The 105,768-nt window shown below is 57.1% G+C and overlaps 2 protein-coding genes and 1 long non-coding RNA gene across 4 annotated transcripts; 2 read left to right on the forward strand and 1 right to left on the reverse strand.

Annotated features, from left to right (window-relative positions):
- Positions 1 to 1,930: 1,930 nt before the first annotated feature.
- On the forward strand, positions 1,931 to 20,403 carry TNNT2 (troponin T2, cardiac type). The gene is made up of 16 exons (XM_037015285.2): positions 1,931 to 2,076; positions 6,088 to 6,139; positions 7,466 to 7,476; positions 7,573 to 7,587; positions 9,800 to 9,829; positions 11,563 to 11,628; positions 11,982 to 12,017; positions 12,811 to 12,844; positions 13,857 to 13,917; positions 14,211 to 14,327; positions 15,203 to 15,280; positions 16,198 to 16,308; positions 17,558 to 17,667; positions 18,214 to 18,304; positions 19,786 to 19,826; positions 20,190 to 20,403. The coding sequence occupies exons 2-16, from the start codon at positions 6,102 to 6,104 to the stop codon at positions 20,233 to 20,235; spliced, it is 885 nt and encodes a 294-aa protein (XP_036871180.1). The 5' UTR covers positions 1,931 to 2,076; positions 6,088 to 6,101; the 3' UTR covers positions 20,236 to 20,403.
- An 18,620-nt stretch (positions 20,404 to 39,023) lies between these two features.
- On the reverse strand, positions 39,024 to 83,562 carry PKP1 (plakophilin 1). The gene is made up of 14 exons (XM_037015266.2): positions 83,176 to 83,562; positions 73,623 to 73,726; positions 54,981 to 55,357; positions 52,642 to 52,786; positions 51,570 to 51,777; positions 50,621 to 50,786; positions 49,287 to 49,401; positions 47,473 to 47,628; positions 46,561 to 46,737; positions 45,267 to 45,420; positions 44,818 to 45,004; positions 44,240 to 44,324; positions 42,697 to 42,803; positions 39,024 to 41,560 (listed from the first exon to the last, which is right to left on the reverse strand). The coding sequence occupies exons 1-13, from the start codon at positions 83,375 to 83,377 to the stop codon at positions 42,729 to 42,731; spliced, it is 2,151 nt and encodes a 716-aa protein (XP_036871161.1). The 5' UTR covers positions 83,378 to 83,562; the 3' UTR covers positions 39,024 to 41,560; positions 42,697 to 42,728.
- Positions 79,284 to 98,369, forward strand: LOC140844519 (uncharacterized). Of its 2 annotated transcripts, none has more exons than XR_012122964.1 (3): positions 79,284 to 79,416; positions 96,153 to 96,319; positions 98,117 to 98,369. It is a non-coding gene; the product is annotated as an uncharacterized lncRNA (long non-coding RNA). The 2 variants fall into 2 exon arrangements; XR_012122965.1 differs by having other exon boundaries at positions 98,120 to 98,369.
- Positions 98,370 to 105,768: the final 7,399 nt, after the last annotated feature.

Consider the following 105,768-nt stretch of genomic DNA (forward strand, 5'->3'; position numbering starts at 1 on the left):
TTGATTTCTCCTTCTACAATTAGCTCTAGGAGGTGACTTTATAGCTATTTGCAAGGACAGGGGCACCAACTGACAGATCAGGCGTAACCGTGCCTAAGTGTGGCTGCTGGGGAGTGGCTAGACTTTCTCACAAGCTAGGTGACTGCCTCCCAGCTCTCCTATTTACATCCCTGCCTTTAGAACAGTTAGTAAAATACTGGTACATTTAGTCCGTGGATGCCAACAACTTATTGGAATTTTCCTGTGGGGCACTGGGGATCTTGTGCCCAGATCTCTCTTCCAGGCATCCAAGCAAACAAATTACTGAAGGATTATTTGGCTTACCAGGGACAGTAATCTACTGAAAGTAGCTCAAGGGAGGGTTTAGGGTAAGCAATTCCTACATTCCAGGAGATTTCAGGCCCCAGGACTCAAAGCAAACCCCTGACCCTGAGTTCTGCCAGACTAGGGCAGGAACAGCATATAATGATGCTTTCTCTGCCTCCCTGTGGACAGTCTGGTTGCCCAGAGTTCCTCTGTGAATCTGCTCCCTGCACGTGCCTCTCTGCCTCTCCACTGCCCTGCGGGCTCCCTCTCCCCGGGATGCTGGCTGGTAAGCACGTGGCTTCAGCTTACCCGGCCTCTGATCTCCTGGCAACGTGGAGGACCACATGGCCGGGCATAAGCCTGGAGCTGGGGAATCAGGCCAATGGCCTCATGGGCACTGGGGACCACGGAGGGGACAGTGTCAGCTGAGCTGATGGGGCAAGAGTCAGACAGCAGAGTGGGCGAGGGGTGAGGGGCGAGGGGCGAGGGGAGACCTGCGCAGAGGATTCCTTCAAGGATGTTGGCAGTGGGTGCGGCATACTTGCTCCCGCGGTGGCAGGACTGAGAGGAGAGTCTGAGGGCTGGGAAGGGGGCCCTCCTGGCCAGCAGGGGAGAAGGAGGCGGAGTGTGGGTGGGACTGACTGCCCACAGAGGAACAGGGTGACTCACTGATGGGCAACGTCTGTAGGGCCAGGGGCTCAGGCCTCAGGGCATGTGCAGAGGAGTGGGCCTGGCTCAGAGGAGGGGCGTCCCTTCAGAATTTGGCGGGACACAGGCCAGGAGTTTCAGAGAGATGAAGTGGGGGAGTCAGCTCAGCCACCCTCAGGCCTGCTGTCTTTTCGTTTTCATCACGTACGGAGTCCTACAACATCCCAGGCCCTATACGTGGGGGCTGTGGACATACACACGCCTGCAAACAACAAGAATCCCTGGGCTCTGGCCTTATGGATCCTACAACCCAGTACATTTAGCTTTAATTTTTTAATTTTAAAGCCTAGAGAAAGGAACTCTCACAGGCCTCACGGCCCCTCACACAACCGAGCGGCCTGCCCCAGGAGGACTGTCACTCCTGGCCTGGCTGGAAGCTCTACCTTGTGTCTGACCTCCTGTCGCTGCTTTGGTCCCTTGCTGGTGAGGACGGCTTGTCACCTGGCTCTGGGGGTCAGGCAGAAGAGCCACCTCCCTGAGGCCTGCAGAGCCCGCGTCCTGCCCACGGCCTCTCAGCCCACGGGAAGTGGCTGGGAGGCTGTAAGACATCGTCACCCACAGCAGCATTGCAAGCTGAGCTGCTGCTGAGCCCGCACCTCCGCTCTCCAGACCCCGGGCCCAGGGACTCATGACGTGTCTTTGAAGTTGTCTTCTGCCCCCCGTCTGTAGTCCTGGCCTGCCTTCCCAGGCCTGGGCTGCTGGCATCTGCTTTATCAAGGTTCTCAAGAGGGACAGCTGGTTTATGTCACAGGCCTGCTCCCTCTGTTCCCTGCGTATCTGTTCTGGTTTTAAATAGCTAATCTGAGCAGCTGGACGACCACATGGGCTTATATGGCGTGGGGGACATGTTCCTTTAGTCTTGTCCCTGGCACCTGCCAAAATAGCAGCCAACACCCCCCACTCCCCTGCCGTGGCTCCTGCCGCACACCCCTCCCACCACGGGGCTCGGCTCACAAGGCCCAGCCCACAGGCCTGCTAAAAGCCCTCTCCGTCCCCTGCCTCCCCCAGTCCCTGCTGAGGCTGAGCACCGCTTCGGGTTCTGCCGGCCGCTCCTGTTCTGAGGTAAGACTGGGGCAGACCAGAGAGCAGGGAGGGAAGGGAAGATGTCCCGCGGCCTGGCACCTAACCCAGAAGACGCCTGCGTCCACTCTGTGTGCATGTGGAGGTTGAGAGAGGGCCACGTTCCCTTGAGTGGGGAGCACTTAAGGAGACGGGACCCCAAGGCGCACCCTGTGTTGGAAACTAGAGGCATGGCCTTGAATCCTGGGTCTGCCACTAAAGACGGTGTAGAGATGGAGTCTTGCGGAAGAATGTCCCCTCCCTGGGCCCCAGTTTCCTCATTGGTGGGATGGGCTAGCTAATTGCTAGACCTCTACCTGCTCTAAAAGCAGTGCTCTAGCCAACAGGGATTCCCCAACACTGCCCTGTCCCTCCCCTCCCCTCCGGGCCGAGGGGCCCCTGAAACTTTCCGGGCAGACTGTCCCTGATCCTCTGAGAACAGAGTGAGACTGAGGTCACATCAGTCAGAACAGCCCTTGTGGTCAAATTCACATCTCCAGGGATTCAGAGACTGTCCTGGGGGCGCCGAGGAAGGCCCCCTGTCCAGAGGTGGGCAGGGACCGCTGGAGCAGCCCTCCAAGCTCAGGCAGATGCCCAGAGTTCCTGCAACTCCCCAGACCCCTCACCACTCCCCTCCCCAGAGAAAGCTTGGCTGCACAGCATTTGGGGGCTGATGGGGCAGACCCCTCAGGGAGATGGTTTCATGGGGTGTGAGCCCAGCTCGCTGGGTTAGAGGGTTAGCCGGAGTCCAGCCATGTCCACGCGAGTGTGACCTTGCCCCACCGCAGGGCGACATGACTGTAAGGACAGACCTTCCCTGTGCCTGGGAGTGGCAGAGGGAAATACTCCTTTGATTAGCCTGCCCCTCCTGGGCAGGCTGAAAAAATATTTGGGGAAGGGGTTGCCTGGAGTGTCAGGAATTTCAAAGCATGTTCCCAGCCTAGTGCAGCTGGGAAGCCACCTGTCCTGGATTCCTGCTCGGACCCAAGTCCTCCTTCTCTCAGGACAGAAGAGGACTCTGAGGGGATGAGCTGCCTGCTGCCCCTCCCTCCTACCCGCAGCTCCCACTCCCCCATACCCTGTTCCCTTGCTCTTCTGGGGGTAACAGCTGTGAGCTCAGGAAGATCCCAGCTCAGGGTGGGGGACAAGGGCTGAGGGAAGGGCGACATTCCTCAGAAACTCAGAGGTTGTTTCTGTAAGACTAGAACAGGAAGCTCATCTATTTTATACATAGGTTAACTGAGGCCCAGAGAGGTTAAGTGACTTAACTAAGGTTACACAGCAAACACTGGATTTTAGACCCAGATCTTTTGACCCCATGGCCAGGGTTCTTTCTGACTTCTCCTGTTTTCGCTTTACTCTCCAAGCAAGGTGACCCTGATCTCTTGGCTGTGAGTCTGGCTGGAAAGCATCAGGGGCAGCAGGTGGGAGTGGGTGTGAGGACACAGGCGCTATAGGTCATTCTCAAGCTTTGCCCAGCCAGGCTTTCGATGTCTCCCATTTTGGAGCCCCCAGCCACAGCCTGTCACCTTCCCCTTTGTCAGTCCTGCCTTTGGGCAACTGGCTTGGCTGTGTCCCCTCAGCTGAAAGCCCTCTGTGGTCTGCACCCTATTTTTAGGCGCTGGGTGATGCTCAGGAGCAGGGAGAGCGCTCCCAGCTGCTCTTTCCTCCTCTGGGCCTCAGTGCCGTGCCTGGTGGGAGGGCAGGAGAGGAGAGAGAGTTGGAGGCCAGTGCTCAAGGCTGGCCACGCACAATTCCCCCCAGGAGGGTTCCTCTCCCCAGGGTGATGGATTCTTCCTGGGGTTCAGGGACTAGTGCCCCAAGGTCTCAGGCCTCTAGTTGTTTTGGCTACTCCCTTGGGGACTGGGGCAGTGCTCGTCTGCCACAGACCCGCCCCACCCCAGGGTTGGCCACACTCATCCTGAGGGTCCATTTGGGGACCCTCTGGCTTCGGGCCTTTCTTCAGCAGAATATGGCTCAGCCCCCCACCGTGACACCTCACACATCTGACGTCTCTTTTCTGACCTACCTCCACGCCAGGGGAACCACAACTTGGCTCGGACCTTCCGTCCAAAGCTGCATGTGAACCTGCCTCCCTGCCCCCACCCTACTCCAGCAGAGGGGCCTGGGGAGTGGCCTGCCTCACCACAGCCACGCTTATCCTGAACCCAGGACGCACATGATTGGAGCAGGTTCAAAAGAGCAGCCAGTGCGAGGCTGTGGTGTGAGGCACTGGGTCTGAGGATCTCCACCCAGAGGGAGAGCCAGAGCAGAGGCTTCTTTAGAACCTCTCAGCCTCAAAGGGGCTGCCTTGTGGCAGACATCACCCCATCCAACCACTGCAGTTATTCTCACTGGATGTCCGTAGATGGATGTCCAGGGTTGGTCTCAGCCACTACAGTGGGATGTGCAGGGAGAGGTGGAGAGGGCTGTGAACACCGCTATCTAAGTGCCACTATTACCTGTGGTTGGAGTTGGAAGTTAATGGCTGCAGCGCTGGACACAGATGATGCAGAAGGCAGGGGCACATGAGAAATCTCAGAAATCCTAACCCCACCTCACCTGGGCTCCCCTCACATCACCTTGTCCCTTCTCTCCCTCCAGAAGATTACAGGGCCCCCAGGTTGCAAAGTGGGGGGCCCCATGCACATCACATTTCAAACAATGTGAATGCTGACCCTGGTGCCGTGCACTGCTGTGGCCCCGGAAGGCTGGGCTGTAACAGTTATGAATGGAATGCCTCCTCTCGGCCAGACACTTTACACCAACCCAGGCCTCACAGTCACCCCAGAGGAGCAATTTCACAGAAGAGGGAACCGAGATGTAGGGAGGGTAAGTGACCTTTCCAAGGTCACAGGCAAATGTGAGATGGAGTTGGCATTCAAAACCAGATTAGCCTCATACTCAACTGTGTGCTATTTCCACCATCTCCCTGTAATTACATGGAGATTACAGTAAAACTGGACATTGCCTAACGCTCTCCTCCTTCCTTAATGCCTGTGTGGGCCTCACCAAGGTCCCTGAGGAGCCGGGGCGTATACAGTGCATCTCGATAGGCCCAGGAAAGGACTGACATTCAGAGAGGTGAAAAAGGCTTCCCCTTCCACACTCAGCAAGCTGATGGAGGAGGGTTTGGACCTCAGTCATTCCTATCGAAGTAAGGGGGGTATCTCAAAACAAGTTCCCCGGGGAAAGTTTACTCAGTTGGCGTCAACACTGAGATAGAGGTAGGCTGACACGGGCTTGGAAGGAGCGATGCAGGTGCTTTGAACACTCCGCTGTCTGCACATCTGTAGTACAAGTCACCACTGGGATATGGACATTGCTGCAATCCATAATCTTACTCAGATTTCCCAGCCCTACTTGGACAGACAGTCTGAGGACCACGGGGATCCACAAGGGCCCCAGCTTGCCTTTCATTACCATGCCCACCTTCTCCCACCTTCCATTCAACTCTTGACAACCGCCCAGGTCTTCTCCATTTCTCTAATTCTGTCACTTCAAGAATGTTATATAAGCGGCACCATATGAATTAGCCTTCTCCCCCAGTGGAAGAGATTCCCTGGAGGGTCACCCACAGGGCTGCATGCACCCCTGGCTTCTGCCTTTGTACTGTTGGGTAGTATCCCATCCTCCCGGGGGGGCCCAGCCTGTTCCCATCTCCCAGGGCACTTCTTGCAGTGACACAGGCCATACTCAGTGGGGTTGCACAGCTTGGCTGCCCTGACTGCTTGGTGGAGTGGTGGACTAGGAAAGGGGAGAAACTCTCGAAACATCATTTTGAGAGTTACAATGTTTTGAACCAGAACCGCAAATTCCAATGGTTTGCCTGTCCAGGTGCAGGGAATGAAAAATGGATGTCAGCTGGTTGCCCTGCTTTGATGTGCGGTTAGCCGGGCTGGACTCACCCCCGGCCTCTGGTTGGCCAACCCGGGGCCAGCTCTCACGGCAGAACTTGGGAGGGTGGGCCTCCCTTCCCCTTCTGTCTGCTCTGACATTTTTCTCTCTCCGGAGGAAAAGCAGAGGCCATGTCTGACATAGAAGAGGTGGTGGAAGAGTGCGCGGAGTGAGTATGGGAGCCTCTGTCCCCCTGCCCGCCCTGCCTCCCCACCCCCTGGCCCCAGAGCCCCCCTGGGATGGGTGAGGGAGTGGCTGCGCCGGCTCTGGGGAGCTGAGGAGAGATGTACCCCCTTCATTTCCGCCCCTGTGCCTCTGGGCTGTGGATCCCGGCAGGTCACAGGCTGGGGGACTTCTGGAAGTAACAAGGCTTAGCTCCCAGGGTCAGCCAGGGTCCCACCTGCTAGGAGACCGGCCACTGTCAGAGGGGCCGGGAAGGTCGGTGTCCCGAGAACAGACCCAGAGAAGTTCACTGACCCTCCCGGGGCCAGGGAGCTGACCACGCCCCATAAAACCCAACTCAGGGCTCAGTGCTGGAAACAGGTGAAGGGGATAAAGAGGTACAAACTGAAAATTTAGTAAAAAAAAGTAAGTCATAGGAATGGAAGTACAACAGAGAATATAACCAATGAAACTGTCATGTTTTGATACGATAATGGGATGACTACTCTTACCCATGGCAGGCATCTAGGAATGTACATAATTATCATGTCAGTATGGTGTACATCTGAAGCCAATATAATATTGTATATCAACTTTATTCCCAGAAAAAAATAAAAGAACTCAGTGTTATCTCTCCACCCTGGCACTCTGCTCTCCCTGACAGCAGCCCGCCCCTGCCCTGTCCCAGAGACTGGGGGTGGGGGCCCATCCACCAGTCAGACAGTTGTCCCCCCGGGGGAGGAGGTAGCCAGGGAGGGTACAGAGGTCCGCAGCTCCTGCCCACTGGGACCACTGGGAACTCACTCTCCTATGGGACATTAAGATGTAAAATGTCAACAGCAATTAGCAAACAGGCTGGGCAGGGAGGGTGGGCTACTGGTAATGTAGGAGCTCGAGGGGACCGAGGTCAGCAGGGGTTGGAGGAGTGCGCGGAGTCGGTGTGGAGAAGGCAGGTCTTACCTGCGCAGGATTTGGATAGAGGAAGGGAGAGAGGAGGGGTTCCTCCGGGACAGCCTGGGAAGCCCAGAGGCGGCTGGGAGCAGGAAGTGGGCAGCGGGCAGGAGCAGAGGTTCGCAGGGGACAGTGGGAGGTCGCTCTGGATGAGACGGCTGGGCCAGGTTAGGGAGCGCTTTGTGGGGCGGGCTGAGGAAAGTGAGTTCCTGTAGGCAATGAGGGAAATAAAAGGTGGTATTATTTTCAGGAAAAAGGTCACTGTGCATGTGTGCCTGCGTGTGTGTGCACGTGTGCGTGTGTGTGCACATGTGTGTGTGCACGTGTGTGTGAGCACACTCTCCCTCCCGCCTTGCTGCTGACCGCCTTTTCTGCACTGCAGGGAGCAGGAAGGTAAGCCCACACCTGTACACTCATTCGAACAAGGGACAGTCTGGCTTGAAACTGACCCTCTTCTCTCTTCTCCTCGGCGCGGCCTTTTATGAGCAGAAGAAGCCGCGGAAGGTATGGAGCCTGGGGCCGAGGGAGGGCCGGACGGGAGGAATCCCAGGAATCCACTGTTCCTGGGAGCTCTGGGGAAACAGCTGGTCCGTCCCTGCCCCTTACTGTCAGCTGAGCAAGGCCCTCACCCCCAGGGGCTCCTTAGCGGGAATCAGCTCTAAGCTTGGTTGCCTAGGTCTTGATGCAAAAGGTTGAAACCTGTCTCTGTCGTCCAGTATTTTGTTCAAACAGAATCACCACTTTTTCTTTTCTTTTAAATTAATTTTTTAAATTAAGGTATCATTGATATGCACTCTTACAAAGGTTTCACATGAAAAACATTGTGGTTCCTACATTCACCCATATTATCAAGTCCCCCGCACACCCCGTTGCAGTCACTGTCCATCAGCGTAGTAAGATGCGATAGTCACTACTTGTCTTCTCTGTGCTGTACTGCCTTCCCCGTGGCCCCCCCCACACCATGTGTGCTGATCATAATGCCCCTCAGTCCCCTTCTCCCTCCCTCCCCACCCACCCTTTCCTACCCCTCCCCTTTGGTAAATGCTAGTCCCAGAATTGCCACTTTTTCTAATGAATTATTTTTGCGTTTTTTCTCTACAATTTTAAAACATGGGAAGTTTTAAATGCATGTAAAAGTACCAAAATAGGATAACCGTCCCCCCAGCCCCCTCCCCACGCACTCATGATCTAGCTTCGGGAGTCACCGACTTATGGCCAAACTTCTTTCACCTGCACTCTGTCTCCTCCCCGTTATTTTAGGGCAGACACCCCAAAGCATTCCCAGACATCATACCGCTTCATAATTAAGAATTTCAGTGTGTATCTCTGAGAGAGAAGCACTGTTAAAAAACCATGGTCACACCGGAAAACATGCAATGTGATAATTTTTCAAGTGAGATTAGGGGAGTGCTCAGCCGTCTGGGCATGAAGACCTGTTTCGGTCAGAGGTCCATTTTGACCCAGAGATCTTTGCCATTCCTGCTATAATTGGCTATTGCAGTTCTCCCCTTGGCCTTGCGGCCTGCATCTCACTGAAAGGAGGCCCTAACCTTTCTTTTTTTTACTGAGTGCCTGACACATGGAAGTGTCACCCCATTCCCCACCTGCCCCAAACGGCCCAGGATGGCCCTTGGGCACCTAAGGCTTCTGCACCCCAGGAAGGTGGGACCCTGCCCCTCAGAGGCTCAGCAAATTCTCAGAAATATCTTTTCATCACACAGTGTGTGGACATTAGGAGGAGGGTCTCTGTGAAGGTCTGGGGAGAAAGCTGGGGGCTTCAGAGCTGCCCTGCTTGGCCTCCATGCCTGCTAGAGAGAATGACAACAGATTGCAGGGGGTGAGGTTTGAGATGCAGACTTTTGGATTCAGACCAATCTGCCTGCTGCACACAGTAGGATTTGGCTGTGAATTAGCAAAATAACTCTCCACTCTGGTGGTCTGAGCTCCACATAGCATCTGCCTAGCTTGCAATGAATGGGCTACACCTGCCCCCACAGAACTAAGCCTCCAGCTGTAAGTGGCCAAGAGGAAACAAGGTCCGGATGGTGTCCGCCAGGTGCACAATCCTAGTTTCTCTTCTTGCAGGACAGAATAGTACTGATGGCTGTTAGCTCTGTCTTTGGGCAGGAGCTTGCTCTCGATGCCGTCTGCTTCCTTGGTGTTATGCTGGGCCTTCCCTAGATGGGGCAGCCTGCTTAAATCAGACCAGTCTGAGCTGCCCTGTGCCATGCTTTCCAGCACAGAACTGTGACTCCTGGGAATAGATGTTTCGTGGGGTAGCTGAGAAGCTCATTTAGGGTGGGAATGGGGAAGGAGTTTGATGGTAGTGAATTGTTCCCACTTTCTGCTCTTTGCAGCCTCTGTCTTATGAGAGGGAGACTGAGGCCCTGTAGTCTAGAGGCAGGGCAGCCAATGGCCAGTGACCACTTAACTGAATGCTTCCCGGGTGCCAGGCACCAGCTGGGCATTTATACACCCTGGGTCATTTCATCCTTCCAGCAGCTGAGAAGGGGGTGTAACCATTTCCATTCTACTGGGGAGGCATCTGGGGAGTCCTGGGAAGTGAGTTGCCCCAGTTGCCAGAAGGTGGTGGGTTGGGAATTGGAGCAGGAGCGTCACCCCAAAGCCACCCTCTGAGAACCACGTGCTGTCCGGCTGCTCCCAGGCTAACCTGTCTCGCTTCTCCCCTTTGCTGCTGCCACTCCCTGAACCCCAGAAGAGGAGGACTGGAGAGAGGACGAAGACGGTAGTACAGCTTTGGCTTTCCTTGGGTTTCCTGCCTCCTGCTGTCCTGCTTGTGCAAGGCCCTGCTCTGGGGCCCAGGCCGGGAGGGCAGGGGTGCAGAGGGCCAGGACCGCCATTCTGAGCTCTTCTTAATATCTCTTCTCCAGGGCCACCATCCATTTTCCTGGCTCCGGATCTTTCCTCTGGGCTGGGTGGTGGGAAGGACCCAGGCTGGCTTGTCCCCCAGCTGCTCCGACTGTGGCCGCAGTGGGGGGCTGCTGTCTGGAAGAAGTGGCCCTGCTCTGCCCCAGGGTACATGCCTGCCCTCTGGGCTGGACAGCGCCCTGCAGGGTGGCCCAGATGTGAGGGGGGGTGGGGGGGGTGGGGGCCGTCTGAGGAGGAGGAGCAGCCGGGGGAACTGGAACTAGCCAGCGCAGAAAGGACATGATGTCAGCTCTCAAATGGGCACTGCTGCGGGGTAGTGGGGCCAGGCCTGGTTCCCAGTCCCCGGGGTAGGACTAGGGTGGGGCACAGACTTGGGCGGAACTGAAAAGCTCTTCTCAGTAGTGATATCTCAAGCTGTTGTGGAGGCCTGGGGAGGCTGTGGGTGAGGGGTGGTATCCTACAGAGAACTGAAACATCAGACGGGGTGGGGAGAGGTGGCAACCAGATGGCCTGAAGTGCCCCATGCCTGGCCTCATACCTAGGAAGACAGGACAGAGCGTGGAGGCCAGCGTTTCTGTCCGGGTGGCCTCTCTCCCTCCCCGAGGACTCTTCTCCCTCTGCCCGGAGGCCACCCCTTGTCAGTCATGGGTCTGCAGGCACTTCTCACAGGCAGGGCCGTGTGCCCGGTGTCGCCTTGTCTGTATGTCTCCTCTAAAAGCACCTGACTCAGTGGGGTCCCATCCTGCCAAGCAAATGGATGAAAACAGAAAAGTCATGTTAACACCCTGGAGGCTACACGTGTCTGTGTGTCGAACATCTCATCACCCACCCAGTCTTGCTGTTCGGCTTCTTTTAGGCACACATGAAGGGTGTCTCAAGTGACTGAGTCTGGGGCAGGGCTTCCCCAATGCCTCACCCTGAGCAGGGCACTGCCTGGGGTGCCAGTCGCTGGGTTAGGGAGCATCTGGGTTGGAAAGCTGGGGAGCAGGGTGGATGCACCCTGCCTGGGAGGCTGTTAGGGAAAGGGGAGCTGAGCCAGGCAGGAGGCAGGCCCCCCGGGCCCCAGCAGCCTCCAGGTGGAGAGCCGTTCTCAATACTCAGAGAGGCCCAGTTCCAGTTCTCAACCCTCCAGAGAGGCTCGTTTAGAACAAAAGGTCTCTTCACAAGCCTGATCATGTTCTTCCGTCATGGTTTACCAGGGGTCAGCAAACCTTTATTGTAAAGGCTCAAAGAGTAAATATTTAGACTTTGTGGGCCACACAGTCTCTGTGGCAACTAATCAACTCTGCGGTGACAGCACAAAAGCAACCATAAGCAGTATATAAATGAATGGTTGTGGCTGTGTTCCAATAAAACTTTATTTACAAAAACAGTCTGGGGGCCGGATTTGGCCCTTGGGTCACAGTTTGCTGAATTCTGGTTTAAACAAGAAACTAACTGAGCACCCCTCTGTCATTCACCTGGGTCACCCCAGAATTCATATGAACCCTGGATGTTCTTGACTCCCATCTCCACCCCTCTCTGTTCTGGGTTCTGCCTGTTAACACGGTGGGGGCCTGGGTATTCACTGTGCCTGGCTCACTCCTGCAGAGCAGGAAGAGGCCGTGGAAGAAGAGGCTGAAGGGGAGGCTGAGACCGAGGAGGCCAATGCAGAAGGTAAGGCTCCGGGTGAGGGTGCAAGGGGCTTGGCCCTGGTGCTCAGGGTGGTGGTGAGAATTCCCGAAGTCAATCCTATGGCAGTGAGAACCCCCCCGGGAGCATACTCCCCACCGTGCGGCTGCCTCCTGGCTATGGGAATGCAGCCACCACTGCTGGACCATGAACATGAGCATGTGTCCCTTTCGCATCTGGCAGAGCCTTGGGCCCTGGGCATCTGTGTGAGCAGACAGCTCCCTGACCCCAGAGAGCAGCAGGCCTCACTTTGGGGAGGACCTGTCTGTGGAAGGCTCCTGGCAGGGAAACTTGTGCTTAGAGTGAGGACCTTCACTGGTTTCTCATATTCTTTTTAGAAGGTGGACAAGAAGAGGATTCTAAAGAGGCTGAAGGTAAGGTGGACACCAGGAGATGTATTGGGGTGATGAGGGAACCCCTCCAAGCAGCTGTGGGGGACACTGCCCTTGGAAGGTGGGGGAAGAGGACCGAACTTGGTGGCCAAGCAGGTTTTGTTAGGCTACAAACCTCTGCCCGCCCTCATTGCAGAGAAGCTGCCTCGGTGGTGCCCAGGGGGAGACGTCCTCAGTCTGGGCAGGGCACCCGGAAGTCAGGACATGCACAGGGCTCCCGGAACCCAGGCAATATCCCCCACAGGCTGCGGGGTCTGTAAGACGGACTCCCAGGACAGTCCTCGGGGCGGGCTGCCACTGTGGTCGTTGTGCAGGTGGTCCCTGTCAACTGGGCCCTCCGGAGGGGAGGGGCAGCCAGCAAGGGCTTAGGATCATGCCCATCGGGGCAGTCAGAGAGGTAGATCTGGGAGGGCTGTCCTGGGCCAGGACTCCTGGCCAGAGCCACAGACTGTGAGGCCCGAGGGAGGCGAAGCTGCCTTGCCCAGAACTGGCTGGTGAATGAGAGGTTTGAAGTTTCCCCCTGAGAGCGTGCGCTCCCTCCAGGACTCAGCCACCCCCTGAGGCACCCCCCGGGGCCACTCTGAGAGAGAGTGTGGGGTTCGTACCCCTGCTGCCTTCACTCCTGCTAATGCTCCTGGAACCAGGGACCCCGGGTCTGGAAGGGAAACACTCTGCAGACAGCTGAGGTCTCTGGGTGCCCAGCTCACCAGAGGCGGAGCTGGGACCGGATCCAGGGCCTCCTGACCCTGTGGCTGTGTGCCTCTCTCCTTAACAGATGGCCCGGTGGAGGAGTCCAAACCTAAGCCCAGGTGAGTGGGACATGCCTGTGGCGAAGCGGTGGAGCAGAGGGCTCGTGAGGGAGGGTGATCAGGGCAGGACAGGAGGGCAGTGTGGCACAGTGGGCATGGGCAGAGGGGTGTGCTCAGTAGAGACCGCTGTGTACGGTTGTACAGGTTTGTACTGCCCAAGTTCCTGCTTGAGGGGTGACTGGAGGCTGGAAGTCACCCTACACTCCATCATTGATGGTGTGCCCTGGCAAGGGCAGCACTACGGTCAAGAGGAGAGACCCGGGCTCACTGTGGCCCGGAGACCCACTCGCATCCCACAGGACACCCTCCTCGGTGGGTGGCTGACTTGGGACCTGGGGAAAAGGCAAGAAAATCCGGGAGCACCAAGCAATGGAACCACGCCAGCTAGGCGCAGTGCTTCAGAGAGTCACAAAGGGGCACGGAGAGCAGCTCGGTGCCGGCCACACGCGTGAAACCCCCTGCAGCTGTGGGGGGCGGCAGAGGCCTGGGGGCCGCAGAGGGTGTTCCCTTTGGCGATGCGAAACCTGCCCAGCATGGCGCCTCAGCGCACCTGGAGGCTCCTGGCACCCTGACCAGAGACAGCCCCCCTGTCCATCAGCACCCTTCCCCCTCCCAGCCCCTTGGATGTGAGCTGCAGTGCCCCATTTCAGCCCCACACAGGCCTGATCATACGGGGAACTGAAGACCAGAGTGCGGAGGGCCCGGTGTCACACAGCTAGTGTGTGTTGGGCAGGAACAAAACCCCAGGACCCCTGGGTTCCTGGGGAGAACTGGGTGGTCAATCCTGGGGATTTGGACTCAGACAAACACGTCATCCTGTTGCAGCTTCTCTTCTCTTGTTGCATGGTTCTGAGCAAGTCTGAGCCTCTGCTTTCTTAGCCGAGGTTAGCGGTGCCTGGGCGCCGTGTCTCTGCAGGGGGAAGGGCGGAAAGGAAGGCCTGCCTCCGACACTCACAGCCTTCGGGTCCAGCGTGGGACTGATGCTCACTGACTGTCTTCTTCTCTCCATCAGGCTGTTCATGCCCAACTTAGTGCCACCCAAGATCCCTGATGGAGAGAGAGTGGACTTTGATGTGAGTGGTGGCTGTGGGCAGAGCTGGCATGGGCTGGGGGAGGCTGCAAGGGCCCTGATGAGGGAGCTTATGACCTCATGGGCTGGGGGAAGGTCTCTGGCAGACCATGTTGAGCACAGGCCGGGCTGGGCATTACCCTGGGTTCAGGTCAAGGTTGTCTCTTCCCTGGCCAGGCCCCAGGCCCCGCCCATCCCTTTTGCTTTGAGGAGGGTGGTGTCTACCACCCACTTCTCCTCTGGCTGCTCAGGGGAGGTGGGTGGGGTAGCCACTGAGGCCTGGCGGTGCCCTCCCAGGACATTTACCGGAAGCGCATGGAGAAGGACCTGAATGAGCTGCAGACGCTGATCGAGGCCCACTTTGAGAACCGGAAGAAAGAGGAGGAGGAGCTGGTTTCCCTCAAAGACAGAATCGTAGGTGTCACATCTCCTGCCCAAATGCTGAGGCCTCACACTGTGGTCTGCCTTCTGTCCTTGGGCCTCACCTCCTCCAGGCAGCCCTCCTGGAGCCCTTACCCCTCTACAAGCGGGCTCTCCATCAGGAGCTCTGCGGCCAGGAGCTGCTCTTGGGGCCCTGCCCTGTGGGTCCCTGGGTTCCTGTCTTCCCTCCCCACCAGACCAGGCACTCCTTGATGGTTGGGGCTGAGCTAATTCCTCTCTGGGCCACCCAGGTTCTGGCTGTGGGGTGACTAGTCAATGCCTGATGTTGCAGCCCCTGCCCCTGCCTCCCTCTCCCTGGGCACCCCTCCAACTAATGTAGGGAAGACAGGTGGGACCCCTAACATTCCGAATCAGTCTCCTGGGGAGCCGGGGTGGGGGTGGGATTACTTCGGCTCCTTTTTCTCTCTCCACCAAACTTGACTTTCCACCAGGAGCCGCTCTGGCTGGCAGCTGGGGACTTGGCCACCTACCTTTGGGCTGCTGACAGGGCCAGGGCCAGGGCCAGGGGTGGAGCCCTCAGGGGAGAGGGGAGAAGCCTGCCTGCGATTTTTCAAACCCTTGAGGGTGACTCTGCCGCGACCGATGTTCGGGGTGGGTCATCTGCACATGTGTGGTGTGGCCTCCTTGTTCAGCAGGCAGTCTGCGCTGGCCCACTTGGGGGCGCTCTCTCTGCCTGCCCCGGGGAGCTGGCTGAGGGCAGAAGCCCTTAGGAAGGGTATTAACCGCCCTGGCACTCTGCAGGGAGAGCCCCCGAGGGTTCCCTTGCCCCATCTCTCCCCCGGTGGTCCTGCGCCTGCAATGCCATCTCTGCACGTGCGCGCTGGGCAGGCTTTGCCTCTTTCTCACAGGAGAAGCGGCGGGCCGAGCGGGCCGAGCAGCAGCGCATCCGGAATGAGCGGGAGAAGGAGCGTCAGACCCGCCTGGCTGTGAGTGACCCCAGCCCAGCCCCCCACAGCCTGCAGAGCTCCCTGCACGGGCCCGGCCCCCTCTGCTTGCACACTCTGGGTCAGTCAGGACAGTGCGTGTGAGTGCTGCCCTGGCTCTGGTAATACAAGGACAGAAACGCCTTGGCCCTCATGCACTCAGTGTTTTAAGACTCTGTTTCCATTAGTTGCACTTTTGGGTATTTATCTAAAAAAAGAAACAAATACTAACTCATAAAGATATCGGCACCCCTGTGTTCACTGCAGCATCATTTACAACAGCCAGGACTCAGAAACAACCTAAGGGTCTGTCAATGCGTGAATGAGCAAAGATGTGGCACATATATACAATGGAATATTACTCAGCCCTGAAAAATCCTGCCATTTCCAACACCATGCATGGACCTTGAGGGCCTTATGTCAAGTGAAATAAGTCAGAGAAAGACAAATACTATGCAATCTCATGAACATGTGGAATCTAAAAAATCCCCCCAAACCAAGCCCACAGATACAGAGAACAAATGAGTGGTGGCCGGATGTGGGGGCTGGGGGGTGAGAGAGTCAAAAGCCACAAACTTCCAGTTAGAAAATAAATCAGGCACAGGGAGGTAATGCAAAAGAGAAAAGAAAAAGGCTCTCCAGCCCTCATCCTTTCTTCCTGTGCTGCTGGAGACCCTCTGTGGGGGCTCACTGCCTGAGGGGAGACGGACCCCACACTCGGGAGCCCAGACCCCTCAGCCAGTCATTCCGTACACGTCCACAAACCTGCCGTGAGCCGGCCCCGGGCCGGGGGGCCCCCTCAGGAAACTGCTTGCCCGGTGGAGAGAAAGCTCAACCCAGCTCACCCTCAGCCTGCCAACTCTGGCCAGGTCCCTGGGTCCCTGCCCCCCCTCATTTGTTCCCCTCGTCCCTGGGACCAGGAGGAGAGGGCCCGCCGGGAGGAGGAGGAGAACAGGAGGAAGGCTGAGGACGAGGCCCGGAAGAAGAAGGCTCTGTCCAACATGATGCATTTTGGAGGCTACATCCAGAAGGTGGGTGGGGGAGCAGCAGTAGCCTGCCGGGGTGCTGGTGGGTTGGAGGAATGAGGTGTTGCCTGCCGCAGACAGGCTTGAGGTCAGACCCCAGGAAGAGCGCCCAGGTGCTGTGGGGTGGGCGTCCGAGGCCCCCTCATGCTCAGACCCTCAGTGGCTCTCAGCTGCGCCAGGCCTTACCCTAGGAGCGGGGTGGGGGCTGCGGGCCAAGGCTGGACACCACTGCGCCTCCCCACCCTGGTGTCAGCAGTGCCCAGGAGCCCCCAGGGTGGCCGGGTGGGTAGAAGAGCCCTGCGCCTGGACTCGGAGCTCTGGCTGCGGACTCAGAGCTCCCACATGCCCGGTGTGGCCTCGTGCAGCCTCGGGGGCCCCAGTGTTCCCATCTGCAGAAGGGGATTCTGTTCCAATGTCCGCCCTCCCTGCTTTGGGGTCCCCTGAGCCGACAGGAAGAGCGTCCATGTGCACACACGTGTGAGGTGGCTCACTCCCGGGAACTCACTCCAGTTCCTAATTTTTGTGCCCTGCACCTACCAGCTATTCCATTCTCAAGGGACGAGGGGGAACACAAACTTGATTTTCTCTGTGCCAGGGAGGGTGGGAACATTTCCTTAGGTTTCCAGGGTCTCCAGCTCAGAACTAGGCCAGCCGCCCTGCCTCTGCCCCCGTGGTGACCATGCCAGCCAGCCTCAGACCCGCCCCGCCGGGGCAGTTCCTGCCCTCCCCCCGGGCTCGGGTCCCAGTGAGCAGGGCGGCCCGCAGTGAGCCTCTGACCCATCTCCTCCTCTCCCCGGGTCTCCTCCTCGTCTCCGCCCGGTGCCTGTCTCTCTCTGTGCCCCTGTCGTGGTCTCGGTCTTTCTCTCTGGGCCTTTCTGTCATGGTGTCCTGGCTTAGCAAGCCCAGGTGGGTACCAAAACCTCAAGCCCGCTTCCTCCTCACAGCTTTGGGGGCTCCCTGGTGGGGGGACGGCCCCCTGCTGGCGGGTGGGGATTGGGCCAGGCAGAAGGAGGGAGCCCGGGGCAAGGTGGGGGAGACTGGCGAGCAAAGGGAGGGGAGGCCGGAAGGACCCTCCTTGCCCCTGCCTCAGTTTCCCTGAGGAACCCAGGCTGTCACCGTGTGGGTTTTGCAGGAAGAAGCAGATAAGAACCTGGTCCTTCTGTAGGCCCTGCCTTGCTGCCCACTGGGTTTTGGGGGATTGTGGGGTAGAAGAGGTCTTCTCCAGCTCAATTCCCCTGCTTGTCACCCACTCCAGACAGAGCGGAAAAGTGGGAAGAGGCAGACAGAACGGGAAAAGAAGAAGAAGACTCTGGCTGAGAGGAGGAGGGTGCTGGCCATCGACCACCTGAATGAGGACCAGCTGAGGTGGGGGCCGGGGCGCGCAGGGTCCCGCAAGCGTCTGCTTAGGAGTGGCCTCTGGCTGGGGGCACTGCTCCTCACTTACCACCAGGGGGCACTGCCGCCTCACATATTTTCCCAAGGCAGGTTTGGTGGGACTGGGGCCGGGCGTGAGCAGGTCCCGCTGTCTCCTGTCTGTACTTTGCTGATGAGGAAAGAGAAGTGGGCAGGCTCATCACCTCTCTGAGCTTCGTCCTGTCCACCTGCACACAGATGGCGGGCAGGAGGCTGAACTAGCTGCCCTGCTGTGCCTGAAGGGCTTCTCCCACTTCCTCCACTGTCCCAGAGTTTCATCCTGGCAGCCCCCTGGGTCCTTTCCTAAGCCCGGGCACTGCCACCTGGGCCCTGTGCCGAGCCAGGGGGCCTGGGGGCCCCTTCAGCAGGCCTGGGGGTGGGAAGGAGGGCTGGGGCTCCTGGGGGCTGGGTCAGGGTCAGGATGACGGCAGATGAGGCCTTCCTTTCTTGTCTCCCATCCCTACCCCACCCCAACCCCAAACGCCCTGGCCTGTGCAGGGAGAAGGCCAAGGAACTGTGGCAGAGCATCTATAACCTGGAGGCGGAGAAGTTCGACCTGCTGGAGAAGTTCAAGCAGCAGAAATATGAAGTGAGCCGGCTCTGTGTGGCCGCCCATCTGCCCCCAGCCATTGCTCCTGGTTTGCCTGGGTCCCAGAAGGCTGCAGCTGGACAGCCCTTGTCCCTCCGTCTGTCACCCACCACCCCAGCCAACTCGTGTACTGGTGCCGGTGCCTGGGCTCCCGTGGTGCTCAGGGCCCACCACTGGGCTGTAGTTTCCTGGAGATGCCAGCGGCTCTGCTGGGGCTGAGCACAGGCATGTTCCTGGGCCTCTGGCCCCAGGGGGCTCCCCCTCTTCCGTGCCTCAGGGCCTGGAAGCAGCAGCTCAGATGGCCAGGCTGGATGGGAGAACACGGTCGCACAGAGCCAGGCTTCCCTGCGGAGAGGGAGCCCTCACCAGACGTGCAGCGCCCTCTCTTCTCCCTACATATGCCCGAGGCCCTGGTGCGGGCATAGCCAGGCTGAGCCCCACTCCTACAGTCTTTCAGGGTCCCAAGAGCACACACGGGGGTCCGGGGTGTGTGGACAGCAGGGCAGGAAATGGCTTGGCCGGCACTGGTCCTGTGCGCCTCCCCTCTGGGTCCTCCGCCTGCAGGAGGAAGCCCCTTCCCTTCCAGGGCCCACTGCTGCATGTCCCTACACAGGCCCTCCCGAGCAGAGCTCAGGCCCCCATGGCTTGGGGCTCCCCACGTCTCCCAGTGCTGAGAGAGGCAGTGCACTGCCTGCACAGATGTTTAGCTCTGCCCTGTACTAGCTGTGTGACCTGGGACAAGTCACCTACTTCCCCTGTTTCCATTTCCCCATCTAGACAACAAGGCTAACACCAGGGCTTCAGAGGTTTATTATGAGTGTCACAGAGAAAATAACAGTAATAATAGTGCTCCAAGAACTGCTCTGAGCACTTTGCACGTATTGACTTGTACTCTGGCAACAATCCTGTGGGTTAGCATTTGGGAAAGCGCTCTGAAGAGAGTGGAAGGCGCCCGGCACCCACCGATCGCCCGCTGGTGATCGCCCGCTGGTGTGGGCTCCTGTTCCAGCCTCTCTAGGCCTGTGCTTCCCACTTTCTTTCCGGTTCCGCACTTAACTCGGCACCTGGCCTGCAGGGCACAGATTTGGCCAAAATGCAGGGTGGCGAAGAGCAGGTGGTACCTGACGGGTGCTGCACCTCACGACCCCTGGGCAGGAGTGCCTGAGGAGGGGTCTCAAGCTGGGCCGCGGCTGTTAGGGGGGCTTCCTGAGGCCCAGCCTTGCACCGAGGGGGCCTTCTCACACTGCCCTCCTGAGCTCTCCGTGGCTCTCAGAGGCCAGCGAGGCCGCCAGGAAGCCTCTCCTTGGCTTCTGCTTCTGGGACCTGGGCCTCTCCGGACCCCTGACTCCTCTGACCTTCATAGTATTGTTCCCCCTCCCCCATTCCTCACTGGGCCCCCTTCTCCTCCCACCCTCCACGGTCCACATGGGATCTGAGCCACCTGAGCTCCAGCCTTACTGTTTTCCCCCCTGTTCTTACAGATCAATGTTCTCCGAAATAGGATCAATGATAACCAGAAAGTGTGAGTATCTAGGCTCACCCCCCGCTGGCTCACGCGTCTCTCCTGCTTCCTGGTCCCCCAGCCACCCCGCCCCTCTGTGGGCTCTGCCCCCCTTCCTCCTCTCCTGCATTGCACAGGCCTCCCATGGGGCTCCCTCCAGGGCCTCCCTCTCCTCTCTCCTCCCCGTGGCCACAACGCTCACTGGGGTGGAATGGGGCCCGGGCCCAGAGGGTCTCCCTCCAGCCTGAGGCTGCTGGCCTGTTCTGCCCCTGGACAAGCTCCAGGCTGGCCCCCTCAGCCCTGAGCATCGCCCCTACCTCCTCCCCACAGAGACCTGCCACCCCGTCCTGTGTCCCCTTCTGACCGGGCCTGCTTTTTCTGCAGCTCCAAGACCCGCGGGAAGGCCAAAGTCACCGGGCGCTGGAAGTAGAGGCAGCACCCTCCCTCACCGAGGATTCGCTCTTCGCTCTGCCCCTGCCCGGTGTGCCCAGCTCCTGGGCCCTCCTAGGAGCCAGGGGCTGGCCCAGCTGGAGCTGCGGCTCTGGCCTGAACCCCCGCACGTCCACACATGCCCAGAATAAAAGCCATCACACTCCAAGTGGCACTTCTTGTCACTTCCCCTTCAAGAGGGAGAGAAACTGAGGCAGGAGCCACCTCGCAGGGAGTCAGGGGCACAGGCCCCTGGTGGCTTCCTGTGGGCGGGGGAGGGCGTGCGGGCTGTCAGAACCAGGAGGGGGCCAGCCATGGCAGCTGTGGCCTGTCTGCAGAGAGGCGGGGAGGGGCAGTGCGGAGGCTGCATGGCAACCAGCGTGAGTCACTCCCTGGAACAAGGAAGGCCTCTTTGTTCAGCCTGTTTTCCTTCTCCTCCTGGTCAGGGCACTAAGGACCCAGTGTTCTGCCCAAGGATCCAGGGTGGGGAGGGGCAGGAGGCCTGAGGAGAGGGGGAGGGCCTGCTTCTCAGGCAGAGGTGAGTGGCAAGAGGTGCAGGCTGGTCTGGGTGCTGGGCCCCCTTACCTGATACCTCACATCCACGGGGTCCCTGAGCCGCGGGGCGGCATGGATTCCGGTTGGCAGGAGGCGCGGCAACCCACATGGGATGGGAGCACTCCTGGCGCCGCAGCTCTTGCACCTCCGTGCCTCTGTCCCGCTGCTCCCTCCGCCTGGAAGGCCTCCCGTTCCCCTGGTCACTCACCGAGGGCCTCAGCACTGCCCCCGGGAAGGCTTCCCGTGCTCTTACAGGCAGAGCAAACTCATGTCTCCTGCGTGGAGCCCTGGGCCCTAGTTTAGCTGTTGTCACAGTCACACCACTAGTGCCACACTGCGGTCATTTACCTGTTCCCGCAGCATCACCCTGCTCTCGGGCAGCCCTACAGGCCTGCTTACCCTGTGCTGTGTGCCAGGCACCATGATGGGTGCTAGTGAGGCAGCATGGAAAGGGGATGGTCCCTGGGCCCCTGGAGGGGCTCAGCCTGGGCCCTGGGTTCCATTCCTGTCACTCACACACTCTCACGCATTCATTCCGTGAGGACTCCTGAGCACCACCTAGCTGCCAGGTGCTGGCCAGCTGCAGGGGATGCTGTGACCAAATGGGCACGTCCCCGCGCTCACGGAGCTCACAGCCCAGTGGGAGAGACGCAGCAGAGAGAAGGTCCCAGCTTGGTGACGGCAGGTGGGGCCCAGGGTGTGGGGGAGCTCAGGCAGGGCTTTCTGGAGGAAAGGTGCCTACACGGAGTCCCAGAGGGTGAGGAGGAGGAATCAGGGAAAGAGGCCAGGGGTGGGAAGAGGGACCAGCGCATGCAGAGCCCCAGCTAGAGCCGGCCCCGGCCCGGTGGGTGGTGGGTCGGGTGAGCCGGGCTGAGGCAGCGCCTTAGGCCATGGGGGCTCTCGCATTGTCTCTGGGAGGCCCAGCCCCACCCCTCTCCTGAGGGCATCTGGTATTCAGGAAAGACCCTTTGATTGCCCCGGCACAGACCCCACCCAGCGCTGACCATACCGAGTCTGTGGCACCCAGTCGGGGCTCCCATCCTGGCACCTTAAAAAGCACGCCTCACACAGGTGGCCCGAGTGCTGCCTCCTGGGAGGCCTGCAGACACCTGCTCCCCCAGAGCCTGCAGCATTTCTCTGTCAAGTGAGGAGTCTGGGCAGGTGGGCTTGTCCTGTCTCACTCAGCAGGGGGCAAGTGTGTGAGTGCCAGGGTGCAGGGGCACACCTGGGCATCAGGCCGGGACAGGGGCCCCTCCAAGTCCCGCAGGAAGGGGTGAGGACTTCAGGCCTAGTGGCCCTGTGCTCTTCCCACGACATTCCTGGGAACGGAGGGACCACTGACCTGTGCACGGAAACACACTGGGATGGATTCCTGAGCATCAAGGTGCCAGGAGGCTGTGCGGCTCCGCTTTGTCCTTTCATTGCTTGCACTGCTCCGTGTTTGCCCGCAGCAGGGGTGCAGCACACGCTGAAGGTGCAGGAGGGCAGAGAGCCACCCAGGCCTCCGGACCCACCGTTGTCCCCACCCCTCACCCCCTGTGCCCTGCACACCCTGTCTCCACCTGGTTCTCATTGCACCCTGCTCCAGGCTCACCCCTCACCCCACGGATCTCCCAGTATCTGTGGATGCCCACATGTTTAAGGAACACGACCTTGAAGCTGGAGACTCACCCCCGTTTGGCATCAGATTTTCCCTCCAAATGAGCCCATGTCATGGACAATCCTCGTTTGCATCGCAAACCCACTTTGGAGGCAGGGACGCTGGGGGAGAGCAATGCATTCCCCGGGCCCGGGCCGGAAGCTCCTGCAGCTGCAGACCCTTGTTCTGGGCCCAGGTTCTCCCGTTCTCCCATCACGTGTGGCCCTGCCACATCCCAGCTCCGACCCTGGTGAGTTCCTTTCCTTCTCTGTGCCTGAGCTCCCTCGTGGAAATGGCAGGGGTGGCAGGGAGGGCCTGTGCCACCCGTGTCAGTGTCCCTGCAGGGCTCAGCCCGCAGTCTGGGGTAGGAAAGGCCCACCGTCTTTACTGCTATCTTGGCTCCAGGGCTCCACTTGTCTACAGGGAGCCCCAGAAGCTTCTCTTCCCTTGGGCTCCAGGGTCAGCCCTGCTCCCTGACCAGACCACTGGGGGCCGCGTGTGGCTGAGCCTGCTGCTGAGGGTCCCTCCTGGCGGCTGTGGCGCTGCTGGGCTGGAGGTGGCAGAACCTGGCCCCAGGCGCAGCCCCGCCCTAACATTGCAACCCGGTTTCTGGAAGCGGGGGCCTGGCTGTCCTCTGTGGCTGGGTTTGAGGACAGGCTCTCCGAGGGGCCCCCACTGCAGTGGGGCCGGCTGAATGTGCAGGGCAGACCAGGCTGGCGTCCGTGTGCTGCCAGGTGGCTGTGAGCACTTGCTCTTCTGGCCTTGGTCTCTCTGGAAGTGCAGCCCGCCCTGTAGGGCCTCCCAGGAGGAAGGCTGAGTGGGAACTGGGGGAGCGTGCTGCTGATGCAGGGCACACTCGCCCCTTCTCCCCCTGCACAACATGCCCCTCATGGGCGTCTCATGTGGCCCTTTGTGCCAGGCCCTGTGCTGGCTACTTTACTGATGTCCCTCCAGCTACCCACCCACTGTCCTCAGGTCTCATCCCATGCTGCAGGTGAAGAAACTGTGATTTGGAGATTTAAGCAACGTGCCAAGGGCCATTCTGTTAGTAAGTGGCAAAGCTCGCATTTGAACACAGGTCTGTGTGTCCAGAGCCAGGACCTTTCCCAGCACATGGACCTTGTGGATAGAGGAGCACCCCAAATCTCCCCAAACTGTAGTATCGGGACAGAATCGGAGCCCCCCCTGAGCCGGCTGGGGGTGGCCCTGGGGGTGGGGTACAGGGTATGAGCGTAGGGGCTCAGCGCCCTCTGCTGCTTTCTGCTCCGCCCACCCACCTGGGGAAACAGCAGCCTCTCTGCCCTGTGCCTCTCAGCCTGTAAGGCCAGACTTTCTGCCCCCAAGGCCATCCTGGAGCCTGACAGCTGTGCCACATCCGGCACAGGAGGGGGCTGTGCCCCACTTGGAAGGGCACAGTCAGGCAGCCTCCTCCTCCTGGGGGGGTTACAACGCATTCCCGTGCCAAGGGTTGGTGAGGTGACCCGGCTCATGGAGGCACCTGTCCCTGCTTTGCCTCTGGGTCAGCCCTCAGTTCTGCCAGCGTGAACCCCGGGGTGGGCTGAGGCTTGGCCTCAATGCCAGCAGCAGGCGAAGCAGCTGTTGTCGGAGGGGCCCGAATGCATTGGGGGCTTTCCAGTCCACCCACAACCTGACCATGCAGCCAGCTGTTTTGTTTCCCCAAATTCCTGAGCCCTCCCACCTCTGCTGTGCACTCTCCCACCCCCAGAATGCTCTTCCTTCCCTCACTCCCCATCCTTCAGGGCCTCCTCATTCAAGTCACAGTTTCTCCAAGAAGTCTTGGAGGGGCCCTCCAGAGCTCTGGGGCTTCCTGGGTAATGCCCCGCATGCTGCCTTGAGCACCCTATGCTGAGAGCCTTGTTATTCACTGAAACCAGGTCTGGGTGCCCAGCCACACCCTCCCGGCCTGTGACCAGCCCTTCAGCCCCACCCACCTGCTCATCCTAGGTTCTCAGCCCCCACCCCAACAGCTACAGGAATTTAAATTGCTTTCAACTGAAGACGCAGGAGAAAACTGTTTCCACATCTGTGCAAAGCGCCCAGGCCCCAGGGGCTGCCCCCGCCCCTGGCCTTGCACTCAGCCGGGCCTTGGCCACGCAGCCGCACCTTCAGCACACCCCAACCCCAAAGCGGCTTCCCCCGTAAATTCAGGCCTGGGCAAGGCCAGTCTGAAGGAGGTGGCAGCACTGGGCTACTCTTCAGGAAAGTGGAGGGCGGAGCAGGAGAGGTGGTGTGATCACCGGGCTGGCTCCAGGCCCCAGAGGGTGCTGGGTCTGTGGGTGGCTGGCAGTTGGCAGATCTGCTTAGCATGAGCTGTCCCCCGCCCCCAGTTCCCAAGGAGATGGCCACCGAGGGTGCCAGCTGGTGAGGATGAAGGGGGGAGTTCCCTTTATTTCTGCTTGGCGGCGATGAGCAAGCAGAGTTCTTCCCTCTGAACTTGACACAGAGACCTGCCTGACCCCATGTCTCCCACCAAGCCTGGGAAGTGGTGAGCAGTGCACGCTGCTGGGAGACACTGGACCTACTTCATAAGCCAGCTCCGTGATAGCACTAATAGATGACATTACCCTCCACATAGTAAGCACCTACTGTGTGCCAGGCACTGTGCTAAGTCACATGCACTCTCTCATTACAGTGACCTGTAAAGTTAGGCCTAGAGAACAAAGAAAGGCGTGTTTTACAGAAATCGCTTCTGTATTTTAGCCAACAAATCTTTGAATAACTTCTGAGTGTATAATGCAAAGTATGTGAGCATAAATCCTTATCACAGGAAAATGTGTGTGAAGAAACGTTCAAGTCCCTCTGTGACAAACTGCGGATCCCTCACCCGGGCCGCCGGGGATGGCGGGACGGGCGCTTACCGCTGCTGCCTGCTCCGGTGAAGGACCAGCTCATTGGCATGGACCTCACCCCACTCAGCTGTGGGCACTATTCCCTCCCCTCAGCTCTCCCCCAAGCCTAGGCTGGGTGCTTCCAGGGTCTGGGGCCCTGGCTCGCTCATCCATAGATCCCAGGGCCCCTCCATATGTGCCAGATGAAGGAGGAAATCGTTCTCATTCCGTGGATGTTGTACAGGATTTGATCGTTCAACTGTCAGACGCTGCAAAACGGGTTAAATGGCCACCCTGTGGTTGTATTGCATTTCCTAGGGGCTAACGCAAAACAGTGGGGCCAGCAAAGATCTCCTCTGATCCAAAAGATGTTTACTTCCCTCATGCGCCATCAGTGAGAAAGCGTTTGTCTCTTGATTGCCAGGGTTTCTGTTGTAAGGGTCCGTCCGTGCACTGACTCGGTCATGCCTTAAACCCCACGTGTATTTACTGGGCACACCCCTGGGGCAGGCACTGGCCAGTATCAGGGTTATAACTGAACGGACCAAGTAGGCTCTCTGATCTCGCATGCGGTGCGGCCTGTGATCGCCCTGATCTGGGTACCCTGTGGGCAAAGTTCTGGGCCTGCTTCCACTCCTGCTCCCGTGGGCCATTCCCCAGCCGTGCGTCTTGGAGGGTGAGGTGAGATTCAGAGGAACAGAGCAGCTCGCTGAGAGAGAGACAATAGCGGGGGGTGGACGCGATGCAGGCTGAGGGGCTGGGTCGGGGAAGGCTTCCTGGCGGAGGCCAGCCCTGAGCTGGGACCTGAAGAATTGGCAGGGTGACCCAGGGGACGACGGGGAGATGCTGGGAGCAGGGAAGGGCAGGGGTGGGGAGCTCGGAGTGAGTGGGGGGGGGGGCGCTGAGGAGCGAGACAAAGGGCAGGGATGAGTCTGGAGGGGCCTGGCCGGCCCATGGCCCAAGGGAGGGGATTTGATGCTGAAGGTGGGAAGTCTGGGCATTTTAAGTGATGTGGGAGGACACAGATTGAATTACATTTTAAAAAGATCCCGTTAGTGTGCAATGGCCTGTTGGGATGGTGGGAGGAGCCAGAGCAGGGAAAAAGGCTGACCAGGTAGGGGCTGTTACCGAGGCGGCAGTGGGCAATCCTGGGGGCCTGGGTGGCGGTGATGGAGACAAAGAGAAGGGGGTCTGGGAGCTGTCTGAGGCAAGGCCGGCAGAATCGGGGTGCAAAGTGAGCTCGCCTTCCGCATGCACAGCAGCCCTCCCAGCTTAGGTCCTGATGCACCCCACCACCTCATGCTGCTCCCCCCAGCTCCACCCTTAGACCTGGGGCCCCTCAGTACAAGGCCCACCCGGGCTCTCCTCTGGCTGAGGAGGGTCAAGGAGTCTGCAGGCCCCCCTGGTGGAGCCCACGCAGCCCCGCCTGCTTCAATCAGGCCACAGGGAAAGGCACGCCCCGGAGAACATGAATCTGTGCGCTTCCTTTGTCGGGAAAGTCCTACTGTTAAAAATAAATCGGCAGGACTGATCGGGCCCTTGCTTAGGTAGCTGGCCCAGGTGGGTCATGGACCCGAAGCAGACACCCCATTCCCAATAGCTCTGCTCGAAGCCACACTCAGAGTACCTGTGACTCCTGACTACCTGCCACATGGCTCCCGAGGGCCCGGGAGGCTTCTGCTCGGGGTGCCTCCCCCAGAACGCAGACTGTCCCACTCGGTGTACCCCTAGATCCAAGAGGGGGCCAGGGTGATGGTGTGTGGTGGTGGGAGGGGTGTGATGGAGCTTGGATGTGGGGCTGAGACGGCGCCAGGCTGCTCCCAGTGCCACAAGGAACCTGGGCGGAAAGGACGGGACCGAGGCCCTGGCCCCTGAGGTGAGGGGGCCTGGCTTTTCCTGGGACTCTCCCGCTGAGCTCTCCCTGTGATTCTCCCCGGCTGCCCACGGAACCGAATCAGAGTCAGCCCCCTCTCTTCCTGGGCCAAGGAAAGGGGTGTGTGAGCTAGTGGAGCCCAGCCTGCGCCCCACCCCCCCCGCCCAAGTCTGGGCTGGGCTGGGCAGGTGGACCGGGCCTGAGTCGAATGTGAGGTTCAGACTGAAGTGGACTAGGACGGGGTCCTCACTGGCCAGACAGTGGGTGGAGGTGGTCAGGAGTGGGGAGACATCACGTGTGCCCCCAGAATCTCCTGTCTTCTGGTAAGTGTTCAAGGTCACAGACTCTGGGTCCAGTCCCAGCTCTGCCACATACTTGCTGAGTGACCCTGGCCAAGTTCCTGAGCCTCAGTTTCTCATGTGTCAAACAGGGATGATCTCAACAGCCCTCCTTGGGTTGTGAGAATGACATGAGCCGAGGTAAGTGCTCAGGACCCCGCCTGCCCCACTTATGAGCGCTTGCCAGCATCTCTGGAGTATTGTGGGGAGAGAAAGGATCCCTTTTCCAGGGGGACCCTCTGTCCTTTCCCTCCCTGTGTGCCCACCCCGGCTCTGCCTCCCCTCTCCTGCCCCCAGCTAGGGACCCTCTCCCTGCTGTGCCCTGGGCATAGGGAGGCCTCGGCCTGGCCCCTCCTTCCTGCCCTCTCTTTCTTTGAACCAAGCCGGGGACTCGCTGTTCATGGGAAGATGGGCTGGCCCGGTGAGTCGGCCCATCCTGCCTCGCCCTAAAGCCAGCAGAGAAGGGAGGCCAGGGAAGGTGCTGATGACATCCCCACCTCCTGCTGGGAGGGCAGACGTCCCTTCTGGGAGGTGGGGTGACATGGAGCCCAAGGCACCCGCCCACTCTTCTGAGGAACTAGAGCTCACCCCAGGTGTGGTTCCTGGGTCTGGCGCCAGAATCACTGCCAATCCTTGTGCGGCCCATGGAACCCTCTGCCAATTACACCCCCGGGTGTCCATCTTCCAGCCCTCCCCTGTGCCTCCTACCCCGTTACTGACCTGGAAACCTGTGCCCGTGGCTTCCTGGCCCCCACCAGCCCTCCAAACCCACCCCACTTGGACAGACTCTCCCCACTGTCTTATCACTCTGCAGCCCAGCTTTGTTTTTTGGTATCTTTTCCTTCCAGTCTCCCTTCTCCTTAGGTCTCCTCTTCCAGGAAGCCTTTCTAGACTGGCTACCTGACAACTCAAAGTGCGTTCAACAGACTGGCCAAACAGCATCACATGAGAGCTTGCAGAAACGCAGAAGCTCAGAACCTGCAGTTTAACGAGATTCCCCAGGGACACAAGCGAGAGACAGAGATAGACAGAGAGACAGAGACAGAGACAGAGAGGCAGAGAGACAAAGAGAGAGACAGAGAGACAGAGAGACAGAGAGAGACAGAGAGAGACAGAGGCACACTATAGCTTGTGAGAATCACCAAGCAAGGTTACCCTAGTGGTTCCAAGCCCAGAAAAGTGGAGATTCCCGGAATCTGGGTCAGCTGGTACCAGGCTGACTGGAAACAGAGGAGAGAGGGTTTCAAACTTGGTGAATAACGGCACAGGCCCTGCTGCGGCCTCCGGCCTGACCTTACTTCCACAGCAACCTGCTCAGCTGGCTGGGGCCAGGGCCCATCAGAACTGCCCTGGAAGGTGTCATCAGGTAGACCAATGCCCACGTGGTTCACTATTTACCACATCCCAGGAGGGCCTCTGTCTGGGATTCAGAATCTCCTTTCAAGCTCGGACAATCCGAGCATGGCCCTGACTGGTCCTCTGGGACCCTGGGGCTCTAAAAAAGTATTCTTCAAACAAGTTCAGGAGGGGCTTCGTGTCACCCCACTCCCTCTCTCTTCCTCTCTCTGCTGCCGCACATGTTAGACATTAAAGCTTCTGGGAATATGAGTACAGAAAACTGTTAGGGTCATCTAGCCTAGAGTTTGCAAACATAGAGCTCTTTTGTCACTTAGCACCTTGAACACCCCGCGGGGATGACTGAAATGCTAATCAAATTCCCTTCCGTACACACTCACACCCACAGACACGTGTGTGCACACGGATCACTAAGGATCTTATGGAGGGGCTAAGGGGCCCCTTCCAGAGAGAACCTGGGGGTGTGGGAGTCTGCTGGTCTTGGAGAGGATCCATGGGGCTCCCCTTCCTCCGAGGTCCTCTGGGCAGCGGCCGGGAGAGCAGGGGGTCACCTCACCCAGGGTCTGTGGAACCAGCTGTCCTCACTAGCTATTGTTCTTCCAAGTCCACCAGCCTGGTCCTGGAGCAGGAGTCCCTGCTGGCCACCGGAATGGCAGGTGTGACCCCCCCGTGGGTGGGGAGGCAGGGAAGGACTTGGGCAACCCGGCAGCTGGTGGGGCTGCTGCTGATGCGGGGGTTAGTTGGAAGGCGGAGCCGGCAGGGCCCGAGCTGGCAGCCCGACTCACCGCTCTGGCCTCTGCCTCCCGCCACGGGCACGGTGTGGTTGAGGAGGCAGAGGTGGGGGTGTGGGAATCTGCGGAGGACTGTGGGCTCCCCAGCCCCGGCCGGGGAGCAGGGTCAGGCAGGGCCAGGGTTTGGCACTAGTATAGATCCTGGGCAGCAGGGTGGACACGGGATAAAGAGGCTTTGAGAGTGCTGGTGCTCCAAGCATCATCAGTGACAGTGTGGAGTGGCCGCATGAGAAGGGACACCAGACCCCACCCCCCACATTTTAGCAGGAAACTGGTGAGGAGGCTTTCCCGAGGTCATTCACAGTCCTGTGTCAGAGCTGCGACTTCCTGGCAATTATACTGAGACATCACTTCTTAGGGCCTCTGGGCTGCTTCCCCATCAGCACGGAGTTACCTGAGAGTGCCTTCATCCCAAAGCCGGATCCATGCGCACTGGAGAGTTCCGTGTCCAAATACCAGCACACGCATGCCGAGCTTCCTGCTCCCACAAAACCAGCTCCTGGAGGAGGTTGCACATTACCATCTACCACAGACCTGGGACCTGTTGTCAAGAGGACCTCTGCATGAGCTTCCAAGGAGTGGGGTCTCAGAGGGGCCAGGGACCCGGCCATGTCCAGGTCTGGATGGCAGAGTGGACTAGAAATGGATGCCCTGCACCTGAGAGGTCCATCCCTCTGCCCTTGGGACTGCTCAGACCGTGTAGGGTGTCCCATGTTCCATTCAGAGCTCCAGCTCTTAGAAGGAGGATGACAACCTAGGGTGTGCTCAGAGTAGGGTGAGGAGACAGCGAGAGGGACACCGGACATGCCCTGTAAGGAAAGGTTGAGGGAACTGAGAAGGCTTAGCCTGCGTTTGAGAAAACTCAGGGGCAAATGTTGGAAGCAATGTCCTGAGGAAGAGGGACTGGGTCTGTTCTCTGCGGCCGCAGTGGGTGTAGACAAGGGCCCGTGAGTGGAAGCCACAGAGGTCCAGGAGCTGGGGAGTCTCAGAGGTGTGTCTAACAAGGCAGCTTCTAGGAGGGGCTCTGAGGGCTGCTTGACCAACGTGGAGGTTGTGCTAATGGACCTTCAGGGTCAGATAGTGGGAAGGGAGACCTGCAAGGCTTTCAAGGTAAGCTCAGCACACAATTGTAGGATGCTACGCCCAGAGTCATGTGCAATTCCTTCTCCGTGCGTGTCGAGCACATGCTCTGCGCTGGACACTGCTGGTGGTTGAGAGAGGACGCAAACACGACCAAGTTGCCCTTCCTGCCCACAGGGAACTCCACGTTCCACAGAAGAGGGACACAGGCCAACAAGTCGAGGCCCGATCGGGGCCTCCGCACAGGTGCAAACCCGCCGGTGGCAGAGATAGAAGGACATGCAAGTCGGGCTTCAGAGGGTAAACAGGGTTTTGACAGGTAGAGCTTGGGGAAGGCACAGCAGCAGAGGAAACAGCATGAGGGCAGCAGGATGGAACGGGCGCACCATGCCCGGGGAGATGCCTAGCATGGGTGGAGTGCAGGCAGTGGGCGAAGGGAAGACTGTGGGGCACAGAGCGGCGCCCAGAGCCCAGGAGGGCCTTGGGTGGCAGCCTAAGAATCCTAGCTACAGACACTAGGAGCTGGCTGGTGTTTTTAGGCAGAGGATGGGTATAATCAGCATTATTTTCAGAGAGTGCTCTGGTGGTGGCACTGTCTGGTGACTGTGGGTGGTGGTGGTGGGGACAAGAGGGGAGGCCGGCTGGTGGGGCCAGCAGCTTGCAGGCGTCAAGGCCAGGCTTGATGGTGGCCCTGTTAAGCCCATGGTAGTGGGTGTGGAGGTGCGGTGGCATTCCAGAGCTGTCAGGACTTGGTGCCTGAGTGGGGGAGGAGGTATCAAAGATGAAGCCATGGCTTCCTGCTTGGTGACTCGGGGGCAGCAGCCTCATCCACCTTTGTTTTTTGTTTCTCAAAGCAAACAAATCAAAATACTCAGGTGTGGGCCTCACGCTGAGGGGCCCTGGGCAAAGAAGAGAAGGCCCAGGGCGGTGCTGGGAAGCGGGAAGATGCTCTGAGGGCAGCCACAAGGGGTCTGAAGTCTGCCTGTGAGCTCTCCTCACTCGGTGCCTCGATGTCCCCTGAGTGGGCAGCAGAGACAGACAACGTCTGGCTTTCTAGCAAAGACCAAGGCCCTCTCCTCTGCTCCCTTCCACACTCTTGCCCCATCCCGCACCTCTCTGCCAACCTTCCCATCTCTCCTTTAAGTATAAGCCGGCAGGCTGGTAATGAGGCGTGTCTGCAGGCGGCTGCTGCCCCAGCCTGCACCCAGACCCCAGCTGGGGGTCAGCTACTGTGACTGCTGGCTGCACACTTTGGTCCACAGGGCTCAGACCTGGCGGCCGTGATGCCCGGACCTTTCCTCACTGAGCCCTAACAGCAGTTTGTTCTTGGGTTACCCTGGGCTGGGAGAGCACGTCTCCTCCACCCGGTGGTGTTTGTGTGTTGACTGGAAGCTACTGCAGGTGGAATCCAGGAGAAAAGAAAATCTGATGGGGCCTCGGTGCCTGACTTCAGTTTGATTAAATGAACATGTTATCATGCTGCCCAACCGCTACACCCCTGCGGCAGACCCTGAGCCCCGGGCCACACTCCTTGTGTCCCTGACCACTTCAGCCTGCCGTCACTCTCAGTACGAATTCTGGTGGAATTCTTGGTGATTTCGATGCCAACAAGTACAGTCCTTCCAACATCTTGGCCTTGTGGTTCCTTGATCTCTTCTCCAATGATGTTTCCTCTGCCCTCTCGTAGCCATTCACTCCATGGTCACCTAACCTTAGGTAACATACTTTCTGATTACCGTGTCCTGACTTATAGTTCACCCCCTCATATCCTCCACCTTTCATAATTCTTTAGCCCCTATAATCCATTCATTCTAACACCTTAATTTTAGGTAGCTCTCCACCCCCTCATGTTCTCTCCTTCCTTCCCCAGGTTCAAGCCCTTGTCCGTGTAGAATCACTCCCCTGAGTACCACCTGAGCTCCCTTAATACCCTCTTTCCTCATTGAACCTGCTTGGAAAAATTCCTGGTTAAAGACTTCACCGACTCTGCACCAGCTCCTACGTGGCGGTGAAGTGTGGGTGGAGAAAGCACGCCTGTCCTGAGTCCTTCCCAGTCGCGCCCACCGCCGCAGGAAGGATTGTGGTGTCGCCTTTCCTACTGTATTTTGCTAGCTCTGTAGTTCTCCTATTTCCCTGGAAAACTGTTTCATGCTGTGGGGAAAATCAAAGCTCCTATGTCCAGGATCCCCACCTGCCCTGCCCTAAACTCCTTGGCGCGGTAACAGGCCCGCTGCTGGGCTACTGCTTCCACACCGGTAGCAATGAGCTAGTATTGACGGAGTCACTGTATAAGGAGGTCCGCCCCGTGCTCTGGGCGGAGGCAGAGACTGGGGCCGATTCCGGACCTGCAGACTGCTGGGTGCGGATAGGATCCCAGTGCTCGACCTGCTGCTGGGAGAACAGAGGCAGGTATAAACCCTTTTACCCCAAGACGTTCCATTATCGTTTCTCAGTCTCACTGAATCCATAGGAAACTTTCCCGGGGCTGAAACCCTCGGCAAGACACGTGCTTTCTCTCTTCCAAACATCTGATACGTGTTCCTCTACCCTCACGCTCAGACAATAATTGGGGTTCCTCTCTCACCAAGACCATGGAAGCAAAGCGAAGGAGCTCCAGCCCACCTGTCCCCTCCCTCTCCCCACCTGCTGCCTCTGTGACTGTTGGCGAGCTGCCCTGTCTATCCGGGGCCGCCCCCCAGTTATGTGCGCCCCGTACTCCCTGGTCCATTCGAGAACATCACGCCAGCAATCCCTTTTCTCTATCATCAATTTCTCCTCTGCCGATTATCCCCATCAGCATATAAAACATGTTTTTAATCTTACAAAAAGGCTTCTCCTGATGTCACACCTACTTACAGAAACCATCCCATTTCTCTTCTGAAGTTTCTCCTTCAGATAATGGTGGAGTAAGTCTTATCAAATCATCTTTCCACAGATAATAGTTAAGAACTCTGCACAAACATGAAAAGTAGCAGCTCCCCAAGGGTGTGGAAGGGTGGCCAAAAGCAGTCAGAAAACGAAGGGGAGTTGGCACTCAGAAGAATAAAACTACATTGGGGTAAGTCATCTATTTTAATAACTTTCCTCCCAATAACAGGCTGCAATTGGCTCCTTGCAGACTGTCAAAAACTCAAAAAGAAGTTCACGGTCTTTTTGGATTGAAGAATTAGTGGCAAGAATTTAGGCAGTTGGAGAGTGGAGGAGGGAAATATTAAAAGGAGAGGGTCCCAGAGAGAGTTCTGATAGGGAACTTAAAATGCCCGAAAGGCCTAAAATCGATGACCTGAGTTCCCACTTTATGAATCTAGAAAAAAAATCATAGTCAACCCAAAGCAAGGGAAAGAAAGGAAATAATAACAGAAACTGTGAATAAGAAAACAGATCTTAAAGACAAAGTTAAGAAAGTCAGAATTTGGTTTCTGAAAAGATGAACTCCTGGCTGGACTGTTCAGAAAATCAAAGAACACAAACGACCAATATCAGAAAGGGCAGGGGGTACGTCACTCGAGATCCCACAGACATTGCGTTTTTCTTCACAGGCACAATTAAGCTGTCATAAAAAACTCAATGGCTGCCTCTCAGGAGGAAGGGGGATTGACTGGGAAAACATGTGAGGGAAATTTATGGGGTGAAAGTGATGTTCTGTATTTGGACAGTGGTGTGGGCATTTGTCAAAATGTATGGAATGGCGCACTTAAGGTTTGTGCATTTCCTGTATCTAAATTTTACCTAAGCGGGGGAGTGGAAGAAAGAGGCCAAAAAAAGAAAAGAGCCGTAAATCCAGTGCCCAGGTTCCTCCCTCATCTGCGTCGCGCCAGCAGCACTGCACAAAGCGGGTCCCTCCCTGCACCTGCTCACACTTCTTCACGTGGCTTCCAGGCGCCACAATCCCCTGGTTCGCCGGCCATTCTTGTTCTCTGGCTGATTCTCTACGGCCTTTGAACCTCTTCTCTTTTCTGCCTGTGCTCAAAGATGCCCCAGGGATGCTGGGCTCTCTGTAGAATGTAGGGTGCTTGGCATCTGTTTGTCTCCTGCTATGTCCCAGCCACCGATGCTGCAGCTGCAGAAACAGTCCTACTTAATCATCCAGGGACCGAAGCTTTACCAAGGCTCGGCTCTGTGCCCACGTGGTGCCAGCTGCTGTCGCAGATTCAGTCAGCCTTGTGGGGTGCGCCTGTGTGTGGAGTATGCAGCCCCTTCTCCATGCCAGGCACTGCTGGGGTCTCTGCCCTCAAGTAGCTCACGGTCAGTGCAGAAAGAGACAAAAGGATGTGGCCACTGCCCAGGGCCGGGAGTGGCATGCTAGGCCTGAGCACAGCGCTGTGGGAGCAGGAGAAGCTGCACCTGGCCCAGCGGGAGGGGAGGGGCAGTGCAGGAGAAAGGGCCCGGCTTGCAGTTCCAGAGACCCGAGCTCTACGCCGGTTCTGCAGCCTGAACTGTTCTGTGACCCTGAGCAAGTCACTTTCCCTCTCTGGCACTGTTTCCTCACCTGCAAGAAGAAGGAGTTGGACTAGATCAGAGGTTTCCCAGCTGCCCTTTGGAGCCTGGGGCTCTGAGGATCACCCCTGGAAGAAAGGGGTGGGCAGCTGGAGCCCCCATTCCCAGCCCCTCCCACCAGGCTTTCTTCCATCTCACCTGTTTGGGGTTTCCGCCTTCCGTGTTAGCTGGCACTCACGGGAAGGACTCAGGGGCGGAAGTTCGTGTGAAATCCTCTGACAAGGAGAGTGTTTCCCTGTCACTTCCCCCTGGCGGTGTGTGGCCCTGATGTGAGCAGCCCATGCGGAGTGAGCGCAGTGTGCTGCCCAGCCCCCAGCCCTGGGGCTACACCCTTGCCCTAGGGTCCTGCCAGTTGTCTGGCCACCAAGGAGCTCTGGATCGTGGCGCCAAGGACAGAGGCTCTGCCCCGGGAGGGCCGGAGAGGACAGAGTGGGGACCAGGTGGGGCCGGCTCTAGGCTGGCAGGACAGAGGAGAGGGTCTGGACGAGAAGCGCCCCCTTCGGACTCAGGACTGGCTGGCTGCCTGGAGAGGGCTTTCGTCCGCTCGGAGGGGCCAGCAAGAGTGGGGGGTCAACTTCTACTTTTGTCTTGAGAGGTTTTTGGAGGACAAGAAGTTTTTGTCCGAGTGTTTCTTGAATTAAAAAAAAAGTGAGCAGTACAGGACCCGGGCACAGGTGCTCAATCCAGTCTCAGAACCAGGTTACAGAGGGCTCAGCGGGTCAGCGGGCGAGGGTGGTTGCTAGAGGGCAGTTCAGGAGGCAACCCAATTGTTGGCAACTGTGGTCCAGGTGCAGTTTTAGTGAAGGGGGAAGAGCAGGAGCCTTGGCCTCAGACCGGCTCACATTCCACGTCTATGACCCACCAGCTGTGTGACCTTGAACAAGTTACTCAGCGTCTCTGAACCCTAGTTCCTTATCCATGAAATGACAATTAGTGATACCTACTTTGAGGCAAGGATGTGAAGGTTAAAGGTAAGTAGCATGTGGTCACATAATAGGTGTGCATTCACTCCCCTCTAAGTCTATCCCTGTGTCCTACAGCCCAGCTGTCCTCCAGAAAACTTTGGGCCCCAGAATGCAGGAGTGTGAGCCCAAGAGGACCCAGAATGGCACACGTGGGCTCAGTGGGGGCCTCACTTGGCCTCAGGGACCAGGAGGAAGTTTCCTTTCTGAAAGAGGTGTAGAGAGAAGGATTCTAATGGAGGGGGTGACGTTTACAGCCTGGAGATTCAGAACCAGCTGGTAAATGCTGGAGCGCTCGCTTTAACTCACCAGGGTGAGACTAGGTGAGTCTGGAGCGCTGGGAGCAGCGGGCCCTTCCTTATATGGGACGCTGCTGCTGGCCCCCCACCAGAGGGGCCCGTTGGCTTTGACATAGCTCCCCTAGAGGGCTGACATGCTGCCGTGACATCTGCACCCTGCTGAGCAGTGGCAGGTATGAGAATGGCCACACAGGGTGGGGGACACCTGCTGCTGTCACTGAGGCATGTTTTGTCCTGTGGCTCTGCTCTTATTTGCCCCAGATTATAACCAACCGGACCAGCTGGCCCCAGATTAGATGATCCTCACAGTAGATTTGTGTCTGGTACAGTATCTGCTGTTCCATGAATCAACTTTTGTCTGCACAGCCACCCCAGCTCATAAAACATGTAATTGTTGCCTGCCTCAAGGAAGCTGGAGCTTCTGAATCACTAAAGGTTGAATTATGCACAGCATGGCCTTTGTGTTGGGCCTGTCTCGTGTCCCAGAGCCTTGGCAGCTGGGAGGGGTCCCATCAGCTGGTCAGAGCACACCTGGGCTGGCAGAGGAGGCCTGGGCCTCAGCCTTTATTCTGCCATAAACTTGCCACATGACCTTGGGCAAGTTTCTCTCTCTGCGTCTCAGTTTTCTCATCTGTGAACTGGATTTTAATGCTCTGAAGGAAGTAAAGATTAAAACAGAAAGTGAATAATACCCTACGGCTTTGAAGGGTAAAGGGGTCATTCTGTAGTCCCTCCAGTGAGAAGATGATCATTATTATTAACAACTCCTGTCGCTCTTTCTCCGCCTGCGCTGGGCAACAGAGTGTGCTCTGTTCTAAGGCGTGGTGCACGGGGACGGCCGGAGGACTTTATCCCCAAAGCAGCTTGGACTCCGGCGGGGGTACTGGGCCCTGGGCCAGGTCAGCGGCCAAAGGGCACGGGAGGAAACGGCTCCCGGGCGCAGCAGCAGATACTGTGGGCCTCCTGCATGTGGGGCCTGGGACACTCAGCCGCCAGTCTTGAGACCTGTCCTCTGCCATAGTCTCAGCTCCCGGCTGCTCCTGTTGCCACCAGCTCGGCCTTTCCCTCTGCTGCTGGACCCCAGGGCCCCTTATTCATCAGCCGGTCCTTTGAGGGTCTAGAAGGGCCTGCCACCCTTCTGGTTAGGGATGACTGACTTAAGTAAGACCTTTGGGCCCGTTGGCATTCCCACGCTTACTATACCCACATCCTACATAGAATCCATTTTTTTTTTTTACTGTTAGTTATAATTTCCCAGTAGTCATATCCTACGTGGGAACTACTGGGAAGTGAGACAACTAATCTGCACATTGTTTCCAATGCTTGTAAATACCAGGCGTAGCCACGAGGGGATGTAATACTGCATTTTTCCTTGCAGTACATTCCCAGGATGGACTGCCAAACCGCAGTGACCGTGACGTGTCACAGGGATGGGTGAATCCTGTGAACAGGAGCTGAGGAAGCCAGACACCAAAAGGAACATATTGACTCCATTCATGCCAAGGAAAAAAACAGGCAAGATTACTCTGGGGTGAGGAGGTCAGGACAGTGGTTGCCCCTGGGGAATGAGACAGTTACAGGCAGGGACCGAGCTGGGCTCTGGGTGCAGGTGGCAAGCTGTTCTTGATCTGGGTGCTGGTTGCTCGTGTGTTCAGTTTGTGAAGATTCAGAGCCGCACACATTGCAGTTGTGTGCTCTTCCGCATGTATGTTCTGTGTTAGCAAAGCTTAATGACTATGCATTTATGATCTGGAATGTGTAATTCCATCTCACATTCCAGAGCCGATACATGTTTCTCAGGTCTCAAGACATATTCAAAGGCCCAAACTTAGTGTATTAACGACGTAGGCCACAGACAAGCCATCTTCTGTCCCCTGGGCACTGCCCCTGCTCCCTGGCCTTCCTGACCATTAGCAAAGGGATGGATGACCTGGGAGGTCAGGGCTCTGGAGAGAGGCGCTTGCCAGCACCACCCTCCCAGGTTGCGAGAAGCTCATTTCCAGCTCCTTCTCTGAAATTCCCAACCTTCTCTACCAGGTGGCCGGGACTCTCACTGATGGTCACCTCCAAACTGCCTCTTAGAATGTGCTACCTGTGTCTTAGAAAGTTCCATGTGTGTGTTGCATCCCTTATGAGCCCATCGATGCTGGGGCCCAGCATACCCTCTGCTTTTGTGACCCTTCAGCCCCTCATACAGGCCCAGGTAGAGGACAATTGCAGTAAACATGCACCACTTTTACATGATGTCCACTTTCCTACAGGTACCCTGCCTGAGTATGTTTATGCTTGTGGTGACTTTCCCCTTTACAAGCGGTGTGACATGGCCTTATTTGTTCCCTGCCTGGGCCTCAGTTTACTTCTGGCATCAGGGAGCTCCCGTGCAGGTGACACGTGCCCACACCAAGCAGGAATCTTTGAGTGGTGTGCCCCCACCCCCAGGAGGTGGTCTCAACCCTGCCAGGCACGGGGTCAGTAAGGGCGATCCTGGAAAAGAGTGGGCAGCTCTTCATTCATCGATGGCACCCCAAATAATCCACTTCTTGGAAAAGCTCAAAGAAACGCTAGCAATTTATTGATTTCCTATAGTTCCAAAAAAGCAAATACATAGCGTATCACACAGGGACACTGGGCGCGGCCAGCACGGCTCTTAGACAGACACAGAGGATGGGCTCCAGGCACTGTGCAGCATCCCCTGGCCACAGCCATCCCACCCCTCAGCTGGGCGGGGTGGACGGGAGGGGGCACCCCTGCCTGCCGAGTTCCTGGGAGAAGGGGGCACCCGTGCTGCTGGTCTGGCCCTACTGGGCAGGCTGCTGTGGCCAATGACTGGATCTGTCTCAGGCTCAGCTGGGGGTTAGGGCAGTGGTCTGTGCCCTTCCTCATTTGGCCCTGCATTGGAGCATCTTGTTTGGGGGTCCAACCCTGGTAGCCTGAGGCCAATGTGGGCTTAAAATACAGAGATGGACCTTGGCTCGGGCAGCCCGGTGAGCCCCTTAGTCCTTTTCTCTAGGAAACGCATCCTCAGGCCCCTCTCCGGTTTGCCTCTTCCAAAGTGGCAGGCGTGGGTCAGAGGCCTGATGACAAGCCCTGGGACCTGGCCTGGGAGGGCGCGAGAGGTCACTGAAGTCAGGCCTGTCCACCCTGGCCACCGGGGCCTGCAAAGCTGCCACCTTCCCAGGGCAGAGGGCTGGGCCCACCTGGCTCTTCACTCTGGCTGTGCTCTGCTCTGCCCACCCAACTGTCCCGAGTGCTTATAACAGCGCCCGGCACATGTTGGTGTTTCTAAAAACATTAAAAAAATACATACTTTTTAAAGAAATGCATTCCTCTGGGCCCTGATGACTGGCAGAGGAGTCATCTTGAAATCTATATCCAGGATGGTCTGGTGGGACCAGGCCCCCAGGCAGGCCCTGAGGACGGGGTGAGGCAGGAGGTGGGGGAATGCCACAGCCCTACAGCCCTGCGGGACGCCTGGCTAGGGGGCCGGTTAGCACGTGGCTGGCCCACCCCAGGCTCAGCTGCCACCTCTCTTCATGGCACATCTCTAGTCCTGAAAGGTGTTTTCCAGTTCGGAGTGCTGCGGAAAGAAGTGGGGCTGGACTGGGGGTAGTGCAGAGGGGTAGGAGACTTGGGAGGAGGTTGGGGGGCTGAGGAGCAGGGGGCAGGGTATGGACCAGGCAGCAACCTCCTTCTAACACCGCTGATGGCAACGCGGCCAGTGGAGGCTGACGGGAGAGCTTGGGAACCCTCCGTTCCACCTGTCTTACAGTGTATACCGAGGGCTATTTACAGGAGGCCCTTCTGCTTCCCCTGCTCTGAAATGCACAAGAGTCAGGGGCCAGGGCTGTGGCTGGTGCCCCTGATGGGCCTCTTCTAACACATGCCAGGGCAAGACAGGACGGCTGTGGCTCAGGGGAAGGTGGGGACAGCCGGGGCTGGGGTGTGGGCTCGCTGCCGCCCCTGACGTGACAGCTACTCTCCTGGTCTATTCAAATTCTCAAGTCTCCTGGGACCCCAAACACTCCTTCATTTGAATCTCAGCAGGCAGGCAGGGAAGTGTCCTCTTGGTTAATTTCCAAATGGCCTCTGTCCCACTGGAGGCTGGGGCAGGTCCTTGCTCAGCCCCAGCCTGACCCCCACTCCACTGGGATAAGGAAGATTGAACAGCCATTTGGTGAACAGCTCCTTGGCCTTGAGCACCATTTCACCTTTTCTCTTGCAGCAGGCAGGTTACAAGCCCTTGAAGGCATGGGCTTTCTGCTGAGCCTGCTCTGATGGTACACAGCCCAGGAGAATGGACAGGCCCCTCTCTCTGTCTCCTACTCTTCTGGGACAGACTTCATAGAGCAAAGCAAGCCAGACTGTCCCTGCCCATCTCTGGAGCCCCACCCCTGCCCAGCCCCAGTCCTTGTCCTTGTGGCATTGTGGGAAGGGCAGCCTATCAGACTAGATTTTCCCCTGAGATACCGTGAACCTCAGTATCCATGCCAGCCTCCCTTCTTGCACGGCCGCCTCTTCAGAGGGGAGGTTAGCCCCAGCCCGGGTTACTCTCCCCTCCTGCCTCGTCCTCGGGGGTCAGTCCCCCTGCAGACTCCTCACGGGCCTCACTCCGGGCAGGGACCCTGCCCTGGCATAATACACTTCAGGACCTCCAGGCAGCTAAGCAAAAGCACCATACTTGCCTGTCAGTAAGAAACACGGGGAGTCCTTTTACCACCCATGAGCTGCAATAAAATATCGGATCTAGCTTTTTGCAGTCTGTGGTCATGCTATTAGGTGCTCATGCACACACGTGCATGCACACACACATTATACACACATATATATATACCATTTCGTAGCGAAAGAAGTATTAACATCAGACATAAGCCCCTTTAACTCAAGAAAGTACCCCCCCACCCTCCCCCAACCCCTATCGCCTGCCAATTCCCCCAAGGAAAAAAAAAAAGGAATCTAAAAATATTTCCATCATCCATAGTTTTCAGGTTTGTTCTCAGTTGCATTTGAACTTTTCCAAATACTGCACGTGGTGGACAGAATAACCCCTCCAGCAAGGCCTGAGGTCTTCTCAGTGGGTCACATCGCTTCTGGAAAAGAAGTCCTCCAGTCAGCACCGAGAGGGCGGCAGGCCCACCAGCAGCTGGGCCCAGCACTGCGCCCCCTTCCCGCCCAGCACACGGACGCAGGCTCACCCTTGACACATTCATGGCTTGTTCCTACCCTCAGAGCTTGTCGGCTTTGTGCCCCAGCTGCCACACCTACGCTGGGCTGCCACCACGGTGCCCAGCACCGAGCATCTAGACTGTGCCCTCTCCTTTCCCTCGTGTTCTTGAAGCTCATCTGCCAGGGGACGGTGGTCTCTATCTGGATCAAAGTCACAGCTCCCCTCCCTTCCAGACCCTCCGCAGGTGCTGGGGTGCTGGCAGGTAGCTGGGGCACTAACAAGTCCCCTTCAGCTCAGGAGATCCTGTCCTCATCCCTGGCTCTTTGCAGATGGCTCCGCGCCAGGGCCACCTCTGGTGACGCTCTCTAGGATTGCTGATGTAAGTGTGATGACCTACGTGTGGCCCTTGGCTCACTTGCATCAGAAACACTTTGGATGCTTGTTTAAAAATGAATTTTCCACTCCAGAGCCACTGAGTCAGAGCTGCTGGGGCAGCACCAGGGGTGGGCTTTGTAGCCATCAGGTGATTCTAATGAAAGCTAAGACTTGCACTCCTTTGTCATAGATTTTGGCTTGAGGTTTTTGTCCCTAGAGTCATCAGCTAGAAATAAGCTTGTCCTCTCTAGGATGTGCAGAGACTGGAAAGTGGATTATAAAAGGATAAGACAGTGAGCTGTAGATGCCCAAGCCCGGAATGACAGATTGTAGCACTGCAGAGGGACCATTCACACTGTAATCCACGGAATGGCAGGCCTGGGCTGTGTAGTGTGCCCACACACAGCTGTACTCAGTAGCTGTGCCTGGACCTCTGGCCTGCTGACCCCACCAGGCCATTGCACACCCCTGATATCATGCAGTGCGCCAGCTCCTGCACTCAGACCAAGAGGTCTGAACAGCCGTCCTCACAGCCCTTGTGTCGGCCAGAGCCAGGCTGACTCCCAGAGCTAGGATGCTTCTGTGTCCTTGGGGAGCACAGGCCTGGCCCCTCCCTCTGACGCTGGTTGAGGCTGCTCCACACATCCTGGAGGGCCCCTCGCCCACAGGTGGGACAGTTCTTACCTGCAAGCTGACCTTGCTCGAGTGGCCTTTTCCTAGAACCGGGAGGTGAAGTTCCTGAGGCTGTTGGCCCCGGCTAAGGTCCCCAGCATGCTCCTATCGAAACCTTGCTACAGGGGAGAAGCAGCAACCATGTGAGATACCATTCTTGGGGAAGAAACGGCCCCTCCAGAGCCTGCACAGGCGTGAACCATGGTTCTTTGGGCACATTACATACACGGTCAGGGCTAAAACTGGCCTCGTTAGACGTGCGACGAAGCGTAAGGCCATTCCTATCCTTGAGTTAGTGAAGTGGGCCTGGGCTTCCAGCAGCTCACTTGGGTTATTTGCACACCCCTGCTCAAGGCGGGAGGGGCGGAGCTAGTCCTGATTCTTTTGACAACAACCAGGATCAGACTAGAAAAGCTGTCAGTTGTTCTTGCCTCTGAATGTCCCTATTTTTTTAAATCCTGAGAAAAGCTCTTGCAGGGAGGGCGTTTTCAACACCGGAGCCAGGGCTGGCACTGGTCATGAGGAGCCGCTGCTCTGCAGGCTCCGCCCTCCCTCGGCAGCCCCCCAGTCCCCCAGGTCCCAGTGGATGGAGTCTCGTCTTTGTTTTTCTCCTAGCATACAGCAGGTGCTCCACAAGTGCTCTGGAGTAAATGAGCACCGCAGAAGGGGCCCCTGGTGCCAGCCCCGAGCTCTGAGAGCCCCATCAGCTCTCGCTGGGCTGTAGGAACATGAGGGACCCAGGATGGCAGGTGGTCCCAAGTCCCAGTCCTGCTGGGTCTGGGCAAGTGCCCCATGCCATTGGCTTCCTCCCAGCAGACTTCTCGCTCTCTCCTGCTGCACGCGGCTGTGTTTGGTGGGAAGAGCCCAGGAGTGAGAAGTCCTGGGTCGCGGCCCTGCTCCTGCCCTGACTCACTGAATCACGGCAAACTCCTGGGTCCCTGACTCCTACTCAGCAGGACGGACATAAGCCACACGGCCTGCCTCACCATGGCTGTGGCAGCCCGGTGATAGGAGGGTGCGCAGGTGCTGTGGGGACAGAAGCACTGGCCTAGCCCCGGAACGGCTGTTGTCAATGACAACAGGGAGGAGTGGGATGGAACCCCTTCCTCAAAGCCCCCCGTGGCCTCCTGGTGACGAAGGCAAACTCCTCAAGTCTTCAGTCTGAAGTTAAAGGGGGTTTGCGATCTAGCCCAGCCCTGCCCTTCAGGCCAGAGTACCTGGGGCTCTCAAGTGAGTTTTGTGCCTTTTGTCCACCCTGCTTTTCAGTTTGCTCCTAACGAATCCCACCCCAGGCCTCTCACACATTCCTTGATTGCCTCTGCCCTCCAGGCGCTCAGCAGCTGCTGAGATCCCAGAGCCTAGAGATTGTTCAGAGCATTGATCATACTTGTCATGCACATTTGTCTCTCGACTCTGTCCTGAGCGTGACTCGTTCTCCCTGCACTGGGTGGGCCAGGCCATTCTGTCTTTCCTTGGTCTGTCTGGACTGGATTCAGTTCGAGAAAGTACCAGAAAGCCTAACCAGTAGGGAGGGCCTGATGGTGTGGACACTTACCTGTCTGAGGACACTCTGCAGCTCCTTGCAGGACCACATGTCAGACAGGAGGAGCCGGGCAGCATCTGCAGCCTTGGGGGAGGCACTGGGCGGGTGGGAAGTTCATTCGTCGGGTGAGACTCTGGGAGGTGTGAGGACGGGCCCCTCCTTCCTTCCATCCTCACCTCCAGGTCTTGGAGATGTGTGGAAGCCCCAAGGAGACCCCTGGGCCGGGCTCTCTACACAGTGGGCACGACCCCCAACCCCTCCATCCCGGAAGGCTCCTGGGGGCCCCTGCACGGGAGTGTGCTCCCATTCTGGTCCCCTGGCCCTCGTACTGGAGCAGAGAGCCCGTGGAGAGGAATGCAGCTCCCACGCAGCTGGGCCAGCCGCTCTCTGCCTCTGGCGGCCCTCTGGGGGCCCCTGGCCAAGAGGTGCATGCCCCTGGCCCCTCTGTGCAGCCCTGAGACCTGGCTGCCAGCTGCTTGGCCCCCAGCCCTCCTGGCTTCTGGAACCTCTGCCTGCGGCCTCCTCCCGCAGGGCTTCCTGCCCTGCACTGAGTGTGGGGAGGGGCTGGGCGGTGGGCGAGGGCGCCGCACCTGCTGCGACACAGGTTGATGACGTTGTTGACCATGCTGCTGGAGAAGTGCTGCCTGGCCGCCTGCGGCTGGGAGGCCATCAGGTTCCTCACGGTGTAGCAGGCTGAGGACAGGATGTCCTCTGAGTTGGTGGTGTTGCCAGTGTGACTGGTGAGCAGCCTGGTCACCTCCGGGAACACCTGGTTCCCTGGGAGAGAAAGGAATAGAGGGCGGGGGTCAGCAGGAAGCAGGGGCTGAGGGTTCCCTCTGGGCTGCCCCTGGCCAGGAGGCCCCCCGGCTCCATTTCAGCTCCAACTCAGGGCTCGGGACCCGGTGGACCTCTGCACAGGGAGGCCAGGGAGTAGGTAGAGGGTGGCCTTCCAGCAGGCTTGGGAAAGTGGGGGATCTGACAAGCCCCATCTGGAGTGGGAGGAAAGAAGGGGCAGCCCGAGGCAGTGGAGGGTGCTTACCCATGGCCCTGTGAAGCGCGGGGTGGCGGGACATGTTGCTCAGGAGGGAGGCCCCGGACCGCACCACGTCGGAGTTGCCGGACTGCAGCAGACGAGCGATCTGTGGCAGGCCCTTTTCCTTGAGCCCGATCAGCTGGCTCATGCCGCTGGACATCTGAGGAGGGGGACCAGTGAGGACCTCCCCACGTGCCATGGCAGGAGAGGGCAGGTAACCTCAAACACAGAAACCCCAGAACTGTTTCTCTTTCACGTCGAGACACCAGCAAAAACAGCCACATATCGGCTCACACCAAAAGCTACACCTTTCCTGACCCGGCCGGCACCCCAGGGTCTGCCTGGAGCCCAGCCGGGTGCCAGGAGGGGAGGCTCAGTGCCCTCGCTCAGTGCCACCACTTGCCCCAGCCGTGCCTCCTTACATTTCCCAGCAGAATCTGCTCACGTGAAACCACATGGTTGAGGATATTTGTCAATTAGGGAAGCACAGTCCTTCTTAATTCCTACTCTGAAGAATTCAATACTTATGTGTTGAGCACTTGCCCAAGACAAAGATGGATAAGAAAGGGTCTGTGCTCACATGAAGATACAATCCAGGTACCCTGGAAGTCGGTCAGCTCATCCTGGCCTCTAGCGACAAAGCCCTCCTGGCTGTAATCCGGTCCAGGTTGGTTTGGGGACCCCAGCGCCATCCTCTCACAGTCAGGAAGTTTCTTCTTGACCCTCCTCCCCCATCTCCTGCTGCCGCCTGACGCCCTTTGTCCTAAGGGAAGATGGGGGTTGGCGACTGCCTCCCCGTCTAAATGCTTTTGGTCGCAAACAGGCCTCCTAGGGCTCCATCACCTTCCATCCTGTCCACCAGACAAGGGGATTCGGTTGCGGCATCTCTGCTGGACCTGCCCATGCCCCAGACCCTCTATTTTTATCTCTGTCAGTTCAACAAACAGGAGACTCCCCTTGCTACAGACACACCCTCCTCCCTGCCCTCGACCCCAGGCAGGGGGCCAGGAGTCGCGAGGCGAAGGGGCTTCTGTGGGCACAGGCAGAATCTAGCACGAGGGGGTTCGCCCACTATATGCCACCTGGGAGTTCCCAGAGGGCTGGGCCGTTTCCCTCACCATGTCCCCAGTGCCCAGCCCAGAGCCTAGCACACACCAGATCCTCTATTCGTGTTTGCAAACAAGGTCCGAAGCCCACACACCCAGACGGGGGACAGGCTTGTGGGAAGGCAGGGGGCGGAGCCCGGACCGCAACCTGGGGAGACGGGGGGTCAGGGATTCGCGGGGTGGGGGTGCCTCACCAGCCCCTTGCTGGCAGTCAGGTTCTGCAGGGCGCCGGCGCAGGCCTCCAGGGTGGCATCTTTCTTGCTCTTGCCCATGAGGTTCAGGTACGTGCGGATAGCATCTGAGTGGTACAGCCAGTTGCTGCCCTTGGGGTTGGCCTCCTCCTCGGGGAGGGGGCAGTCATAGTTGTTGTTCTGAGGACAAAGGGCAGGTCAATAGGGTGCATGGTGAGGGGGCCCAGCTGAACATTCTGCTCCCCCCACCTGCCCTCCTAACCCAAGGGGCAGAGTTCCCGGGTGGACCAGCCTGAGGAAGTGCCTGCCCGCTGGGCCCCTTTCCTCACTGCGGCATGAGGGGCCCGTCACCACGGTGGCCGGGCTCTGTTCAGGGAGGAGTACATTCTCAGTACCTGGGGAAGTGCACTCCAGGCCAGCCGCTGCCCGGCCTCCCAGCTGTGTGGGGCTGCATTTGGGCCTCACACCCTGAAGCTTCCTCCCCTCCCAGAGTCAGACCCCGGGCCGACAGGGACCGTCCCCGGTGTGGCTTCTGCAGCCAAGCCCCTCCACAGCATGGGTCTGCCTCTGGGAAAACCTGGGAGGGTCAGGAGGCAGTGGGAACCTGGCCAGAGGGGGGTGTGTGTGGCGTAGAGCCCTGGCTACCCCAAGCCTCCAGGTCAGGGAGAAGATGTCCATTACACAGTCAGAGGGGGCGAGGCTGCAAACAGTGGGGGGGGCCTCTGACTCCTGAGGCAGCCTCAGCTCCTCCTCCCAAGGACTCAGACCCCGTTTGTGTGCAAGCAGGGTGCCCTGTGCCCAGCCCCCATGTGTCGAGGGTCCCGAGGCCATGGCTCTGATGCAGGGCGGGTGAGGCAGGCAGGCCCGGTGGGGTGCTGGAGGGCAGGGCCTGGTCCTGCAGGCCAGGGTGCTCACCATCATCTTGCCGCTCTTGTTGCTGAAGCAGCCGGTGGAGGACTTGTCCGTGTAGGCGTTGCGGGTGTTGTACTCCAGCTGGCGGTAGCGGGTGGGCACCTCGGCGTCCAGGCGGTAGGACAGGTTGTGCAAGATGCACATGCAGTTCTCCACAGACTGGGGCCAAGCAGAAGCGTGGCCCTGAGCCTCTGCCCAGCCCCTGCCCTCACCGAGGAGCCCGGGCAGGAGCAGCACAGCCACCCACCCGTGTGAGGGGACCTCCCAGGGACCCCTCCTGGGCCCTGCATTTGAAGCCGGTTCTGTTGTGTCCTAGCCATGTGAACTCGAGTGAATTGCTTCACCTTTTTGGGCCTCAGTCTCCTCAGCTGTAAAATGGTACTACAGTCGCCTCTTCCCTGGGCCATTGGGAAGGTTACACGTGGAAAGTACCCATCAGGGGCCTGGCACATCATGAGTCCGCCGGACGGTGGTTGCTGTTTGTGCTGCGGCAGCCCCTGTGCCAGGGGCCCCATGGGGCCACGGAAGGATGTGCTTTCTGTCCTGGCACACGCTCCTTTGGGAGCAGCCCTGACACCTTCAGGTTCAGACCCACCCCGAGCTCCAGCCACTCCCTCTTTCCACGGTTGCTCCTCAGCCTTCCTTTCCAAAGGTGCTAACGGCCCCCAGGGCCACAGGCCAGTGAGGCGAGGACCAGTCCTGCTCAGTGGAAGCTGCCCCTTAGGGTTCCTGCAGGTCTGGGGCAGCTGACTGCCCTCCCAAGGGTGTTCTGCCCCGCTCAGGGGGAGGCAATCTGGCTGCCAGGGTCCAGGTCACACAGGTGTGGGGGACGTTCCATCCGGAGCAGAAAAGCACGATGCCACTGGGTCCTGGCTGAGCAGCCGAGTGACAGGCTCTCTCCTGAGGCCAGTGGAGGGAGCGGGGCACAAAGATCCCTCTGCAGCAAAACCGTGTGCAGACCCAGGTGCCCCTGAAGCCCGGCCAGTGCCCTGGTTGCCTGGGGGCCACAGGACCTCGCCGCTCTCCCGGGTCACTGTCCCACTCTGGGGGAAATACCTCAGCTTTCAGCTTCTCTTTCCTCCGTGATTTTTCCTGTCTGTCTGTCTGTCTGTGCTGGTGTACCCAAAAGCCCAGAGGGCATGGGAGGGTGCTTTTGCCAAGGGCCTTTCTGGGAGGCAGTGGGAAGACAGCATGGCACAGGGAGGACCCCGAGGCCCTGGAGCAGCGCTGTGGATTCCTTGGGCTGCCCGCAGGGCTCAGCCCTGCTACCGACAGCAGCAGGCGCTCATGGGGGGCTCTCTGTGCCAGGCGCTCATGGGGGGCTCTCTGTGCCAGGCGCTCATGGGGGGCTCTCTGTGCCAGGTGCTCATGGGGGGCTCTCTGTGCCAGGCACTATTCTTCTTGTTTTGCTTATGAACTAATTGAACCCTCAAACCGACCCAAGAGGGAAACTGGCGATGATGATCTCCGTCCGAGCAAGGTGCGAACGGAGGAACAGAGAGACCATGGAAGCGCCTGTGTCCACAGCGCCGCTGGTGGGGGAGAAAGGGTCTGCCTCTGGAGCCCGCCCGGGAACCGCCTCCCGGGAAGGTCAGAGCCCTCTGCACCCAGACACCACCTCCACAGGCCACTCCCCGGGCTCCTGTCCCCAGACCACACCTTAAAGATCCCCAGAAAGCCAAGACCTGCCTTGCAGGGTCTGGGTGAGTAAGAGGGCAGGACCTGGAGTCCAGGGTGCCGTGCTCACTGGCAGAAGAGGGGCCCTGGGCCTCGCAGCTCTGCACAGAGGAGGCCTGGAGGCGGGGCCACAGTCTCACCTTGTCGTCGCAGCGGCTGGCCGCCACGCAGTTCTGGACATAGGCCATGAGGGAGTCGATGAGTCCCGTGTAGTTTCTCATGGTCTGGCGGCCGGCGGTGGCTGAGCTCAGGTTCCTGAGGTGGAGGACAGAGCGGGTGGGGGGGTGCAGGGAAGGGGGTGCCGGGGAGAGCAGGTGGGGACGCAGGGGAAGGGGTGGGATTGGAGGTTTGAGAGGCGGAGAAGAGGGGAGAAATGCAGAAGGGAAAGGAAATGACCAAGAAAGAAAGAAAGAGAAAAATCAGTCTGCCCCGTCTGGCCGAGGCTGGGATGGCATTTCGCTTCAACTCAGTTCTTTTCACGCCTCCGTCTGCCCACCTGGCCCCCTGGCCTGTCACTTTTTTGACTGTCTGGCTCCAGCGCAGCCCGAGGCAGCCACCCTGCCGCTGGTGGGCGCCTGCAGAGGCGGGAGGGGAGCTGGGGCCAGGCGTGGGTGGGGAATGGAGCCCAGGGGGGCTGGGCTGGGGGCCAGGTGCGCCTCCCCAGGGAAGCTGTGTTCTGGCCCCTGCGGAGGGCTTGTTCCCAAGCAGCCTGGGGCAGGGGGGGTGCGGCTGCTCCTGCCCCCTGCAGTCCTGTGGCCCCATGGAGTCCTTAGTTACCCTGGTCATTCATCTCCCCAGCCTCCCTGCTCCCTGGAGGCTGGCAGGGAAGAGCTCAAGCTGAGACACAAGCCGCACGCCAACTGCACCCCTCATTCTGGGGCTTCCGAGAGTTGGGGAAGACAAAGCCCATTAGAGCTGTGGGGCAGATCCCCTTCGGGGTCCCACTGCTCCAACCCATGCCAGCACCCACCCCCCACTCTCCTGGAATGAGCACACCGGCCCCTCAGCCAACAGCCCCCTGGGGCTTTGCCTCACTGGCAGGGGACTCAGGAAGCTGGGCAAAGCAGTGCCATCTTCACGCCAGTGAATATGGCCAATAGTTTTAGCACCACAGCTGGGAAGTGACTCATTAGGAGCCGACCAGACTTTTGTCTAAAGGAACGCTCCTCAAGACAGTAGGAGAAATGCCTGTTTTGGGGGGTGAAGGAGGGGAAATGCTGGGGCCAGTTTGTATTTCCAGATCTAGGCATTTCTACTCTTAGATTCCTAAGTCTACTGGGGTCCATCCGAGGAGGCTGTGGGGTCCTGAGCCTTATCCATATCCAGAGAAGTTAGGAATGCCGGGCCCCCACTGAGGGCCAATGCCAGGCTGTACATTATGTTCTCCGCCCTGGCGGAGTCTTGGCTGGGATGGGGCTGCCTGGGGAGCGTCCCAAGGCTGGGTGAAAGGATCCCATGGCGCCCTTTCGCTCACCTCAGGCAGCCCGTGGCGTTGAAGAAGACCTCAGGGTCCACGGGTTCCCGGCACACGTTGCTGTTGCCGGAGAAGGGGATGATGACGCGGTCGGCCAGCACAGGCAGGGCGTCCATGATGAGCTCCTCCTTCAGCTCATCCGTGGAAGACAGGTTCCAGAGCAGCCCTGGGGGTTGGGGACAGTCACCCAACACAAGCCACACTCAGGAAGACCCCAGGGACGAAGGTCCCACCCCCCAGCCCACTCTGGCCAAGGCGCCTACTGAAACGGCCCCTTCCAGGTAGGCTGGTCTATCAAATCTATTGTGTGATTGTTTCGTGAGCCCTTTCCCAATGTCTCAATTAGATGCAGATTCTCTGAGGGCAGGGAGAGTCTGCAGCTCTCTGTCTAGATCAAAATGATGCACAGGGAAAGTGATCGAAAAACACGTGATGCATCGCTGACTTTTAATGTAAATTTGAGCATGCATATCGTCCTGTGTTTTCTACTTTCCACCTGAAAGTCATTCCAGAAATACTTAGCGTTGTTAAGTCGTTGCATCATCTCATCTTTTCAGTCCAATTTGAGGGCTTCACAGGGATGTCAGTGCTTAGCATGTTTTGGACATAGCGTGGGTGCTTAGGACCTGTTAGCCCCCACACCCATCTTCACCTGTAAATCCCAGGTCTACTGAATATGGATCTTGCCTGGTTAGCAGCCTTCCACCATTTGCTCTCCATCCTCAGAAACACCTTGGCGTCTTGCGGGTATGCACGACACCTAGGGTCACCACCTGGGCATTGCTAACCTGGCCAAGGCCAGTACCACAGAGCTTTGAGGATATTAGCCTGAGGTTGAATCTGCACCACTGTGCCCTGACCCAGCCTGGAGGGACCGCCGCACTCCGTCTCTTGGGGCTGCAGCCGCAGTCTAGCTCCTCACCCAGCTCTCGTGACCCGGGCTCCCTACCTGTCAGTTGTTTCTGGATCTCGCTGCTCCCAGCTCTCCGCAGAAGGGTGACAGCCTCGCGGATCCCGTTCTGCCTCCGGGTCTCCAGCTTGTTTGTGGTGCTCCGGAACACCAGGTTACGCAGGGCCCCGGCTGCGGCCTGCTGGACATTCTGGTTGGGGCTCCGGAGGAGGTCCACCAGCTTGCAGATGCCTCCCAGCTGATAGACCTGTTGGGACGGGGTGCCAGGTCTCCTGGTCAAGATGGTGAGGCTGATCTAATGACTCTGCTCAGAGCAGTGTATTTCAGACCAAAGAGTCTGTTTTCAGTTCAGAAACATCCAAGCCAACCAACGTAAATAAGCAGTGTGGAGTGATGGAAGGGACCAGACACAAGCTCCCCAGCACCTGGGTGGGAGACCCTCAGCAAGGCGCTCCTCCTGTCCGAGGGCTGCTCTCCTGCCCTGGAGTAGGTGCTGAGGGCAGGTGAGGCGATGGAGAGAAACACATTTCCAACTCCTACAGCAGGATGGACGCAAAGGAGACCCGCCCACGGGAACTCTTTCTCCCATGGTAGGAGCTCTGATGCGGGAATATCCTGAATCCTGGACTCCCCAGGAAATGCATTTATAGCATCCCACCCTTAGGCTGAACTGCAGAGCCCTGCAGGCGTCCTCCCTCCCAGCTCAGCTTGGGAGGCATGACGAAGCCCCATTTCCCACTACAGATGATCCTAATATGGAGAGAGACAGAGACAGAGAGACAGATGGGGAGAAAGAGGAGGGAGTGGTGAGTGGAGGGTGGGAAATAATATTCTTAGTGGAATCTGAGAAGGGGGGTTTCTATTGAACCCCTGGCTATGACTGACATGTTTCTTTTGTGACCGCTGGAGGACACACACCTGACTAATGCCCACTTAACAAGAGGGTTTTGCTCTACACAGAGATTAAGATGCCCAGTTCTGATCTCGGGCAATGCCAAGCACACTCCTTGCCTCAGGCAGCTGGGCAGGGTGAGAAGGCACCAGCTGCAGATGCCCCACCCATCTCCAAATGGGGCCAGCCCTCCGGGGAGGAAGGTGCGTAGCCAGCTACCTGCTGCTTGGCACACTCGTCCTGGAAGCAGGTGTGCTGGATGTAATAGGCCCCGATGGCCTGGCACTTCTCGTCCTGGGAGCTCAGGTACTGCACGGCCTTAGGGATGGTCAGCCCGCTGCACTCGATGTCCTCGCTGCAGATCCTATGAGGAGCAGGTGGCGGGGGAAGGTCACAGGGCGGGCTGCAGCCCCAGGCCCACCTGGGGAGCACCCCTGGGGAGTGGTTCCTTCAGGAGAGGAGAAGGCTCCCCCACGGTGGCCACTCACTGTGATGAGGCCCTGGTTGTGGGTTAATATCCAAGTGGGTAGGTGACCTCTGCATGGAGGAGAAACTCCTACTCCCAAGGAAGCTCCCCATCTGAAATTTCGCACCCTTTTACCCGTTTAGCATCCTAAAACCCTGCTCACTGTGTGGTTCCCATCAGCAGCCTCTCCACCTGCAGTTTCAAGTTCAAACTGCTTACACTGACGTACAAGGGCATGAGTTAGGTTGAACCGTATGAAGTGGCTGATAGTCAACTTTTTTTGAGCTGTGAAACTGGAAGCCTCATGTTTTAATCTAACAGTCTGGCTCTGCTGTGCTGTCTCGCACCTTCCCAGCACCTAACAAGAGCTGCCCCAGCAAGACAGTGCTCTTGGCTGTGGCCCTGTCAGGGCTCAGACATGCCTGTGTCCTTCTCCTCTCTATCCATGTGACCCACGGGAGTCCCACACCTGTGACCCCTCCCGGGAAAAGGAGACCTCTCCTCGAGGAACCCCTGTGGCTCCCATGTGCTGACTTGCAGGCTGTCTTCCACCTGTCTGTGCCCTGCTTCCCAACAGAGGTGGCCTGCTCTCCAAGGGTGGGGGCAGCTCCTTCTGTGGCACTCAGCCCTTCCCCACTAGACATCTTCCCAGAATTTCTGGAGGGGGCCCGCTGCTCATCTGTATCAGCCCCGTGGCTTGTCATAGCAGATGCTCGATAAAATCTGCATCATTTCCCAACTCCATTCTGGAAAGATCACCCTAGGGCCAGAGGGCTCTGGTCTGGCATTAATCATGCTCTGCTCTGCATTGAGAGGATGTCACGCAGCATCTGTCAGTCAAACAGCACCTCTAAAGGGCTTGCCACTCATCTGTGTTCCCCTCAGGGCCTCTGGTTTGGGATAAGCCAGGGCCTGATGTTGCCCCAGTCAGTCTCCAGGGACTTTTCCAAGTCATCCTAAACATGCCTTATGACTTTCAGGTACTTAGGAGAGTCTGGCTTTATGATGGGGTTCTGCTGTGGTAGAGCATGTAGGCGCCAGGCTGCAGCATCAGCTGTGTGGCCATGGGCAAGCTACTTAACATCTCTGTGCTTTGTTTTCTTGGGAATTCTAGCACCTTCCTGGAAGGGGCTACGAGGATTGGAGATGAAGAGGGCAAAGCTCCTGGGTTAATGGGTTCATGTGCCACTCATGGCTGCATGTCCCACTCTTTTCACAGACCTTGGAGCATAACAGATGCTCAGTAAATGCGTGTCCAGGTCCCCGATAAATGAGTAAGTGATATTAGATGGCGATGAAGCACAGCTCAGGGGCTCACAGGCTCTGAGAGCTGGAGGGCAGGCCCAGTGTTCCTTGAGACATGGTGGCCATCTGTAAGCCACACTTTACATTTGTGGCCCTTTACGGGACACCCCATGTCATCTTTCAACCCACTGGGTGGTGGTCCTTCAGCGTTTACAGGCAGGAGCTCTGCTCTGTTCCCTAGCACCAGATCTGGCCCTCAGTGTGGAAGTCTCTTTGTTGTTTTGTCTTTCCTCCTACAGGAAGGAACATGGCTCCCTTTCCCCTGTCTACATCAGGGCGCGTAATTCCTTTGCTCTTTCAGAACAAGGACACTGATTAACATGCCTAAGACTACAGACTCCCAAACGCTGGCATGAATCACATCACCCTTGGAAGGGTCATTAAAACGTGCCTTGCTGGGTCCCTTCCCAAGGCTTCTGAAACAGAAGGGCTGGGTGGGGCCTGAGAATTAGCATTTCTTACCAGTTCCCAGGTTATGCTGATGAGGCTAGCTGGAGGAACAAACTTTGAGAACCACTAGTCTAGCTAACCTCTAAGTAGCCCCTCTCTGCTCATAACCTGTGACTCTTTAAAATCTACGTGCTCATCCATTTGTGTTAGTGTCTGGGTTCTGTCTGCCCTTCACAGTGAGACCTTCTGTGGCCAGGAACTCCCTGAGGCAGGGGGCATGAACTCCCTGGGGACAGAAGCTCTGGCCTTCCTGTCCACTGGCACTCGCTTGCTGACGGCAGTCGGGGATCTCCGCCAGGCCCCTGCCGAGGCCCCCAGACCGCCGAGCGGCACTCACTTGGAGCTGGCCCTGGAGTGGCCGAAGGATAGTTCCTTGTTGCAGCACAGTGGGTCCTGCTTGGAAACGCAGGAGGGTGGGCGCACAGGGCACTTCTTGACCGGCTTTTGGCCGCTGCAGGTGCTGTAGAAGCTGTAACGGCTCTGGGCGGTCTTGTGGCCCTTGCTGCTCAGCGTGCCCTTGCGCAAAGTGCCCCTCGGGTCACAGTAGAGGTCGGGCTCACTGCGGCTGGCTTTGATTTTCTGCATGAAGCAGATGTCACTGCCTGCACCGGTGTTGCAGCTGCCCCGGGCGTAGTGCCGGCCCCAGTTCTCCATCTGGCTGTAGGAGCTGAAGCGTCTGTTGTCAGCTTCCCGCTTGAGGGTCCCGTTGTAGATCTGGCCAGAGAAAAGGAGAAACGCTCAGTCCAGTTTCCTGAGGCGGGACCCTGATCCAGACGGCCATGGACACAGCCTATGCCTGGCCCCCGTAATAACACTCACAGGATCCCAGAATGTTTGGAGTGCAATCTTAGCCACTCTCTGATATATTAGTTTTCAAACAGCAGGTTGTGACCCATTATGGATTATGAAATCAATTTAGCAGGTTGTGACTATCATTTCAAAAAATAGGACAGAATAACATATACTGGAGTATGAAATTTCGGGGTGCAGTGTGGGTAGGAAAGACATGTGCTGTGTTGTGAAACAGCATATGGGAACTGGGCTGCAGTGTAAAGTGCATTTCTTACTGTGGGTTGCCATCATAAACATTTGACAGCCCCTGGTCTGGTCCCACAAGGGCCAGGTCCAGCAGGGGAGTCAGAGGCTCAGAGAGGAGAGGGGCCTTCCAGTGTCACTCTGTGAGGGGTCCCCAAGCCCTTGCCCCTTGCCTGGTGTGAATTCTAACACCAGCAGCTTCTGACACAGCCAGCCTGCCTTGACCACTTGTACTCAGTGGGGGGAAATTTCTCCACTGCTGGCCCAGGACTGTTTTCCATTGTTACCTCTCTGCTAAACAGCTCATTTGCCTCCCCTCTGCCAGGACAAGAAGTGGGTGGTACCAGGCCCTCTTGGAGAACCCCTCAAAGGACAACACTCCTACCCCTGGGCCTTCGTTATAGGGGTGTCTGCATGTGGAGGCAGGCCTGGGGGCTGCAAGCTCGGGCAGGGGTGGAGCTCCCAGGCTTTACAGCCAGGCTCGTAGTGGGGAGAGGCTGGCAAGAGTGTCCGGGGCTCAGTATGACCTCACCTGGGGTGTCAGCCTCCCTGGGAAGAGTCTGCGAAACCAGAGGCTTTGTGGGAATGAGCTCCAACAGATCTATTCAGGAGGACTTTCCCAGGAGCTCACAGGCGGTGGGCTGCCTGCCTGGGCTTGTCCTGTGACTGGAGGATCTACTTCAAGCCTGACAAAATGTCTCCACAGGCACCACTTTGGGGTCCACCTTTGTGGAGTGGGGGAGGGCCAAGCCCAGCAGCCTGGAGCCCACCTACCCTGCCCGTGAGTGTGAGTGTGCACCGGGAAGCAGGGTCCTCGGGCACCTGGGCACTCGCCCCCCACCCCTTGCCTCGGCCAGGCCCCCTTTATCTCCACGGAGTCCTGGAGTCCACGGAAGACCCATGGGCCAAGCCCCCTCAGAAGGGACATTGAAAACTCAGAAGACACAAACTGCTAACCTCGGCAGAGTGCCCGTCTCTACCCACACACCCTCCGTGCACTCAGGCAGGTGCAGTTTTCTTCCCCAAACTGGGGTGAACCAGCCTATCCCAAAGGGAACTGGTGTTGGGGAGGCATAGATGGACAGACAGTAACAGGCAGAGGGGAGAGGCGTGGGGCAGCTTTCTGAGCACTTGAATGTGGAATCCTCACCCTACAGCTTACATGCAAAATATGCAGTCAGGGCCCCACTGCTTCAGGCCCGTGGCCACACGCCTCTCACCTCCCTCTCAGGCGAGGGCGGTAACCCGGGTACTTCGGAGGGAACGCTGAGCAATCCCCTGTGGCAGGCTAAGCTTTAAATGGAAATGTCACAAGGAACTCTCCTGTTCTCAGTAAATGACACTCCCGGACGTCATCCCAGAGACCTGATGCAGAGTCCGATCACTGCTTCCGGACCAAACCCAGAGAAACTGTGATCATGCTGACTAAGGCTGACAGAGGCCTTGGGCATTGCTCCCCTGTGCTGGGAAAGGCGCAGGAGCCAGCCTGCCAAGTCTCAGCAACGGTGAGCTGCCCATGGGGAACGGGCACTGGCAGGGAAGGCAGAGACACCCCGTGGGACTGCATTTCCCAGTCCCCCATCAGGCATACCCCCGTGGCGTCTCCCGCTCCTGGGAGCTGCAACCCCCACCCCACCGGCTCCTGGTGTCAGGGCTGCGGGTGGGCTGTGCTGCCTGGTGGTGGCCGAGGACAGCTGCGGACAGGTCTGTCCCGTGACCATGATTCCTCCCTGTCACTCTGACAAGCAGGAGCAGAGAGTCCCGTCAGCCAGGTGCTATCCTGCCCTAGTGCAGCAAGGGGACCGCATTCCCCTCTGAGGCTCAGACGGGCACCCGGCCCTCCCTGCACAGATGTCCTGTGACCTAGCTGAAGCCTGCCACCTTTCCCCCTTCCGCCCACTGGGGTGAGGTCTTGGGACTCCAGGCACACTCCTCCAGCCGGCTGGGCTGCCCATGGAGGGAGGCCCAGCGGCCAGGCACAGGCGTGCTGCCTGGGTTTAGTCCTGGCTGTGGCAATCGTCCAATGGGTGGTCGTGGGCAAGTTGCTTAAAAGTAGTGCGCCTCAGTTCGTTCATCAGTACAGCTGGGATTATAACTGCACCCATGGTTGGGAGCATTCAGTGAATGTTAGGTCAGTGCATGACATACATGTCTGCTCAGTAGGGCACTGCATCCCTCCAATGCTCAGTCTGCAGACAGACTGGCTGCCTCTAGAGCCCGGCTGAGAGTTTTACATCCCCCTGGCCATACCTCAAGAAGCTACCAGGTTGCCACCTGAGGAGGATGAACCCAGCAAGCCCGGACAGCCCAGGAAAGAGGGTATACATGAGTATTCAGAGCCCCATGCCGGTCTCACCCTCCAGCCATAGAACAGGCCTCACTAGTTTTCAGAACAGAGGAGCATGGTCCACCCACACGAGGGACCCAGAGCACAGCCAGGCTTTGTGACAGAATGGCACAGTGTTCCTTTGTGGGGCACTGTCAGCACCTGGGGTATTCTTCATTGTGAAGGATGCCCCAAGCATTGCGGGATGTCTACCGCCTCTGGCCCCCAGGCTCTACATGCCAGTAACACCTCCGTTTGCAGTCACTGGGACCAGTGAGAGCGCCCCTGCATATTTCCAAACACTCCCTTCCGGGTCCCGAGCGAGAAGCTGCAGCTGGAGAGGAACGCACAGGTGGTGGGCACACGTGTGTCCACAGCAGGTGGGGGAGCTTCTGGCCAGTCATCGGCTGGCAGCACCTCCACTTTGAATACAAAGGACAGTGAGACACACACACCCACACACACACGCACACACCCACCCCCGTGTCTGGTTAGTTCATGCTTCCCTGGGAAACTCCGATCTCTGTTTGGATGGTCCATGGATCAGAACGTTCAGGGTCTAGAAACCCGGTATCCTGGGGGCGGACCTGAGTCCTCAGCCAGACAGCGGTCGGGCTGGACAGTTAGGGGAAAGCACAGGGTGTGTCCAGAGAGACATGTCTCTGACCAGTGGAGCTCCTGAGGGTCAGCACTTGGCACTGTCCTCCAAGGGGCCAGCTGGGCCGCTCTCAGCAAGGACGCCCTTCCGGCCGGGCCCTGCTGCACTCCCTGCTTCTGCTAATGACGCAGTCTTGTGATTCACCCACCTTTCCTCTGTTCTCCCACCCCCTCTTGGAGAAGTGAGGTATTTTACCCCCTTCATCCGTGAAGGTTCCCCAGCCCCTCAGTGTGATCACTTCTTATTCCTTCTCAAACCAGCATGTTAGAGAGGCCAAGTCCTCCCTTTGTAGGAAAGGAAGCCGAGTCCCAGCGTGTGGCTAGACCAAAGCGCAGCCCAATAAGCCCAAGACCAGGGCCTCGGAGAACTGAGCACCATCAGTTCCCCCGGCAAGTCCCATTCTGCCTAAAGACGCCCCCAGACTGGAAGAGCGCCTGTTTGCCCAAGGGCATCGCACAGGACAGTGACTGACTGTTCAGGAAGAGGCGGTGCCCCTTGCCCTTCCACCTGAGAATTGTTTTTGATTCCTCTCTTTCTACTCGCACTGCCGGCACCGCAGCCCCGGCAATGCCAGTGCCTGCTGTCGGGAGCGGCCGCTCACCTGGCCCCACAGGCCCGTGCCCGCCTGCCGGGCCATCACCCTGACCTTCCTTGGACGAAGCTCTCACTAGCCCGCCTGCCTGTGAGCCCAGGTGTCTCTCTGCCACCTGCAGGCCAATCCCACCAGCCTGGCCCCACGCTGCCCACCCCGTCCCTCCACCCCTCCCCGGCACACCCTGTGCTGCCCTGTGGCATCAGCCACATCAGGGCCCCCCCACCCGTGAGCTCCTACAGCCCCCCAGGCCCATTCTCCCTCCCACCAGCCCCACAGGCCTGCTTGGTCCCGACCCAGGGAGTTGCTCCCCAAGTCAGCTGTGCCCAGAGCCGGGCTTACTCTCTGTGCTCTTGTACGTTCCCTAGGTGCTAATGTCGGTTCCGTCACTCACCCCAGCTCTGGGGGACATAGATGACCTTTCCTGAGCCTTGAGCAGGCCTGGGCTCACAGCAAGCACTCACTGTGGAGGGCTGGGCTTGCCATGTGGGTTTGTGCCAGGGATGGAGGGTTGGGCTGCTGGTTGGCACTGGGGTTTCCATGGCCTCCATGGGCACAGGGGATCTCAAGGACTAAGTGAGTGGCTGGGAAGGCAGGAGGCTTCCCCACGGGCTGGCCTGGCATGGGGTCAGGCTATGATGGTCCGGGACACCTCCCTTCACCTTCAGCAGGTGGCCTGGCCCAGAGAGCTCTTGTCCTGGCTGGAGCCAGGCGTGTGCGGTGCAGCCCAGGGTGAGAAGAGCGTCTGTGTCCCAGCTATTAGCCCACTGGGAAGCCAAGCTTCTGCCAGCCAGGCGGGGCTGGCCAAACCGGCTCTCTGGGACGCGCCCTGCTCCGTCCTGTGGTTCACTCGCCAGCAAAGCGCCAGCAGGCCTGTCCTCAGCCAAGCATCTCCACCACCTTCTCCTGGGAGCCAGGTGCACACACAAGTTCTCGGGGTCCTTGTGCCTCCGGGCCTGGTAGGGTCTCTCCTAAGGAAAGACCCTGACTGGCGGTGCCTTGAGGACAGACTCCCGCTGTCGTCTCCCTTGTCCGGGCTCCTCCCCACTCAGTGCCCCCTGAAGGCCCTTGTGCAGTAGGCACGGAGCAGCTGTTTCATCTCCCTGGGGTTTTGGTCGGGGCTGGGCACTGCCAGCCAGAGCAAGGCGACAGAGGGGCTGTCACAAGTGGTGCGGAAGCCTGGCCCCGCCCTCTCCATGGTTACAGGCCCGCGCCTCTCCCCGGGGGAGCACTCATATGGGGAGCCCTCCCAAGGTGGGAGAGTGGCTGCCTACTCAGCAGTCTGCGTCGGTGTGGAGCCCCGGGCCTGAATCACCGGTGGGCCCGGGCAGGGGGAGCTCTGATTCCTGTCTCCTCCGGGTGCCGCTCTCTCCCCGGCTGGGACTGCAGTTCCACCCCACACTCGCTCCCCTTCCTTTCCCTGGCAGTTGAACTGGGTGGAGTGTGGAGCGCAGAGCTGTCCCAGCACTCAGAAGCCCTGACATCAGGGCAAAGAGCAAGCCCGTTTCCCCGCTGTGGAGTCCTTAAGGGTAGAGAGGAGTTGCCCCCTTGATTCTGGCACCAGCGGTGCCTACTCAGGGGGAACCCCAGTTTGCAAACTGAAGGACGATGGCCAGTGGGTGACCAGTTCCCTGCCTAGTCGGTCCAGAGAGACACAACAGAAATCTGAAACAGTGCAAAGCAAACATGCATCGTTTGTCACCTGAATTTTTAAAATGTAAAAAATGGAAGTTTTGATGTCTGTCCTGGGAGTACAAATTTCACTGGAGATAGGGTTAATAGGTCAGAGTCCCTTATAACCTTCAACAGGTGGAAACTGTGAGCTGGCAGTGATCAGAGCAGGAGTGAGAAATGCTGTGGGTAATTGAGAACAAGTTTCCTAAAGCACCTAGGAAGCCACCTAGGAGAGAGCCTATCAAACCTCAGGCTGTGGCACAGGGGTCCTTCCAGAGTGCTGCCACCTCCAGGTAGGTCATGGCTCCCAGGAAAGGCACCTGGTGTTCTCGGGCTCCAGGCCCAGCTTCTTGTTAGTCTCTCAGGCCACTGTAGCTCCTGGCACTACTGGTGACCAGGGGACAAAATGCCCTTGCATGCTGGCGCCTGGCTGAGGGCTGAGCTCAGTGCCACCTGATGTCTGAGCTGGAAGAACTGCACCAGCCCCCAGCTCTACCTTCACATTTTGCTCCCAGCTTAACCACTAAATTGAGTGAGGACGTGAATTTTCTGACCACTCTTTACTTGCAACTCCCCCTCCATACCTGAGAAGCAGGTTTTTCTCAGGTCCTGACACCCAAGGGATGGGTTTGGGGAGCAAGGACATAAGGTTTCACATACAGACATTCCTGTTTCATTTTGGGAAGGAAACCCCTGGCAGGTGTTTGCCACTTCGGACGCACTGCTCACAGGCCCAAGTGACAAAGGACCCCTGAACCTCTGCCACCTATCTTGCATGGGCACAGACAAGTGTGCGACAGGGTCATCCTGCTCTCCAGAAGCCCCATGTTCCATGGTTTGGATTCTGAACCCGGAGGCCAGCTCCACTGTCCCAGTGACAGTTCATGCTGGGGAGGGAAGAGGGAGGGCCGTATAAGGTCCCAGCGAGAAATAACATCTGGCATCTCAGAGGACGTGCCAGCTCCTGGAAGAGAATACTTGAGGGTCAGGAAGAATCCACAGGGCCAGGTGTGCTGGCAAGTCTGGGGAGGCTCCTTGGCTCCCTGAACCACCCTGGTGCGCTGAGCCAGGAAATGCATCCCCACCACATGAAGTGGGCCAGAGGCTGTGGGGTCAGAACGTTCTGAGGGGCAGATGCTCACTTGGCCCAAAAGAAGGGATCCTTGGAGACACCAATAGTGGAAGAAACCACTCCCACTCGAGAGATAGCCAAGAATTCCACATGAATGAGGGGACAGTTGGCTGGACCCTCCAGGGCTTGGGGGGCTGACCTCCCCTTTGGAAGATGGCCTATGTATGCACACACTCCCCTGCGTACACCTTGAGCGTATCACAAGCTCACCTTAGCAGGTGTGGCACTTTACTGTTTGCAAAAAGCCTCCCCCTTCGTCACCTGTGGAGACTCACAGCACCCCTGTCTCCTGCTGGACTGGAGATGTCAAGGGCAGACAGCAGCACCTTCATGCTCTCTGTGACTGCTTATTAAGCTTGGGGAACTTGACGCTAGGCCAACACCACAGAGCTAAGATAGGGCAGACCCCGAACTGGGTGGGACTCAGGTCTCTGACCTCCCTCCCGGTTTTGGTCCTTCAGCCGCTCTGCCACCAGTCTGGTGACATGAAGGAAGGCTAGATGGGGAGAGCCTCTTTGGCTAGGGGTGCTCTGCAGGAGCCCCACCAGCATTTCTGGCTGGATGCTGGCCCTGACTTCTAGAAAACCCCTCCCCAGGGATTGCAGACATTAGAGGTACCTGTCCCTCCTCTTTTGGACAATTGTGGGATGTCCTTGGAAATCTTAAAGAAGAGTGTAGCTCTTGCTCAAAGACCTGGGCTGGAAGACCCTCTGTCCCAAGGGATGCCTGTGGGCGTGGAGACCTACGGCCATGATAACTGGTCTGTCCTGGCCAGGACCAAAGAGGGAACATACGGAGAACTGGATGTGTGGTACTCTATCAACCACACCTTGCTCCCAACGTACCAGTAAACACACACAAACTGGGCAGAGAAAAAAGGGAGACATGTGCAGATGGGCGACTAAGGCCAAGGCAAGAGTCCTGTGATTAGCTGAGTCTTGCTGAGTGTCTTTAGGCCCAAGGAACTGGGTCACCCTGCTCCAGCCTTGAGGGTGGCCAGGAGGGAGGAGAAGGGAGAGATGGGCCCCTGGCTGGCCCTGCGCTCCCCAGCTCTCTCCAGGCGTCCTCCCACAGCACACCAACTCGGCCCCCAGCACTGCGGAGCCTCCCAGAGCTGGTTAGGGCTGCAGGGCGATGAGATGAGGCCTGGGATTTCCTGCGGACCCTGTCCAGGTTGGTGCGGGGAGCAGTCCCCTAGAGTTCAGCACCGAGCAGGCCCTGAATCAGTACAGGGAGCTGCAGACGCTCAGTCAGAAACATCGTCTTTGCCCAAAACCATGACACTCCTGGAAGAAAACAGGGTAAGCTCACTGAAGTGGGTCTTGGTGATGACTTTTTGAATCTGAAGTCAGAGCAAAAGAAACAAAAGCAAAAATAATAAATAAACAGCTGGGACAACATCAAACTAAAAAGTTTCTGCACAGCAAAGGGCACATCAACAGAAGGAAAGGCAACCTACTGAATGGGAGAGGATACTTGCAAACGATGTATCTAATAAGGGGCTAATATCTAAAATAGATAAAGAACTCATAGAACTCAATAGCAAAATGATAAACAATCTGATTAAAGATTGGGCAGGAGATCTGAATAGACATTTTTCCAAAGAAGACATACACATGGCCAGCAGGTACACGACAAGATGCTCCACATCACTAGTCACCGAGAAATCACAAGTTAGAACCACACCTGTTCGAATGGCTATTTTCAAAAAGACAAGAAATAACTGTCTTAGTGTAAACTGATCCAGCCACTGTGGAAAGCACGATAGAGGTTCCTCAAAAATTAAAAATAGAAATACCACATCATCTGGAAGTCCACTTTTGAATAATTTATCTAAAGAAAATGAGAACACTAACTCAAAAAGGTATATGCACCCCTCTGTTCCCTGCAGTATTATTTATAGCAGCCAAGCTTTGGAAACAACCTAAGTGCCCACTGATGGGTGAATGGATAAAGAAGATGTGAGGGGGGTGTGTGTGTGTGTGTGTGTGTGCGTGTATGTATATATTATCTGGCCATAAAAAGAAGGAGATCCTTCCATTTGTGACAACATGGATAGCCCTTGAGGGCATTATGCTAAGTGAAATAAGTCAGAAAGACAAATACCGTATATCTCTCTTAGATGTAGAATCTAAACAAAACAAAACCAAACAACCGAAAATCCAAAAGCCAACCTCAGAGAGAGAACAGATTGGGGGTCATCAGAGGCAAGGGATAGAGCAGGGGAGTGGGGAGGAGAAGTGGGTGAAGGGGATCAACTGTTTAAAAAAAGAAAAGGCAAGATCATCTTCAAATGCTCCGTTAAGAAAAGTATTCAGCCAGGCACATGGCTGGTCACCTTGGTTGTGGGGGGGTGGGGGGCTCCACTTTGCACGCTTCTCCTTGGCCCTCAGCTTTACCACACCTGCTAGACCAGCTTTGGGGAGTTAGTCTGCATGATGAGTTTACGACCCTGACTCTCCCGGACGACGGTGGGCCCTGCACCATTGGTGACTGTGAGGTCACTTCAGAGCGTTTTAGGTGCAGCAAAAATGGAAGCGCATGGCAAGCTCTTCCTCCCTCCACTTGATTACCAGGAGGAGAAAGTGCCCGTTGGTGCCCGTAGGGTCCTTTGACACGTGCCAACCTCCCTTTCCGAGCAGAAACAAGAACAAAAGTTCTATCTAGCTGGAATTAAAGAACGACTTGTTCTCATTCTATGTATTCTTATAGGTTCTAAGTTAGGGTTAGCCAGCCTTTATGGCCCAGGATACTGTTTTTTTCTTTTAGGGTAGTGTCGGGGTAGAATTGCAATATTCCAGAATCTCTTGCCTGGCCTTAGTCCATTTACAGGAGCCACACAGCTACAGTTAGTGATGTCAAGTTTCCTTCATATCACAAGTGCATCGAGATTTAAAAGTTAGGTCCATTAAAAATAAGTAAATATTGTAGCTGGTGTCGTGACTTCACAATACTTTTGACAATTATTGGAGAAGAATGCCAATGACTGCGGTACTCGCCAACAGCGGCAAGGGTACCGTGATGTAAAAGCGACAAGGAGCCCTGGGCGAGGAGGCGTCGGGTGAGCAGGGGCCCGGGCCCGGCCCCCCTCTGTCTAGCTGTGCACCTGGGGTAGTTGCCTCACTCTCTGGGCCTGTTTCCTCAGCTACAGGAGTGTCCCGTGAGGCTCCTCCAACTTTTGCGTTCTGTGATTCACCCCTGCTAATGTCACAAAGCGCCTCCTTGCCTACCTAGCTCAGGTGCTTCCAACAAACCCCAGCAGCCGTCCTCTGCCCCTCCCTGGCCACAGCTGTGCGCCCTGGTGGAGGTGGGAGGGGAGGGGAGGGGCCCAGGGTCCAAAGCTGCTTCTCGCCCCAGCTGGGTCTCCACATCCGCCTCCCTGCCAGCCTGCTGGGATTTTGTTTTTCGGCTGAGTTCGCTCTCCCAGGGGCAGGAGGCCTCCGCAGAGACTTGCCCGGGCCCTGGGGGAGAATGTGGAGCCCCACCCAGCCCTGGGTGGGGAAGGCTCTTCCACCCACCTGGGAAAAGCTGCACTTGCCTCCCTGAGCCTAGTGAGGGAAGGAACACCCTCAAACCAGAAAAGAGGATCTACTGGGGCTTTGTTTTGAGGGCCCTCCTTCCTGTCCCCCTGCTTCCTGGCTTTGGAGCACGCAGCTCCCCTGGCAGGAGGGGTCCTGATTCACCCCTCCCCACCGCCCTGCCTCAGTTCTGCCAAGCCTCCCTGTGAGGTGTGGACAAGCCCCTGCACTTTTCTGTAGCTTGAATTCCCTACAAAAAAAATTCGGATAACAACACCCCATGCTTCACCTACTGGTCTAACACAGACTGAAGGATCAAGTTGGGAAAGGAAAACATGGGCACTTTGTGTAAATTCTAAATGTTACTCTAGCTCAAGCACTGAGTGAACAGCAGGTACCCGAGAGCTGGCTGAGGACGCAGTGGTGGGGCAGCCCTCTGGCTGCCATTTGCCTGCTGAGCCAGGACCTGAGGGCCTTCTCCCCAGGCCTCCAAGTCCTTCTGGGAGCAGTGCTGCAGCTGAGGAAGAACGCTTGAGGGTCAGGGGCCGACCCCATCCTTTGCAGACAGGACACGGAGGCCCGGAGAGCTGTCCGTCAGCCTGCGCTGCAAAGTTGAGCCACTGGTGAGCCTCTCCTGCTGGCATTTCTTCGGCTGGTTGTTTTTCACTACAGTGTTAGGGCTTTAAAGGCTTGGATGAGGAGATTAGCTCTTGCCAGGACAAAAAAAAAAGCCTCAAACAAGACTCATGAATTTTCTTCTGGAGCAAAATATAGAAGCTTACAATTGGAAGATTCTTCCAATCTTCCCTCTGAAGTTTCAGAGGCTCTACCTTGACTGTGTGTGTGAGCGGGGAGGCGGGAGAACAGCGGCCAATTCATTCGGGAGCTTCCTTCTTGAGAGAATAAATGATTGCATTCTGCATGGCCAGAGAATCGTCCTCCTGGTAACATCTGTGAGGATGGAATAAATGGAGCCCCAAGCCCACCTGGGATTACTTTTCTCAGCCGAGCCTTAAACTCAGAGCTCCATGCAAACGGAGTGGAAGTGGCTGATGGTGACTTGCTGCGTGAGCTAAAGGCAGGTGGAAATGTGGTGCTGTTTTCTCTCCTGGGGAGTGTGCCACTCCTTCCTGTAACTGAGAGGGCCTGCTGCTGCCGGTGAGGGCGGCCGAAGCCTGATGCTGCTCACCAGCTCCCGCTTCACCTCAAGTCCCTCTGCAGTAACTCTCCTTGGACATTCCGACCAAATTGCCTGGCTTAAGAGGGGGCTTCCCACCTTCTCCTGGGTCTGGAGGTCCTCACCGGACAGGAGGAAGGGGAGGCTCATTCAGCTCACAGGGCCAGCATGGGCTCTGTGGCCCCAGGAACTGCAGGAGGCCAGGGAGGCTGATGAGAGCTCTCTGGCAGCATGCAGCCAGTGGCCGTCCTTGGGGATGATGCCTGCTCTTTGTGAACAGTAGGAAAAGATGGCTGGGGGCTGTCAGGGCTGCAGTCCCACCAAGCCCCAGGCTGGGGAGCCTTCCCGCTCTGCTTCTAGCCTCTCTGCGAAGCGCAGCCCTCTTCTCCTTCATGCCCGGTCCCAGGCTCAGCTCCTCCAGAAGCCTGGCCTGGGGACCCCCACCTGGAGCCTGCCCTTGGGTACCACATGCAGTTACTTGCAGGAACCAGGTCCCCCACCTTTGCAAGCCCACAGTGCTGCCACGGGGGCATTCCAGAGAATTCTCCCCCACACCCGACAAGGAAGGACACAGAATCCGAGCTGCAACAAGGTGGTCTGAGTGACTGTCTTTCTTGCTGAAGATGAACTTGGGGTCCATCTGGGACAGGGGACCCATCACAGTCACCTGGCAGTCACAGAGGCCCTGCACCAGGCCAGTGTGCCTTTGCTCCGCCTTATCTGGCCTCTAGAGAGCCCTCCCTGCTCACGCAGACGGCCACCGGGAGGAGGGCTGTGGGCTTCTCTGGGAGGCTGAAATCAGCCACACAGCGAAGGTCAACACAAAGGCGGCTCGCCTGTCACCTTGGGCTCCTGCAAGCCAGCAGAAACCTCTTGCATGGAAAGCACAGCCCCTCCAGGGGACTGCAACTTATGAAGGATGGCCTGCCCCCAAGGGACACTCCAGACAGAGGTGCCTGCCTGGGCTTCTCCACAGCTGAAGAGAAGGGTGCGGCGCCAGCCTCAGCAGCGTGTCTGTGAAGGTATGTGGCACGCTAAGCTCCCGCTGCTGCAGGGTGGGGCGCCCAGGGAGCCGGCCTGTGCGCTCTTGCTCCCACCTCACTCTGCTTCGGGCACGTTCTGTCCCTCAGCAAGTAGGACCATTGCCTCTTCTTGTCGGGTGAGAGCCTGGGGCCCCTGTGGGACCCTCCTGGCTCCTGGGGCTGGGCAGGAGTTAGTCATGAGCTGGCAGCAGGGGCACTGAGTTGGCAAACACATCAATCACTCCCTCTGGGAGCAGGAGACTGTATCCACTCTATCTTTCCCTCCCCTGGACTTTTCAAGAACAGACCGCGGTCCAGCAGGCACTGCCTAAAGAGGTCCTCTGGAGAGCAGCATTCAGGGCGAGGAGACGGGAGCTGGGCGGAGCTGTAAGTCAGGGTAGTTACCAGGTGAAGCCATTTGCAATGCCAGTACAGCTAAAGTAAATGAGGTCCTGCCCCCTCCCCATCCTGTTGCCGGGGTTAATTATCGGCTGCTTTCCTGGTGCCCGGAGAGGCTCAGGGGAAAGCAAGGAAGGCAGAAGCTGGTCCCCATCTGTAGGCTTGAAGTGGAGGCCTCAGTGGGAGGAGCTGTCCCCGCCCTTGCCCCAGGGAGCCCACCGTGCAGGCTTTGGCTACAGAGTCCCGCAGCCACTCCCTGGGCTCTCAAGCCACACAGACCCTGAAAAGTTCGCACTGAATGAGTCCTTGGCTAGGATCTGGCCCAGCTGCCTTGCCAACCCCTAGATAGTGAAAACCACCCCAGGTCCCTCGGCCTGTCGTAGCCCAGCTGAGACTAGGATCCATCCAGGCCTCCCACTGCTGGTCTGATATGTCATATCCACAACCCTTACTGCCCTTTGAAATAGGAATTTTCACCCATTTCAGAGATGGGCAAGCTGAGGCTCAGGCAGGTTAAGAACTTGCCTAGGGTCGCACAGCTAGTTAAGGGGCAGAGTGGGATTTGGACCTGATGTTCCTGGCCAAAACCCAGGGCTTATTTGCCTGTACCAGGCCACTTTTGGGAAGAGACTGTTAACCGTGGACTGTAAGACAGCGCTTCCTCTGTTCCAAGGGCAGGGGTATTTCACCCACATGGTTAACTGGAGGACCCTCTGCTTGGGATTCCCTTCCCCCACCCCCAGGGACGCTTCATGCAACCCCAGCCCTCTCGGCTATAAAACAGGACCACCAGGTGGCTGCAGGTCTGGGCAGGATCAGTTCTTAGGGCGAACGTCCCCAGCACACCGTCCATGAGACCCTGTCGTGACAGGGTCATCAAATACTGAAACAGCACTTAGGCAAGTACAGCTGAGAAGGGGTTGTGAGAAAGATGTGCTGCTGAATTCTAGGTTAGAGAAATGGGGTCAATAATCATGACCAAGCAGAACCTTCCCTGCTTCTACTCCTGGGATTCCCACCCTCAGGAGGGCTGGGCTGGGTCTACCTGAGCATGGTTCCTGGCCCGGACCTCCCGGCCCATGCTGCCCACAGGGCCTCTCTCTTCCAGGGCCAGCTCCCGGGCGGGACGGTCTAGTCCGCACATAACCAGTGAACATCCCACTTGGTATGACCCCAGAAGAACCGAATGATCAAGACATGGTTTTGATTTGTAAATAGGAAACCCTTTTACAGCTGGAGCTGATAAAAAAGGAGGCTGTTGTCCTAATTCAGAAACACTCCATGGGAATCCGAATTGTCCAGTTGTCCCATCGAAGACAAACCCAGGTGATAGAAGCCCATTCTCAGCTTTGGGGTGGAAGGGCCGGGCCTCCCTGGCCTCCAGCCCTCGTCTGCTCTTGCTGACCTGGAGGGAGGCGTCCACAGGATCCATCACCAGGCCCCTAGGGAGGGTCAGCGGCCTCCATACTTCCACCAGAGCGTCTGTAGCCTGAAGTAGCTCTGGGCGTCCCTGGCCTGCGAGACGAGCACTTAAGGGAGTCTTGTTTTCATCACAGGGACCAAGTCGGAAAGATTCCCTGACCCGGGTCGCCAGATTCAAATACAAATACAGGATTCTCAGTAAAATTTGAATCTCAGATGAAAAACAAATAACTTTTTAGTATAAATTTGTCCCAAACATTGTGTTTTACATGGCACCCTGCCTCGCCCCACCATTCATGCTTTCAGCTGCGGGAATCCAGCTTGAGTCTAGGAAGGAAAACCAATGGCTGCCCTCCTGCCAGTCTTGAGCTAGGCTGACTCCTCAAGGAAAGCAAAGAATAGGCTTGGTGGGGGGACAAGGGAGGGGGAACCTGAGGGATCTGAGCTCCTGGGTCTCTTGCAAGTCCCTGGAATATGGTTGTAGTGTTACAATATTGAGATTGACAAAAACCCAAAGTGGCCATCAAAAAAGTGCAAATGTCTGGAGTAACGAAGCTCCGTTGGGGTAGGGCTAGGAGGCCAGGGTCCAGTCTGCTGTCTCAATGACCAGCTGGGTGACCCTTGATGTGGGGTTTATCCTCTCGGGCCTGGGTGTCCTCCACTGCAAGACGCACACCTCACTGGGCCCTGCGGTGCCCGAAGTCTGCTTTGAGGACTGGAGCAGGATAGCGGGGTCTGTTCATCTGAGCGATCGGGCAGGGTGGCTAGAAATGGCTGCGCCCTACTCCCCACCCAACCCGCTCCTCCCTCTCCCTGAGGCCTGTGGGACCGTGGGGAGCCCACGTCATCAGGCAGGTCCTGTGTCTGAAGGAGCAGGCCGCTGGGGTGGGCGGCAGAGAGTGGGGCCTTGGCTGGGCCACCAACTTTCTTTGGACCAATCTTTTTCTTAAGTCTCTTGGTGCTTTTTGTATGTCAGACTAACTTTGTTTTAAATTTTATTTCATTATGTTCAATTTTCCTAATTTGTGATATAAGTGATCATAGATTACAAACAGTATAATGATATATATGTGCATTTATTTAAATTAGAAGGCTATTGCTGATATGCAATATAAGGTAAAACCCTAAGGTAACATTTGCTGCTTTTTGAATACTTTGAGAACTTTCTTTTTGGAATTTCCTGCAGATCTTTTGTCTATCTAAGTAAAATATACACTTGATGGTGACAAATCTTTGTTACTCGAGGTTGACTTGCTGTATGGAACTGAAGCCACATTTGAGGAGTGAGGCACTCAGAATGGTTATTATCATTTCTGGTCAAACACAGGTCATAATAGTGAAGAAATGAGACTGATTTTCTTATATGGCCCCTGTAATGACATGATGTCAACTGTACTTAAAATTTTTTGGGGTGGTCTGGAAACATTTTGAGCAATGGCAGAACCAGTGTAACACTCCAGCACCACGCTGACGCCTGCTGACCCCTGTGTGCACCCCAACCCCACAGCCCGCTCTTGGAGAGCAAAGACCGCCTCCCCGTGAGTGTCTGCGGGGTGCCTTCCTCCCTGCTGAGCCCCGGCAGTTGCTCAATACAAGCTGGCGGACTGAGTGAGCGCAGCATTCCTGCTAACGTCCAGCACCTTCCGGAGGCTCCTGAAACCTGCTGACGCAGCTGTGCAGAGAGCCGCACCCCGCTGCCTCCCTCCCTGCCCTCGGCCTCCATATTGGTTTCACCGGGAGGGGGGCAATGGGCTGTCCCAGGCCAGTTGCACCTTCCATGGGAAAATCCCACAGGCATGGGATCATCTCACACCAGCGGTCTGTTGCCTTTTCCCCTGCTCTCCTTCTCCCTGAATCCTGACCCGTTCGGTTCGGCCCAGGCTCGGCTGATGATATGCCCGGCTCCAGTATCAATTATCCCACTTCCCCCCTACGTCGCTTCCGCCCTCTGCCAAACCCTGGTGTGTGCTCAGCTCCTGGCTGTTCCCATACCCTCTCTGGAACCCAGAGGGGCCGGGACGTGCCTCGGCAGCTACCCTGACATGAGTCACGTCTGAAGTCCTGCCAGCAAAGGCGTGAGGACGGTTGGGTTTTAGGGTTCGAGAAAAGGAAGGAATTTTCACTGGGTGTCAGGAAATAGGCACAGGGAGCGATGGGAGCATCAGGAGTGGATGAGATTGCTGACGACTGAGTTAATGAACCAGAAGAAATGCTCAACATGGGCCACGTGGAGATTAGTTTTTAGGCAGACCTCCCAAGGAGTTCCTTCACAGATCTTAGTTGCAAATTTCCACGTTGGCACCATCCGTTTGCTAACACTTCATGGTTACCGCAACATGATCGCAGCCTGTGGGTGACGTGTGTACACAGGGATCACCCTGCCCATTTCACAGATGAGAAAATCAACCTCCAGAGAAGTTCAGAGGTTTCTTTAAAGCCATGGAGCCAGGGAGTGGCAGGACCAGGGCTAGAACCTAAGCTTTCTAAGCTCAGATTTCATAACATAATATATATGGAGACGTGTGATGTCTGCATCATCGGTATGGTCATTTGTTCTGACTGCCAGGGCAGCCCGGAGACCTGCCTCCCCGGGTCGCACCTGATTTCCACTGAATCACTAAGTCATTTTCTCAGTTCTGTCTGGTTGGCACTCCTTGTGTCAAATCCCTTTTTCACATCTGTGCTTGATCTGCCAGTTCAGTCAACTGTACGTATGTTGCACAGAGGGTTTCAGTTGACATCAAGGGAGGAAAATAAATTGGCAGCAAACTCAGTTCATTCTTCCCTTCGGTCCCCACCGGGTAGCATGCAAGAAAGACGTATCTTCCAAAATCAGCCCCAACAAGAACTCAAGCTGATAGGATAAGAACACCTGCCTCATGAACTCCCCACCTTCTCCCTTGCCCATGACCCTAAAAATCAGGGTCATGTCTGGAGCGACGCAGTGCTGAAATCTGAAGGCCCACAAAGATAGGGCCCCAGGTCCCCAGGGGCAGCAGCCTTTATCTCCCAGCTGCCCAGTGTCTTAAGGGTCCGACAGAAGAATTTCCAAGAACAAGACAGGCTAGTGTTAACATTAGCAAAACGGAATGGAAGTCATAGAATTTGGAGACTAGAAGGAAACTGGGGTGTCACATAGATCAGTACCCTTGATTTCAGAATAGAAGAAAACTCCTCTGCTGGGCCAGAGTACCTTACAGTGCTGGGTGCCCAGTGAGGGCTGAATAGAGATTTGTTCAATAATGGATGGATTGCAGAGTGGACTGAAATCACAGAAAACTGGTGACAGGGCAGGACTGCAGGATCTAGAATAATCTCTATCCAGGGGTGTTAATTAAGAAAATAATTTTAAGGATGATTATAATCAGGTTTTTTTCATGCATGTTATTTCATTTAATCTGGACAATAACCCCATGAGGTAGACTTTCGTATATCCATCTAGAGGTGAGGAAACAGGTAGAAGTGTCCTGCCCGAGTTCCTGTGGTCAGTGAGTAGCAGAGCTAGAATTCAAGCCCAGGTTTGTCCATCCCACAAACTCAAGCGAACTTCTCCCCACAAGCATCCTCTTATTTGAGTGAGGGCAGTGGGGCTGCTCTCTTAGCCTCAGGGCACCTCTAGACCCTCCTGCTTGGTCATCAGCACATGCTGAAGAGAGACGTCCCTTCAGGATTTTCCTAGAAACATCCGAGTTAATCCATAAGTGAACCTCAAAAACTCAAACTTCTCTCAAGTCCATGATCAAATTAGGCATATTGGGAAATGGACTTTAAAAAAAAAAGGCTGTTTTTCTTCATGCCTTTAAAAAAAATTCTCACTTGAGATATTCAGAAATATCCCATCAGGCCAAACAGGAGACACTAGCAGAGGGACCTGGTCGGAGTCGGTGGGCCTTACCTCGCAGCGAAGCAGCCCCTTCCCACACCGCGTCGCTCCTCCCAGCATCCAGGGTGGGGTCTCCCCACCACACACCCCAAAGCACCCCACGAACATCCCAGGTCTTCTTGAGTGGAAGCGGCTCCTTACCGGATATCCCCATGCGCCGTTCCCCGCCTGCAACTTGGCGTAGTAGCCGCTCCGGCTGCCGGTCCCATAGTTGTAGTTGTCGGCCAAGCCATCATACATGGAACCTGGAGGTCAAGGGCAGGGGTCAGGATAGGGCGGCATGCCCTTCACCCACCCCTCCTCCCCACCGTGCCACCTCCGCACGAGCCGCACACCCCTGCAGAGGGGACCACTCTGAGCTCCGGAAGGAGGAGCACGGGACCCAGGCGCCCGCCTGGCATCTCCCTCCCTCCACTCTGCGTCCTGCACAGCCAGGCCCGAGCGAAGGGCCCCGACAGACTGCCGCAGGGACAGTTCTCAGAGTCTCGGCTGACCCCTTCTTGGGGGCTTGGGGTCTCCCTGCCGCTTGGGGCCAGGTGACACCCGCAGGCCAGGAGTTAGCTGGGTGAGCTTCGGAGCACCGCCGTTCCATTCCAGGGAAGCACGAGGCTGCGTGCCACAAGGATAAGCTCCCCTCTCGGGGAAAACAGGCAGGATCTCAGCATTCCAGGTCCTGAGCCTGACTTGGGCCGCAGAGCAGCGGTGGCTGATTAGAGGCCAGTGCGGGGCAGGACTCTGCTCTCAAACCTCAGCCCGGCCCCCGTAGTGACAGGTGAGCTTCCGCCCCTTCCTCTCCTGGATGCCCCAGCTGGTGAAGGGGGAGTGGCCATCAACCTCAAAGGCCCTGGTGAGGATTAATTAATGTTTTCCAAGTGCTTGGGGACCCACAAATGACAGGCTCCATAGGCGGACAGAGTGTCATTAGGGTTACTAGCGGCAACATGGCTTTATCACAGAAAGCAGAACTGGATTTTGGGCTCCTGTGGGGCTGTCCCCTCATCTCCCCTTCAGCAGATGTCAGGGGAGCCCTAGAGAATGGCCCCGATTCTACAAAAGCCAGCCTGTCCACTATCCTGCTGTCCTTGAGACCATGCTGCTTGCGGAGTAGGCCTTCTTTCTCGGCCATAGCCATGGAGTCTCACCCATCTTTCAAAGCTCAGCTCAAGACCTCACGCGCTCTGGGAAGCCTTTTCTGGCCAGCCCTGCCCTGGGCAATCTCAGCCTCTGAACACACACTGTCTTGCTGTACCCCAAGTCACAGCCTCCCGGGTCCCGTGCCTACACTGCAGCTGCCTGAGGAGCAAGTCAGGGCCCTACGGCCTGGGCAGCCAGAGCAGGGCCTGCCCCGCACTCTCACGAACTGATAACTCTGGGATGGAAGGGAAGTGGGCCCAGCGAGGGCCTCCTGGAGCGGATGAGCGCTCCTTTCCTCTGTGATGGACCGGCACCAGCACTGAACCCTGTCTCCCTGGGGGCGGTGGGGTGGGGGGGCGTGTCCTGACAGTGACCTCACCTGCCTAGAGCAGCTCCTCCCCTTGGTGCCCGCACTCACCTCCAGCCTTTGGGGAGGGGCTGGTGTGCCTGAGCTGTGAGCAGAAGGCACAGCAGCGGGGCAGCTCCCCGCCCGGTGCCACCTCCTCTGTCCAAAGCCAGATGACCACCCCGCAGCTCACAGGAGGGAGTACTGCCCCGATTTTCCACCCCCACCCCCTTTACAGAGGACCCCCCGGCCCTCAGGCCTGTCAGCTGTGGCAGAAACAACCTGCTCTGGGAGCCTGGAGGTGTGGCGATCTGGACAACTCCCTTGCTCTCCCTGGGCCCCAGTTTCCTTTTCTGTAAAACGAAGGGGTTGGCCTACCTACCCCCAAAGGCCCCCCACAGCTCCAGTATTCCGTGGGTGTGAGGTCACGGTGGCACCCGTGGGATGGCGTTGAGAGAAGTCGACTGCTCTTCTCTGGAGACAGGGCTCAGCTTGTGAGAAGGGAGGGTGGACAGCAGGGGCTTGACCACCGCTTCCTCGGTGGCCTGCCTCGGGGTCCTCCCAGAGGTGCCTGGCCCAGGCCTGACTCCCGCAGGGACCCACCCAGCCCCCGACTTACTCCGACTTCCCTCCTGTTTCCAGAAGCTGCCATTCTGGGAGGCCGTGTTTGTCAGGCGGAGTCTGCAGGCGGTCTTGGGGGCTCAGACGCCCAGAACCAGCTTTAGCCAGGGAGCGGCTGCCCTCAGAACCTTCGGCATCTGAGAGCCAGGCCTGTCCACCTCCCCTCCACCCAGCTCTCTTGTGTCATCCCTTCCGGTGCTTGGCAGGCCTGAGTTCACTTGGCTGTTGCCCCACGAGCAGAGATTTCTCACCCAAGGGCAGACATGGGTCAGCCAGCTGCTTTTGGATGGAAAATCTGGGATGGTGACAGACAAGGGGTTCCATGGAGCCCCGGGGAGGGCTCCTGCTCAGGCACCCCCAGGAGGCTCTGTGGACGACAGGCTCTCGTGGGGCCTCTACCCCTTCTCAGTGGATATCTGACAGCAGTTACATCGTTCACCCTCTGGTCATCAGATGGAGCACCTTCTCCCTTCACACCATGCACCTGCCCCCCTTCCTCTTACATACTCTTTTCTGAGTGACAAGTGGCAGTTATCTACCATGCAGGGGGTAAACAAGAGGACCTCTGGAATGCCCTGTCATCCCCAGAGCCAATCCTCATGGCCCAGTTGTGGCTCTGGGGGTGACAGGTGTGGGCTGGACATTCACTTCTAGCTGGCCCAAGGCCTTCAGGCACCCCCAGGCAGCTCCTGAAGGCATTCCCTGAGATCCATTTGCAGTTGGGGGTCAGATCACCTGACTCCCATGTTAAGCTGCTTTGCTCTGCTTCCTTGTGAAAATGAGGCTGCCACCCCACCAGGTAGCACTGCTTCCCTGGCAGAGGGCAGCTGCACTTGGGGCCAACCTCGTGAGCTAGGGGAGGAGTCCAGGGACATTATGCACCAGACTGTCCCACCTTGCGTTGTGCCGGATAACAAAATAGGTGCAGGTGGGAGGTGAGTTCTGTTTGTAAAAGTGCTGTTCCTACACGGAAGTGATCCCACCCCCAACCCCTGACCCTGGGGTGTCTAGCTAGTTAGTACTACTCTCTAAAAATCAAGGTCAACAGCAAGAACATGGGGCTTCTCAATGAGAGTGATGGTGTTAGCTCTGACAGCTTCCACTTCTCTGCCTGGTCCCCTGAATCCTCTAGAAGGCACGTCTTTCCTGATTCATTCCACCCGGGCCCATCTGCCCGAGCCGGCTGCCTTCTCAGTACAGGGCCAGGGTAAGGGGTGGTCTGATCTCCCCTCATGCTCATGCCAGTCTCTGCCCTCTTCAGGTGCTCCCTGAAGCTAGAATCGTGTCTCTCCTGTTCTCTCCTGCCCAATCATCATGGTGAAGGGGCTTTGGTGCCTAGTGCCTAGAGGCTCAATGTTCCCCTGATTGTAGCATGGGACTGGGGTCCAAGGACTCTACTCAACCAGGGCCTCCTCCCACCCAAAGAGTAGTGGGCTGGAAAAACTGGGAAGAGAGTGGATCTGACTGCAACTTGAGAACACCCAAGGCCACCTCCTTGAGAAGGGCCCCTGCTCAGGGATGGTGAGGGGAAGTGATCCCAGCACCTAGCTTGCGCCACAGAACCCCCCCCAACTGAGCATCCGCATTCACATTGTTCTCTCTGGAAAAGCACACATGCCTTGAGCAAAACATAGCTGCTTCTCAGTGAAACTGCCTGTTGGCCCAACTTGTACATTGTCCCCAGGAGGTAGCTGACCTCCCATAGAACCCCAAGGTCAAGAGTGGGTGTGGCAGAGTACACTGCGCCCTCTCCTGCACCAGCCGGCCCACCACTCTGTCTGGGCAGCTCGTCTCACTTTGGGTCAGTGTTCCAGGATGGAAAGGCGACTGGGAAACCCTGCCTCTCCCCTGAGCAGCGTCCCCGGGTGCTGTTAGCCCTTGGTGCCTTAGACGGTCACCTGATTATCTCTTGCATCACGGGGTCAACCCAAGCTTTGCAAATGGAGGCAGCTTCTTTGTTAGGATACGTGGAGTTCTTTCTCCAGTGGGGACAGGCAAGCCTCACAGGGTGACTCACCCCGTTCCGCATCCAAGCTTTCCCATCGGCCACACCCACCTGACACAGTCTCTTCTTCTCAGCCAAACCCTTTCCCTGTGTTCAAGCCCTTACACAAAACCCAGCTTCTCCTGGAGGCGACCCCACCCAGTTTGGGGACACGCCAAGTGGTGTGGTGTAGACCATGTCAGCAGTCTGTGAAATGCCCTACTTACTCTGCACTGGCCGCTCTGCTCCTTGGCTTCTGTGCATCGTGTGTGTGCGCGCACACACACCTATGTGCCTTCTCCCAGAAAGCAGGGCCTGAATCTCCCCAGCTGGTCTGGGAGCCCCCTGAAGCAAGGGATCTCCTGCTTCCACTAGACCCGCACCCTACCCCCAACCTCAGGACCAGGCTCTACCTGGAGAAGGCTCTCAGGACATCAGCCTGCCTGACCAACAGGTGCCCCCAGGGCAGAGGTCATCTGAAGCCCCTCTCCTCCCCTCCACCCTGTCCTAAGTCCCTTTCGCTTGTTTGCAGGAGGACCTATCTCAGGCTGGGCTGCTCTAGATGTTCATGTATTGTTGAATCTCCCATAAGGCCAGTGTGTCTTCTAGCTTCTAAGTAAAGCCCATCTGTTCCTCAGCACAAGAAACTTGAGAAAGGAAGCCCATTGTCTTTCCACCTTGACAACGCCCAGGAAGGCTAGATCCACAACAGGGGCATTTAAATGAGATACTAATGCAAACTGCCAGAAGACACTTCTGAGATGACCTCGCTCGGAGATGTTCAGGAGTGGGCAGGGGCTGTGTCTGTGGGATGGCTCAGGTGCCTCAAGGAGGGGAAGGCCAGACATCCTCACTCTCTTCTGCCCAGGCCAGCCGGGAGCACTATAGACTGCATCCCTGCTCTGGACTTTCCACAGTCCCAGAAGGGCAAGGAGTCCAGCAAGCCTCCCCCAGGGCTATCCTGTGGCTCCTGCCCTTTTCCTGGGCACATGCGCAGAAAGGCGGAGACAAACTGTGCTGCCGTGGCCCGTGTTCTCCCCTCTCCCTCACCAGCATACACGATTCCCATGGGCTCTGCTGGGACATGTTCAAGCCCCGCTCTGCGGGATTCCTGCTTCTCTTTCTGATGCTCTGTTTGTGGCCACCACTAACCCTAAGGTTTGCGCAGAGGGTGGGGGCATCCCACGGGAACAGGCCTGGTGCAGGGAGTACAGCAGTGGGTTAGTGTAGGCAAGGGTCAGAATGGGGCTCAACACTCGGCTGGGGGTCCAGAGTGAAAAATCTTCACCAGCAGCTGCTACACTAGACATGCATCTGTGTGTGAGAGAGAGGTGTGTGCGTGGTATGGTGGTACTCATCATGCTGGGGCGATGTGCGAGTGAAGGATGGGGGCTAGAACAACAAGTCTTTCACTTTGTTGTGCATCAGAATTGCCTACGAGCTTTTAAAAGTCCTGATGCTCACCCTGTCCCCATACTCACTAAATCAGAGTCTCTGGGGGTGGGACCTAGGCATTTGCATCTTAAAAAACTCCCAAATGATTGCAATATGTAGCCGCTCTTGACAATAGTGGGTCAGAAGATATGTTTTGGTATATTAGGATGTTTATAAGGTGCAAAGTATGAGTGATATACATTGAGGGGAGGAGGCTCTTTGAAGGATAGTATCTATTTCTCAAGAGCATCGCCATCACAGAGCATTTGGGGGATGATCTAATCCGGCCTCTTACAGCTGCTGAGACCCAGAGAGAGGCGGTGCCTTGCCTAAGATCACGCACCAGTTTCAGCGGCACATCCAGACAGAACACAAGCCTCCAGGCTGGGCTCCTGCCACAAGCCGCAAGTTTGGGGGTGTGTAAGGTTTGTGTGTACATGTGTGTATGTGCATGGGTGTGGGTATATATGTGTGCCTAGGTGTGTGGTGGTGTGTTCCTATGAAGAACTTCACACGGGATAGCTAACATTCCTCTACTTCAGTTGTTTAAACATCACAAACCTTCTACCGACCCACGCTGCATCCTCCCCCACTGCACAAGTAGTTCCCAGATTTTTAAATCTAGAACAGTCAGCTTATTGATATTCACAGTTTGGTGTGTGGGGAGAATAATTTATTTTTTTATTTTTCTTTACGTCTCTGCCAATGAGATTAGCAAAGAAGCAGGATCCAGGGAAATGGGGAAATGGCATTTGCTGTGGAACACCCTGGAATAGTTGGCATTTTTACGTGTGCTCTAACAGGCCAATGGAAATTCTGGCTAACACCATGTGCTGCTGTAACAAGCTAAGCACACATACCCTTCACCATCTCCCATCTCAGCTTTGGTCCTGGGAAACAACCCCAGAAGTGATGCCTCTTCGCGGTCTGTGGTCAGGAAAGGACAAGGTTCAGGGGAGCAGAACGCGCAGCCCCTCATTCAGGCAGAGGTTCATGCTGAGATTCAGCCAGACACAAACACCGAACCAGCAAAGGCAGGGTCCTCAGGCAGATAGACCTTCACCCGTGCTGGCCGCCACGCCGGCCCCCGCCGGGGCCCTAGGAGGGCCTGCCGAGCGTCTGCCATGTAAGGGAGTAGATATGGAGGATTAAGGGGCGACAGGCCCCCCTCCAGCCCGCTGTCACCCAACACCTATCTCTGACCAGTGAGAAATACAGGTCTGGCTTTTTTAGATGGGAAATGGTACTTCTGAGAAAAGGGAGAAGAGCTCCTGGCTCAAGGAGGAGGGTAGGAACCACAGACGTCTAAGCAGCGATGAGACAACACTGCTAGTGTTGGGATTTCCTGGGAATGGGAAGTGATAGGCCAAAGGGAGCTGATTTCATTAAACTTTGTGTGTGGTGAGTATTCGGGGGGTGGCAGTGGGGCCTGCAGTTGGACCGAATGAGATTCGAGCTGAGCTTTAGGAAGAGATGCCACATGAAGTTATAGAGAACCTGAACGTGGGAACGGGTTGCCTTTCAGGCTGGATGACAGTGTACTTACTGCCCTTTGCTCCCTGACAGCAGGGCAGCCTGCGGCCAGTGCCGACAGGGACTGTCCCACCCCCAGGCAAGTCAAGTTTCCCTAGTGGAGGTCTTGGGCTGAGCAGCCACCTGCCACTGGGTTTCCTCCTGCTTCCCACACAGTCTAGGAGGATACCCTGATGCACTTGGGGACACTCCAGACACACAGAAGGGCGATACTCAGAGGCCAGTTCAGAAGATCCAGATGGGTGGGCAGGTTCAGAGTGGCCCCCTTCTGCAGGCTCTGCAGGCTGCAGAGACTCCCCCTCCTTCCCTGGGGTCTGCCTGACCACAGGGGTCATCTATCTATTTAGGGAGGGCCTGGGCAGAGAGACAGGCATTTGGTGCCAGGCTCTGTCCAGGGGGCTCCTTTCTGCCCCTGGCAGCTCACCTCCCCCCGACTGACGAGCTAGAGGAGAAGGGAGCCCGAGTAGGGAGGGCTCTCAGCAAAAGCCTGTTCTTGTGCCAAGCCCATGTTGCTGGTTCCAGACTATCCTTCATGGGGGGCAGGGAGTGGTGGCTACTCTGCCCTTCAAGCTATGGGGTGCACCTGGCCTCTTTGAGGGGTATGGTTCTTAACCACAGGGGCCCCGGGCAGAATCCAGAGGCCACAGGAGAATCAAAGACCCCAGAGAATCTGACTCTTCACTCTTGGAGAAGGTGAAGGAGAATCCAAGTCTGTCCAGGAGGGCGTGAGGGGAAGTGTGGTCTTTCCACAGCCTCCAGCTCACCCCTCCCAGGAGCCCAAGCAGGCACAGGGTACACAAACCAACACAGGACTGAAGGGGCAACGTGAGAACAGGTGGCCAGTGAGCGAACGCTTGGGCGGTTCTGACAAGAGGAGCGCAAATCTGATTAAAACAAAGCCAGATAAACCAGAAACACCAGCCCCAAGTGACCTAACCGCCTCTTCCAGCTAGGAGGCTGCTGGGAATCTGGCCCCCTGTGGGAATCTCACCAGGACTGAGAGTAGGGGGGACACACCTACAGGGCCAGTCCCTGGAGAGCCCCGTTTCTGAAGAGGAACGCGCTAGCTAAGGGACTCAACCCTTACCTGGCTGGAGCCTTCTGGGGGGACCTTGGGCTGGAGAAGTGACAGGGAAAGGGAGAGATCCCAGCAGACAGGAGGCACCGACAGAGAGCAGGGCCCGAGGCGGAGCATTCCACAACGGACACTCAGCCCAGATGCCGATAGGTGGGAAGAAGGGGCATGGGGGGCACCTGGGGCTGGTTTAATATTTTTCTGGGACTGGGAAGCTGGGACCTCAAGCCAAGGATGGCACAGGAATAGGAAAGGGACATGTAATTCTCGTGCAGAGAAGACAGGAGGTTGGCTTGAGCTGTACTGGGCTGTGGCCAGCTGGTACCCCAACTATCTAGGCACCAAACAGAGGAGGTAAATGCTCTGCAGGCCTTGGGTGGGGGTCTGGCAGGAGAGGAAGTGGCGGGCAGGGGACAGAGGTCTACTCCTTTCTCTCCTTCCTCTACGTGACCCCCACTCCTCTCCTCCCTCAGAAGGGACAGATTCCATAAATAATCTTGGTTGACCTGTAGGGGTTTGCAGTCTGCAGAGTATTAACATTTTACTACATTTAAATATAAATGAACATGAGGATTATTAATTGGTGTGTAATTCTTACTGGGAATCCTTTGTGTTTAGTCTAAAGGTTCCCCACAATGCCCCTGTCAGTTCGTGTACCCTTCTCCTTGAGTTTCAGGGGACCTGTCCTGTCCCCTAGCCCCCCACCACTTTGGGGGACCGTATGGTTGCCGGGTAGGAAGCGGTGGCTGGGCAGGGAAGCACCTAGACTGGGCGAGTGCTCGCCAAGAGGCGGCGCAGGGGAGCCCAGTCGCACCCCCCGGCCAGGCCCGCCTCATCCGCTGCTCCCCGCCCGACCCCGCACTGCAGCTGGGCGAGCAGGCGGAGTCCAGCGGGACGGAGAGTCTCTGCCTCAGCTACTGGGGAAAGAGCATCCCGGCCTAAGGGGCCCAGAGGCCTGGTGAACCTTCCACCCACACCCGCCTCTGCGGGGTGTGAGGCCCCTGCCAATCGTCCGCCAAAGGCCTGTGCCGCTCCCTGCGCCACGTTCTCCCTCTGAACCCCCACCCCGGCCGCAGCGACTCCCTCGCCCGGTCCAGCAGCCGGGCGCTGGCCCCAGCTGGCCTGGGATCCCGCCCGCCCGGACGCCGCTACCTGCTGAGGGCGCGGGGACGCGAAGCCAGGGAGCGGTCGGGCGGGGGTGGGAGTGGCAAACAGCGCAGGGAGCCCTGCCGACCCGGGGCAGGACAGGACGGCGTGGGGGCGTCTGTTCCCTTGAATAGGATCGGGAAGAGAGAGCCTGCCCGGCCCAGGGCTCGGGCCTGGGAACGGCTGCGGGAGGTCCTCGGCGTCCCCGCGCGCTGGCTGTGTCCCCGCAGTGGGCCACCCTCGCACCCACTAGCTCGTGGATCGCGCGGGCCGGTCGCCGACCACGGCTCCAATCTGCCGGAACCCTGCCTGGGGCCAGCACTCCCCGGCCTCGTTGCAGCCCCGGGACGCGCGCCACCTCCGGTCCCCGCTGCGCGGTTAAGGCCAACGCGCGCGGAGCACGCGGGCGCAGAGCACCCACCTCGGTTGGAGTGGCTCAGGGTGGACGCCTGCGAAGACTTGGACTTCTGCCGCTTGACGGTCATCATCACCTGCTCCTGCACGCGCTGCCGGCCCGACGTGCCTGTTTTCATCTTCTGGTCCGACGGCAAGGCCAGCGTCGAGTTGTCCTGGTCCGAGAAGCACTCGTGCGCCAAGGCGGTCTTGAGTGGCGAGTGGTTCATGGCGGCGGGAGGCGCGCGCGGGCTGGGGTCGGAGAGCAGGTCGGCGCGGCAGGTGCGGCGGCGGGCGGGACGAGCGCGTCTCCTCTCAGCGGCTCCCTGTGGCCATAGAGTGCGAGGTCCGCGAGAGGGCTGCGGGCGGCTGCTCCTGGCGCCTCCGCCCCGCCCCGGCTCGGCCCCCTCCCGGCCCCGGCGGGGCCCGCCTCCGCCAGACTGGATACACCGCCCCTGCCCTGCGCCTCCGCCGCGGGAGCGAGCGCCCCGGGGGCACCCTCCTGTTCTCCGCCCCTTTCCCTCCGCTCTCCCCCCGAGACGCGCCCCTCTGTCCTCTTGCTGCTTGCTCATGGTGCAAACATGTGCTCATCTCGGAAACCAAGGGGATTTCCCTCTAGGAAAAATGAGTTTTTCTTGACCAGGTCCCCAGGAGAGCCAGAAACCCATTTTCCTCCGTCATGGCGGAGACCAGCCCGGTCGGTGGGGGCCCCCAGGCTGACGGCACAAGCACAGCTCCCGTCCAAAGGGAGGGGGTGCTCTCTCTAGGGCAGTTTGCAACCTGAAGGGAGGGGGGATGGGATGGATGTGGGGGTTGCATGAAGCCCGCACCGAGGACCAGGCTTGAGATTACAAACCCACGGGCTAGTGCGGCTCTCATGCGTGGGCATGCCAGAGGACAAGGCTGTGAAGTGCGTCCTCTCTGGGACTCCAGACCTAGCCCCTAAAATGGTGCAGGCACATATTAGAGGCTCAATAAAAAATATTTTTGAATGGATGAATGAATGAAGACTAGCTAGTTTGAAGTAACTTAAGTCTAATTTGTATCTTACCCAGATCCTTACTGAAAAACTGGAAGGCTGCCTACCCCATAGAACTACCCCACTATGGACTTATTATTCTAGGACTTGTGTGCATTCTACATACACACACCTGAGGACAGGTGTAGTGGTGTTCTGTTCATGTAGCATTATCCTCAGGTACAGAAGTAGCCGAAGCCAGGGAATCTGGTGTGTCACAGGAGCTGAATATTTTAAAAACTCCTGATGGAAATCTTTCTAGATGGCATCACGCCCTGCCTTTCCTCCTTAAGCAGAAGGTCCTGAACACATTTTATGCACTTCTTGAGGACTCAGGGCTCCCATTCTGGACGTCCATTACTGAATGTGTGGTAGAGCAACCAGGTCAGCTCTTAGTTTTGGGGTCTCCTTCGTCTGTGTTAGGAGATCATGCCTGTCACTTCAGCTGTTGTTTGTAACTGCCACTCACAGCTCACGCACTTCACCCCTACTCTGCCCTTCTAATCTGCAGAGGAAGGGACTACCAGAATCACTGCTTCTTGGGAATTAGGAAGGGTGGAGTAGCCTGAGGGATAGCCCCGGGAACCACATGAAGGGCACTTGCTCACTTCCTGAGAAGTGGATATTGTCTGCAGGGAGCCCCCGCTTTTCCCCATAATGCATTTCTGGTAGCCACATGCAGAGCAGAATTTCGTAAAGCAGATCATAGCTCCCAGTAGAAATAGCTTTATAATTGAAGGTGTGTTCCTAAGAACTTAGTGTCAAACAGACCAGAGATGTGACCAATAATATGTCACAGATACAAATGTTCAACACCCGTAAACCTCTGTCATCACTTAAAAATGTAAGATTCTGCTTCCAGCCATGACTGTCAGGCTGACTGGAGCCCTGGACACCATCCAGCCCAGCCTCTGAATTTTCCTGATAAGGAGAGAAGGCAGCTTGCTTGTGATCACTCAGCTAACACATGGCATAGCCTCCATTCTCATCAGGCCTGGTGGCTCCTGGCCACCAGGGCTCTTCCCTCCACACTATCTGACCTCCCTTATAAAAGTCCTATAAAATGGGCATTAAAGTACAGGGCACACTGATTGCATACGGGCCCTCATGTGCTGTAAAGTAAACAGGACAGCACATAAAAATACAGTTCCATTGTAGCATGTATTGGGTCTACCGAAAACTCAATGTGCTAGCTATAGGGTGTAAATGTTAATTACGTCTTTAAGTAATGATAATTTTGCTACCTTTAGGATGTAGAAGGGCTCTGAAGGAGGTGATTGGAGCAGCCCAAATGGCTATAAAAGGCCATACTTAGGCCCTGGAAGCTGAGGCTGATTATCTTTAAAATTGTTTCCATGTATGAAGTTTAGTTTTTCTAGATGCTTCTCAATTATTTTGATATTTGATGGCTAGCATTTGCTGTGTGTCTGCAAGCACCACGACTACAAACCAGGCAAGGTTCTGGCCCTTTCCAGGGGCCACCTCATTCTAATCCTTATAATGATTCTGTGAGTTGGGGACAAGAGCCATCCTCTTTCCTCTTCACATAAAGAAACTGAGAATCATTGAGGTCACCGAGCTGGTGAGTGGCAGAGACAGGGCTAACCACAGGCAGCCTGGATGCAGAGCCTGGGCTCTCAGTGGCGGGGCCGCACTGCTTCCTCGGGGCTTCCCCACAACGAGCAGTGGGCTCAAAAGCCCACTTCTGTGGGTCAGTCTCTTAACAGCATCCCTTTCCATCAGAGGGCATGAAAGGCAGGCCACCTGGGTTCCAGTTCCAGTTATGTCACTAGCCAGCTTCATGGTGCCAGATAAGTCCCTTCTTCTGTCCCCATCACCACATCTGCAGAAGTAGATTTGCTAGGCCACCCAACCCACTCTTGCCCTCACACTGTACAGTCTCCATGTGAATTGTGGGGATTTGCAGAGCAGGAGAATCTTGAATTGGGTCCTCTGGATAATATTTGCTTGGTCTGTCCTACTCCCCAGCATCAAGCGAAGGCAAGTCTGAAAGTGGATAGCAGGGCCACTAATACTTGCAGGGCTGTGCTGGACACCCCAACCTGCCTACTCCGCCTATGTTACGCCATATAATCCTCCCCAAAATCCTAAGGAGGCCTTGTTTTGCAGATGAAGAAACACGCTCAGAAAGGTTGTCAGCGGTGAAGCCTAGATTTGGACCAAGGTCGGACTTCCCACCGGGAGAAGGGTAGGAAGGGGGAGTCAGTCTCGTGTTTTGGCCTGAAGTAGGCACAAGGTATATTCAGGCTGGAGAGATGGGTTTGGGGCTCAAGTGTATGGTTTTGAACCAGCAAGTCAGAACTTTTCCCATCAGTCTGCTCTTTTGCCTGCCTGAGCCCGGCTCCATGTAGGGCTGCACTTCAGAAACAGGCCGGAGAAGAGGGTTACCCTCCTAAAGAGAAGAAGAGAGGTCACCAAGGTGCTGTCACATGAGCTGGACACTGAAATGCTGTGCTTGCAGATGACTTCCAGAACATATTTTTACATGGTGAAAAAATTCTAATGGGCATATGTAAATGTGAGTTTAGAGGGTGTGGGGATATGGGGAAAGCATCTTGAAAGAAGTTAATTTTGACTTGATTCTGAAACAGGATGAGTACATTTTCATCCTCAAAGGCATTTCTGAACCACAAAATGGATGCAGACACCCCCAGGGAGTTGGAAGAGGTGACCTTCCTTTATGAACCTCTCAGCTTGGCAGGGTGACCCTGCCTCATTTGACCCAGTTCTTCTGCAACTGACCGCTGTTCTTCCTGTCACCTTTGGACTTTTGGACGGTGGCCATGGGTCAGCTCCCTGCTGTCCAGTCATCTGGCTGAGTTCCTTAGTGGGTCAGCTCACAGGCTCCTCAATGGCTGCCTAATTCAGGAAAATAACCTTCCTGATGACTACACTGCAGCTCCCCAGTCTCTAAGTAGCCTCCCTTATCATTTCGGTTGCCCATTAGCCCTCAGCCACTTGCCCCATGCCGATGCCTGCCTCCGTTGCCTTTGTCCATGGGCGATTTCCGCAGCGTAGAGCGCTCTCAGGCGGTCACTTAAGTAACAGTTAAGCACCTAAAGGGCTGTCCTGCTCCCACAGGGCTTACATTCTAAGGGTGTAGACAAAGAGTAAACTTATAATGGAGCTAGCAAAATGATCATAAATTATATTAAATGCTGTAAAGGAAGTGAATGAGAAGTAGATGTGAATGCAGAGAGGGGAGCTGTTGGCCATGGTGGTCAGAGAGGGGTGTTTACACTGACCTGAAGCAGGGCAGGGAGCTGCCCACCTTGGGAGCAGTGGGAAGAATCCAGGCAGAGGTAACACTGGGTGGAAAGACTGTGAGTCCGTCATGTCCTCGGAACCGACAGACCAGTGTGGCCTTAGAACAGGGAGGGAGGGGATGGGGGCACAAGATGGACACAGAGGCAGGCAGGCCGTGCTGCCCTGTACCACTTTCTGTGTTGATGGAAATGCTTTGTATCTGTGCTGGCTGTTCAAATAAGTCAAAGTTTTGTTCCTCAGACACACCAGCCGCATTGTAAGTGCTTCATAGCCTCATGTCGCTAGTGGCCACAGTACAGGACAGGGTGGGAGCATGCTGGCCCTTTACAGCTCTGCCTGGGGCTTGAATTTTATTCTAAAGGAAAGAGAAGCCATTGAGAGGCTGAGCGAAAGGATGACGAGAAACCACCACCCGCTGCCCTCCTGCCTCTTGTCAACTTGTCAATCCTCTTCATCCTTGCTGAGAAATTCCCAAACTAAATTCAGTACCCCTTCCTGGTGCCTACCCGTGCGACAGCCCCCGTCTCACGTCACCATGTCCGCGTGTCCATATGACCTGGAGCAGCCCGAGGCAGGAAATATGTGCTATTCAAGTTTCTTCTCCCACTGTCCACATTACTGGTACACCCTGGGTGCTCAATAAATGTTTATTTTATTGAACTGTACCCACCCTCTTATTCCAGAGCAAGGCTGTGTCCCTGTCCTTTGCTGGGTCTGCTGGATAATTCAGGCTCCGTGCATCCGGGTAAAGACTTGGACTTTCTAAGGCCAGTTTCTCTGTGACCTTTGCCCTCATCTCCTGCCGGTTGGTGTACCCTCAGGTATGCACTCACAGCCCCCACTCCATCTTTCTGGGCTTCACCAGAGGTCAGAGAACCTGCCTTTCTCACTTCCTAAGGGAAATTCACACTAGGAAGTTATAATGTGTTCACCCTGCTCCCCTACCCTAGTCACCTCAGAAGACACCCATCTAGGAAGTCATTTTCCCAAGGATATGAATAACAAAACTCTGCAGTGACCTCTGTCGGGTCCTGAATGCCCTCAGGGTACCTGAGAAGGAATGGACCAGACCCTCTGCCTGCCTCCTGGTATGAGTACCTGCAGCAGACCCGCGGTACAGGACGTTGTCCTGGAAGGGACAGAGGGTGCAGGGACAGGCTCTTAGGCGTGGTTGGGAAGCAGGAAGGTGGTGGGATGGGAACAGCAGGCCACGCCCCACGCCCTGGCATGCACACCGATTGGAAGGTCAGGGCCTGTGACCATGGACCCATGAGGGCTGGGGCCAGATGGGTGGCCTGTGTCCAGTCACACGACCTGCTCTGCTCTGGAAGGAGATGAGGGGGCAGGGCTGGCAGGGGGAGGAGAGAGAGCAAGGGGGTGAGTTGCAGCCTGGATGAGTCCAAGGCGGGCAGGGCTGGGCCGGAGAAGGGGCGAGGCCAGGGTGTGCACCTAGGGCTCCCCGCCTCTCCAGGGCTCTCTCAGAGCTGCCTTTCTGGTCTCTCTGGGTGGGGTGGGTGGGGCAGTGGCCAGGGAGGGAAGGAAGGTGATGAATAACAGAGTGACCCAGCCCCATCCCAACTGGCTGCAGTCAGCACTAGATTTGTTCTGCGCCCGGCCCCTCTGCTAACCCAAAATTCCGGTTCTGTCCTCGTGAAGCTGGCGAACCCAGGGTGTGCCCTTCCCTCTGCCTCCTCCCCCCCGCAGGCAGTGCTGTTTTGCAAACCCTCCTAGGACTACAGCTCCGGGCCTGAGCCTAGCCTCAGGATCCTGGGGGCCCACAGCTCCCTGCGGGACCAAAAGCCGCTTGAGCGCTGACTCCAGGGCCTTCCCGGGAAGGCAGCCTGGGAAAGCCAGAACAGGGGGCTTGGAGTGAATAGAGCAAGGTTTGCACCCCTGCTGTGTGACCTTGAACTAACCACTTAACCTCTCTCTGTACCTCACTTTCCTCATTTGTAACATTAGGTTAGTCACACCTACCTGGCAGGTTTCTTGGGACATAAATATAGATAAAACGTCTAGCACAGTGCTTGGTACCCTGTAGGTGTCTAATGATGAACAGAACTTCCTTCGTCTCCCCAGAAGCGCCCTGGCCTCCCCTCTAGCCGCCCTCTCTTCCAGACTCTCCACTTTACATGATGGCCCGGGGCCTGCGCCCCAGCTCTGGCTGCTCCTCCTTGGTCTTGGGCCCTGACTCGTTCCCCCCCGGGGAGGTGGGCCATGCCTCCTTCCGTCCTGCTCACAGCCTCTCCCCCATCGCCCCTGCCTTCCCCTCCTCCCACCCCCGCGCTGTTGTCTGCATGGCACACGGCGGCTCTGCCATTACTGCCCTTGGAAACTTCAGAGGAGGAGGCGCCCTCAGAGACCATCTGGGGCAGCCCTCTGATTTTCAGAAGCGGTAACTGAGTGCAGAGAGGCACGGTGACGGGGCCTTGCGGAGGCCTGGTGTCCAGGTCCTGCCTCCCGACTGTGGGGATAAGGGTCCCCTGCTTCCTTTGGGGGAGAAGGGCGGTGGGGGGCTGGGCGACCAGCCTGAGGTTGACCGGGAAGCCAAGGCAGGAGGGGAGTCCAGGGGTGGTTCCGGAGGCACTGTCCCCGCGGTCCTGGGAGAACAGGATCGCTAGCATCGGGAGGAGGAGCAGCAGCCCGGGAAAGGCTGTGCGAGCTGCGAAGCTGGCGGCAGCGCGGGGGTGCGCCTGAAGAGCTGGGCAGGCCCCCGCGCGGCCGCTCACAGTCACCTGCCCAGCCCTGGCCCCAGCCCTGCACAGCTTCCATGGTAATTGGGTGAGTCACCCACCCGCGCCTGCAGACAGGGCAGCCACACCCGAGGCAGCTGGCACCCTGACGGTGTTTCTGCTCTGAGCTGCTGGGCTGGCAGCCTGCCAGGCCGTGGATGGGTACTGATGGAGTGCCAAGAGCTTCAGGGCCTTGGGCCAGGCTAACCTGCTGAGTGGTGGAGCCTCCTGTCTGCATTGCCCTGTCGCCATGGCCAGAGCCTCCTGTGGACAGCCCGGTCCAGGTGCCTTCTTATTAGGAATGCCAAGCAGCAGACCATGCATCTCCCAGATCTGCACACAGTAGGGCCCCAGGTTTCGGGCTGCTCACAAAAGGTCTATAGTCTCCCACCCCCCAGGCTGAGTTAGGAGCCACTTCTGCTGGCTTCCCTGCCGGGCAGGGCTGCCTCTCCATCTCTGCCCATTCAAAGCCCATCAGAGCCCTGCCCGCCAGCCCAACTCAAATGCTCCCACCTCCCCTACTGGCCCCCAGATGTCCTGAGCTGGAAGCAACTCCTCCCTCCCCTAACTCTTAGGGTAACCTGCACCCGTCCTGTGCCACTTAGCACGTCGCTTTGCCCTGGTGCTCTGTGAGCTCTGCCTCACTGGCAGGCCACCCAGTGCCCTGAATGCTGCAAAGGCTAGGGGGAAATTTAACCTCACTGCATCTGTGTGTTCTGTTATGGCATCTCTGTGACCAGACACCTCTTTGGGCACCTTTCTGCTCCCATTATCCCCCACCTTTTTCTAGGCCATATCATCACAGCAAAGGCCTTGACTTCAGGCCCTGCAGTGGCTGACGCTGGACCTGGGCACATTTTGACAAAGAGCTCTTGAGGAAATGGGAGGTTTGGTGGCACCTGGACCCTCCAGCCATCTCCAGTCTTCGTGTCCACTGGCTCTGTAGCTGCTGGGGGAGCAGGGTGGAGGCGCAGGGGGGCTGGGCTGGGCCTGGAATGCGGGCGGAAGCTGGACCTCTCACTCCTTTCCAAAGGAGCCTCTAGACGTGCTTTGTATCTGCCAGTCACGGCCTCTGTGAGTCTGCTCTGGGAGCCCCTCCTTTCCTAAGGAAGACCCCGGATGACCTCCATCACAGACCATTCTGTCCCCTACGCCACTGTCTTGGAAACCGGTCAGCCAAGCAAGGGTCACTGGGATGGGGTGGGCAAGAGGGGACAGCTCAGGATTCCTCTGGTGAGTTCTGGACTCCAGCTGAAGACAGACATGCCTGCGCCATGGTGCTCAGCCCCAGAAGTCAGTGTGGGCATGCAGAGGGGCTGGGGGTGGGTGTGCCATATGACAGCTGAGATAGAGCTTAGAGGCTTTTGGGAAGAAGGGAACATTGGAGACCACGGAACCAGGGAGGCCAGCGTGTAGTCCAGGGCGAAGAGTTTGCTCTAAGCACTTCAAAGGGAGGTCACAGGATGGCTCAGATGAGGGAGCGTGTTTGGGGTCACTTGGCGGCCGGGACTTTTACCTCTGCTTTCATCTTTTTGCACATAGAACCACAGGACCATTTCACATCCATCTAGCTCTTTACAGTCTACAGAGTGGTTTTCTGACCTTAATCTTGGGATCTGCCCATCAATTTCTTGAGAGAAGTGTCCATCCCTGGGTCACCCCCCGGTAAGGAGGGAGACTGAGCCTCGCAGCGGTTGCGTGATTTGCCCGAAGTCACTCCTGGCTAGTGACCAGAGCTGATTCTCAGAAATCCTTCTGACAAACCAAGCCCAGTGCTTTTCCACCACACACACAGAAAAAAACATTTCTGGGGTGGAGAGAGCTGCGAAGTACACTGTCTTTGGGGACATTAGGCAGATTGGATGGTGTCCCCCCTCCAAAAAGATATACCCACATCCTGACCCCCAGAATCTGCGGCTGCAGTCTTATGGGGAAAGGGTCCTTGCAGGTGTAATTAGGGAAAGGGTTTTGAGATGAGGTCATCCTGGATTCGGGGTAGACCCTAAATCCAATGACGAGCGTCCTTCCCAGAGAAAGGCAGGGGGAGACAGATGGAGGCAGAGACTGGAGTGGCATGGCCACAAGCTGCAGTCAGTGAGGAATGGGTCCCCTCAGAGCCTCCAGAGGGAACCCACCCTGAAACTGGCAGTGAACACATTTCTGTGGCTCGGACACCACGTGTGTGGCCATTCATGTGGCTGCTCTGGGAAGCAGAGACCCTCACTCTGGGACTCAGTGATTGGCATGAGCTGTCAGCTTCTCCTGGCAAACCAGTCAGCAAGTGGCACAGCAGGGGCGTGAGGCCCAGGGCCAGCCCTGGGGGGCTCCCCACTGCAGCGTGGTGCCTCAGCAATGACAGCACGCTAGGCTGGCACGGGGCAGCCAGGCACCCACCCTCCGCCCTCGCCCGTGCTCCAACTCGTTTGGTTTCAGTCTGTACCAAGAAAAGGATGATTCTCCAGCAACTCTGGGAAACGTGAGGTGGCCACAGGCCACGTCCCTCCCCACCAGGAGGTACTTATGAAGCCAGTTGCACCTCCGCCCAGAAGTCAGAGGGGCCCAGCCCCTAATAACTGCCAGCCTCGTGGCCCTGGCTGCCCTCCTCTTCACATTTCCCCACGTCCCGGGACGTCTTCAGGCAGTCAGCAGAGCATGGTCACGATTAAACACAACAAGAAAACATAATAGCACTTCATCTTTCAATGGGGCTTTTTATTCTGAAAGCTCAGGCAGTTTTATAAGGCTGTGGAGGCCCCCCGATAGTTCCCTTTTAGATGGGTAAAGTGAGGCACTGTCCCGGAAGGCAGCCAGATAGGGCTCTGGCCAAGCCACTGGTCAGTCAGTGCTACTGGCCAAGAACGTGGCTCTGAAGGTCCACCTGGCTCCCTCATTTTTCGGGTCTATGGCTTCAGTTGGAAGGTTAGTTTTATCAGAAAGTCCTCAGGATTTGCTCTGCCTTCTTAGAGAGCGTCAAGATGGGGCTCAGCCAGCCTCCCAGCTTACTGAGCAGTGGGATGTGGTGGGGGCATGAGAAGACGGGTGTTGAGGTAGAAAGAGTGTCCACAGGGAGTCCTTGGTACCCCCCTCCACCCAGTGCAAAGTGCAGTTCTGGGCCTGGCTTGGCCGCCCACTTACTGTGTGACTTTGGACAAGTTGTTTGCCCTCTCTGGGTCTCAGTTTCCTTGTTTGTAGAACGAGGGAGTTGGGGTAGATGCACTGTCAGTGCTTCTCAAACCTTACTGTACTCGACTCACCCAGAAATCGAGCTCAGCGGATTCTGATTCAGCAGGCCTGGGTGGGGCTGAGGCTCGGGGTCCGACAAGCCCTGGGGCGGCGCTGCCTCTGGTCCTCAGACCTCACGGAGAGTTACAGGTTGCAGGGCAGGTCACCTAACCGCCATCTGTGAACGTCGTCATCGCCTCCCCAGCATGCTGTTTGGAGAACAAATCTGATGCTGTGTATCAGAGCACTTTGTAAGCTGTAAAGTCCTACAAATTTATGTTTTTTAAAAGATCACCAATAACGTGATAAGCAAGCCTTCCAAGGAGCCAGGGATTGGTCCAGGCCCAGGCTCTAGAACCTGTCACCAGCTAAGGATGTCTTGGGCGAACACGTCATTTCTGTAAGCCTGTGAAATGGGGGTCACAGCACCCACCTCACGCTGGTTATGAAGATTAGATGAAATGAGATCGTTGAGGAAAGCAAGTTACAGAGGAGCCTGCACACAGAAGACCCTCGGCCACCACTCCTCCTCCTGACCATTTTCCCAGGTACAGGGTGGGGACAGCCAGGGGCAGGCTGCTGCTGCGCCCCTCACCCTCACCTGTTCTTTTCCCTCCCATCCTGGACTCCATCCTTAGTCCCCAAGGCCCCCAGGGTCCTGTGCAGGCTCCTCCACTGTGCTGCTGGCCCGGAGGCTGGACCACCAGCTCTCTCTGCCAAGCCCCCCGGAGAGGCATCTGTGCGCAAGGCCTTGGCTACGCCAGCTGCAGTTCAGGGGTTTGGGTGGGAGGGATGCCAGTGGGCTCAGGTCGGGGGCATCTGCCTTTCATTTCCCTTAGGGCACTGCCTGCTGCCCGAAGGAGCTTGGTTTCGGCGGGAGCAGTGGTCAGTCTTCAGTCTTCACGGCACTGAGGACTATGGGTGTGAGCAGGCAGTGAGAGGCACGCTGCCTGCTGGGTGCTGGGGCCACGCTCGAGCCCCCACCCCCTCAACAGCGGGGGCTCCCTGGCAGTGGCTTCTCCTTTCTCCACGCGCACCTTGGCATCCCGCCCTCTCCCCTAGTACAAGCCACCTGCAGGCTCATGGACAGGGTGGACACTGACAGCCCGAAGCGGCAGCTCCAGAGAGGCTCCCAACCCATGCAGTGAAGCCTGGCTGTGTCTAAACAGAACAATTACCCTAATTGCTGTTTCTGCTAATGATACTGTCATCATTGGTCTGACAATAGGATAGGCATTACTCAGCCCTAACTGGCCGGCCAGAGCCTGAGCCACTGCAGGCTGGGCTCCGAGGGCCCTGAGGCCCAGCCCAGAGCTGTTTGAAGCTAGAGCCGCTCTGTGCCTGGGCCGGGCCTCAGGGGTCTCTGACTGTAAGTGGGATATGTCTCAGTTTCTAGGTCTGTGGATGCCTAATGTTTACACAATATTCTAAATGTGCAAAAAAAGTAAATTCCCTTACTGTTTATACCCAATCCTATGGAACTCACAGGCTTCCTATCCGATTCTGATGATGGTAGGGAATCAACAGCACGAAGCGAACCAACCCGCCCATTTAAGGTACTCCGGGAGCTTATTTATAGCAATCTCTTTTGTATTCACTTCCAGTCCTTTGGGCAAGTGATCAACTCAAAATGGAAACTCCTCTGCAGAGGGTGCCCCCAAGGCGCCCTCACGGTGTTGGAGAGCTGGGGTCCGTGCGCTGCTCTCTGCCCTCGGTCTGCAGGTCCCCTTGCCACGTCTGAGGGTCGCTCCCAGGGAGGGTGGCCATCTTCCTTGCTGGCCAGACCCCACCCCATCTCAGCTTTCATGCGCCCAGAAGCTGCCCTGGGTCCTGGCACAACCGAAACTCCACCCTAGCCTGGGTGTGCCACCCTGCAGTCTTCTGGCTGCTTGGCCCTCTCCAACGGTGACTGCTCGGCAGATCTGCCAGTCGGCACTTCGTGCCTTTGCAGCATCCTCAGGGGCCCGCGGGACCTTCTGGAAGCCCAGCATGCCTCAGAAAGGCCATGGCAGCCTGGGGCAAGAGTACAGGACCGTGCCCCCTGGCATGTCCCTCAGTCTCATGACCTGCTGCCCGGTCCTCTCTTGGATGTGGTCCCATAGGAACCGCTGGGCTTTTCTGAGGGGCTTGCAACTTTCTAGGTCTATATCCTAAGAAGAGGCTCCTGAACAGGGATCCCCACCAAACCTCTCTGGGTGTTCCCACCCCTGACTCACACTTCTTCTCTCCCCTGTCTGGAACCCAAGGGTGGGAAGGAGGGCCGGACTCTCAGGTCTCCCTACCTTTTCTGCCCCCTCTCCCAAGCCACAGAAGGCTTTTCTCCTTCATTGTCCCCTTTTCTACGTCCTTCCCTGGGCAAGGAGTGTCCTGGATTAACCGAATTGCAGAGGAACTACAGGGAAAGGGAGAGAAAAATCTGGATGCCATTAAGAGAGATCTGAAAAGCAGGAAGCACGTCGCACAGAGCGCTCGCAGCCGGGGCAGGGGGACGCGCCGCGACACCGGGACAGAGGGACCGGTCGGTCCCAGCACCGCGCCTTCCTTGGCTTGCCCCTTCCAGGCAGGCAGGGCTCAGGCAAACACAGGGCTGTGCGAGCAGTGGGGGAGCCGGGGCTGCGGGCGGGGGCAGAGCCGGGGGAGCCCCGTGTCGTGACAAGGAGCGGACGCGCCAGGATCAGGGCCCATGAGGGCATACTGGGGACTCTGGAGTCGGGCCCTTTTTCTGAGAGCAATTTCCCTCTACAGGTCACATGCACACAGCAGCAGCCGGTGCCCAGGACCCTGTTTATACGGGGCTCTGCCCTCGGCCGAGTGGACCAGCCTCACCTCAACGGCTCTGAATACAGACCTGGGGCTGCACGAGAGTGAGCCTCCCTGGGCAGCAGGGACTCCGTTGTCCACCACGCTGACTGGTAGGCAGAGAGTCCAGGGCACAGAGAGGGGCGCAGAGAATGGAGCAGGGCCACGCAGGGAAGGGCAGGGACATGAAGGGAGGGGCCCAGCAGAGTCCTGGTCCCTGATTCCAGGCCACGCAGGTGGCCTTGCAGTGTCCCCCTGTTTGGGACCCAAGATCACTACTACTGGACCGTGTTGAGCAGGGGAGGGGCCTGGTCCACGGGAATAAAAGTGGTGAGGAAGCACCACCATTTGCCGGGGACCCCCACCCTCCGGTCACGCCGACCCGCAGGGCCCTCTTGGCCACCAGCCGGGGCCCAGCCCCTCTCAGACGCTTCCTGGGGACACTTCCCTGTGGCAGAACCTCTGTGAAAAGTAAATCATCCTGGGACCTAGACACAGAGCTCATGGTACAATGGAGTCCGGCTGGGAAGGGAAGAGGAACCAGAGGCCTGTCAGGCCCTGTGGTCCCCGAGCGTCCCCTCCTAGGGAACAGCTGGGAGGTGGTGCCGGGTCATGGCAGGTGTGGACTAACCTCCCCAGCCTCCCAGAGCTGCTGCTCAGGTAGCCAGATAGGGTCTCTCCAGCGAAGCTGGGCTCCTACCAGGGAGGTTTCCAAGGAGCCGGTCCAGGGCCAGCACAAGGAGTCCCTCAAGGCTCCTGGGCACAGCCCCCTGGCACGGGGAGGACTCGGTCACTTCCACACGCTCCTCCAGCCCGGCCTCTGTCACCACCAGGCCTCCTTATCCTAGTCAATGTCTGTTAAACTAGAGAAGTAAGAAGTGTCTGACAATACTTCTTTAAAGGGCACATTTTAGGAACCACCCAAGTCTGGAGTGAGGCCTAAGGATCTAAATTTTTAAGGAGTATTCCAAGTCTGACTAACTTTGCTGCACATTAAAAAAATTGTGAAAACATATGCACGATATAGAATTTACCACTTTCACCATTTTTAAGTGCACAGTCCAATGGCATTAAATGCATCCCACTGGTGTGCCACTGGCACCCCCATCCGCCCCCAGAGCTGTTCCATCCCAAACAGAAACGCTGCAGCCACAGGGAACAGCGCCCCACCCCCAACCCACGCCCACCCTGCACCCCGTGACTCTGCCCTACTTGGTCTTCATGAATCTGATTTCTGGGTCATGTGAGAGGAATCACATTCGCCCTCGCGTCTGGCTTGTCTCACTGAGCATGATGTCTTTGTGGTTCATCGATGCTGCAGCCTGTGCCAGACCCTCCTTCCTTTTTAAGGCTGAGTAATATTTCGCTGTACGTTTCTGCTGCCTTTGGCTTATTCACGCATCTGTCAGTGGGCGTCTGGGCTGCTTCCCCCTCCGGGCTGTTGTGAGTGACGCTGCTGAGAGCACAGGTGTGCGAGCCCCTGTCTGAGCCCCTGCTCTCACTAACTCCGCAGCCCCTTCTCACTGACGCCGCCACTCCGTCCTTCTGCCTCCCATTACGTGGAACACCTTCGTGCTTCCTGTCTCCCAAGTCCTGTCCTACTTTCCCTGCCTCTTCTGAACCTACCCACACTTCATGAAGGCCGGCCTGGGAGGCAGTATGGTGGCTCTGGGGCCGGACAGGGTGGTGCTCGTGTTCTGTCTCAGAAGCTCACCAGGCCATGTGTTCGGACCAGTTACCTAACTTCGCCCAACTTCAGTTTTCTCACCAACAAAAGGAAATCCATGAACACTAACTTGAGGGAAAGTTAGGAGGGTTCAATGTGAAGATAAGTGTAAAGTGCCTCACACAGAGTAGGTATTTAATAAATGCTGGCATTTGTTGGGATTATTCAAGAAAGCTTTTTCCAGCAGGGTGGACCTTTGTGAAGGAATCTCTGCACCCAGAGAAGATGGGATAAGCAACCGCCTCCCCATACTGAAGTGACCTGAAGGTTTTTGCTCATGTGATATTAATTAGTGGCAAGCAAACTCTCAGGATTTAACGAGTTATGTTTTCTGAGTAACCTCAGTTTCTCTTGTTGTAATTAAAACACATTTTCTCTTGTTCTGTCCTCAATAACCTCCCAGAACTGCTGTGGAGAATCCTCTGTAATTATATATATTAAAAAAGTCTCTCAGGACTTGAGGACCTCATACAGTGCGAGCCTCTGATCATTCTAGCTAGAGCTCAGACGTCCAGTGGTGCATGCCCGTGTCCCGCTGTACCGGGGGGTGGACGAAGCACAGCCCTTGTCTGCAGCATGCCCCAGGCATGAGGCCAAGACTTACACGCAGGAGGCAATCCAGGGAGCAATTATCAAGGCTAATAGAGGGTGTAGACAGAGCTGCTCATGTTGGCATAAGCAATCTGAAAAAGAAATGGCACAGCTATGTGAAAATATACAGTGGGGGCAGGGAGACAGGAAGGAAGGAAGGAATGTGGCATCAAAAAGATGGGGGAAGAGCCCAGACTGGAAGAAAACCTAAAGTGAAAACAGAAAATTCCCCAGTCATGTTTCATGGTTCAGGGAGTTTGGCAATCCAATTTCCAAAGACTAGACAATACTAAAACCGAAGGGGGATGAAGAGAGATGGCAGGGCCAGGGACACACCTTGAGAATTACATACAATTACTTATCTAAGAAATGATTTAGAAACAACAACACGTAAGGCTAACAATAGAAGGGTACAAAGGAGAGCCTCCCACCATTGTGATCGATTCACAGAAAGTGAGACAGATATAAAAGCTGTTAGAGAGAAACTGGTAGGTTTGTTGGACAGAAAGTAAATAAATAAAGATGATTGAATATAAGAATAATTAATATCCCTAAAATTGAGAACTGTGCACATGAAATAGAAAAGGTATTTAGGGCTATTGAGCAGAAAAGTTTTCCGTTAAATAAAGAAAGGACTGGGTTTACTGATGGACAGGGCACAGGCCATACAGAAAAAAGAGATAGAGAACGGTCAATATCAAGACGTGGCCTGTTTAAGTTACTGAACTTCAAAGCATCCAGAATTTTTCAGGAGTACAGGCAGAAATAAACAAGTCACGACAAGAGGGAAGATTCGGGTTAGCTCAGACTTCTCCGTGTTCAGTGCCAGAGGACCTCGAAGTTACGTTCACAAAATCAGAGGGAAAGAACGCATGCCCCCCAGACTCCCCACCTGCGAGGTCTGAAGGCGGCAGGGGGTCCTCAGATGTGACAGCCTCTTTTGGAAACACTATCTAAATAAAAGACAGATGTCAAATATGTGTTTTCAAAAACTTCAATGTTTCAATGGCTTCTCCTTTTAGAATGGTTTTGAAAAATGATTTCTTTTCTTAGCCCTAGCGGGATTCCATAGGTGCAAGTGTCTTGTGTAGTTAAGAAACTTTTATCCAAGGTAGAATAATGCCTTCAGCTTTATTCATTTCTTGTTGTTCTATGCAAATACAGATAAACAATGTTGTCAATTTTAAAAGCATGTAACATAGGATCCTTTTCCTGTACAATTATTTCTGTCATGTACCTACCGTTCCGTCTGTATTTATGCTTTGAGACACGTCGGGGCTGGTGTTCAGCAGAACAGTTCTCCTGGGCGGTTGGATCTGGGAGGAGTTAGTCTGTCTTCACAGATTTCTGTGCTGTTCGGAGTTTTATAATAAGCATGTACCATTTTGACAAAAAAGGTCAAAAGCATTGCTTTGAAACATGGAAGGAAAGGGTAAAGTGGGTGTGGCCCACAATCAGTCCTGGAGCAGACGCCGGTGTGAGCCCCGCAGGCTGTCCTGGACTGAGGCGTTGGCCTCCTCCAAGGAGCTCAGTTTACCCCTCTAATGACAGGATGGCCTAGATACAGGAGAAGCTTTCTTGGAAGAGATGGGGTTTGAGCTGGGCCTTGAAGAATGGGTAGGTTTGGAGAGCATCCCTTGTGCCAGGCACTTCATGCATCAGCTTGCTTAACCTTCCTAGGTCTCTGGGTAGGTGGTGTGATCTCTATTTTATGGAGGAGGAAACTGAAGTCAGAGAGAGAAGCCAGGGGGAGAACACGGTGCACAGAACACAAAGCACAGGGTAGACTGAGAACTCAAGTGTGACCAGGAGGACGAGCAGCTGGGCTCACACTTGTGGGCCAGGGCTGAGCAGAACGGAGCGGTGTGTGCCCCAGGTGGAGTGAGGAAGGACTGCCTGATAGTGTGTGTAGGCCCAGGGGCACCTCGGAATGACAGCATGACAGCAACGAGACTGCAGGGAAGGCACAGTGACTCGCGTCGCCCCCCGAGGGTCAGGGCCCAGAGCCCGAGGCCAGCTCCCAGCGGCTGGTGGTGCCCGGTCAGGCTGCAGGTCCCATGGAGATCCCCAGGCCCAACAGAGGAGGGGGCCGGGAGACTTGAAGCTGCCGAGGGAGCAAAGGTCATGGTGCAACTACACTCACCGGACCCTGCAGGGCATGGAGACTCAACTCTGAGCTAGGGTCATGCTCTCAGAACCATGCTCAAGGTTGTTAAGTCATTAATTACATAGGAAGTGGCAATAAAATGGTCTCGGACCTCCTCCTCTTCCCCAGAGTCCAGGGCCTAGGGACCCACAGCCCTCTGGCTCTGTCGTGAACCAGCTGCATCGCCGTGTGTGGGCTTCCCCGGCCCCGCGGAGACTGGCCATCCCCTGAGCAGCAGAACCGTCACCGTGCAGGTGTCCTGGCCTCTAAGGCCAGTCCCAGTCCCGCCACTGGAGCCTGCGGCCTTCCTGCCATCAGCCATGGGAGCTGGTCCCAGGCCAGGCAGGAGCAGGGGTCAGAACGTCTTCTGAGAACCTGCGTTGGCCTTGATTCTGCCCCACACATGGGGTTCTCAAGCCCCAGTCCTGCTGGGACTCTGAAGCCACCTCGTGGGACAAGCTGCAAGTTAAAAGTACAGGTTTTGAAGTCCATCACGTTTCATTTGAATCATGGCTCTGCCACTTACCAGCCGTGTGACCACTCTGACTTTGCTCGCCTCTGAGCCTTCAGTTTCGTCAGGCACAGAATGGAGATGGTATCATCTACCCCTGCCATGAGGACTGGACAGGATAGCACAGGTAAGGTGCCCACCCAGCGATGCCCTGCAGTGACACCCGCACCGCCGGCCACTTTCCGACATGTCCCGTTTGCTGACCACCTTCCCACCCCTGATCGCCACTCAGGTCTGAGTTCTGGTTGGTGGCCTTGGGCAGCAGGGTGTCCTCTCCGAGCTGTTGCTTTACCAGCACCGAGAGGCGCCAAGTCTAATACAACGAGATCTGGCCATCTGACGTCACTCACAGGCTGGGGCGCGGCCAGTGGGGGGGCGGGAGTGGGGGCCGGGGAGCAGGGGTCTGCATGCTGGACCAAACCCAGGGCTTCCAGCGGGGGCAAAAGGGCACAAGATCGTGGCTGCCCAACAAATAGAATGTGAACCACACATGTAATTTACCTGTTTTGGGGATTGCATTTTAAAAAGTAGAAATGGGTGGAATTCATTTTAATGATACATTTTATTTAACACACCATATCTGATGTATCATTTCAACATGTAATCAATGTAAACATTATTGAGATAGTTAACATTATCTTTCTCATATGAAGTGTTTGAAATCTGCGCTCTGTAGCCAGGTGTGGTACTGGGCAGCACAGATTTTCAAGATGAAGACAAGAGTGTTCTGGTGGGGAGGCTGGTGTGGACAGAGGAAACAGTAACATATGCATTCATCCATTGAACAGCCATGAGCGCCCCCTACAGGTCTCCGACAGGTTCTACGCAGGAGATCCCCTGGCGGGTGTGATTCCCTCCCACTCCTCTCCTGCTCCCAGACCATCAGCCATTCTGTCACATCCCTCCCCGTGCTTGTCTGGAAGGAGCTGGACCCAGACCCCAGGGAGGCCTGAAGAGCCCGTCACCACCTGACTCGTCTCACCCAGTGAGCAGGTGGGCTTGGGAATCCTGCCTGCTCCCCGCCTGCCACTCATGATGCTGTCGGTCCACCAGGACCCTGGACCCACCCCACCCCACAGCCACCCTCAGGTCAGCTCGACTCCAGGTCACAGAAGGCCCAAAAGACGCTGAATCCCCACCTTCTGCCGTCCTGAGGATGGGAAAGCACCCAGACAGGCTTCCTGGTGACAACAGCCTGTGGGCAAAGACTATCCCCTTTCTGCCATGACACGGCCTCCACTTCATGCCTGGCATGTTTGCCGGGTGACTGATGGGTGATGTAATTCTCCCAGGGCCGCAGAGGTGCCCACCCAGACCAGGATTCTCGCACTCTGCTGGACTCCTCACCATGACCCGACATTCCTGAAGGAGCTGGCTGTGTAATTCTGGGCAGATGATTCCTCTCCTCTCTGAGCGTACCTCTCATCGGTAAAACAGTGTAGTAACAACCTCTCTGTGGGATGGTCATGAGAAATGACCATGGGTTAAAGACTTACGGCACAAAGTAAGTGCTCAGTTAGTGGCTGGGCCCTCCTCTCCTTTTCGGCGAGGTCACCCTGTGAGACAGCTTGCCTGCCATCGCGTCCTCCATCACAGTAAAGGGGGTGTCCGGGGGGCCCAGGGGAGCCTGGGATCCACACGCCTCTCTCTGGAGCAGACCTTGCCACCAGGGACTTCAAAGTGTGTTGCAGGATGAACCCAAGGATCTCGCTGGAGCTCCTGCAGGAAGAGGAGAGGGCTGTTCCTGGCGGGGGGGTTCTGAGCCCCCCATGCCATTCTCTCTGGGTGGCTCCATTTTTATCTGCATTATGTATTGGGGTTTCAGATAGCATTATGTGAAAAGAAATTTTTGGTGCCCCCAAAGGATGCAGTCACTCCTTTGTGATGTCATTTTACAGATTAGGGAACCAGAGGCCGTGCCCCAGTCGCAGACAGAACGAGGTACAGGGTGCAGCACTGAATCCAAAGCTCTCGCGGCTCTAAGGGGACTGCTTCGGCCCTGGAGCGGGTGGCTGCTGGCACTTGGGCTCTGAGCCCTGCTGCCCCTCTCCAGGCCAGAGCGGGCAGGGCACCCAGCTCCCCACCATTTTGGATCCTGTGGGCCCAGGTGGGCGCCGTGCCCTGGGTGAGGGCAGCCATGAGCCGTGGGCAGAGCTCAGAGGCAGAGAGTAGAGACTCCACCAGTGGATTCAGCCCAGACCATGTGAGCTCAGTGGGGCTGCCCAGGCCCATGGGAGTCCCTGGACCCCACCACGGCACCCAGGGACTCCCTGATGGGGTGGGTGAGGGGCCTCTCTCTGTGATCAGGACAGGCTCTCCTCATGTAGACCGGCAGGCTGTGTCAGGTGCTGGAGGGACACACAGGTGAGCAGGACGCAGGCCCCACCTTCAGGTCACTGTTTGCAGTGGAGGCTCCCCGGGGGCTGGGAATGAGCTGTATCCTGATTTGCATACGTTTATCAAAACTCATCAGAATGCATACTCTGGGTCTGGACGTTTGACTATATGTAAAACATACTCAATGGCTAAAAAAGTCATTAAGAAAGACAGGCTCAGAGGGAAATTACCAGTTGGAGCCAACAGACAGGTATGTGCTTCTTTACAAGGCGGCCCGGGAGCACAGGCAGCGTGGAGACGAGGGTGTGGCTCTTGGTCCGCGCAGGGGCCCTGGGAGGGGCGAGATGGATTCCCTGCCCAGCAGCCAAGGCCAGGCACACCCATCTGTGTTTGCAGATTTTTACCAGAATCTGCCCCGCACAGGCCTTGCTCCAGTTTAGAGGCCACGCCAAGACCCGCACCCCGCCTGGTCCAGGCTAACTCACTCTCTCACTCTTGTCCCTTCTCATCCTCAGCCCCACCCCGGGGCTTGGGTGGGAGGCTGGGAGAATCAGTCCCTGAGTTATCCCAGGAGATGCATCCAGGGGCAGCCTCACTTCCGTACAGTCCACCGGCTGATCTCCGTCCCCCAGAGGGCCAGGGCCCCAGGGCCTCTGCTCGCCAGGGAAGCTGTGGGCAGCCATGGGCCACTGGTGGACAGGGGCTCCGTGGCCACCCCAGATGACAGGGTGCGAGCTGCCGGAGGCTTGGGCAGGCAGGCTGGGTGCGTGTCTCATCGCTTGGGAAGCTGGTACAAGCGCAGACAGCTCCCCTGATGCAGGCGTGGTGAGGCTGGGGGTGGGGCGGGCTGCCGCCAGGCCCTCGCTACCATCCCTGCCCCAGCCGGCCTCCCCAGGCCTGGGGTGGGGCAAGTCCCCCATGAACATCCCATGTACCCAGTGCACTCTTCCGGGGGTCCTAGCCTATATCCTAGGCCTGGCCTCCGGGTGGGCCGGGGTAGCCTTTCTTGGCTCTGGAATGGGAGGGCTGGCTCTAGGGTGACCGCTCCCTGGGTGAGGTCAGGTCTGGGGGAGGGGTGGGTCCACGAGCTGCAGTTCCCAAGAAACCATAAAGCCACACCTGTGTCACTTGTAACAGGTAAGAGCTCCCCCTCTCCACCTTCCTGATTTCCTGTAACTGCCATGGTGTGGCCTCACTGGCCCCTGCCGTCTGGTGACATTAACGAGCCCAGCTCCTGCAGCTCAAGGGGCAGGCCAGCACTGTCCCCTGAGGAAGGAACAGAAGGGCCAGGGCTGCTTAGGGAGTTTGGTAGTCCCTATGATGCTACCAGCATGAGCCAACACGGGCCAACTCCTAATCATTAGAAAAAACAACAAAATACGTCTCAAAAAGGAGTTTGAAAATGGTAAGCTCAGCAGAACTGGCGGCCTTTCCTCTGCCCAGCAAGCTAAGAAGCAGAGGGAGGGACACACCTGGGCCTCCAGGGCCCATCTCAGGGCGTGCAGGGCCCTGCTGCCCACCCCATGGCATGCCTGCTTTGGACAGGCTGTTCCCAGGTGCAGCACACGTTTATTCCAGCTTTTGGACTAGGAGTGGGCTGTCCTGGCTGAGGCTGCCGACAGAGCCAGGATAGGACCACAGAGTGGACATGGGCACTCAGTGCCAGCCGGAGGTCCCCCAGTCCAATGCCCTCTGGATGGGAGAACTGCTCCTAGGCCATGACCCCAGTCAGTCCTCTGAGCAGGGACACAGCTGAGGTGAGGGGTGGGCTCTCAGGCGTCTCCTCCGTGGCCCAGCTGGGAGCTGAGAGGTGCTCCTGAGACCCGAAGCCTGGAGAACAGGCCCCGGGTGTGGGAACTGTTTGTGGGATCGGGAAGAGGAGGCGAGGGGGACAGAGGGACAGGGCTGGGTTCCCTGTGGGGGGGCCATCAGGGAGGAGAGCCCACAGAGAACTATCAGGGGTGGGGTGCAGGCTGGCAGGGCTCTGCCCTGGCTGCAGGGCCGGGGACCCTGCTGGGCGGGGAAACGCTACCCTCCAAGGGGAGGCCGGAGGCAGCAGACAGCAGCCCCAGGCAGATGAGAGGTGCACTCTGCTGGGATGACCCCGTGCCCCACAGCTACATGCCGGTCGCTTCCAGCCAGGCGGCTCTGGCGGCACCACCTTCAGCAAAGTGCTGAGGCGAAGCCCCTGTGCCCGGCCCTCGGTGACCCCACCCTCCCTGAGCCTGTGCCCAGACTGTGCCCCACATCC

Source organism: Manis javanica, chromosome 11, assembly GCF_040802235.1.
Source record: "Manis javanica isolate MJ-LG chromosome 11, MJ_LKY, whole genome shotgun sequence".
In the NCBI taxonomy this organism is placed as follows: domain Eukaryota; kingdom Metazoa; phylum Chordata; class Mammalia; order Pholidota; family Manidae; genus Manis; species Manis javanica.

Excerpts from the sequence above, each read along its gene's own strand:
- PKP1 (XM_037015266.2), bottom strand. The coding sequence starts at position 83,377 with ATGAACCACTCGCCACTCAAGACCGCCTTGGCGCACGAGTGCTTCTCG. Across the intron at positions 52,787-54,980 it reads CACTCCAGGGCCAGCTCCAA|GATCTGCAGCGAGGACATCG; the intron begins GTGAGTGCCGCT and ends TGCTCCTCATAG. Across the intron at positions 45,005-45,266 it reads CGCGCTTCACAGGGCCATGG|GGAACCAGGTGTTCCCGGAG; the intron begins GTAAGCACCCTC and ends TTTCTCTCCCAG.
- TNNT2 (XM_037015285.2), top strand. The coding sequence starts at position 6,102 with ATGTCTGACATAGAAGAGGTGGTGGAAGAGTGCGCGGA. Across the intron at positions 16,309-17,557 it reads TTGGAGGCTACATCCAGAAG|ACAGAGCGGAAAAGTGGGAA; the intron begins GTGGGTGGGGGA and ends CACCCACTCCAG. Across the intron at positions 17,668-18,213 it reads CTGAATGAGGACCAGCTGAG|GGAGAAGGCCAAGGAACTGT; the intron begins GTGGGGGCCGGG and ends TGGCCTGTGCAG.